The sequence below is a fragment of the Arvicola amphibius genome, chromosome 12 (assembly GCF_903992535.2).
Source record: "Arvicola amphibius chromosome 12, mArvAmp1.2, whole genome shotgun sequence".
Taxonomy (NCBI): domain Eukaryota; kingdom Metazoa; phylum Chordata; class Mammalia; order Rodentia; family Cricetidae; genus Arvicola; species Arvicola amphibius.
The window spans coordinates 127,595,581-127,718,844 of NC_052058.2; the positions used below are offsets into that span (position 1 = coordinate 127,595,581).

At 45.3% G+C, this 123,264-nt stretch overlaps 2 protein-coding genes and 1 long non-coding RNA gene across 4 annotated transcripts; all 3 read right to left on the reverse strand.

Moving 5' to 3' along the window:
• Window positions 1–27,408: 27,408 nt before the first annotated feature.
• Window positions 27,409–30,252, reverse strand: LOC119802459. The gene is made up of 2 exons (XR_005283446.1): window positions 30,135–30,252; window positions 27,409–27,810 (listed from the first exon to the last, which is right to left on the reverse strand). It is a non-coding gene; the product is annotated as an uncharacterized LOC119802459 (long non-coding RNA).
• Window positions 30,253–37,214: 6,962 nt separating this feature from the next.
• Prmt3 (protein arginine methyltransferase 3) lies at window positions 37,215–111,250 on the reverse strand. 2 transcript variants are annotated; one of them, XM_038314139.2, is made up of 16 exons: window positions 111,115–111,250; window positions 110,915–111,041; window positions 109,562–109,644; window positions 108,937–108,986; window positions 107,873–107,975; window positions 104,604–104,763; window positions 103,400–103,541; window positions 99,470–99,535; window positions 93,113–93,234; window positions 84,863–84,962; window positions 73,218–73,296; window positions 64,805–64,992; window positions 62,911–62,997; window positions 46,005–46,055; window positions 45,726–45,813; window positions 37,215–38,251 (listed from the first exon to the last, which is right to left on the reverse strand). In XM_038314139.2, the coding sequence occupies exons 1-16, from the start codon at window positions 111,137–111,139 to the stop codon at window positions 38,142–38,144; spliced, it is 1,581 nt and encodes a 526-aa protein (XP_038170067.1). In that variant the 5' UTR covers window positions 111,140–111,250; the 3' UTR covers window positions 37,215–38,141. The 2 variants fall into 2 exon arrangements, with proteins under 2 accessions (XP_038170067.1, XP_038170068.1); XM_038314140.2 differs by lacking the exon at window positions 111,115–111,250 and having other exon boundaries at window positions 109,610–109,644; window positions 110,915–111,001.
• Window positions 111,251–114,675: 3,425 nt separating this feature from the next.
• Htatip2 (HIV-1 Tat interactive protein 2) lies at window positions 114,676–121,252 on the reverse strand. Its single transcript, XM_042054051.1, has 4 exons — window positions 121,034–121,252; window positions 117,710–117,847; window positions 115,979–116,040; window positions 114,676–115,413 (listed from the first exon to the last, which is right to left on the reverse strand). The coding sequence occupies exons 1-4, from the start codon at window positions 121,250–121,252 to the stop codon at window positions 115,188–115,190; spliced, it is 645 nt and encodes a 214-aa protein (XP_041909985.1). The 3' UTR covers window positions 114,676–115,187.
• Window positions 121,253–123,264: the final 2,012 nt, after the last annotated feature.

A 123,264-nucleotide genomic window follows, 5' to 3' on the forward strand; every position in this document is an offset into this window, starting at 1 on the left:
CCTGGCTGCCCCGGAACACGCTCCGCAAACCAGGCTGGCCTCAAACACAAAGATCCACCTGCTTCTGCCTCCCTGCCCAAGTGTTGGGATTAAAGGCATACAGCCCCATACTTGGTACATCTGGATGCTTTACATCAATTCCGGGATCAGATTTAGGTCCTCAGGTCTGCATGGTAAGTGTCTTAATGACTGCACTGTCTCCTCAGCCCTGTTAAAAGCACATATTGCCGGGCGGTGGTGGCGCACGCCTTTAATCCCAGCACTCGGGAGGCAGAGGCAGGTGGATGTCTGTGAGTTCGAGACCAGCCTGGTCTACAAGAGCTAGTTCCAGGACAGGCTCTAAAGCTGCAGAGAAACCCTGTCTCGAAAAACCCAAAAAAAAAAAAAGCACATATTAAAGGAAAATCATTATATTAACGGAAAATCAGCCCTGTCATATCCGAGATCAAATTTCTGGAACCTTCAAATCCTGTTAAATCCAATTCTCATCCCTTAAAGCCCGCCTGAATGAGTGCTTCTCATTCTTTCTCACGTCTTTGTCTCTCCTTTCTGTGAGACACGGGGAAAAAAAACTTTAGAGAAGAAGTCACAGATTTGTAAACCAGTTTTCCAATTACTAAGCGTCTGCAGAGAGAGAGACGCCATAATTGCTCAAGGTGAAGGCAAAGGAAGAGATAAGAAAGTAAATTATCCAGAGGATCGATGGCAGAAGACTGAAAATTCAGGCGCCTTCTCCCCCATCCCACCCGTCCGACATGATGGAACGAAGCCACACAACTCACCCGCAATCATCCTTGGGCAGGCTTCACTTCCCAGCTCCACATCCACAGATGCTACCGGGATAACTATGTCATGAAGGTGCAGACAAAGGGCCAGGCGGTAGTTCTGATGGCTGAGTGGCAAGAAAAGCCTGGTGCAAAGCAAAGTAACAAGGAAGATGCTGGGGGACCCCAATCTGAGTCTGGCATGCTCTGACCCATTTTTCTCCCACTCGCCTGTCTTGGGGGACCCCGATCTGGGTCTGGCATGCTCTCACTCTTCGCTCCCACTTGCCCTGTCTCTGGCCACAGACTTCACAAGGCCAGATTTGGACAAGGCTGAGGTCTATGGACCACTGGCATTTGCTTGGCATTAAATATCTCCTGGCTGGCCTGGTGATTTTTTTTTTCTCTTAATCAAATGAAGGTTTCTATCCTTGGATTTTTATGAGCACATGAGTGCTTTGCTTTGTTCTTAGAGCCCAGTGGAGTTTCTTCCACAGTAGACTTCTAGAACTCACCAGGCTGCAAGGTTTTAACTTTTTATTGTGAATGGAATCCATTCCCATTGGAATACTGTTTGACTTTGCAAATATGCTTCACACTGTTGTTAAAGGGCTTATTTATTCAACAACCATAGACTGGGTAGTATCTGAGCCAGGTTTTCCATGGGAGCGAGCAATAAACTAGACAGATACAGGGGCTGCCTTCATTAAGTTTATGATCTATCAGGGAGAATATTAGACTACTGTGATAAGAATATAAATGAAGCTAATGTTAGCAGCAAACAGTAATTGATTGACTGTCAGGAGTCAGGTACAAAGTGCACAAATATGCATTAAGTCACTGAAGGAAGAGAAGGTTGGCAATGCTCTTATTGCAAAGAACGGTTAAAGAAAATGCATATTTACACAACGAAGTATTACCTGGCTGTTAAAAAGAATGACATCATGAAGTTTGCAGGCAAATGGATGCAGCTAGAAAAAAAATCATCCTGAGTAGGTAACCCAGACCCAGAAAGACAAACATGGTAATATACTCACTCTTAAGTGGATATTAGCAGTAAAGCAAAGGAAAACAGGCTACAATCCACAGACCCAGGGAGGCTAGGTGACAAGGAAGACCCTAAGAAATGCATGAATTTCCCTGGGAAGGGGAAATAGAAGAGATCTCTTCTGGGCTGCCATTGTAGGAGGTCAAATCTCAATGATGGATTCAGAAACAAGGGCCCAGACAACCTGAAGAAAATTATGGAAATTTAATCTGTGTTTCTACTAGTAAAAATGTCAGCATAGCTGCCGAGCCGTGAGTGGCATTGCAGACCTGTAATCCTGTGCTCACAGGCTGCATGGGAGTCTGAGCCCAATGCCAGTTCAGGCTTGTGAGGCTAAATTGGCAAATATCACCAAAGGGGGAGAGAAAAGAAAGAAAAAGGAAAGAAGGAAGGAAGAAAAAAAACAAAAAATCTGCTTTTAAAATTGAATTTTATTTATGCCTGTTATATATGTGTATGTATGCATGCACACACCTCAACCCAGAACGGACCCAATAAACCCTGTCATAACTTGAAAATACTGGAAGACAAGTACATTTAACACAGATCAGCGGTCAAATATACCAGCTTAGCAATATAGCACACTGTGGGCGGTCTGCGGTTTATCTCCCAATCATACAGCCGAGCGAGAGCTATGGCTTGAAGCTGTCTGGCACCAGGAGAGAAGTGTGCCCCTTGTTACTCACCCAGGAATAAAACAAAAATTCCAAAGCTTGTAGTGTGCTTACACTGAGTAGCATGGTACACCCCACCCACTGTACGCTGAATTTGTAAGTCAGGAACTGTTTATAATGATGTTCTGTTGACGTAAAAAGCCGCCATCTCTGTCTCAGTACCTCCACCAGTGAATGCGGCTTGGTGAGCTCTCTGCCTAACCTCTGGGTTGTCTCTTCTCATGCTCCCTTCACGGACCTGACAAATAAGATCATTCCACTATTTCTTAACCTCCAAGGAAGGTAGCACTTTGGTTTCTTCCTGTGTCGCTTCACCTTTCCCTATGAAGGAACACGAGTTCCCTCCTGTGAGCCTGTATCAGTGGACAACAAAAATGGGGCTTTTGTTTTATGATGGCCGTGAAAAATGCCATTAAATGAGAACAGGGTTACTGTTTGTTTGTTTGTTTTGTTTTTCGCATAGCAGACCCAGTGCTGTCTCAGTTAGGGAGAAACTGATTGTGTCCTTATGGGGGATCATTGGTGCAAATGAGGACGACATGGAAGGTTTGGAGATGAACCCCAGAACTGGAAGAGAACTTTCTGGTTCTCGAGGGCAGCTTTTTAACTTCCAGGGTGAGACCTAGTGTATCCACTCTTCCTGATGTCTTTATCTTCTCCCACCAATCGTGTGCCGCGAAAAGCACAGTCTCAACAGTAGGTTACTGGGTGCTGGGGACTGCAGACTCTCGGACCCTGAATTTTCTATGACCCTTTGCCTGCCGGAGTGAACAGCTTGTTTTTCTATGCTTGCAGCTGCTCTGAGCATGAGACCCTCATGAGTTCCTGATGGCGGGGGAGTGGCTTCTGGTGGGTTTGCAGCTGAAAATCCCAGGAGCTGGGGCATGGCTGTTAGTTAAGGAGAACCCTATGTAAGCTGCCCTGGAACACCAATAAAATTGGTATTCTTGTTTCAAGAGTGACCCGTGTCTCTGTGTGTTTTAATCTCCAGCCCTTTGCCCGACTCACAAACCATCCCATAGTGCGGGTACTACAGGTGGAGACCCCCACCGAGATCGGGAAGTAGAGACCCCAGAGAGATTGCCCTCAGAAATGGTGAGGGTGAATTGAAGATTGATGTCACTGTGTGTTCTTTACTCCCCAGACCCTTGTCTGACCACGGTTCCAGGTGATGCAGGTGCCACAACTGGGTATGTCCAGTCCCATTGGGGATCCCATAGGGGAGCCAGGTAAGTGTCCAAGGAGTTGTTTATTGGGGATGCAGTCCTTCCTGTACTGGAGGAGGTGCCTCTGGGCCTTGCACCGAGGCTGTGGAGATTTCTAAGGACTCTGAGAGGCCTGTGTTTTGTGACTTGGAGGAGGAGATGGAGGGGAGAGGCTGCAGTGAGCTGGACAGAGGCCACAGCATGCTGCCTTTGAGGCCCCAGATGAACCACAGAGCATATCTCTTTGTACTAGGAGGGGCAGACGGAATCCAGGGACAAGACACTTGGCCTGAAACAAGGGGTTGGACACCCCAGTGAAGGGGAGAAGGAGGCTCAGGACTGAGAGCTGGAGCATCCATCCATGGCATCATGAAGCCTTGTTGAGAGGTCTTCATGTGGACATGGTCAGAGGTATTTCCCAAGCCTTTTTTTTTTGTTTTGTTTTGTTTTTGTTTTGTTTTTCGAAGACAGGGTTTTCTTCTGAAGCTTTTTTAGAGCCTGTCCTGGAACTAGCTCATGTAGACCAGGCTGGCCTCGAACTCACAGAGATCCGCCTGCCTCTGCCTCCCGAGTGCTGGGATTAAAGGCGTGCGCCACCACCGCCCGGCTTTCCCAAGCCTTTGATGTCTGATGGAGATGCACTGGAGAGTCCCTACTGGAGGATGATGACGAGGTGATCCTGGGGCATGTCCAGGACAGCGGCTTACTGCAGGCTTGCTGGCCAGAACTCACGCTGTCCAGGCTGGGTGGAGACCTGGAGGTCTCGGGGACCAGGATGATGATGTGTCCAGAGAGTGACACTTGCATGACCGAGGTCAACACCTTCCAGGTAGAGTTTCAGGGCACAGCCAGTGGGCAAGAACACCATGGAGGTGAGCTCCTCACTGGCAGGCCTAGCAGATTGCTTCCAGTTCTGGCTGTGCCAGCAACAGCAGACAGAAGGGCTCTTGGAGGTGGCGGCACTTGGCAGGGTTGAGCCCTCTGGCTGCAGTGCCCAGCAGGGCAGCGGTAGGTGCTGGAGCTGTGGGGCCACGTTCCCAGCATGTTGGTGGCAATGTGGTCTTGGCTCTTGGGTGTGGGTGCACAAAGTCCGGTGCAGCTGATGGACTTGTATGCTATAGTTCTTTGTTCAGGGACAGATGTTGTCTGGTTTCTGCAAGAGACTCTGTGGACTCTCTCGGACAGAGCAGATGTGCGCAGGATGGCTGGCTGATCAGGAGTGTCCAGTGTTACAGCTCTAGTCTCATACAAACTTGTGTGTGTGTGTGTGTGTGTGTGTGTGTGTGTACTTAGAGATTAAAGCCATTGTCTTGTGCCCAACAAGACAACCTCTCTCCTAGTGAGCCTTATCCCCATCCCTATTCTAACTCACTGAAAGCAAACTGCTAATCTTTCCATAAACCAAAGATGTTGGGGAATGGTGTGGGACAATTCTGTATTCTGTCAATTATGTTTTAAATGAACACTGATTGGCCAGTAGCCAGGCAGTCCAACCAGACAGGAAGTAGACGCGGTTGCAATGAGAGCAGGAGTATTCTGGGAAGAAGGGAAGCTCTTTCCCCGGTCCTGTTCAGATCACAGAAGAAGCAGAATGTGATCTGTCCCGCTGAAAAAGGTACCTAGCCATGTGGCTAACATAGATAAGAATAATGGGTTAATATAAGTTACAAGAGTTAATAAGAAGCCTGAGCTAATGGGCCAATCAGTTCATAACTTATGGAGATCTCTGTGTGATTTCTTTGGGGCTTGCCTGCTGTGGGGTACTGGGCAGGACAGAAACCCCAACAGGCCGGCCTTCATGTTACACAAAGAAAAGCATTGTACAAACCTTTGCTAAATATGTAAATATTCTTTCAATATATTTAAAAATATTGTCTTGTCTTGCAGCCTTCAGCTTCTTGCTCCTCTGTGCACAGGCTGATCTCTGAACTTTTGTGTGTGTGTGTAGTTATTTCTGTAGAACAGATAACCCTAAGACTTGGGGTTAGAAATAACACTCAGCTATTTAGCTCACACTTCTTCCAGTTGACCAATGGGCTGAGCTCAGTCAGGTGGTCCTCCTGCTTTAGGCTCGATTCCTACAGCTATCGCCAATCATGAGCTTAGTTATGTGCCTCTGACTCTTGAGAGTGGAGGGGCAGACAGCTATTAGCTCTTCACCACCATTTCTCGTGTTTTTGTCCTTGCAGTGGGTCATCTCAGACCTTATGGTGGTGACAAGAAGATGAGAGGAGGAGGCAATATCCTAGGTCGAGGACTGAGACCAGAGTTGCAACCACCGTGCTTCTACCACATTTCTACTGGCCAAAGAAGACACACACCAGTCTAGAAGCAAGGGGTTTCAAAAGGAGATTGTATGCCTTTAAAATAAAACGTTATTCTTTGTCTTGTGAGTGTTGTGTGTGTGTATGTATATAGATGCTTATGGGGGGGGGGACCAAGTGCAGCCCAATGTGCTAATAAGAGGGCAACTTGGGAGAGCTGGTGTCTTCTTCCACCATGGGCTGTAGGGATCAAACTCAGGTCATCAGCCTTGGCAGTAGTACCTTTACCTGGGGAGCCACCTTGGGGACCCAGATTCTCTCTCCTGTTGAAAGAATTTTAAAAAACCACTCTGCAAAGAACACAAGTACAAGATGGTTGCCAGCTTCATGGAGTCTACCAGGTTGGTATATAATTCGTTCCTGGCGTTCCCCATCACCACGAGCCTTACAGTTTGCAACGTGTGTGTGCACACTACCACTTAGCTTGCGGGTCAGAGGATAACTCTGTGAGTTAGTTCTCTTCTTGCCACCTTTAAGTGGATTTGGGGGATCAACGAAGGTCATGGGGCTTTCAAAGCATATGCCTTTATCCACTGAGCAATCTTGCCAGCTCTGCACCAGTTTCTGTGGTGCTTTGTTTTCGTTTGTTTGTTGTTTTTAACAGATCAGAGTGTGAGAATGGATTTAATTCCCATCCTGGCCTGTCTTTCTTTCTTTTCTCTCTTTCTTCTTTCTACTTCCTTCCTTTCCCTTTCTCCTTCTTCTGCTCCTCTTCCTACTTTATTTCCTTCTTTATTTCTTATTACTTTATTTCTTTCTTTCTGGCTGGGGTCTCAAAAATTCAATAAGTAGCCAAGGATGACCTTGAACTTTTCACCCTTTCCTCCTTGAGTCCTGAATCCTGGGGTTATAGGTGTGAGCTACCCACACCCGCTGCTGTTTTAACTGGTACTGGGGGGATTGAAGCCACGGGGCAAACACTTAACCAACTGAGCTACATCCCCAGCCCTAGTTCTGGTATGTCTATTCTTTTAAAAATTTCTTTTAAATTAGGTTTATTCAATTTTTGCGTGTTTTGTCCGTATGCCAGTGTCAAGATTTGTATAAGACCTATCATGATCAGATACGGTAGCACAAGCCTAAGGCTATGAACCAGAGCTTGGGAGACCGAGGCAGAAGGATTACCAGTTCAACACCAGCCTAGTGTACATGCTAAGACCCTATCTCAAACAAAATGGGGAAAAGTCACAGAGGAGACTTGATTGAATATCGGCTGAGAAAAAGGAATGATGGTTGAGAATTCCGCCTTCATGTTAGTCTTTATTTGACCCTATGATTGTTAGTGGATAGGACACCTAGCAGAAAGACGCCAAAGGATGGACATCTTAATCGGAAAGGGAGCACGCACCTCTGGAGGGCTGTGTTGGTGTCTTTCTCCCATCAGAAGCTCCACATCAGGCTCTGCTGAGCACGGTGTTGGGGTCGACTTGCTCTAGGAAGATTGGTTGGTGCTTCTTACAGGACACTTACCAGGGTAAATGGTGGCTCTGGCTGGGTTCCTGGGTGGTGCCGGGGAGTGGAGCCCCCGAGACTCAATACGGTTAACGGCTGTGAGTGTTTATGACTGCAGGCCCTGCTGGGGAAGTATTCCCGGAAGGCTGTTTGGGCTCTGCATTAGGGAAATTAAGCACCCGAGAATGTGTTCAATTTAGATCCATCTGGCCTGTGCGTCTCCTTTTCCTTCGTTCCCTCCAGAAAAGGCTACTGTTCAGGCAAAGGCACTTGACGGTCACTTCAAATCACCAAGAAGGAAACAGGCATTTGCCAGCAGGGCACCTTGGAACGCAGAGGGCAAAGCTACCTCATTCTAGCTGGTTGGGGTCTCTACTCAGACACACCTGGGGAAGAAAGACGGAGGCTTGAGTTGAGAGCCTATGTCTGGAAGAATGGCCCTTGTTAGGACGTGAATTCTGCTGCTGTCCTCCCTAGTCCTAGGGAGCCATGCCACTGGATCACAATAAGAAAACCAAAGCACATTCTGGGTGTTCTAAGCCATCTTGACTTTAATATTCTTGGTTGGGTTGCGAATTTGTTATAGCGAGACTGTGAATCCATAAACCACCTCGTAACTAATAATATATCAAGGACCAGCCAGATGGTTCATCAGGTAAAGTTCATTTGCTACCAAGCCTGAAGACCTAAGTCAGATCCCCAAGATCCACACGGTATGAGAGAACTGACGGCTGCAAGTTGCCCCCTGACCTCTGTGTGCGCTCACACATCAATACATGTAATCAAAAGGCTTAAGAAATCCCTCCATATGGTAGAAGCCTATATGGCCAGTATTTAAACAAGGCAGACCGTTGTTATTGACTTTAATATGATATACTTATTTATATTTGGCTTTTTGAGAGAGGATCTTTTGTAGCCCAGGCTGGCTTCTAATTACTATGTAGCCAAGGATGGCTTTGAATTACTGATCCCACCTGTATCTCTTGTGGAAAGAGAGGCTGGAACTGTAGCCTGAACAGTGGGCGTTTGAGATCCCACCTTCAAAGCTGAGACTCATTGCACCAGTCACTCCCTGTGGCCTCAGTTCCCAGCAGTGACTTCCAACACGAGTTATCTCTATCCTCTCCACCAGAAGCCATTTCTAGAACTCTGGATGACACGGACTGCGCGCTTGGTATCAGAATGGCGCGAGAAGTAGAGAAGTATAGAAAAAGAAAAATCAAGGGTAGAAAGCCCCTTCTGGGTCATGATGTCTGCACTAATCTAGTGAAGCACGCGATGTGCATTGCTGGGGCAGGTCTCAGCCCCTGGGTGGCCGGGTCCCCTCAAGTGATGTTAGACTACAGGAAAGAGCTCAGGATGGAAAGGTCACTTCCTGTGGGTGATTTTGAACTCTCCAGGGTCATTTCACTTACTTCAGACTCAAGGCTGCTTTTGAGATTTAGCGGGTTAGGGCGTGGGGTGGTTGGCTGTCTTAAGGGGACAGGGTAGTCCCTAATTAAAGAAGCAGGCATGCATCCTTCTCATGGAACAACTTAAAGGGGAAAATGCTTGTTCATAATTCGCCTCTGGAAACTAGCTCTACTGTTTAAGTACTCTACCTCCTCCTCTTCTTCTCCTCCCTACTCTTCCCCTCCTCTTCCTCCTCCTCTCCTCTTCCTTTTCTACCTTTCTCTTCTCCTCCCTCCCCCCCTCCTTGTCTTTTCACTTGGCTAGGTCTCATGTAGTCTGCTCTGGCCTCACACTCACTCCGCCCCTGAAGATGGACCCTTGCACTTCAATACCTTGCCTCAGCACCCTGAGTTCCCGAGCTCCAGGCATGCGCCATTACATCTGCGCTGAGGCTCTTCGTCTCTTTTCCATTCGTGCTTCTTCACTTACCCTCTCCAGGAGGTTATCTGCCTTTGTCTGTTGAAGGCCAGCTCCTAGCTGCCCCCTTCTGGCGTCCCCTCTGACTAATCTCAAGGGGACCAGTGATGGCAATCCCATCACATCTCCTTGTCTCTTTTGGAGCCCAGGAAAGAGGATGTTAGAATTTTTGAATTGCATTCTATACCATGTGCCGGATATTCAGCCCTTAATACGTTCAATTGCATGACTCACCCTCAAGCCCAGCCTGCTTGGCCTAGCTACTCATCCCTGTCTCCTACGGGTGACACACCTGAGACTCAGTGACATTAAACTGACTGTGCAAATGTCACAGGCTTGCTCAGTCGGAAAGACCACCAAGTTAAACCTGTGTCTAATCCCCAAAACAAAGGCTTGTCAATCAACTAAGTGTTTAACCAATTCTGCAGCTTTGGTGAATGTTGTAGAGTCGGGCAATGCCACTCAGGGTGGTTCCCGCAACATTGCTGTCACTCTAGGAAGTTCCTTTGGGTTGCCATCACTGCTCCTCCCACTCCAGCCCCAGGCAATGACTAAGCTACTCCCCCACAACTGAGCCACAGTCTTGCTCCCGCTCCCTCAAGCGCTGACCTATGCCCAATGAATCTCGCCCTAGATCTGTCTTCTTAAAAAATAACCTTTGCTGTACGTGTATGAGTGTTTTGCCAGCATCTGTGTCTGTGCACTATGTGTGTGCTATGCACATGGGGGCCAGAAGAGGGCGTTGGAACTGGAGTTTCCATGTTAGGTGCCGGGAATGGAATCTAGATCCCATGCACGAGCATTCAGTATTCTTCCCTGCTGGCCCCTGGATTTGTGTGTGACACAATGACATGATCCCTTCTTTCATCTAACACCCTGATTTAAGGCCAACCCATCACACACTGCTGTCCACGTCTCACTCTCCACCTGGTCATTGTTGGAGTGGCACTTTGCTTTCCTTTTAGCAGCTGATGGTGGCAGGACAGTGTCTAGCTGGGGTTCTGGTGCTGTGGGAAGTGTTCCAATAGAGTATTGGTGTGAACTTCGTCAGTTTTATTTTTCTCTTGGGCACATTATTAGGGGTAGAATTGCCGGGATGCTTTGTCTCCTCCTCCTCTTTCTAATGAAGACTTTGTAGATTTGGAATTCATTCTTTGGGGAAGCTGCAAACTCCAGGAACCTAGAGACTAGTGTGGCATCCTTGTGCCCTAGTGCCCACAGAGCTATCAAGAGCCACAGCCGTAGCTGGAACCCTGTGTTGTGATATGAGTGTCACCCCATGTATAGGGACATCTTATATAATTCTCTGTCTAAGAAGACAGGTGATTCTGAGAACATGGGTAAGCAGTCCACAAACACTCCCCTACTGAAATGTCTTTAAAATGAATGACATTCTCTCATGTCTCTTATAACAAGGACATCGTGATGCTATTCAAAATTGTGTGCAAAGATGGCTCCCTATTTATGAATTCCCTCTCAGGATGGTGGAAAGGATATGATAACTTTCGTGATAGACAGAAGGTCTCAGAGCTGGAGAGAAATGGCTCAGCATGTGAAGAGCCTGTTGATCTTGCAAAGGTTTGGTTCACATCACCTAGCCTAGGTGACTGTGGCTCACAACTGCTTGCAGCTAGATCCAAAAGATCTAACACTCTCTTCTGACTTCCCTCGGGAACCTGCACACATGTGATGCATATACATACGTGTGCACACACATATACTGCATTATAAATCAATCTTTACAAAAGAAGGAAGGGATGTCTTGATGTACACTAGGAAGAACATCTGGATTTTTAAGGCCTGCCTGTGCTCAGAGAAGTTTACTCAAAGTACTGGGTAATCCAGATGTGGAAGTCTACAGCACACCAGAGTGATGGTCTCGTGATGACTGCTTTGGTTGTCAGATTGTGGCCAGAACTAGAGAGATGCGGGCTGGGCGGGTGAGCTAAACCACAGAGCTATCCACGAAACACACAGGAAGAGCCTCCAAGTCAATCATGCAACCTGGGTGTAGATCATGACCACTCGCAAATGGACCAGTAGGGTGGGTCTTGAGAGATTCATGGAGGCCAGCCCCACATTCTCCAAATGCAGACGATGGACGTGCCAGGGAACGAAGCAGACACATAGCCATTGGCTGGGGGAGTGGGATTCTTAGATGCCGCTTCACTTGAGACATTTGGCAAGTCTTTGGAGAGCAGGAAAGGGCAGCGGTCACTTCTCACCTGCCTCGTCCAAGCCATTAGCTGTGGCCTAGCTTTGCCTCTCTCTGATCAGTAAGAGGGCAGCACTTACCAGCCAATGAGCAGGCATGCTGGACTGGGAAGCCTCCCTACCTGACCCCACTTCCGAGGCTGTTTCCCCCCCCCCCCCACCATGGAGCCCTGGCAGGAGGAGATCTTCCCACTATGATTCATTCATGATTCATTCACATTTTTTTTTACCTTCCCTGAAGGGACTGGGGACAGCTGTTTGCCCCTTGCCCAGCTCTACACAAACGTCTTCCCATTCAGGCTACCTGGTCCACAGAGGAAGGAAGAAGCAGATTCGTCAGAGCAGCGGATGGAATTCTGGGAGGGAGGTCCAGTCACGCAGGAGGGTGGGGGGTTATAAGCCCGAGACCTTCTATCCATCACCTGTGAATTTATACATGGGGCACCCTTGTGACCCCCCACCAGGCAGGGGAGTGGGTGCTAGAAGGGCCAGAGGTCAGTGCTGAGGCAAAGGTTGTGCCCTGACAGGGGACGACTATCAGACCACTCTGCTCTCTGAACTTGCTTTCCTTCGGCTTCCGTTTTGTTTCTTTTTTTTCTCCCTCAGAACAAAATGTGCCTGGAATTCAAGCTATCTATAAAACAAGTTGTCCTTCAAAGGGTCCATTGGCACGTAGGCAAGATGATGGCCTTCTCTCCCCAGGGTTGGATACCAGGGTGAGGCAGCCAAGAGGTGCTTCAGCTGGGAGGACCAGAGGTGCAGGGTAAGGGAGAGAGACGAGGTGGAGGGGAAGGGAAGGGATGCACTGTGAGGAAAGATGGAGGAAATGAGCGGAGTACAGGGGGCGTGGCTAAGAAGCAGGAGGACTGTGACTGAGGAGGGAGAGGGGAGAGGCGAGGCCTACGTTCTTTCTGAGAAAAGTTCAGGTTTTTCTTCCCTCTGTCCTTCGTTTTTCTTATTTTCAGACAGGGTCTCGGGAGGGAGCACAGACTGACTTAGAACTGATTATAACCCTGAACTTCCAACCTTCCTGCCTTTACCCTCCCACAGGCGTTGGGGATCAAACCAAGGCCTTTGTGCTGGGCAAGTACTCTACCAATTGAGCTATAGTCCTTCCTGGAAGTGACTATGCTTGCTCAAGGCTCATCTTCCAAATGCCAGAGCTGGCTCTGGACCATGGACTGGGCTAGGAGGCCCCTCCTCCTTCTTTCCCAGAGGCCTCTGGGAGGCAAAAAGCATTCTCTGGGTCTTCTTCCTGGTTGCGATATTCCTAGGCCTCATCTGGAAAGGCCTGGAGATCCAGGCTGACTTCAGTCTTGGTGATCCTCTGAGAGGCTTTTGTACCCACGCTGGCAACTGTGTGACTGTACTAAAGCCCGATTGCCTGCATGGGGCCCAGCAGTCCAAACAGCACACAGGTTTCCTGTAGCAGGTTGCGCATTCACCCAGAGACTCAATTCCCCTGTGAAACTGGACAGCCCTTGCTCAGGGCTAGGCGCTGACCTGCCACGCCCTTGTGGTAAGTTCCAAGGCTAAACTGAGGTCCCCAAATTAAAAGCACATGTTTGGGTTCATCAGCCTCCATTAGGTTCAGGCTTGCACCTGGGCTCCCCACCCCCACCCCCGCTTAAGCGTTGCAGCAGGGCTGGGAAAGGGAGTGAGGGCAATCATTGGATAAGGGCTGCAGTTGGAAGTGTTGCAGCGTAGCCTTGACATCAGAAGCAGCCTACAATGACATTTGTCATCTCCCCCGCCTGCACATTCTCATTCTCATGCCAGTTTATGATGGAGGAATCACAGGCCGTGGAACAATTACTGCGCTGCAAACAAAGCATTATGTCCGAAGGCAAACAAAGCGAGGTGGGGGGGGGGGGGTGGGGACGGGAACAAGCGGCAGGCCGTAGGCATCTGGCTTCTTGAAGCAAATAGCTCAGGTGTAGAGACGTGCAGAGCTCCAGCAGCCCGCTGGGAGAAGGCTGAATTTCAGACAGAGAAAAAGGCCAGCCCGCCTGGCTTAGATAAGAGGACCATATCTCGCCCCAGGAAGCCTGGAACATGCGCCTGGCAAGTAAGTGCACTGTGTGCCTGAGCATCAGGGAAAGCTGAATTTGGGGCTTTGAAAAAAATGAAATGATCACATCCCTGTTCTTAAGAAGCAGACTAAGAAACAATGAGGTTATTTCTATCACTGTTACTTGCTCAGTGCTGACTAAGCATACTCCGCTTGCGTCCAGGTAGCTGTGTGGACAAGCGCCTTAGGAAAGGCTGCCAGCAATTGCACAGGTCCCCTTACGTCCTGTCTCTGTAACCCTCTGAGACTCAGTTTCTCGCTTGAAACCCCATAGGTCTGCAATGAGGATTCAATGAGATTCATGGAAAGTGCCTAAGACAGGGCCCTGCCAAATCTTCAATGTCAGGTTGTTTACCGGAAATGGCTTTCACCATAGGACTTATGAGACTTTGTTACTGTTGAAAAGGACACATTGCAACAAATTCTACTTAAAGGCCCTACCCGGCTTCCATGTGCAGTTCTAGCATAGCCACAGAAAAAGAAGCAGATGCATGCTGGCAGCTAGCTAGTGGGGAGGGGAAATGGGAGGAAGCCAGATCACACAATCTTAGGCCCCTTTATCTTCCAGATCACACCAATCTAGGCCCCCTTTATCTTTATTATTTATTGTTCTTTTTTGTTGTTCAGACTTCAAAGAAATATGTCATCCTGGCAGATTCACACATGCCCTAGGCAATGTGGGAGTCTCAAGTTTCCCCCATGGCCTCCCGACTTGGGCACTGTCATTCTGGGACAGTGACAAGCTACCTCTGTTGCCTGGCTCCTGCCTCTGTCCTGACGATGATACCTACAGTCTTTTTGGCCATTGTATTCATCTTCAGAGATGTTAATTATCAACTTTTTTGTCCATGTTTAGACTTGGGTTATCTTTTTGTTCTAAAGTGTTATTTATTCTCAATTCCAGTCCCTTAAAATCTGTCTGGATTTGTGTTTTCTACCATTCTGAATGTTGTTATTTGTTTTTTACTGAGGCAAGTTCTTATTTATCCTAGATTGGCTTGGAACTCACTGTGTAGTCGGATGACCTTGAACTCCTGACCCTTCTATCTCTATCCCCCAAGAACCAGGAATCTAGGAATACATCATCATGTCTTTTATTTATTTCACTTTGTTTTCTGACACAGGGAGCCTCACTATATGGGTCGAGTTGGACTTGAACTTGCCCAAATCCTCTGGCCTCAACCCCCTCAGTGCTGGGTTTACAGGCATGTGACTCCATGCCCAGAAGTCATTTAACTGGCTTTTAAAGCTATATTTATTAGATGTGTTTTTTATTTTATGTGTGGGTGTCTTGCCTGCATGTATGCACATGCACCGTGCAGAGGTCAGAAGAGGGCATCAGATTCCCTGAACTGGAGCTATGACAGTTGTGAACCGCCATGGAATTAAAGCAGGAATCAAGCCCAAGTCCTCCTCTCTGCACAACAATACGTTTGTACTTGCCTCCTGAGCCCATCTCTCCGGCTCCCCTTTTCCTTTCTTGATGGTGTCCTTTAGAGGAGCAAGTTTAAATTCTGGTGAAATCCAATGTGTCTGTTTTTCTTTTATTACTTGTGTATTTGTTTTTGTGTCAGAGAACACATTGCCTAATGAATGACTAGGAAAAAAAATCTATTTCCATGTTTTCCTCAGAGTGTTCTAGGGTCATATTTAGCTCGACTATCTCATAAAACTGCAAAAAAATTGGAACCCTAATGAAGAAAGGAATTGAAATAAACTTATATCACTATTATATAATACATTACTATGTAATTTATTTATATGAACTATTAAATCACTAATAAGTAGCAGATCAAGTACTTTCTTAAAACAAATGACTTTTCATCACCTAAAACCAGTATTATTTCAAGACCAAAAAAGGTCTCAAAGTAACTTTTTTAAAACAAAGCAAAACAAAAACAGAGTTCCGGGCTGAGGAGCTAGCCCAGTGGGTAAGAACTCTTCTCATACAAAAGAAGACATGAGTTGAGTTCTGACACCTAGAAGCCAGGTGGGGTACTGCATGTCTGGAACTCCAGCACTGAAGTATCAAAGATAGCTGGATCACTTGCTGGCTAACTAGCCTCGCAGAAAATTCCAGCTTCAGGTACAGTGAGAGACCCTGTAACCAAAAACAGGGGTGCTATTACTTGCTCTAGGCTCAGGGAACACTGGAAGGAGAGGGTGGGAAGTTATGTCAAAGTAGATTAGATGTAGGGGAAGACAGTTATGGAAATCATTAACTCCCAGTGTTTGGTAGTGACTGGGTCCACAGAAGGCTGGCCCAATCAACAGCCAGTTTCAAGGAAGGTGGGAGGGCTCATAGGCCCTACCTTTACTTCTGAAATACTGGCTATTGGTAGATTCTGAGGGAGGGTCTCAGTCTCCTTAGTTGTGCCTTCCTCTGCTGGACCCCGCCATCCCGACTCTGACCCTTGATCGTTGGCCTAGTTAATGTTGGTGGGTCCCAAAAGAAAAAAGAATAGACATGAGAGGGATTACTGAGGAAGTGGGAAGGTAGACAAGGGTAGAAGGGAGGTGGGATGTGAACGTGGATGGTTAGTTGTAATTGTCGAACAACAAAGTTTAATCACTAGAGAAAGAAAACAATGAGGTCCAGCTACCTGGTGCGATGCAGAGGCCTCCTGGGCACAGCACAGGTGCGCAGCATGAAGCACTAGCCTCTCTTTCCATTGGCGCTCTGATTCAAGCTCATCCCTTTAGTATAGGGCTCTTCGTGGGTGCATGTGCACGCACACACCACACACACACAACACACACACCAACCCCACACACAACACACACACCAATTGGAGTCTAGCACCCAATTAGAATCAGAACTTCTAATGTATATTTACCCTGAAATAGAATCACCTTTAATTCACCTCCAGTGATGAGCACAGCTCCCATTTCCTGAGTGGTCCGTCTGATCAGGCACCGGCTTCCTTCCTAAGGATCCCCTCCCTACTCCCACAGCTACCTTAGGAACACTGCCATCATCACCTTGATTTGAAAGATGAGGAAATTGGCACTCAGTAAGCTTTGTAAGTAACACACCTGAAAGTCCAGGTAATGGGAGGCAGTGCTAGGTTTAGGGCTCTCTCGTTCTCCTTGGAGGGTGTCCTTAGAGAAAAATTAATGTTAGTCAAAGAAATCCTGGCATGATAAGAACCTGTCCATGACATGACCTGGACCCTGGCTGTCTTATCCACTCCTTGTCTCATGGTTTGGTGACATCCCTTAGGGCGCTGTGCTGATCTGTGGTAGTTGGTACCCAGACACCACAAAGCATCTGGTTTGTGATGGAAGCCCCGTTCTCCAGATCCAGTTTTCCACTTGGTTTGGCTAGACGAGGCGGGGGTCATCATCTGTGGCAGAAGTCAGTCCTGGAAGGTGTCTGCCTCTGTTTACACGATTCATCAGAACGTCGATGAAGGACATCCATCTTCAAGGCACCAGCCTGGCAACTCGCTCGGAATGAAGCAAGTGACCCCCTTACTTGGATTCCAGTGCCCGCTGAATACTTGTCCAGGTTTTGACCAGGCCCATTCACTTCCCTGTGGGAATCCCAGTAGGAAGCTAAAGAACACAGTTAGGCATCGTTCCCAAGTGGGAAATTGACAGAAATGGAGCTCTTTTTATTCCCATTTAATTCACTGCTGCTGACATTAACATGGGTTTTGCTAATCATCTCACTAGCAATGATGTAACTGGGGACCGAGGTAATTAAAAGGCAAATGGGAAGATGCTTAGGTGCTGTGGTTAGCTAGTGATTCCATTCACCCTTCTAAAGGCATGGATGCCACTGCTCCTGGATGGCCGAGCGCAGGGCCTGCTTTGAAATGCTGAAGATATTAAGAGCTCCTGCAGCTTAATGATCCCCACACTTGACTGAAAAGGATATTTCTTCGGCTCTCTGCTGCTTGAGACCATGTCTCTGCCACAGGGGAGCACCTTCCTGAGAGTCTCAAGGACTCGGGTAGCGAGCTCCAGGCCTTTCACGGAGTAAACCATCAGGGCTTTGCGCTCAGAGGCCTGACTAGTTGGCAGCTGAGCTCTTGGAATCCGCCTCATTGTCTAGAATGTTTAATGCCCCAGAGTGTCGGACGCTGGAAGAGAAGGTGGGTATGATGGCTAACACCAGTTGCCAAGCCGACAGGCTCTAGGGTTGCGAGGACAAGGGTATGTCTGTGAGGGAATTTCTAGGCTGGGTTGAGGTGGGGGAGACCTTCCACCACTCGTTCCATGGGGTGAGGTCCTGGAATGGATTCAGGGGGAGGAAGCAAGCTGAGCAGCATCCTTCACCTCTCTCTGCTTCCTGGCTATCAACAAATGACCAGCGGCCTTGCATTCCTGCCACCATGATGGAGTCTCAAACCCTGAGCCGAACAAACCCTTCCTTAAGTTCAAGTATTTTCTTCCAGCAATAAGAACCGAAGGTTAAGGCTTGGGATGTTTCTCAGCCTGCAGTTAGGGTCCAGTGAATTGCTGTTTCCTGGGCCTCCTCGGCTTGTGGCCCTGATAGGCCCTTCCAGGTCACCCTGTTTCTCCACGGTGCACCAATTGGCTTGTAGCTATTTCAATGTCTTTATCTGTTAGGATTTTAATTGAAAATCTTTCCAGATAGCAGCAATCATCTCTCTGAAGCCTAAGCCAGAGTTCTTGCCTCAGCATGGTCTCCTTGGACGTCTTCAGAAATATTGGCTGTAGAGAGGGAGAGAGGCAGGGAAGGGATGAGGGTGCTGTGTTGCTGACCAGTGACTCCCCAGAAGATGGGAGCTGTCATAATCCTCATTGCCAAGGTCGAAGTAAACCGAGGCCCAAAGAGGTCATTCTCAGGCGCCAAAGTGGCATGGCGTAGGGTCGGGTCTAAGTGCATTGCCCCAGACGTGTGCTTTGATCTCATTCATACCTTGCATCACCTCACACTCCCTCTCTCCTGACACACTTCTCCCCTCTGATCCTCCTCCTGCCCACCTGCTTTGGACCATGAATTCAGGTGAATCGCCCCCTTCTTACAGTGACCTTCCCAGATGCCCACCCTAGACCAAGCCTTGGTCACTGTCACTCAGCATCCGGGAACTCATCACAGATACTGGCTCCTTCCTTGTCACAGGACATGGCATATTTCATTCTTTTGCATCCTCCCCTCAGCATCCAGCATAGGTCAGCCAACAGCAGTTGCTCAAAAACTGCCGGTTAAATGGAATGCTTTCCCATGGTAGAAGCTGTTTGCTCAAGTTTGGTGATGTATAATTGCACGTGAAGTTTTGTGTGAGTTTGCTGAGCACTCTCACCTCTAGGAACTGATCTACGGTGCCAAGACTGAAGTGCAAAATTATATTTTTGTCAATGGCAAACAGTGGGAACAATGTAAGATGGCGATTGATGATAGTAAAATTTGAACTCTCTCCAGCCTCACACTTAAAAGAAAAATCTACAGGTATCTACATCCTGGGTTTGGCGCACAAGCCTTGCAGGGACAAATGGACTTGTACCCTGTAAATATTTGTCCCTTGTATTGGTTTAATAAAATGCTGATTGGTCTTAGCCCAGGCAGGAAGTATAGGTGGGGCAACCAGAACAGGAGAATTCTGAGAAGAGGAAAGGCTCAGTTTGCGGTTGCGGTTGTAACCCAGATGCAGAGGAGATAACCAGATGAGAATGCCTCCTGATAAAAGTACTAAGCTGGGGGAGGGGGGCTGGAGAGATGGCTGAGAGGTTAAGAGCATTGCCCTGCCTTCTTCCAAAGGTCCTGAGTTCAATTCCTAGCAACCACATGGTGGCTCACAACCATCTGTAATGAGGTTGGTGCCCTCTTCTGGCCTGCAGTCATATACACAGAGAGAATATTGTATACATAATAATAATAATTTTTTTAAAAAAGGTACTAAGCTACGTGGCTAACACAGATAAGAATTACTGGTTAATATAAGATGTAAGAGTTAGTTATTATGAAAACCTGAGGCTACTAGGCCAACCAGTTTATAATTAATATAGACCTCTGTGTATTTCTTTGGGACTAAATTGGCTGGTGGGACCAGGCGGACCAGAAACCTCTGTCAATAGTCTAGTTTCTTCGGAGTTTGAGGCAAGAAGATAGCGTGTTGACTTGCTTGCATTATATATGAGTTCAAAGTCAGCATAATCAACTGAGTAAGGGACTATCTCAAAATGAAACATAAAGAGGACTGGGAATGGAGCTGAGGGTAGAGTACCTGCTAGATCCACAAGGCCCCATGTTGACTCTCAAGCATCACATAGGCATACACAAAAGATCTGTAGCGCTACAGATGGACTGCATGGAACCCTGAACACAACAAACTGATGAAACTTGGGGCCTCTGATATAACTCAGCAGGTCAATGGTACTGTTTGTCAAGCCGGATGACCCCAAGTTTGATCCTTGGTACCCACACAGTGAAAGACAGAACCACTTCTATAAGTTACCATATGCAAATGACCCCCCAAATAAAGAAATGTACCTTAATTTAAAAAAAATGTTTTCAAATTCTGGAATTCTGTCACCTGAATTCTTTTTAAGATTATATATTTCAAGCATAAGTACAACACCACAACACACACATACACACACACACACATAATACAAAATACGAAAAGCTACAACATTCCAGCTTCACTCTCCAAGGTCAAAATACCTGCTCTCAGGCATTATCCTGGCTCATTCATATGCCACTCACTGGATCCCTGTAGAAAGTCTATAAGACAGCTTGTTTTGTTCTGAGTCTTGGTTTACAGACAAGAGCATCAATGGACAAGTGCCAGGCACATTCCTACCATCGATGCCCCCAAAGCTGATGTCTTCATCCTTCTATCACGTGGTGTCAGTGCTCCCGTCACACAATGTTACATCAACAATGTGACAGAGGTTCTAGATCACCATAGCTAGCTATTCCTTTCTTCTTTCATGTCCAACAGGGGCTTTAACTGGGCTCATGGCTGCCAGAACAAGGACGTCTCCCAAGTCTCTTGCAGCTGGACACAGCCACAGCACCGAGTTCAGGCCAATGAAGCATCAGTGAGAATACCAAACGGACGCCTCCTTGAGAGCCATCATATCTTCCCCCTAGTTTCATTTTTGTTTTTTTCCTGTTTCCTAGAATGCAGATGTTGTCCTGAGGACGATAGGGTGGGATCACAGCTAACAGAGTGACAGAGAAGAGTGAGCATGGGTGACTGACACGGTGATCATGCCACACTTACATCCTCACCACCATCGCCTCCAGCTGAACACAACCTGACAGGCACACATTTGTGTGCGCAGACTCTCCTGCAAGCAGCGGTGGCAGCAGCTCCGGGCTGTGGTATTTGTAGTGGATTTTGCCTTTCATATCCTTCTGGGGATCATGGACTGCCTATTACTGCCTTTTACAAACACAATTGATATAAAGAAAAGCCCCTCTACATTCTGTCCGGCAACTTCCACTCAGTGGTCACATGTCACCCTGCCTGTCCACTCTGGGAGGTCACTCATCTGCCTCTGGTGTGCTACCACGGAGGGCCTCAGCTTCTGTCTGCAACAATACAGCCCCTTGTCCTGCTTTGCTGGCAGGAGGGGTGGAGATTAGCTCCATGTCTTGGGCAAAAATCAAGCCAGCTAACATCTCCAGGGAGGAGATGCGTAGAATACACGTGTGTCCCTTCCTGACATTTTTCCCTGGACATTGATGAAGAGGTACCGCCCACCTGACCGTTTCTCACCTGTGACTTTCACAGGGGGTCGCCTAAAACGATCGGAAAACACAGATGTTTAAATACAGTTCATGACAGTTGGCAAAATTAGTTATGAAGTAACAATGAAAATATTTTATGTGCCGCGGATCACCACGACATGAGGAACTCATTAGAGGGGTCACAGCATTAGGAAGATTGAGAACACCTGCTTCAGAGAGAGTCCACGCAGCAACAAAAGTTTTTCATGAAGTGTCCTGTTCAGTGACAAGGGCAACGTCCAACAGGGACTAACATTTTCATGATGACCTGGGCTTATTGTGTGTGCTGTGATGTTCTGCAACATGTAATTGGCATTCCGCTGCAACTCACCTACTTACAGACTTACAAAACTTACCATTCGTGGTAAATGCAAAATCTTACCTTCTAGCTATTTTGAGGACGGACTTCATTATTACACACTCTAACTCCTACTTCAGGCAAAACGTCCAGACTTTGTTACTGCTGTCACTTGGGGACACATACTGGGTTTTTCTCCCTGTGCGGGTTGGTTCGTTTTCCTGTTAACTAGGCACAAACTAGAGTCACACTGGAAGAGGGACCATTGGAAAAATGTCTCTAATCCAGTCTGGTCTGTAGGCAAGCAAACCTGTGAGGCATTTTCACAATAGTGGATTGAGCTGGGAGGGGTCAAGCCCATTGCGGGTGGGTGGTACTGCCCCCTGGACAGGTGGGTTTGGTTGGTACAAGAAAAGCAGACTGAGCAAGACCACAATGTAATCATTCTTCTATTGGTCTGTTTGATCTCTGCTTGAGTTCCTGTTCTGACTTCCCTCAACAAACATGCCTGTGAGCCAAATAATCCCTTTCTCCCCAATTGCTTTAGTCAAGGTTGTTTTATCGTAGCAACAGAAAAGTCGATTAGTAGAGTCCCTAGTATCCACCCCACCCCTAGTCCTCTGGAAGCCGCCTCTCTTCACTCCATGCCTGGCTCAGATCCTCCTGAGCGAGAGCAGCCTGTGTCTGAAGGTGCCATTCTCTCTCCGTCAGAGCCAGTTGGATGCGAGTCCATCCAGCAGAGATGGTTCCACTATCAGGGAAGATCTCAGTTGTCTCATTCCTTCATCTGTTCCCTCGAGAGACATCTTCTGACTGCCTAGACAAGCCAGGCAGCCTGTTCTCAACATTCAACTGGTCTCATGGGAGTGTCGGCACTGTGAACGGTTATGGCATAACAAGGGAAGGAGGAGTTAGTGTCCTAACATGGGCAACCTTTAAAGGTATCAAAAGGAAGGAGGGGCTGCCAAGCTGCGCTGGGGGTGGGGGGCTCAATGGCTGTAGGGCCAAGTTTGAAGAATGAATAAGAATTGCTGGCTCAGGACAGTGGAAATAATTCTTTCTGAAGCAGACACTGACTTCTGTAACATCCACGGGCCCTTCTATCATCCATGCATACCAGAGAGCTCAGCTAATGGAGCCTAGAATGGATCCAGAATGCACGTAGCACCTGAGATAAGTTGGTCATCGTAATAATGAAAAGTGACATTTGGTTGTCCTAAGATGTCTGCTCAACTCTTTGTCCCTAGCCTTGTTTCCACAGACTTGTGTCTGAGCTCTCAGGGTTGGTAGAGTGGTTTCATAAGGGCTTATGTGAGTCCTTGGGGGTGGGGGCGTGACCAACCGGCTTCAAAGAGATAAAAGCGGGCAGGGGTGCAGACATTTCCCTCCATGAGCTAGTATTGCTCTGTTTCTTCAAGGGTGCTCTAGGAAGACAGCATAGCCAATTCCATGAAGATGGTGCCTTGGGGAGGATGTGACCTCTTTGGCAGGATCTGGAATAGCTTTCAGACAGTGGCAACCAGGAATGCACCAGAGTATCATAAACAAAGGCTAACATGCATGGAGGCTAAATGTAGCTGGTGAGCTGGCCTGAGAGCCCAAGAAACCAGGGGAAGCAAACAGTCATGTTTCCCTGTCTGTCAGCCGTGGTCCCTAGGGTGTCAACTGCCCCATACCTCCAGCAGGTTCTTTGTGGTCAGAGATGGTCTTGGACAGGAAGAAGGTGTGAGGGTACCAGGCTGAAAAGCTAGCTGTCTGTGATGGACTGGTTCTCACTCAGTGTGTTGATTTGTGTGGCGGGCTCAGAGCACTTGAACAGGACGTGAAGACAAGAGGCACCCAAAGAAGGTAGCCTGTGTTTATCATCACTGAAAAGTAAACTGGGAAAGAGGAGAGCCTCTGCCTATAAACAAACCTTATTAGTGCATTACACAACAGTATGCGAGAGAATTAAAAGAACATGGTGGAAGCATGAAGTGACGGAAAATTTTGGAAGGGCATACCCAGGAGAGGAACACAGCAAACTGTGGGGTGAGTCTGATGCCATCCCATAGAACAGTATCAATTGTCATGGAAACCTCTCTAGAAGACAGTCTGGAACAACCAACACTGAATTAACAATGTAAGGCCAGGAACTGGCGTCGAAGAGGAACTTCGACTTACAGCTATTCATAGATTGCTTGGGTAACCTTAAAAACAATGGAAGAGGCAGAGGTAGGAGGATCATGGCAAGTTAAAGTCCACTCTGGGTTATGTAGAAAGTTCTAGACTGGCCAGAACTACATTGTGGGCATGTTTCGAAACTCTGAATAAGCAGGATCAGCAGGATTGCTGAGTGGGTAAAGGTACTTGTCATGCCAGCCTAGAGACCGGAGTTCAATCCTGAGCACCACGTATTGGTACGAGAACAGAATGGACTCCAAGAAATTGTGCTCTGACCGCCACACACATGCCACAGTATGTGTCCCTACAGTATGAGTGTATTTGTGCGTGTGCACACACACGCATACACACAACAATAATAAACTAAAATTTAAACCAAGTAAATAAAAAATAAAAATTTTAAAAAATTGATTCACTTTAACTCTCTGTGTTTCCTTCCTGTATGTGTGCGTACCTCATGCATGCTTGGGTGCCCTCAGAGGTTAGAAGAGGGCATTAAAACCCCTGAAATTGGAGTTGTGGTTAGTTGTGAACCACCATGTAGGTGCTGGGAATCAAACCAGTTCCTCTGCAAGAGCAACAAGAGCTGCTGAGCTAGCTCTCTAGCATCTAAAAGTTTTATTTTCTTCTTAACATAAAATATACTAGCAAGTGATGTCTGGCAGGTTCCACTTTGCCCAGTCCACAAGGAGCAAAACTCCTATGCCAGAAATGACAGCAGCATCCAGGTCTAGCGTCCTTGCAGGCTCTGCCCCTGCAATCTAGGATACCGAACACCGTTCACATGGCTGCCACTGCTCTGAGGCTGCTTTGCACAGAGCTAACTGCAGGGCCATGCCGAAACTACAGCAAGAGTTTCTGTGTCTCACTTTTTATTTCCTGAATGCAGATAGGAAGGTTGAACACTTGACATTAACACTGAACCTTGTGTAAAGCATTTCACACAAACCCTGGGGGTTTCTGTGAGCAGCCTAGGAAACACTTGCCAGAAGCTGCATTTTGCTCTTCCGACTTGTCAACACACTGCTGATGGATTCCTGATGAAGTGGTCTTCATCACATTCATCAGTATTTTTCCTGGTTTGAAACACTGGTGACCTTCTGAAATTGTCACATTTATATCTCTAGGCACCAGCCTGTCACTGTCCTGTAGTGTTTTCCTTGGGAGTCTCTCCTGCTGACCCCTTTACTGCTCTCAAAAAGGCTGAGTGGGGTGTGTGATTCAGGATTACAGACTCCCTTCAACGTCCCCAAAACCCAGGTGACAGCTCTTAATATCTGATTAGCATTTAATTTTCAAAGGGATCTCTGGGCTATTAAATCCCAGCAGTCACTGATGACTCCTGGTACTGAAGGGACTCTCACAACGGTGAAGCAGGTGCCTCTTGGCGTTCGTGGCACGCCAAGGCCAGGTTAGAAGTGTCCTGCAGCTGGAACACAATGACTCAGCTACCAGGGCTGATGGAGCACGTGACCTGTATCTGGCTGACTCTGCAGTTCATCCCTTGTGCTCTGATGCTCTCTGCTTGACCTTCATCCACAGTCCCTGCTGTAGGAGAGAGACTTCAGATGCTACAACCCCAAATCGGCGCTTCCTGTCACATGTCACTACCTCTGCTCAGAGCCATGCAATGGGAAGGGATGTGCACAGAAGGTGCCCTCTAAAGTCATGCCACAGCAAATTGTCTCCATGGAATCTTGGGGATGGTCTTCCCTTCAAAATGAGGCCAGTTACCATAGTAATATTGTATATTTATAGAGAGGACCTAGAGCTAGTGCAGTTTCCACAGTGCCCTAGGCAAGCGTTCATCCCTCCCCATCACTGTCTGCCTCCTTACACAGTGGACCTGCGCTCCAGCCTTCTGACTGCCTATCCTCTGGGCCTCTCTAGTTTCTAGCAGAAAGCCTCTTTACGCCAGACAGGCTACTCTGCTTTCTTGGTTCTTATGAATGAAACACACCCATGTTCTTTGAAAACTGAAACCAAACCAAAGACTACGGTTCAAGAACCCAGATTTCCTGGGTTCTCATTCTGTGTAAGGACACCAGCAATTTAGCTCTCCATGTGTCTGTGTGCCTGGGTGGTCATATGTAATTCTACCTAGAAAGCATGTGTTCTGGAGCCCTTCTGACCATTTCAACAGTGGCTTAGTATGGCACCAGATATTTTCAACTGGTGGACTGTATCATTGACTACTGCTGGATAACCAATCACCCCCACACTCAGCTACTTAACTGTACAAACATCTGAGCAAACTCAGGCTGTGCATCTACTATCCATACCGTGCCTGTAAGTTGGCTGCATTTTGGATGAGCTGGGGAAAGCCCCATCTGGACATGTGCTCAGCTCGCCAACAGTGCGGCAAGCTTGAGTCTTGCCTAGGTAGCTCACCCTTCCTGGGGCAGGAAGCACAGCGGCATTCCCTTCTTACAGGAAACAGTAGGCATGCACAGTTAATGTTTCTTACGGTCTGTGTTATGTTGGCCTAACACCATTTGTATCATGTGACATTTCCTGAGACAATGTGAATGGACGCATGTTCACCACAGGTAAGAGGGCAATGAAGACGGCAAAATAACCAAGCCCAGCTCCGGGAACCAGTGGGGTCCCCGGGCTTCCTTACAGGAGCATGGATGACTCAGGCAGCTGCACCACTGGTCCATGTCGGCACTGAAGGTAGTGCATGAAGGCTGCACCAATGGGACCCCGGTCTGCAGTGAACCTCCCACCACCTAGGCACTCTAGCACGGCCATGGGGCAGGTTTCCTGCAGCTGTGTGTGTGTGTGTGTGTGTGTGTGTGTATGTGTGTGTGTGTGTGTGTGTGTGTGTGGTGGAGGAGCCTCAGGTAAGGGTCTGACAAGTCCTGTCCACCTTTACAAAGGGATGGTACTTACCTGCTGGTAACTGTGACCTGCATTCCTTAACAACCAGGCAGGAGCGTCGCATGCCAAATCCAAGATCAGGGGCCGCAGAAGCAGACTCTGCCTATGAGGATCACGCCTGAGTAGACTGGGAAGAGGGACTGAGACCAAGGCACGAGGCGGGTCCCCCTAAGGTCCCAGCTATTTCAGAGGGAGAGCTGGAGGACACTGTAGGCAAGGAGCTTGAGGCTACTAGCCTGAACAACACAGTAAAACTCCATCTCAGATCCTGAGAGCAGCAGCTCATTCTACCACAGGGATAATGAATTGAGATTTCTGCTTTAAAAAATTTAGTACTGGAATTAGTTTTGACTCTACTACTGATTTCAATTCAATATTTCTTTATTACCAGCTATTTGAAGGTTTCTGGACACACACTTTGGATAACTTGACTGATCACCTTCTCAGAGATATTTCTCAAGTCAGCCATCCATGTCAAACAGCATATGCATTTCAAACAGTGATACATCCTGCCTAACCCTGCTCCAAAAAGATGGCAGAGCCGTAAGACCCACACAAGACCACGTTGGGTTGATTCCTTATGCTTCCACCAACATTAGGTTTTATGAGTTAAACCCATCTTTGCTCATCCTGATGGGCAAACATGCCTTGATGTTTGTTAAATGTCTTCAACATCCAATAAAATTGAAACAACTCATTTTATTATTATATTTTTGAGAGAGTCCCTTGTAGTTCAGTCCAACATCAAATCTTATTTATTTCCTTTTGTACATCTTCTTATGAATGATTCCCTTCTTCGTTTGTACCATCTAAACTTACCCTTGTTTTCCCCAATAAACTCTAACTTTCACAAAGGTAGGATGCAGCTGGATTCTTGTCTGCAGCTCCTCTGTGAGTCTACCTGCCACAGCCTCACCTCCCCTGCTAAATCGGCAAAAAGCAAAGCATCGAGGGTTTCATGCCCTTCACTGGACTGCGGAGCGCCAGGGCTACGAGGTGGCTGGAGCAGGTCGGAACGCAGGCCAGTCTTCTGTGAAGGGTGACGAATCCTGCTCCTGATGATGCTGATGCAGAGGGAAGAGGCTGGCCTCAAAAGCTCTGTCATTCCTGATGCCACAAGGAAGTCCTCTCTAGCTATGGGACAGATAAATGTGTTCTATTTAAGGAACCTTAATTTAAATGCACACACGTCAGAAACCAGTTTCCCTGCTGGCAGCTTCTGGAAAGAAAACGACAATTTCCCAGCCTTTCTAGTGTGGCTGGGAATGCGTTAGCTCAGGGAGGACGTCAGGAGCTCTTTGCATCCTGTCACCTTCCTAGTGCAGTCTGACAGGAAGCAGAGTTGGGGAGACTATTTTGGCCACACAGGAGGCTGATGATGGGGAAATAACAGTGCTCACCGTGTTCATGGCTTTCCTAGTACCCTGCACTCCGCCTCACACACACACAGGGCTCACCCTGCACGGGCAACTCCACCTATTTCTAGCTCAGAGTAAACTGAGGCAGGAAGGAGACACAAGCAGGAAACCGTGCAGTCAGGATCCAGGATGAGATTTGGCTGTTTGCGCCCTGAAGCAGGTGTTTTTAACTACTTCACTGGTCTTTCTCCAAGTGCAGTGCTTCCCTGGCTGAATCCTAGGCAATACTGAAGCTGCAAGATGCTGAACGCTATCACATGATAACGGGAACAAGGAATGAGAGGAATGGATCTCTTTACTCAGCACATCTTAGGATGGGTTGAAGTACTGGGTTTTAAAGAAACAATTTAGAAGCTGGGTGTAATGGCATAACCGTAATCCCAGAACAACAACAAAAAATCTACACAAATAAAATATTAGTTGGACATGGTGGCGTACACCAGTATGCCCAGCACTCAGGAGGATGAGGTGAGATTGCCATAAGGTCAAGGTCAGCATGGTCAATGAAATGAGTTCTAGACCAGCCACAGCTGCCGAGTGAGATCCATCTGGAAAGACAAACAGAAGTGACCTCCTAGGACACACTGTCCGGGCAGTGGCCAACCAGCGCCCAGAACACGGGGCTGCACGGAGACAGGTTCCCAGCCCAGAGCTGTTTTGTGACTATAATTCTCCATGAGTAACTCAGCCAGAACAGGACCATTTCCTAGGCCATCCAGTGGGTGAGATCTCAGCTACAAGGCCCACTTTACAATGCTCTGTCAGGAGTTCTTGTCTGGCATACAAATCTCCAAAGAAAGGTCACACACCGGAGCAGCTGGAGGCTGCATCTCCCTGCCATCATTCTTGTCTCAACAAGGCCAACAGCCTAGACTGGGTCTCTACCAGGCCAGAGTCATGTGTCACGTCCGGCTCCGCCTGTCCATCTAGCCCAGCCCACTCGTAGGAAGGTCAGGTCTAGCCAGCTATGGCTCAGTTGGAAATGCTTTGCTTTTAGGACCTATGAAGTACACAGACTGGTTCTGACCAGCAGGAGCACAAAACGAAAACTGATCATTACACAGATTACCATTCTTGGGGTGTGGGGGCTCACAACTGTAACCCTGCACTCTGGAGGCCGAGGCAGAACAGTGCCATGAGTCTGACACTAGTCTGAGCTACGCAGTGAGTTCCAGGTCAACCTGGGTTAGAGGCTGAAGCCTTTTCTCACAAAGATGTGTGTGCCTCAATCCTGTCCAACCCATTCCTCTCCAGAACCAACCTTACCTGTCAAATAACTTGTTTAGCCTTTCTGTGTTCATTTCTCACACCTCCTAAGTAGGCCTCTTTCTCTGACACACCACATTAAACAGGGGCTATGATTATTTTCTTACGACAGAAGAGCACTGGCTTCATTCTACCCTGTCCTTCCTAGGATTTATTACTATGCGTACTCCATAGTGGATTATTAGTTTATAGGGCTGGGGGTCAAGCCAGGGGCCTTGCACTTGCTAAGTGTTAACTGTTGGATAAAACACTTTATATATGAATTAAGGATAGTGACTTATAATCCTAGCATGTGGAAGGCTGAGGCAGGAGGATCATTCTAAGTCTAGTCTGGGCAACAGAGTGAGACCCTGTCTCAAAATACACAACTGAGCAGCCAAAATAAAAAGCAAAGCCAAACAAAGCAAGGCATGGTGCTGTGCACCTATAACCACGAGGCTGAATCAGGATTCATTTGAGTTGAGGCTTGGCTACATAGCAGCCTCTGCCTCAGTCAAGAAAAGGAAACGCAAAGCAAATACACACAAAATTAAATGACACATACTTAAATCTCTTAGTTCCTAAGCACTAGATTACTTTCTTCTGGAATGTTCTCACCCTTTCCACTGTACTAAGCCAAATGGACTTCCAGGTGGTGAGATCGGACCAGCCCTTCCCACATTTCCCAGGCTTGGTGGCCACTGTGACCCCCTGGCTCAGCATATTCCAGATGCCATCAAAGTCTAACACAATGGCAGGAGACACACACAGAATTTTGAATTGCCTCAGCCATACCTTGTCTCTTTAAGGATCATTAAGCCACAGCCTGTAGAACTGCAGAGGCGCCCACAAGCAAAAGTTCGTGGGAAGAATCCTATTAGGGATCCCAGCAGGGCTCCATGGAGATGCATGCTAATGAAGACCTTTGTTCTCCTGAAAACTGAACAGAGATGAATAGATAACCACTTCAAGCAATTCACCTGCTTGGAGCTGTATTAAAGCGCTTCTAATGATGGGAACTGTCTCTAGAGTGTGCTGAGATTTCGCCGAGTCATGATTTCACCCTTTTATTTACCTTCTAACTCAAAAGTGAACAAATCAGTATTATTATTTGGAGACAGGATCCTGCTACAGAGCACAGGCTGGCCTCACCTTCTCCATCTGTCCTCTCCAGCCTCCTGGGATTACAGGCACTGGCTACCACAATCAGCTTCTTAAACGTTTTAATTAGAAATCAGATCTTTTAAGGGAAGTTTTGTATCTGGTCAACTAGTTTACTATGACAGGTTCTGCTGTTGCCAGTTCTAAAATCTACATTTTGAAAGAACATACGCAGACTGCAGGACCCTCCAGCTTGATGTGCTAGCCCAGGCCCTTGTGGTGGGAGGGGTCTTTTTGTTTGTTTTTGTTTTCTGATAGAATTTTAGATTGGGACAGAAATAACAGTTATGAAAATAGCTTTATTTCTCAAACCCAACATCTAGTGGGGAGAGCAGCAGTGTGTCTTTGTTACAAATCCCACAGAACACATGTAAGGGCAAGCCGTTCTGCTTGAGTCTATGAAAAATGGCCTCATCAAAACCTGCCACACAATAGTTCCTTACAAGTCAGCTGCAGTGTGTAATCTTAAAACTGCACCAACAAACGCTTGATTTTAACATGAAACTTCAAGGGTTTACTGTGCCCTTTGAAATAGCATTTGTTACATCACCCGTGTGTGTGTGTGTGTGTGTGTCTGCGTGTGTGTAGTTCACTGAGCTATGTAGACCTTTCAGTGCTGGTATATTTTATTATCCAGTGTTAAAATCATGCCATTATTACCACTAAATCTCAAAACGCCCCCCTGCCCCGCCCATGTCTTCCCAGGGCCCGCATTCTACTGCGGAAAGGTAAAAGAGACTGAGAGAACAACATGAGACATGAGACAGGGACTACAATCGTGGGAAGAAGGAGGGCTGGGCCTGGGAGTGAGTGGCACTGTAGTCCTCCACTGGCCAAGGAGAAACCCCCGTGCCACCCGGCAGCGTCTTCTGGACACCACAGCCATTGTGCTGTGGCACTCACTACAGCTGTGGTTATCTGCACAAGACAAATACTGGGGCTCACAGGAGAGGAGCCTTATTTTCCAAAATTCTAATTTTAGCTTCTTGAGTCTTACTATTCGTTAGCAAGGAACCCCTCCTGTTTTACTTGTCATGGCGTGAGAGTTTTTCTCGCAAGTGAAAATGACGATGTCTTAAAAAGACAGATGGATTCATAATGCCACAGCACAGGTGGCTTCCCTGGAGGCGAATAATCGGAGATCTTCCTGGTTGGTTCTTGGGCCTTCACATTTCAACTGGCGGTGACTGGTGTGTATGGGTTCACTTCTACTACCAACATGATGCAACACGATTTCAGATGCTACCATTTTGCAATTTTGCCCTCACGAACTCTCTCAACTTCAGACGATCATGGAGCCTCCCCTTCCCCACGATATACAGGTAGTTATTGGTTGCTGAGGAATAGATTTCATTAGGTGTTGGAATCACTTCTAAGTTGCCCATGCTCCTGTAGGTAACTCCAATTAAACTTGGTGGACTTGCTTTCTCGTCCTGTTCTCTGCTGTTCAAGCCCGAGCTGGAGTGATTAATGTCTCTCTTTTGCCCCAGGAGAAGTGCATGTGCACACAATACAATAGCTACTCTGTTTATTTTGAAAAATTTAAAAAGTGGACCAAATTTATATCACTCCACAGACAACGAGGCTATGAAGAATCAGACATGACACAAACAGGCGAATAAGCAATTGTTGCCTTTTAAATACTGTGGCAGGACACAAACAGGCGAATAAGCAATTGTTGTCTTTTAAATACTGTGGCAGAGGGAGCCTTTATATCTGGGCTAGGGGTTGGAGAGATGGGTCAGCAGTTAAAAGCACTGACAGCTCTTCCAGGGGTCCCAGGTTCTATTCCCAGATAAACACGATGGCTCACAACCACCTATAACTCCATTTCCAGGGGATCTGATGCCCTCCTTCTGGCCCCTCAGATACCAGGTATGCATATACCCATACCTATACAATAAATAAATAAAAACCTAAAATGAATAAACAAATAAATTGGGTTCATCCCAAGTTACCTTTAAGTTTCACATTCCCATGGCAAGATTCACGCTGTCATAGAGACCTCACTTTTACTGAATACATACTCCATGCAGAGAATACACTGTAACTTCGTTGCCTTCTTCCTTCCTTTCCTGTTAACTTCCACTAATCAAAAGAATTCAGTGGCAGATCATTTTTATGTATGATTCAGCCACAATCTGGACCTAGAAGAATATGAATTACTTGCTATCAGCCGAGATGCTCAGACAATATATGAAAAATGTATTAGGACGGTCAAATGAATTGTAAAGATATTTTGAAACTGCTTATTTATCATTCTGCTTGGAAAGCTTCACTTTAAAGCAAGGAGACACTCAAAATCATGACGAGGTTAAAAACCAGACGAGCCCTTCAAGGCAACAATGCCCCGCTGTCAGGTGGGCAAGGACGCACTAAATATCCTGCTTCGGTGTCTGAGGCAACACTGCTGACACGACATAAGCTCACCGATCTGGAGGTCTGCCAGACCCCTGAAAACTCTTTCAGACCCTGAAGTCACTCATTCACTGAGTCACTTTGTAGTTTACGTAGAGCTATGACACTCCAGCTTTTAATACTTCTGTTGACACATTTCTGTTAGGGTCGTTGAGATGGTTTTGCTATGTGTAGTAACTTTCCTCACCGTTCTGATCCAAATCAGGGAGGAATGATGTTTAGCTCGTTTTTCTCTTTAGAGAGAGGGTCTCTCTCAGTAGCTCTGGCTGGCCTGGAACTCACTATGGAGACCAAGCTGATTTGGAATTCAGAGATCTGCCTGCCTCTGCCTCCCACCCGAGTGCTGCAATTAAAGGCATGTACTACACCACCAAGCTCGGCCTGGGAATTGCTTTTTGGTTCACAAAGGATCGGCATATAGTCACTTGGCCCTCTGTGCTTATAGGGAGTCTATGCAAGGCCCTGGCCCCAAGGTGGGGAGCCCTGGATAGGATCTCTGCAAGGACCTGGCCTCAGAAACCTACTTCCAGATTCTGTCCCACCTCAAGTTTCTAAAACTTTGCAAAATAGCACTATAAGATGGGATCAAAGACCAACACCAGCCTTGGGGGATATATCAAGCTGCACCAGGATGGCCTTAAATTTGCAGTTCTCCTGCCTCGGTTTCTGAGCACTAAGATAACTAGCGTGCTACTATGTTTGGCTCTTGCTTATCCAGGAGTCTGCCAATCCTCTTAGAGCTTTCTGAACTTAGGGGATAAAGAGCCACAAAGTTGCAGTTTCCTGGATTTCTTGAAACGGAGCAGTAACTGTAATCGTTTAGAAGTGCTTAAAGTAGACAAATTGAAAAATTACCTTCTAGTCAACCCTCCACCCGCACAGATGGACCTCCAATTGCTTCATTCGCTCCATGTTTTCGATCTTAAAAAGCAACGTCCTTGTAACCTCTGTCCTGCTGCGCCTGTCTTCTCTGCCGTGACCAGTCATGAGTCCTAGGAGGCAGTGTTCTCTCATGGCTGCCACTAAAAATACATTTATTCCTTTCCTAAGTAGCTTTTCTACACAGATTATAAACCTTACCTCAATTTACTTCACCCAGATTTTACCTCAGTCTCAACTGAGGAAACATGGTCCCTGAACACTATCGATGGGTTAACCTGATATTCTCACGGAGGTGGAAAGCCCACAACTAACTACGGAGCATGAGAGCAGCTGGGGAGCCCACTGCAGATGGGGGCAGGGAAGTACCGTTAGTGGTGCGAGCCACGTCTCAATTACCTAACTGACATGGGGGTGCAAGAGTAACTGCAGGAGACTCAAATAAAGAAGGTGGCGTCCCAAGGGCACTGAACCAAAACAGCTGCGCCCAGTGGGCGCTCTTCACCCTTGCCTCTCATCACAAACTGTCTCCTTATGAGAAGAGAGCAGGTACAGACGACATCTGTAGCTCTATGAGCTCATTTCAGTCTTTACAAATGACCCAGGTCTGGTCTCCATGACGGTGGTGGATGGCTGACAAGTCTGGCTATTTCTCTGGTTAAAAGCTCTTAGCAGTAGTGTAATATTCCTTCCTGCAGGAGGAGGGACTACGGAGCCCTGAGACTAATCTTATGTAACTTCACGAGACCCCGGTTCTTCCACCCTAAGGGACAGGCACAAGTGGGACACATAGGTAAATTCCAAGAAGGTGATAAAAAAAAATGCTACTCCGTAAGGAGTTTGCTTTCTTTGTGGTAAAAAATAACCATCTGAGCAATTTTCCCTTGCCTCAACTATTGACAGTAGGCTTCCCAAACTGGAAAAGCAGGGCACACAGAAAAGTGACTGCCAAGCTTTGCAAGACAGGATAAGACAGCCACAATTTTTCTGTGTCAGAGAAAGGTCTGTCAGTTATTCTTGGCCTTTAGGACAAAGTTGGATGCCCCCAAATTACAGAACTTCAGGTGACTGTCTATGAAGCCACATGTCCTTGTCAGTAGCTAATATTTACCTTTCTGAGGTCTTTGTTGAAATGAAAAGCTAAAAAATTAGATTTAAGGTTTTCTTAACTATTATAAAAGGTAAATTTAAATCATTAAGCTCACAAAGATAAGACAGATAATAGAATGTTTTCTCTAATTTTGCCAAATAAAAATTGACCGAATATTATATCTGTAATTCTTACTTGATAACTCTTTTTATTATATACAGCTTTACTATGTTAAAGTTAAAACTTCCCTTTTTAATTAAACAGAAAGGGGGAAATACTGTGGAATAATATTTTGTACACTGTAAAAAAAAAATCCTGAGGCCTCAAACACATTTTCATTCAATAATTAACCATTTTTTTGCATTACCTGGTGCTAGAGGACCTGGCAGACCTGAATGAAATAGGATGTGTGTTATGTATATGGGATTATTCCTATTCCTGATTATTTCTTATAACTCAATAAATAATAAAGCTTTGTTTGTACAAACAAGAAAAAAATAAATGCTGTGGGACAATGGTTTTGTACCCTGTAAAGATTTGTTACTTGTATTTTAATAAAACACTGATTGGCCAGTAGCCAGGCAGGAAGTATAGGTAGGGTGCGCAGAACAGGAGAATTCTGGGAAGAGGAAAGACTGTCTGCAGTTGTCACCCAGATGCAGAGGAAGCAAGATGTGACTGCCTCACTGATAAAAGGTACCAAGTCATGTGGCTGACACAGACAAGAATTATCAGTTAATATAGGATGTAAGAATTCGTTAATAAGAAGTCTGAGCTACTAGGCCAGCCAGTTTATAAATAATGTATGCCTCTGTGTGTTTCTTTGGGATTGAACAGCTGTGGGACTGGGTGGAACAGGAACCTCTGTCAACAGAAAATAAACAGACTACTTAGGAGGTGAATGTAATAGAATCAGAAGCCCAATATCACCCTTGGCTACAAAGCAAGCTGAAAGTTGGCTTGGACTACATGAGACTCAAACAAAACAAAACAAAACAAAACAAAACAAAACAAAACAAAACAAAACATCCAGACAATTTTCCCCTAAGGAACACTTCCACACACATCCCAAATGCCAAGGACCTAAACTGAGCTCAAAGCTCTCAGAAACCAGCTATTGGGAAACTGTAGAAAAGTGGCTGCCCATCCTCAGACACAGGGGTTGCAAAGAGACAACAAACCCATTTCATAACAAGCAAACTCCTCCATTCTGCCCCTAATAAAATCCCTCCTTTTCCCTATCCTTTGACACAAAAACCCCAGCTTGAAACCAGCTTCACTATGTAACCCAGGCTGGCCACAAACTCATAAAGATCAACCTGCCTCTACCTACTGAGTGCTGGAATTAAAGGTGTGCACCACCATGTCTGGCAAAAGGGGTAATTTTTGAGAAATACTTTTTTAAATAGTAGAAAATATTTATTCACTGAAAGGTGATGTGGGAGTCCCCTCTGTGTGCTGTGATTACCATTAATGAATAAAGAAACTGCTTTGGACCTGTAGCAAGGCAGAACTTAGGTAGGCAGGAAAAGCTAGGAAAAAAGCAGGGCAGACTCAGAGAGAAGCCATGGAGCTGCTGGAGACAGATGCTGGGAACTTTAGCTGGTAAGCCACTGTCATGTGGCGATACACAGATGAATAGAAATGGGTTAAATTAATATGAGTTAGCCAATAAGAAGTTAGAGCTAATGGGCCAAGCAGTGATTTAATTAAAAGCATTTCTGTGTGATTATTTCAGGTCTAAGCTAGCTGGGTGGCCAGAAACCAACAAGCAGCCTCCTCCAACAGAAAGGAAATAAGAAGAAGAAGAAGAAGGAAAAGAAGGAAGGCTGGGTCATAGCTCAGTGTTTCTCTATTATGGGTGAGCATGGGCGAGGCCCTGAGTTAAATCTCAATACTGCAAAACAATACAACACAAAATCTGATGGGTTATCTCCCTCTGCTGCTGGAGCCCTTCTGTGTTCTGTAAAGGCCAGCCTGCTGAGGCTGCTCATTCTTTCTGTGCTCCTGGGAGGAGCTCCTTCAATGAACAATGACAATACTGTCACCTCCTCTTACTGAGGCCCTGACCCCAACACCTGAACTGTACTAACATAACCGGCATCTTGTGAAGGGGAGTCGAGCTGAGGAAAGACACTAAGAGCACAGAAGCGCGGGAACCCACCCACTTCAGGACTAGTCTGAGCTCCTGCTGGTGTCTAGTGTGGACAGAGAACATGCCTGGTTCACCTGCTGGAGTTACTACTTTCTTGAAATTGACACCTTCCTTGACTTGTTAAATGTTTATGACCTCACAACCGGAATCAGTGTGAAGAGGAAGCTTTCAATTCTCCAATAGTTAGACATTTTATTGAGCATTTTCATTCTTCCAACCGAAATAACATGATTTTCTAACATTAGCAGATGCACGTGTGACCTGGTCTGAAAGGCAGCATTTGAGAGGCATCTATCCATCTCAGCCTTGAGAGGAGTCCATCACACCTAGGGTAAGCACTGAGGTCAGAATCCCCGGCAGTGCTATCTATGGCTCAAGAACGCTGAGGAGAGATAGCTGAGCTGCAGGTGGCTGGAGAGGACAGGCTCGGCCTCTGCAAACAGGACCTGCAGGAGCCACTGCTTTGTCCTGTCCACTGGTTCTCTGGTCTTAAGATACCCTGATATTACAGCAAAGAATGCAACTAAAAACTGTTCTTCCAGAAATGAAACCTGCAACAAAGCAGGGCTTTGTCCTGCTCATTATTAAAAAAAAATATATAGTAAGAAACTTACAAATATATAAAAGAAATCCAGAATTACTACTGTTTTAAAAGTAAGCCAATAATTTTTTTTTTTTTTTGGTTTTTCGAGACAGGGTTTCTCTGCAGCTTTTTTAGAGCCTGTCCTGGAACTAGCTCTTGTAGACCAGGCTGGCCTCGAACTCACAGAGATCCACCTGCCTCTGCCTCCCGAGTGCTGGGATTAAAGGCGTGCGCCACCACCGCCTGGCTAGTAAGCCAATAATTTAAATGACTCTCAGTCTGGCAGGAGAGGGCTCCCTTCAGCTAATCTGCCAAGCAGGCTTCTACGACTAGGGTCCCACAGCAGAAGCAGCAGGAGGGCACGGTCCTCTGCTGAGCTCCCTACTCTATTCTACACTTACTAGCCAGGAGCTGCAGCACTATGGAGTCCGCCCCTCCCACTGACGGCCTGATCCCATGTTAAAGACAGAGAGTCATGTGTGCTTCAGGTTTTGCAGCAGCTGGAGACCAAGATGGTCACTGGAGACTGTAAGTCTGAGTTGAGCTGTTCAAGGTCAGGGTCACAACGAGGGAGCGAGGATCCTTCTTATTCTTGTGAATTGTGATCTTTCCTTTCAAGGCTTCACCTACAAAGTAAGGCAAAGCACACAGTAAGAACAGGCTGCTGGGAACGTACCATCCAGTGGGTCTCTTGTTCTGTCGTCATAGAGGCACAAGACATGGCTGCCGGCCTTCAGTGTCCTGCCATGTAAACAGGAGGAACCACAGAGGCCCAACAGTGAGCACACACCAGTTTCCATGAAACCGCAGCTGTTACAGGCAAGCAGGCTTTCCTGAAGACTCACAGGGATGCTTGAGCCTTTCTAGTGCGAAACCTTCTCATTTCACTTCCCCCATCTCTCTGCAGTTACAGAGACAAAGCGAGGCTGACAATGGTGTCCTCACCGTTCCCTGCTTTAATAAGACCACTCCAACTCCTCCCAGATCCAGTCTCCTTCCCTCCCACCTAGCTTGGTGTTCTTTCTTTGTTGCTGTTATCTTTGTTTGTTTGTTTGTTTGTTTTTGAGATAGAGTTTCTCCGCGGAGTCAGAGCTTGTCCTGGTCTTGTAGACCAGGCTGGCCTCAAACTCAGTGATCCACCTACCTCTGCCTTCTGAGTGCTGGGATTAAAGGCGTGCACCACCACCGCCCAGCTTGTTGTTGTTATTTTTAAGACAAGCTCCTGGAACTCACTGTGTAGATCGGGCTGGCTTCAAGCTCACAGAGATCTGCCTGCCTCTGCCTCCTGATTAAAGCTGCTGTGATTAAGGCTGTGCTCCACAGCCCCCCGGTTTGTTTTGTTTAACCCCATCAAGTCCAATTTGTGCTGCTCATATCTCATACATTCTTAGATGTCGGTGTGCCTTCTATGGAACATGAGTGACTTGACCAGGGACTCCAAAGAAAACTGACTGACCTCTCCCAGAAGCTATCAGTTGCCAACAGCTCCTCAGCTGGGTTTGCTTTATTTTTTTGTTTTCTAAGACAGGGTCTTACTATGTAGCCTCGGGTGGCCTTGAAGACACAGAGATCCACCTGCTTCTGGCCCCCTTCCAAACATTGGGATTAAAAGTGTGTGCAATTACTCCTGGCCCGACTTTATTACTTCTTTGAGACAGGAGTCTCTCACTACACCTGTGCTCACAACTGGGCTAGACTAGCCAGTGACTTCAGGGATCAGCTGTCCCGGATTTTTAATCTGGGCTCACAGCACATGTGGTACTACACTTGGCTCTTTACGTGGGTGCTAGGGATCTGAACTCTGGTCCCCACACTTGGGCAGACACTTTACCAACTGAGCCATCTCCTTTTGTAGTTTTAAATTTTTATTTCACTCCAATAAACTTGGTCTGAATTTATCATTTACTGATTCAGAAACTGAGAAGATGCCATTTCATGAATCAAATAAACTTGTTTTGGTACATAACAGAGAGAAAATGGAACTTATGCCATGTATCGACATACAACCATGAAATATGGAGGATATGCATGGGGCTGGACTCAGCACCATGTGGACCACATTCTCCCCACTGATCTGTGGACTCAACGCATCCTCATCAGCACCCCAGTCGTTAAAACGTATATGTAAATGGAATCTGAAAGAGCCGAAATAGTTTGAACAAGTTAGAGGATCAACGCTTATAAAGATGGTGTCCTCCTGGCTTAAGGACAGACACATAGATCAACAGAACAAAGTGTGCACTCAGAAAGAGGCCCATATGCATATGGCCCATTAACTTCTGACAAAGGCGCCAAGGTAATTAAATGGGAAAAGGACAGTTCTGTCAAGAAATGAAGATGCAACAACTGCAAAGATGAATCACTAACTCTTAAAATGAACATGAAATAGATTACAGACCTAAATGTTGTGAGCAAGCCTGAACAGTTCAGAAGAAACACACGTCCTTGTTGGAATCAACTCAAGTTTTAGGATCAGCACAAAAGGCACATGCTATCAATCGCTGACATAGTAAAACTCATAAAACGTCTATTCTTGGCTATTCTTTGTAAAGACATGGTAGAAATTGGGATGACGACATCATCAATGCACCTACCTTATAAGGAACAATTCGTACAGCTAAATGACAACAAATAATCCACCTAAAAATCCAGCAAAAGGGCAGGATGTGGTAGCACCCGACTACTGCCCAGAACCTAGGGGCAGAGGCAGGAGCAGGAGGATAGCAAGTTCAAAGTCAGTCTGGTAAAGCCAGGCAAGGACGCAGAGAGAGACTGTCTCAAAAATCCAATTCCTCACAAGCGCCACACAAATCCCAATAGCAGATGAAAAATGCTGATGTCATCAGGAATCAGACAAATGCAAACTACATATACAAACACAAAGCTGGGCAGTGATCCAGCCATAATCCTAGCACTCAGGGGGCTGAGTCAGGAGATACTGGACCATAGAGTGAGGCTGTCTCAGGGACACAAAGACAATGAGGAAAGTACAGAAAAAATTATGCACCCAATAGAATTATTAAAATGACTGCCTTTATTTGAAACAAATGGGGTGAGAACCCACAACACTAGGAGAGACATTAAGCATGAACTGCCTTAAATATGAAGCTGACATTGCTGCTGTTCTCATGTTTGAAGATAAAACAAAAGATCTATCTCTCTTCCACAGCAGCCATTTCAAAGATTAGGGTGCAATACACACTTAGTGAAGTTAATTAAATGGTGTGAAGGGTCACAGTGGTAAACACATAATTCATACTGCTGAGCCCCCTTCAACTGTCCGTACCTAACTAAAGTGCAGTGGCTGTCACAGCGGGCTAGATAAGAGTAATTAGTCAGTGTCAGGCAGATATAAATAACTGATGCTGCTGAGAGTGTGCAGCAAGCTCTTGCTGGATATAGAGAAAAAGCTTGAGCAAGCTTGTGTAAACAGCCTGAGCAAGCTCACTGTGCGTGTAACCAGCCTAAGCAAGCTCACTGTGTGTGTAAGCATCATCTGTGTGTAAACAGCCTGTGCAAGTTCACTGTGTATAAACATCGAGCAAGTGCACTCTGTGTGTAAACAGCCTGAACAAGTTCACTGTGCGTAAATACTCTGAGCAAGCCCACTGTGAGTGTAATCACCCCGAGCAAACACACTATGTGTGTAAAGAAACAGCCTGATGACAACCATATTTTCAAATTTAACATGAAACAAATCAAGATTTGTAAAACAAATTGTTGTGTAAGCTGTGTAAAAAAAGTGTATTATTTTTGGATGCAAAGAAACACCACACATTTTAAAAGGATGTCTTCTGCAACTAAACTCCATCCTGGAGACAGCTCCTTCCCCCACCAAGCTGGAGCACCCCAATTCTGAAGTGGGCTGTTTCTTTGCAATTTTTTTTAGAACTAGCTTGTAAATAAAGCAAACAGAAACCTAGTGAGTCTTGCTCCTAGCCAAATGAATTGTCTGAATTCTTATTTCAGATACATTCTCAGTGGGAGAAATTCCTTATTCGCAGCTTATCCCCCCTTGTTTTTTTTCTTTTTTTTAAATTATTATTTCTCCATGTAGACCAGATTAGCTTTGAAATCAAGAGAGCTACCTGCCCTTTCTCCCATGTAAACCATCAGGTCGTCGTCTTCCTACTTTCAGTCTGCCCTCACAGGGGTGAGTTTAGTTTACCAAACAACACTGGCCGTTGTTGCAGACAGAAGCAGACAGACACATGCACATGTAAACAACACAGGCAGAGTAACTACACGGCTGTACTGAAACATGCTGCATCAGTGTATGGAAGCGCAACACCGATAATGTCAGCACTCAAGAGGAGGCCAAAGGATCAGAAATTCAGCTATTCTCACGTATACAGTGAATTTAAGGCCAGATTGGCCCACTTGAGACCCTGCTTCACACACAAAAAAACATCTTGCATGTTACATCATGAATACCAAAATTCATAAATTGTAAAATTTTCAAAATAGACTCAGCTTGAACTCTACCTAAAATCTCTGCTATGCATAAAACCACACATTGAAAATTCTTTTCAGCCATGCAAGATAAAACAACCTGCTTAAGTCCAGCCAAACAGTAAGGTCCCCAAGCACACTGGAGCAGCGAGTTAAGTACCTTGGCAAGGTGCCACCCTAAGTGACAGTAGAATGGGACCTAAGCAAGTAGTCTTACTGTAGTCCCTCAGCCACACACTACCAGATAAAACCGAAAGGCCAAGGAATCATGCCATTAGAAGTGAGCACAGCATATGGCGACACAAACGTGCTGTTAGAACTTGACACTCGCTAAGGGGACGCAGCAGCAGATGTGTGGACAAGCTGACCTGGAGGGGAGGGGAGGGGAAGGGAGAGAAGAAGGGAGGAGAGGAGAGAGCCACTGACTGAGGACAACCAGCAGTCTCCCGAGAGTGAACAGAGCCGAAGTAGAACTCTACACAGAGAGGCCACAGCAGCTGCAGATGGAGAAGACTACCTTGAATAAACCCAAGGAAGTTCTTGTTTTTTTTTTTTTTTTTTGGTTTTTCGAGACAGGGTTTCCCTGTAGTTTCTAGAGCCTGTCCTGGAACTAGCTCTTGTAGATCAGGCTGGCCTCGAACTCAGAGATCCGCCTGCCTCTGCCTCCCAAGTGCTGGGATTAAAGGCGTGCGCCACCACCGCCCGGCCCCAAGGAAGTTCTTAAGGAAGTAGGACAGTGAACTAAGAAATGTCTTCTCTGCAGCTCCGTGGTGGAGCACTTGGCAAGGCATCTATGACGTCCTGGGCTTGTCCCAAAGCACTGCAAAAGCCCCAACAAGAAGATGTAGCTGGGTATGAGTTAGTCTTGGGCCCTGAAAGGGTGAAGCTGGAAGACAAGAATGTTTTTTAAATAACAGCTTTGGGAAAATCTGAATTTTATCTGGATGAAACTGTCCAACGAGGGAGTTTAAAATTTTGATGGCATATACAGTTGTCTTGCCAATATTCCCTTTTATAAGCCTGCCAAAAGATGATCTATTGACCATGCATTTTACACAGTTTAAAGCCTTTAAATTTTACGTATCTAGGTCTGATGTTGGTTCAGCAGGTAAAGACATTGTCACCAAGCCTAAGTGAGAACCTGAATTCAATCCCTGGGCTCCACACTGTGGATAGCGGGAACCAAGACCCCTAAGCTATTCTCTGACTGCCACATGGGTACTGTGCCACGTGTGCACCTATATATACAAGTAAATAAAATGTAATACAAGTTTTGATAAAAAACAAATGGTATCTACAATCCACTGAGTGTGTTAGTCTCTGTGTATGGTGTAGAGAATATACCAACCAACAGCGTACCTCTCCATTCATTTAGGATTTCATTTTTCTCAATGTTCTGTAGTTCTAAATGTACAGGACTTAAAACAATTTTTTTCTGTTTTTAAAACTACATTTATTTATTTAATGCATGTACATGGACACATGCTTATCACTCTGTGTGTGTGTTTGCGTGTGTGTATGTGCACACACATGCGATCAACAAGTATGAGCTGATTCTCTCCTTCTACATGTGGGTCTCAGGGACTGAATTTAGATTGTCAAGCTTGGCAGTAAGCACCTGGACCACTGAGCCACCCTGCCAGCCCACTGATGTGAATCTGAGGCTTCTGCTTTCTTCATTTTCTCTACGTAATACTTTCTTTTGGTCTGGCTTATAAGGTGCTTTGTTAATCTGTTGATCAGCAATTTATGCCATTTGCTTTACATGTGTGTTTATCTTACTTGACTCTCAATGACTTTAATCTGCAGGTTCTAGTTATTATCAAGTGGAAAACATGTACTGAGTCCTAACTATTTTCTGCCCTAGGCCTCTTCTTTCTGCTACTACCCTGAGGACAGGCACTTAAGTCCCTACACACTGAGAAACTCCTGAGGACAGGCACTCAGATTGTCCCTATGCAGTGAGAAACTCCTGAGGACAGGCACTTAGACTGTCCCTATGCAGTGAGGGACTCAAAGCTTGTTTGTTAAATCTCCCTTATTTTGACATCTACTAACCATCTATATCTATCAGTCTATCATCTCTATCACTCAATCTATTATCTATTTACCTACTATCCATCTATTTATCCATCACTCAATCTTTTATCTGTTTACCTACTATCCACCTATTTATCTATCACTCAACTATTATCTGTTTACCTACTATCCACCTATTTATCTATCTGAGAGAGACTTTTTTCAAGGCAGCATCTCACACAGCTCAGGCTGGCTTTGAACTCACTATGAAGCAGAGGATGACACTAACCACCCCATACCTCTACTTTAGGCATGCTCATTCTTAAAGCACTTTAGACCTCTGCCGTACAACAAACTTCTCGGCTCTATTCATTCAAAGGTGTTAAATTGTTGGGCTAGAGAGCAACCTTAGCCTCACACACCGGCTTCATAACATTAGGAAAAGCCTGGAGGTGAGCATTGCAACAGTCATCTTGAGGGTTGTAAGAAGAGTAGGTAGAATTTCAAATTCTTGCCAGTTATCAAGTATTTATTTGAAATTAAGAGAGAATTCAGAGAAGCAAGCTTAAAAGCTATCTTCATCCTCGCGTCTAAAACAGATGAGGTGGCCAGGCCTGCCTTTATTAGAGTCCTAGAATTAAGATGACAAGCTGGCTACAAGAAGGACCTTCAAGTTTTCATGCAAGGCCAATGTGAGCTGCAGAGTTGCATCCAAAGCCTCGTCTGTGTTAGTCTCGGGTCAGCTGTGCTATGCTTCAGCTTTCTTAGAGACAATCGTACTACCAAGGTCTCATTCCCACAGACAGCACTGGAACCTGAAGTGAGAGGCGCCGGCAAGACGCAGCCTCCTCTAACAGCCTCCTTTGCACCTACATTCAATTTACGCACCGACAGTGAGACCAAAGCTACCTCAGAGTGTCAAAAAATAGGATGCAGAGCTTAGCATAATGGTGATATGCAGCCCCCACTCTGACACTGAACCCCTGTGTAGCCTGAGAAGTCTAACAACTTTCCAGAGCCATTCCCATCTAGCACAACAGAACTCATGCTCCTGCTGGAGGACACTTCCAAGACACGATGCCCTCCCCCCTCACCTTCCCTTGGTGTTTTCAGCAGTCTCTCAGCACATGGCCACAGAAACAATGCCCCCTCCCCACACCTTCCCTGGGTGTTTTCAGCAGTCTCTCAGCACATGGCCACAGAAATCTTTACAGTGGTTTGCAGATGTGCAAACAGTGAAAACACGCTGACATGGCAGAGAAAAGATGGTAAGTAAACATGGCAGCTACAGAGAAAAAAAGCAGTGAGCATGCAGGGAGTTGAGACAGGAGGATTGTTCTGAGCTTGAGGACAGCCTGGGCTCTAGAGTGAGACCTAGTCTCAAAAACAGTAACAAATATGTGTCGAGTAAGTAATGCTATGTGTGTAAATACCACTCAAAAACACATTGAGAGAAACTGAGACTGTAAAAGACCCTTGCAATCCCCCACTTGAATGAAGATTTCCAGCTTTTTGCATACATCTATGTAGAGCTAAAACCACTGCCTTTCCTCTACTGGAATTCTGCTATGCTCCTCTAAGGACACGTGATGACTACCATCCCCCCAGAACGAAGGCAATGCTTCTCACCTGCTTTCACCGGAAACGGCTTTTCCAGCAGAAACACTGTCTGTTTCCAGTGTGTTTTGGTGCTCTGAGGGCCCGTAGAGAACACGACCTGCATTGGTAAAGTTCAGAAGGATCTGATGAAGTACACGATTTTTAATATCATGGTACATTAATCTACTACATCAAATACAAGCTGCAACTGCTTACAACAGCAAAATGTTTCTGATCAAACACCTTAGGGCACAAATCAAACAGAGTACTCCATATAATTAATCCTTATGAATAACTCATGATACTTACTCTGTTGTGGCAATTCTTCTCAAAATATATATCAAAGTACCCAGCGACTGCCTGTGATTTAAAAAATATGACAGATTATTAAACTAATTACACGATACAATCATTAACTATTCCGTCTCTTAAGACTTGACACCTTAGAAACTATCTCAAAGCCTAGACACCCCACAACTGACTCGTCGCTATTTTTCCAGGAGAAGATGCAGTAAGGAAAATGAAGACTACAACTGGCTTTTCCCCATAGAACTGTGTGATAATAAGGGTAACGGGGCTAATCAAACAATCAATAAGTGGCTTATCAGAGAAATAGTCAAGCAAGGCTGCGCAAGGTAGGAGGCTAGGCAGAGGCCCAGCTAGACTGGCGGAACAGACTAAGCTGAAAACTGGCAGACAGCAAGGGAGTCACCCTGCGCCCTCCAGCTCTCCTCAGGCTTTAGGCATCTGTAGCTAGGCATGGCCAGGCAGGGCCGAAGTGCCAGAGCTCAGTCCAGACTGCGCTGCACAAAGACGCGATCTGTGAGATCGTGGCTATAGTTGGGGCTGGGTCACAGGAGAAGCACTCTTATGCAACTACTATTGCTTTTTAATCTAGTTTGCCCAACTTTAAAGCAAATTAAAACAATTTTGTGAGCCGGGCTGTGGTGGCTCATGTTTTTAATCCTAGCACTTGGGGGCAGAGGCAGGCAGATCTCTGTGAGTTCAAGGACAGTCTGGTCTACAAGTGCTAGTTCCAGGACAGACTCCAAAGCTACTCAGAGAAATCCTGCCTTGAAAAACCAATTAAAAAAAATTTGCAATGGATTAGCAGATGCAATTTTTAAATGTTATTTATTAAAAATGAGCATAAATCTTAGTACTCAAAACTTTATAAAAATATCATAAACACATGTTTTTGACAAAATATATGTATAAGGAAAACCAATAAAATTAACTCTAAATATTTCTGGGATAATACAAGACAGTCTCCAGAAAAAGATTTAACACATTCAGATAAATATATATTTCACATCTGAAAAAAAATTATTTTTATTTTATGTGTATGTAGGCTTGTATGTAGGTATGGGCACCACATGGTTAATGATCCACATGAGATAAACTATTGACAAATATGATGATTAATCCAAAGTTAAAAGTTTTAAGTCTTTTTCATGGATGGCCAGACCAAGGCGGGCTTGAGACTCTGAAAAGTCTCTCAGTGCCCAAGTTCAGGGATACAACATTTTAAAGGAAACCCACAAAGATACATCAAGATGCAGTGAGAGTGAGAGGAACCTTGAAACACTCATTCTAGACATAACCTTCCAATTATTTTTGGTTACTACATCTGGACCATAGTCAAGGCCATAGAAATTTCAAATGTGTAGCCAAGGCAGAAGGAACTATGGGTGGGTGGGAGGTAGAGGGTTGAGAACCATTTAAGTAAACACAAAATGGAGCCAGATCAGGATGGCCTTACTTAGTCATTTCAATGTGTGCCTAATGTCTGTGGTAACCAGAAGAGGGCGAAGATCCTCTGAACCTGAGTTGCAGGGGTTGTGGGCTGCTGAATGTAGGTGTTGGGAACTGAACCTGGGTCCTGGGCAAGACCAGCACGAACTATTAACCAGCCACCAAGGCATCTCTGCAGCCCAGTTCCACCTTGGCTTGTTTAAAACTTAAATGCTACCGTTCCCATTCTTTCCTAATGGATTAGGTGGACTAAATCTGTTTTCAAAACTGGCATTAAATTAAGCTTACGAAGTGCTAAAAACAAGGCATTGATTATTGAAAATTCACCATCAGGCCAATTTGTGTGCTCTGCCGCTTTTGCAAAGAATGGAGAATTTTATTGATCTTGAAGGGCTATTTCATATTGAATCCAAAGCAAATCCAATACTTAACCTTGAAGTTCATTACACGTTAGACACCAAGAGGGAATGGAAATGCTGTTGATACTTCTCCCAACAGAATCACAAAGCAGAGGTTCTTAGTCACCAGCTATTCCAGAGAGGCATGAGGCTTCTATAACAAATCCTGGGTCGCCTATACCTATGGCACCTTCACAGACGAAGCCAGCTGCTTTTTGTAAGTATATTTCTGGTGTCTGCCTTGTTCCCCACGGTACTCCTGGTGTGGCGCTGAGCAGACACCACTTGAGTGTACCGCTCCTCACAATGGTCACACTCTGCCTGCCCTCAGGCTGTAGTCTGTTTAAGAGCAGGGCTGGGGCATAGCTGAACTCTCTCTCAAACAGTTTTAGGTACATTTTTAGTTCCTTGTCTCTTAAATGCAGCTAGCCCTATATAGTTAGGATAGCTGACTAAATCAATTGTACATTGTACATTGATGACTTACCAAAGAAATAAATACAGATAAAGAAAACTGATAAGAATCTAATGATTTTATTACTATCTCTATTTTTGTTTTGTTGTTTGTTTTTAAGGCTGGCTTATTTAGAAGGGAAGGGAAATGACTGGGTACAATCTTCCTCCGGGAAGGGAGAGGACCAGGGACAGGTCAAGTACTAACGGCTAAAGATTAATCAACCACACTTACACAATAGAATCTTCATTAAAAACCTAAGGGTTCTTCTTAAGAGAAGGAGAGTCAGGAAGCATTCAGACTGGAGGATGCATCTGTGTGCTAGGATAGTGGCTCACACTGTCTTTGTGGCAAGGGCAACTCTGGTGCTGGGACCTTTCAGACCTTTCCACCTGCTCTTCTTTTGTCTATCATTAAGACACTGGGGAGCAGAAAGAGGCAAGAGAAAGCGTACCTGATAAGAAAGACGTTTCTCAAATCTGAGATGCATTAAAAAAAAAAAAAAACCCACAAAGAAAACTACTTCTCTAACTCTGTTTTTTTTTTTTTTTTTTTTTTTTTAAATAAAAAGCAGGCTGTCAATCAATGACCTGGCAGGACAGCTATAATGATGATAGAATGCCAGTCTCAAGAGGGATATCTTAGAACTGTCTTCTAACCCCAAACATCCATCTATGAATTTTAGCTAAAAAAAAAAAAAATCAAAGATAAAGCTAAAAAGCAAGAGAAATATTGATGAGTTTGGGGCAACAAGAAACAAACAAACAAACAAAGCAACGTTTCTTATGTTTTGGTGACCAGCACTGGAACCCTCCAGACTGACTCCACACTTGGGAACTGCTCTGCCTCTGCTTCCTCATCAGACCAATGTCCCAGTAGCATCTGGAGACCGAGGCTGCAGACACACGAGGGGGCATAGGAAAAGGTGAGTATGATCTACAGACAGCCTGCTCTACAGTGCGCTTTCCCGGGACTGTAAACACAGAACACACTGGCTCTGGAAAGCCAAAGGGGGAGTTTCTGGACTCATTTGAGACAAGGGTCTCACCATGTAGCCCAGGCTGGCTTGCCCACGTGGCTGCTGCCCTTTCGCCGCACTGTGCTTTGACGGATGGCACACTTGACTGGAGACTCCTGTGTCTGTGCTGGAGAGCACATGAGCTACATGGGTCTGGGTACTGTCCATGATTTCAGGCACTCAGGAGGACTACTAGAAGAGTGATTCTTAGGAGACAGAAGGAAGACTCGGCCTGCAGTGCAGCTGGGGAAGCCAGCTAAACTATGGCTGGAGCTAGGACTTCTGTAGAGCCATTTGGGCAAAGTGCTGTTTTTAATCAAATGTCAGCTGGTTTGAGAACAAAACTGTTTCTTCCAGAGAACATAACAAGCTTTTACAGTCCCATCATCCTGTTGGCATCACTGTGGAAGGCTGTCTTAGGTCCTCCAAGTGCTAACTTTGAACTTTTTTTCTTTTTGTTTTATGACACAGGGTTTCTCTGGGTGGCCCTGGCTGTTCTGGCATTCACTATGTAGATACGCCTGCCTCTGACTCCTAAATGCTCCAAGTGCTAATCTCAATGACCTCTATTCTCCCCTCGGAAGTCAAACAGCAGACTCGAAGACCACCACAGAGAACTGGAGATGACGACATCTAGGTAAGAGCAGTGAGCGACTGGAGCCAGGCCTAGGGAGAGCAGGGGCTCAAAAGGCAGGCACAGGGCACATTGCTGCTAGTTTCCTTGGTATCTCGGTGGCAGCAGGGATTGCTTAGGAGAAAAAGGTATGAAGCCCAAGTATCAAAAGCAACTGGCTAATCCACAAAGTCAGGGTGATATTAAACACCCCCCCCCCCAAAAAAACCCACACACTCAGCTCTATCAGTCAGAGGCCAAGAGAGGGGAATGGGCAGCCATCGCCACCACAGTAAAGAGTGAGATGACAGCGATGGCAGAGGACAGGATGGATGGGGACAGGGACCACTCCCGACACCGTTGAGAATGTTTTGATTCTGACATTTCAGACACATGGAGAAGTAGTCGGCGTGTGGCTTTATTGTGGAGAACACTGTTCCAGAGGGAATTGCTCATGTGTCTTGTGGGTGTCACAGGAAGAAAATAACACTAAGCAGGTATAAACAGAATCATTTTAAGATTTTAAGAATCGTCTTTAAGCCACATTTTTCTTGTTTACTTTGTATGCATAAAAGTAAGCAGTTCATTTTACACTCATGCATTTGAGGAATAATGAGGAAGAATTAAACAAACGACTTTTTCACATGTGTCAGTGCGGTGGGCCTTTTTACAAAGGGGACACCCATGTGGGTATGGAAGAAGATGGCAGCCAATGAAATGCAATCAGTCTAGACTCTAGACTGTATGAGGAAGAAGGAAATTAAAAATCATCACGATCACTATCACCTGCAGGGGGTAATTCATCATTTCTGTTCCTCTGTGGTATCATGTTCCACCAGCGCACGGTTACAGCAGATACAATTAGGCAGCTGGCCACAGCCGTGGAGGATAATGTGCTTTTGATGGAGTGTATTCAAGCATGGAGAAACAGAGCTTGTAATCCATGTGGCAGGATCTCTGCAGCAAAAGCGCAATTCATCTGCTGTGGAGTATTTCTTTCAAAATCTCAGCACTGAATGTAAGCGCCGACAGATGAAGAGTCTGAAGCAAGCAGCAGACAATGCGGGGGAAGGCTCAGAGCTTATATCAGAATACATATACACACAAAAATACAAACATGGCGACATGGTTGCTGAGCAGACAGCAGTGCTGCGGTGACTGGCACAGAATCAGCAAATGTGAAAGCGACAGTTTCCTCCCAAGGCTAACTATGCCTTAAATTATAGACTCTTTCTTCTTCAATTAATTTCTATTTTATCCCAAGAGTGAATTTGTGTCTCTGTTTGCTGTTGTGGTCCCTCTAGGGGACAATGCATGCTAAGTGCCATGCAACTCCCAAAGGGAAATAAATGCCAGCCCGAGTGGTGTTCAGAAAAAGGACTGAACAACATGGGAAACAACAAATCCAAACAAGATGGCTTAAAAGACCTCTTTCTGCAAAATCTCGCTACAATACTAACCTATTCCCAGATATTGGCTGGAAGGCCTTCTCAGGTTTAAATCACATCTTTATTATTTCATATTGCTTATTAACATCATTTTAGGAGTGAACTGAATCATCTCTTCAGAGTCTAGAGTTTGTTTAAAACAATCAAACAAACAAATCATGCTATGTTACCTAAAGTGGGCTCAGGTATTCCTGCTTCAGCCTCCTGAGTAGCTATGTCTAAAGGCATGTACAATTGTCCTTGCCTAATCAAGTATCTGATATTTTATACACTGTTACCTTACTACACCTAATTGTATATTTCTTCTGTCCTGTAAACATAAGCTATTGTTTTATGTATTTTGTATTTTTAACCTTCAAAAATATATCATCATCATCATCATCTGGCTCTTTGGAAACAGTATCTCATACAACCCAGGCTGGCCTCAAACTTACTAAACTCGGGATTCTCCCACCACCTCCATCTCACAAGTTCTGAGATAACAGGCTTACATCACCATGCTGTGCTTAAAAATGCAGAAAAATGCACTTGAGTGCACAATGCAGTGAGCTTTCAAACCAATTGTAGTTGAGAAATTCAAATTAAGAAACAGAAGGTAGCAGTAGTGCACACCTTTAATCCCAGCAATTAGGAGGCAGAGGCAGGTGGATCTCTGTGAGTTCGAGGAGTTCTAGGACAGCCAGGGCTACACAGAGAAACCCTATCTTGAAAAAAAAAAGAGGCCCATGACACTGAGATGGCTCTTTGTTTAATTCTTAAAGACTTCCTTGGAGTGGAGCTTAGGACTGGTTTATTCTCTTTTAGTATTATACAAAGGTAGAATATGGGTTGGAGTGCCTTTTATTTTCTTTCCCTTCCTGACTCTCTCTTTTTAAAGCTAGGCTTTGCAGCCCAGTCTGACCTGAAAGTCACAATCCTCCTGCCTCAGCTTCCTAAGTGCTTGCATAGACCCCACCAGGCCCCACTTGTTCTGTTGGAACCTCCAGTTCATGATCTAGAAAGCCCCATTACCCCCCTTCAGATCCCGTCCACTTAGAGAGTCTCCCAAACATAGAAAAGGCAAAAGCTACTGCAGCTTCCTCCCCTGAAACTGCCACCCACCAAGTTCCCACCCAAAGTGCTCAGCTTTTGAGCATACTTGGGCACAAACCCAACTTGTGGTGAACAGGTAGGTCATCATGCCTTGCCTACAACCTATAAAGTCTCCTTGCTTTTGTTTGTGGGTGTGGCTTCTTTGGCCTTTGCTTTGCTCAAATAAACCTATTGTTAATACTTTTTCATTTCGGCTTCATCTGGCTTACTGCATCAATGGAGAAACCTATTACAGACGGATGGAAAACCTATTACCACTAACTGTTTTTAAAATTTTCTCCTTGGACTATGAATTTTTTCAGAATGGGTCTAGGGTTTCTTCTTCCCTTTTAATTGAGACAGCATTCACATAGCACAAAAGCTACTCATTTAAATAAGTGTAAACTCACGTTTTTCAATGCAATCAGAGTCATGTAGCATCACAACCCTAGAGCATTCTACACCAGTCCAAGCCTACATTTTCCTGTTGTGAATATCCGCATAGGATTCATACAACACATCATGATGTACCTGGCCTCCTTCCCTAAGCACAATGTCTGCAAGTTTTATCTGCACTGTATGACTTCTTCGTGTTTCAATCATAGCAAGAGACAGAGTCCCCAGTAGCTCGGAGTAGCCTTGAACTCACTATGTAGCCAAGAACAGGCTTGATCCTCTAAGGTTACAAGTGTGCACTATCCCTGGCTTTCTCCATCACTTTCCTGGATGTGTCTCAATTTGTTACTCATTCTTCTTGCATTCAGTTACTGAAAATAACTGCTGTTAATGGTACCATGAACTGTGAGCCACAACAGACTCCTCTTTCCTTGGGTTTCGTCAGGGTTATTTCATCATAGCAATAGGAATGGTAGTGAGGCCACGTCTCGTCCTTGTCCTTGCATCTCCTGAGTTATTTTCTTTTGGTGTGAAGCCCATCTCACAGATCCTTTTAACACTATGAAGATCTGCTGCCAACTTGTACTGTATTGAGGTTCAGGATGTCTGGCTCCTTTCCACATTAGGTACCTATTTTCAGAAATGTTTTCAGTCCTTTCCTCCTGACCACACCAAGTCTAGTTGATTTAATGTATGATTTGGACGAATACCCGTGGCTTCCAGAGCTGATCTTAGTCCCCATTTCACCTGGTTCTCGGTCCATGTCGTCTTCTCTCAAAATCACTGATTACCTTTGATTATGTACCTTACAATGAACTTTTTAAAATTGCTAGTAGAAATAATTTTAGGCTTATAGCAATAATCTTCTAGAAAGATTTTTGAATTTATTTTTGAAATGCCCCAGGAAGCTAGCAACCCAACATCACTGTAAGGCTCCACTGGGACCTGGGGGTTCCCTGGGTCATGCAGCTCCATCGCTGTAAGGCTCCACTGGTCTCTGCTATGCCCTGCTCTTGATGTCAGTCTTTCAGGATTCCCACTCCAAACCCTTAGGAAGACCAGCACCCCTTTCTATTTGTTAGGGTGGAAGGCTCCCAAGGGGGCAACATGAAGCTGTCAGCTGCTTCCTAAGCAGCAGAGCAGAAACAGCCACAGGTCTGTCTAACTTCTTTGGGTCTTCCTTCTCGCCCTCTCTCCATCGCCCTTGTTTTCGTCCCTCCCTCTCTGTGACAGGTCCCACATCCCCTAGGCTGACCTCAGACTCACTGTGTAGTTGAATGACTTCTGATTCTTGTGTCTGCACCTCCCAAGTGCTGGGATCACAGCCTGTTTATGTAGTCCTAGGGATGGACTCTGTGTGTGCTTGCGTGCACACGTGTATCTTTCTCATGTGCCAAGCACAGGAGAACATGTGCACAAGCTGAAGGTCTGCAGTACCACGGTGTCACTCTTCTCTGTGAGAAGAGGAAGACGGACTGACTCACTTCTGTAAACATCATATGACTTGTCTAGTTTATGCAACAAAAATTTATTTTTCAATTCTTGACTCATCTCTCCATGAAGACGGATGGTCCTATCAATGCCTCCTCCCCCAACAATGTTTGGAAACACTGGGTATGTTATGTCAGATTTGAGGGCCAATATTCACAATGACTTCTGTAAAAAGACCTAAAAGGGCAAGATTATTTTCTCATAGGTCATCACCCCAGGGTAAGTGTCTCTATCAAAGAGTCAATTCACTTTGATCACAACAATGCCCATAGGTGATCTGTGTGACAGGGCAGGGAGAGGCCTTTTGACAGCATTAAGACAGAACCTACTACCGTTTATTTAATAAATATTCCATCCACCCTTCTACTGTGCTTGAGCCTGTGACTCCTCTGACATTGCTGAGTCCACCTAAAGGCCTCTGTCCCATCTAGTGTCAAAGCTGTCCAGTGCAGCTCATGAATCCCTGCTTCCACACAGGGTGTTTCAGAGCAATGTTACAATGCCTACAGTTTTGTATGGAGCCCCTGGAGTCAGGTGCTACAGTCCTTCAGTCTGCCAGTCTGAGGCTCCACCACGGCCTGACTTTCAGAACTACCCTGATTCCATAGACAAGTCACTCTCAGCTCCAGAGCTACCTGCCTTGTAGACGGTCACATTCTCACTGACGATGTGTGAACAGCAACTTAAGTCACTGTGGGCCACTCTTTTCAACATTCTATCAAAGAACACACATCTTAGAGTTAACACAATGTAGGGAACACACCTAAGCTTTTCAAGATTAAGATATGTTCATGATTGTGTTCCCGAGGAATGCAAAAGCAGAGATGAACTGAGTGCCTCGAACAGTGGAGCTGGGGCTTGGAAGGTTCACAGCATCGGAACTGTGCTGCTGCAATGCTGACAGGCGACTGCCACTGTCCTGCCTCCTGAAGACCATCTGCGATGCAGTTTGGAAAGATGTTCTGATAGAGAAGCACATGGGGATAAGGAATGGAAAAATGGCCACTGGCCAGGCTTGCTTAAGACAGCAGAATCATCTACACTGGGGAAGTTCCTATTCCTGGGGGCTCTGCTTACTTGAATGACCAACCTGTTGCATTATATCTGTACATGATGCTGCCTTAACAGACTTGCCAATAAGAAGTTTTCAGAATCCCCAAACCTTAGGAAGCAGCAAAGTTTAAAAAATGGTTAGCTAGGCGTGGTGGTGCACACCTTTATTCCCAGCACTCAGGAGGCAGAGGCAGGAGATCTCTGTGAGTTCAAGGCCAGCCTGGTCTACAAAGAGAGTTCCAGGACAGTCAATGCTACACAGAGAAACCCTGTCTCAAACAAAACAAAAAAACCACACTTGTTAGCCAGTGGAAGTGACCCATGACTTTAATCTCAGCACTTGGGAGGCGGCAGAGGCAGGTGGACCTCTTTTGAGTTTGAGGCTAGCCTGGTCTACACAGTGAATTCAGAACAGTCAGGGCTACACAGAGAAATCCTATCTCCAAAAACCAAACAAACAAAAACAGAATACAAGTAAACCACACCCATTAACAGCAAGTTTTATAAGCTTTGTCAAACAGTGTCAACATTATTTGAGAAACTTTTTCAAAATATCACTCCATAAAACAGTTTTAGGACCAGAAGAGTCAAGCCCTGCAGCACTGTCCTTGCACAGGTCAAAGGACACCTATCGGCCGCAGCCAAGCACTGGATCCCTGACTTTTAGTCTGTTCTCTCTTTGTTGTCTCGGCTGCGGTTCTTTAAGCTTCCCACGAGGAACCTGTCTCTGTGGCTTTGTCTTTATGCCATCCTTCTCTCATCCTCTTTACTAACTTCATTCTCTTGGTCTCATCTCCAGTTAGTTCCTGGATCACCATCTCCTTTCTAAACTGCCCATGTCAACCATGGTTATTGGCTATGCTACTGGGCTAGCCTGACCACCAGCCGCCTGCATGCACTCTAGTCCCTTTAGCTCCATATTCCAGCAAAGCTCCTTTCCAAGACCATCTTCCCCCTTTTTTGAGGGGTGGGGAGTTCACACACAGGGTTTCTCTGTGTAGTTTTGGAAAAGCCTGTCCTGGAACTTGCTCTGCAGAGGCTGGCCTTGAACTCACAGATCCACCTGCCTCTGCCTCCTGAGTGCTGGGATTAAAGGTGTACGCATTAAGTGCAAGGCAGCAGATGATAGGGAGGCTCTACACCTCTGCAAACGCTATGGTCTACATGTTCTAGCCAAGCTAGACTCCTTTCCTAAAAATTAACATGTCACCTATACATCCTGTTGAGCAGAAGCTACTTCTATACATGCATACAGCATGCACTGATCAAACACTAAAGATCATGCTAATTCAGCCCAAAACTTACATAATGAAACTTTCTCCTGGGTGGTCGCTCTATTCTGAGGTGAACTTTACACTCATAGACTCATGAATATCATGGTCACACAAACGTTTCTCATTGCTGTGTTCTCATCGCATTTACTTATTACCCTGTTAAATGTTAAATATCACATATTAAACGCCCTATTTGCTCTGTTAAGTGCTTGGATTCTCTGCAGTTTGGGGCAATAAGAAGGCTGCAATAAATATTTTTACACATGCATATGAATGCACTGCTGCTGTGACCTATACAACTCCTGTGGCTGGAGAGGCTCCCGAATTTATAGGAACAGACCACTCTGGGGTGGTGAGATAGCTCAGTGGGCAAAGGTACTTTTGGCCAAGCCTGATTACCTGAGTCCAATCCCCAGAAACCTCACGGTGGAGAGAGTCAACTTCTACAGTTGCTCTTGGAGCTCTTGTAAACTGAAGATAAATCTAATAAGAACTAATCAAAGCCTGAATAGCTTTCTCCCTACCTTTTCTTCCCAAGTCTCTCAGAACGCTGCTCAGTCAGACCCCTGAGAGCGCACTCTGCTACAACTTTCAAACACAATACTTCATACAGCCTTTCAGCACACACTGCCAGCACAACGTGACCTGGCAAGTCACCTGTGCCCACTCTTCTCTCTGTGCTGCACTGCTGTGAAGCAAGCGCCTCACTAGATGACGGAGTGCCCTAGCAAAGACTACCAAACTCTCAGTCTCTATTTGGCGCTACCTAATATCCATGGTGTAAACTGAGTATCTGACTCTTCCAGTATTGGCTGTGGACACAGAACTACCTCTTCAGCTTACTACATACTCCAAGGCCTCCAGTTCTTAACACTGGTCAGTTAGTACTTGGTGATGCTTGGGACACAGAGGAGCAGAGACAAGGATCAGCCTCAGGTCTAGATGGCATGGGCATCCCGACAAAGAGACCTAACACCAGCTGCAGAGAAGTCAGCGAGAACCACTCTCCTCTACAACATAAACCTTCCTTAAGGCAGCCTATTGCAACATCTGCCAGCTGTCTCTCTGAAATCCATGACGCAAGCTCAAGACAAATCTGACCATTTCTAAGCAGCACAGATGTGCTTTAATAATTAGTTTGTTTAGTTGATTAGCTTTGCAAGGTCAAAATTAGGTCAACCTACACCAAGGAGTTCCAAGTACTGATTTACTATGTGGAATGAGTTTGGAATTAGCTGGTTACCACCATCAAATTTGTCAAAAAGAAACCCTTTAGAAGATTTGAAGAACAGTTGCAAAGAAACCGACTCCTTCCTGAAGCCATTAGAAAAATGTAAAGCTTGATTAGAAAATAAAACAAAATAAAGAACTATGACAAGGACTCACTGAGGTTTGATTGTAAACATGGTGAAGCCTATTCTCACAGCAGTGTTATGTGCCTTAGAGACTCAGATGCCTGAAGGCCCCGCCTGCCTCTGCACAGGTCAAAACCTGAGCTTTCAAATTGCTGCACCCACTCACCAGGCACATCATGAAGAGAGGCTGAACGACACTGAGAGGCAACAGGATTTTTAGCTCCTGCTTCAATGTTCTTTCATTTACTTTAACTTTTCGAAACCCTAGTTAGGGAGGCCCCGATTTCTTAGGCAGACAGTTTCTCACCAGGCCTCAGAGACTGCCTAGACAAACAGGAGAGTCCAGGGCAGTGTTTCCTCTTGGCAGCCTCCCCAACCTGCTGGGCCCAAGCCTCTGGGGCCACAACCCTGCAAACCCTTCCCTCAGTGCTGCCATGAGGAGAAGGAAAAGAACAAGTCATTTACGGTGGGAAGCGTGGCTGATACCAGTGATGATAACCTTGATGTTCAACTCTGGATCTTGGAGCAAGACACCAACTTCATCAGAAACAAGAATGCCTTAGTTTGGCCACTTAATGAATGTAAAGCACGTTTTAAAACGGGCACCCTCTTTAGAAAATGAATCACGTGGCATATTAGATAAGTCTAAAATAAACTAATGGAAAAACTAGGAAGGAGTCTTGAATGTTAAACAATTACCAGAGAGGGGTGTTTCTATGTCACAGAATCAGACCAACAGTGGCTTCTGGAGCTGAGGACATCAGCTGAGGACAGAGTGAGACATCAGCCTGGGCCTGGGTCTCTTGGGAAATCTAGGGAACCCCAAAGGCAGAGCCTGTGCTCCGTGTAAATAAGTTCTTACTATCACTGTCGTGTGCAGTGCTCAGACCCCAGGCCTCAACCATGCGCTACCCCTGACAGGAGCCTTCCCCGTTCAGTTCTCTGCATCCCTAAGCTCTTCCAAGACAGACATTTGCTGTAGGTGCCTCAGGAGAGCCCATGTATGAGGAACAGGCTTATTAACTAACACAGTGAAAACCTCTGCAGTACAGAAGGCACAGTCACACGTTCCCGCAGTCCCCATACTGGAGAAGGTAAGCTCAAGGCCAGCTTGGGCTCCTAGTGAGACCTTGCCTCAGGAAAAAGAGACTGAGTGAGCAAGAGCGAGAGTACGAAACAGGCAAGTGGAGTAGTGTTCAGTGTTCAGGAAACAATGTCAAGTCCACTTAGCTGCCTTCCAATTTTCAACAGTCTAATACCTGATGGGGACTTTGCTCTTGATCTGACCTCACTCTAGTGGGACGCTCTGCACACCCTGACTTTGCTTCCCTATAAGGGCCGGTTGCTGGTCAGCCTGTCAGGGCAAGGTCCTCTTCCTACAGCAAAGCAAGTTATGAGCCTGGCTTTCTTTTGCTGGGCTCCCCAGGAAGCTGAACAGAGGACAGCCTGACCCCATTCTCAAGACGCCGGAGAGCAACCATGGCGGCACTCAGTCCTCTCCCCAACAACTGCCTCAGAGTGATGTTCTACAGGAATACTACCACTTTAGTCCGAATTATTCTAGTATATCATGACTATCATAATTTTTTCCACTTAGAAAACTGCTTTTATTTATGTGTATATGTCTGTGTGGGGATGTTGTACAGATGTGTGCTCAAAGAAGCCAGGAGGGTGCTGGATCTCCTGGAGCTGGAGTCACAGTAGTTGTGAGCTGCCATGTGAGTGCTGGGAAGAGAACTTGGGTCTTCTGGGAGAGCAATTAAGAGGTGATCTTAATTGCTGGGCCACTCTTCTAATCAGCTAATATTATATGCAGTATGAAAAATTGGAAAACTCATAATTAGAAGAAGATAATAAAGAGAAACATATTTTGGGTTGGCTCAGGGAGGCAGCAAATAGAGACCTTAGAAATGATTGCAAATATGGGTAAAGGGGAAAAACACTTCTAAAACCAGTACTTTACACATAAAACAATGACAAAAATAATAGCATTTTGTTTTTTGTTTTGGCCAGGTGGTAGTGGCCCATGCCTTTAATCCCAGGCAGAGGCAGGAGGATCTCTGAGTTCGAGGCCAGCTTGGTCTACAGAGTGAGTTTCAGGACAGCCAGCTGTACACAGAGAAACCCTGTCTTGAAAACCAAATAAATAAATAAATAAATAAATAAATAAATAAATAAATAAATAAATAAATGCATACATAAATAAATGCATACATAAATAAATGCATACACAAATAAATAAACAATTTGTTGTTGTTGTTGTTTACTTGTTTTTGAGACAGATCTCACACCACAGGCTAGGCTGGTCTCACTGTTGCTATAATTCTCCTGCCTCATTCTCCTCAGTGCTGGGATTAGAGGCACATGTAACCAAGCCCAGAGGAGATGGTTTCCTATACTGGTGAGAGGCTGCGTTAGCGAGGTGCTCAGCACAGCAAGCAATCCCACAGCTGCATGAACAAAATGAAAGACAAGCCAGAAACCCAGATGGGGCGGGGAGACGCTCAGAAGAGCCCTTGCTGTGCAAGCACGAGACCTGAGCGAAGCCCAAGCATGGCTGTGTGCCTGCCTTTACAGTAGCAGACCTTGGAGCAGATGCAAGCGGATCTCCTGGCTTCAACCTAGCTTAGAAATTGAGCTTCTGCTTTAGTGAGAAACTTTGCCTAAGGCAACACGGAGGCAGGTGACTGAGAAGACACCCAGTGTTCTTCTCTGGCATGCATGCACACATGCACACACGCACACACACCATACATAGAGAATAAAAACAAACAACTGTAACAAAACTAGAATTCATAAGGGGAAGCTATTTGTCAATAAACTCTAGCAAATTAAAACTGCTTTGAAATGTCCATGCTGTGTGTACATGCGTGGGCAAGCGAGGGGGTTGTGCAGTTGTGCAGGAAAGGTGTTTACTCATAGAAGGTTCTAACCACCCTGAGAGGCTCAGCCCGCAGCACACATGCTGTGAAAATTAAATCCAAAGGGTGTTCTTACTATTTTGAAAAATTCAATTTTCTCTAGTTTTTTAATTAGGCCACAAATTTGAAATCTCTCAGGAGAAAAACACTGTGCATGTATTTAAAAATGCTCAACTCCTTAGAAACTATGTATTTGTCACTAGGTATTCTAGTTTAAGAATGAGAAAGGCATTGAGTTGTTCTGAAGTTTATTCTTCCCAGTACAAATCCACAGACTTTGTTCTCTCTACTTAAAACCAGCAACAAACTCCGGCTCTCAGTCCCCACGCTGCCTCTCAGCCGTACACCCCCACCATCTAGCTCTGCCCATCAGCAGCTCTGCCCGCTGGTGGCATTGCCCTTCACTAATCAGCACCTGTCCTCTGAAATATGCCTGTGCCGGATTATTCTTCAGGAACACAGAGGCTATCTAGGAGCAGCCTCAGAGACCATGTTCAAACAACAGCTCCAGACCAAAGGGGTGAGCCAGGCTTCAGATGACGAGATGATTAGGAGCATTAAGTGCCAGTGTCCTAGCTGTGCCAAGCTCCTGGTCAAGTGAGCATGGGAGGAAGGGGTTTGCTGGAAATGCAGATGCTTATCCAAACATCTCAGTTCTCTCCAAGAGACAGGGTTTAACAACTCAAAGATCTACTTTTCTTTTTTCTTTAAAGGATTTCCTTATCATTATGTGTGTGCAGGGCAGGGGACAACTTGTGAAATCAACTCCCACCTTTCACTTTTACATAAGTCCTAAGGATTAAACCCTTTACCAACTGAGCCTTCTCTCTAGCCCAGGATTTACTTGTATTTGCTACAAAGGAGAGACACATGGCCTACTTCCTCAGCTAAATCTAGCTCTGTCTGTTTGGACTGCACATGGATTCAAAAAATTCCATTCTCCTCTCCAACAACGGCTGCTAGACTTCTGGCTCACCATGTCTAGAACAGAATACATTTCAGGCTTGTTTCAGATGCGCCTGTATCTGACTCTGGCTGACTGCACACCTGTACTGTCCTATGTGTTCTCTGGCTGACTCGTACAATCCCACTAACAAGGCTTTTAAGGAGTCAGGGGGATAAAGAATGGCAGAAGTTTCTACTCCTCATCAGTAGAATGCAGCATCCTAAAGCAAGCCAACCTGAACGACTGTGACAACAGAGTAACAAATGCTGCCCAACGCACACGTGCACTCTGCCAGCCATCACAGGAAGATGCCTTTTATTTAAAGTATGTGGAAGAAAACTCTTGGAAGTGCTAACATTCAGTACTACATAGGGATATCTGCTTCTCAGCTAAAACCTACCACAATTCCCTGACAGTTTGGGCTTCACATGCCCTGGATTCCTCCACACAAGCATGTTGTCCATGCAGATAGAATTAGGCTACACAGTGGAACTGTCTCCACAGGCAGACAGACCTACGAATGTGTATTTGGATCTGCCTACCATTTCAAAGGCCACATCTTATCTTCTGTGCCAGAGCTGAGTCCTTAAACATATCTAAATTAAGTGTGGAGACCTACAGGGAGGCACAGCATAAGAACTTTTGTTTTTGAAGACAAAGTTGAATGTTCTCCACTAAGTATGATAGATAATAACCAAAAGAGGAAAGGAAAATAAAAGCCAAGATTGCCCACTACTGTCTTCTAACTAAACTAACTGTAGGAGACAGGGTCTTTATGCTGTGGCTGTCCTTCATCTCCCGAGGGCTGAGACTACAGGCGCTCATCACCACACCCAGCTGCGGGGACTTTTCTGAAGTCTACTCATCTGTTAAGCAGATCTGTCCAGCGACAGCAAAGGCAAAGACAGACTGTCAATGGCAATAGCCGTTTTCATTTATCACAAGCCTGGTAATTAATTCATTATTCTGCCAATCAGCTGCACTGCTGGTCAGATCTGTGGAAGTAGGAAGGGGTGGCTTACCGTGCACATGGCTGTCTTTGTGGTTCTCAGAGTAAAATCTGAAGAAAACTCCAAGTCTGAGATACATGTAGTGTGGCAATCTATATGCTTCTCAGCAGAAAGAAGAAAGAAAAAGATCAGTAAACAGGAATAACAAAGTCTAGCTAATACACAGCAGCTGTAAACCAGTGTTGCCTAATTTCTAATCACAAGTCAGCCTGAGGATTCTTCCCACACTAAAGGAACTTTAACAGCTAGCTCATGTTTCTTTAAATCAAGTTGGTATCTTCTACTTTGACTTCTGGAAGCAGTATTATCCATGAAGTCACACACGGATCTGTCTGTTAGCTTTGCTGACACTCCAGACTTCAAATGTAAAACCCAGTGTTCTTCCCTCCACCGAGATCATCTTGCATACCAGCACTGCACACTGCCCTCTCTGCTAAGTTTCAGGTTATGATACTAATCTTCGAGGAAATACCGAGTTGAAAACACATGCTGCTGAAGGGAAAGACTGTCAGAAAAATTCATCTCTCAATGAGTGTTAGATAGCAGAAAAAGCCACAGTAATTCAAAAGTTAAGATTCATCTTGGAGAGAAACAGCCCATTCCTTTCTTTGTCTTCTGCCCTGACTAAAGCTCTCCAAATCACTTTGGGAAGGGCTGACAAGTGATAGAATTTAAGTCACAGCCTGGTCATCATGCTCTTTGATATAGCTGAAGAAAGATTTTAAAGAAAGTTACATAGTGTGGGGGCTTTTAAGAGTGGGAAGAATGGGGATAAACAAACGGTGCTGAACAGGCACACTTGATGTCACAGAGCATCTACTAGACACCCTGGGGTTCCAGTCCTGAACCAGCTACTTCAGCCATTCACGGGAGTTTGGGGATGAAGACAGCACCAGGAGAGAACTCAGCACCCCCTCCCACTACTCTTCTTGCTCTGCAACAGGGCCAAGGTGGCACTAACTGTTCCCCTCTGCTCTGTGCAATAGCTCCCCACACCTCTTCCTACCAGGGTACCAGGGCAGCAGCATGGAGCAGGCCCACAGTGGCCATCAGTGCAGCAGGACACTCAGCAGCCCAACAGTTAATCAAGCTCACTTGCCAAGGAGTCTCCTTTGTGCAGAGCATGGCTAGATATTACTAAAGCCATTGCCTAGAAGACTTCACACACTCCATTATCTACTTAAATAGCCAATGTGCTAAGAAACTCAATGTGCCTCTTCACTGTCGAGCTATGGTGAACCCATGTAAAACCAACAGTCACGGTAACGCTATAATTAACAGACAAAAATAAAACACAAAAGGACTTGATGAGAATTTTTCCACACAGCTGCCCTGCAGTTTCAGGTAAGCTCATGGTAATTAATCTAACGAGTCCGGAAGAAATCAAACAAGTTAAACTGTGTGATGGTAATGATGATCCAGGTGGTGGTGAGGCAGATGCCAGCACTGCAGATGTGGGCCTCTGCCTTCAGGAGGCCAAAATACTACAAGTGTGTCAAGCAGCTCCAGGACTTGGATCCGAAGGCTGATAAATGGAATAATGAGAAGTGGCTCTACGCAACCACAGCCCAGAGGCGAGCTTGACCCCGTTTTAGAGTAAATTAAAATCAGGAGGCCCACATGGAAAGCCAGTAAGCAGGCATCCTGTATTGTGGCCCCATCCCTTTAGATTCAGGCAACTGTGGACTGAATTTATCACCTTTGTGCAGACATCCACCTTCTAAAATGCCCTAAACTAAACAGCACTCACTTGGCAGTAAGGGAAGTAAGTGATGATTGAAGTGTACGGCAGTACACATGCAGGCCACGTGTATGCACGTCCTCATTTTGCACATGTATGGATTGTAGCATGTGCATCAATCCTAGCATCAAGCCCCACAGACACAGAGGGAATGCCCACACCTACCTTTATATCACAAGGGTCTGAAATAAGAGTCTTATGATCTACAACTTCCACAACAGCTTCTGGAATAACTGCCTTCTTCATGCAGGACATGTTGAAGCCATAGACGTCGTCCCAGAAGGCAATTCTATCAGCGTGCTTGCTCACATCACTCACGGCCACTAGGCTGATGGTGCAAATGTCAGGGTAGACTGGAAGAAAGAAGATACCCAAATATGTCGGTAGCATCTTCTCTTCACTTAGAGGATAGTTTTAAATGGCGAAATATAAACATCAAACCTATCTGTACAGAATACCAGCAAGGAGAGATCAATGAAGACAGAGACAGGGAGACAACCAAATTCCCAGAGTGTCTATAATCATGATGGTAAAATTAGCATCCCCCAAATGGCCTCCTAATAAAATTACTAAAACAACTTTGAAATAAACATATTCATGTTAAAACTTAATATATGACAACTTAAAAATTATTTCATATATTCCTCTAAACTACATATAAAGAGACAAATAATCTGGAAAAGTATGTAATGTCACAGGGTGGAGGGATCACAATGGAGTTTTATGGGCAGAGAGAGAACCAGCTCATACTATAGTTTTATTTAATATAAAATGATTGCTAAATGTATGCCAGTCTAAATAAAAGACTGTGGATATAAATTTTTACCTTCAAGAAACTTGTATTTATCTATTTATTTTGAAACAGGATCTCATGTAGCCCAGGCTGGCCTCAAAAGAGAAAGCACAAGACATTGTGGATCACCCAGAGAAATCAGTAGGGGAAGCAGGCTATCATGTAAGAGTGGAAACCAGCTCAAAAGTGGGGTAAGCAGAGTGCTCTAGCAGAGGAGAGAGCATCAGTCACCATTAAGTGGTGGCATTGCATTCTAACTAGCCAGGCGGAGAGACAAGGCTCAAAGGGGTCTCTACAAACCACTGCAGTGAACTGGACTTCACTTTAAGAATGATAACTCAGTGAAAATTCAGAACAACCATTTGAAGTGCTAAGTGAAGAATGACTGGGAGGAAAGTAGACAATTTCAGAAACGTTTAATGATTCAGGAGGTGAAAACCAGGCCGGTGGCTAGGGCAGGAAGAGGAAATAGATCTGAAGGACAGTTGAGAGGTGGAACTCGGCAAACACGGGCCAGGAAGAGGAGGAATCGCGAGCAATGCTTGGCTTTAGCAGCTGAGCAGACTTCCACTGTAAAGGGCACTGATCTGGGCAGATCAGGAGGAATGAGTGCTTCTGGCACCGATGAAAATGCCAATGAGCAGATGAAACATTCAGGTGTGGAATTTAAGATACAAAACTGAAGTTTCTGAGCATGCACACTGTAAAATCATGCACAGCTGAAGTGGATGAGACCCAGCAGCAGATATGTCATCAGCACCAGAATTTATGGCATAGGAGAAGCAGGAAGAGGGGCTGAGAGGGGATAGGGAAGGGCACCAGAGGGGCAGTGGGAAACAGACATGCTGGCGATGGGAAAGACTGTTGCGACACAACACACAGCTTCTTTCTGTGACTAACATGGAAATTAACTTTTCCTGTGAAGAGCTCCAGCATCAATTTTTAGGGAATTCATAAATCAAAAAAAAATTCAGTTCCATGTTCCCATATCAGATGACAGCTGTAAAATAACCACAGAAACAGTCGGGTCAGCAGTCAATCTTCAGACTTCGAGATCGCCCTCTACCTCCCCCTTAGAATCTGTATCATTCAAAGCTCTAAGTTATCTTTAGAATAATGGCCAGGATAAGATCTGCATTCCAGGGACACGGGCTCTAACGCTGCCTCACAGTTCAGCTTCTGCAGGCATCACCAAGAGCCATGCACAGGAGTATGCTGGCTAGCCAGGGCCCAGGGCTCAGGGTCATGCTTGCCTCTTCCACTAGCATGCCAAGCTCTCAGGCTGGTTCCATTCTGAGGAATGTGAGCTTGTTACCAGGACGCTGACTAACAACAGACCGCCACAGGCACTAGGGTTAGCCTCTGAGCCACATCGCAACAGGGGACACAATGACAAAGGCTGATCCAGAGGCAGGGCAGCAGCACTGGGCATCGCAGCAGCCCCGGGCATCGCAGCAGCCCCTCACACCTGTATGGAATTTGGGCCACAGCCGCAGCTTTCTGCAGTAGTGCCTGAGCAACACAGGAAGGCACAGTCAGGTTGGCAGACATCTTTTGTAAAGTCATCACTGTAGGTTTTGGGAGCCATTTGTTTTCTGTTGAAATGACCACTTTCTGTGGTTATTGTGAAAGCAGAATGGCTGTGTTCAATAAAGCCTTGTTCATAAGACAGGCGGTGGGTCAGACCCAGAGGCTCTGCCAGAGAAAAGTGGGAAGACAGTGAAGGTGAGATTTACCAGGGCGGCTGACTGCTTCTGTTAGGAGTTCCCGCAGTTCATGGGAACCAAACGTAATGCAGCATTGTACATGACATGGGCAGGCATGTGACTTACTGCAGTTCACGGGCAGTTCAGAGCATGAAAAATCCTCACTGAGTTTGGCAACCCACACATCAATCCAGTGTGCTGCATGGGTTTATACACTCTCTATAAGACCACTGCAGTAGCAAGTTTACCCATCATCCACAGCGGCACTGTGCTACGGTGCCAGAGCCAAGAGGGCAGGAACGTGGCCTGTCTCAGTGACAATACAACCTGGACTTTCACCAAAAGTCGCTAATCTGTCACCTCCTCAAGTCGTGTGCTGTGCTAGGGACACCACGGAGAACAAAGACGGCCCTTTCATGAGGAAAGCTGTAACTGACTGCAAGCCAGGCTTAGAGGAAAAATCAAGAGCAGAATGGTTCTTTTTTAAGCTCTGAGGCGCAGTTTTCAGGCTAATTATATTTCAAAGATATAAAAATCCCGGTGCTCATTTTTGAACTCAGAAATGACTTTTTCTTTTCTCAGAAACATGTGAATATTCCTAGAGTGCTAGAGGTCGGTGGGTTTGGATCCACTCTGGCACCGCTGCCTAAGTCCTGGGCCCCTGCCAGGACTCCACTACCTTTACCTTCGGTCTCACACATTTGTCACTCGGTTTGGGTGGGTTTTGTGTCATAGAATCCATAATTGAATAATTATGCCTGCTTGTAGGTGAAATCGGCCAAATGCTGATTGGACAAAAGCAGCCAGTTACCAAACCATTTATAAATCCATGGCTTTGACACCTGTGTCCTTCTCGATTCACTGCCCAGAATTCATCTGTCACTGGAATGGCTCATGAGGTGAGCAGACCAAGATGGGAACTCCTTCATCCCTAGGGAAGGCCTCACAAACTTCTGGGCCCTAAAGGCCGAGACTGAGGAACGAGAATGCAATTCCCATAAAACACTGGCACACAGGAGCCAAAGCACTGGAAACACTCGCCGATATACAGAGCAAGAGTAACTTAGAAATGAGGTATTCATTGGAAACTACACCTGTTCTTCCACATTACTACCTTATAAACAGTGACCAGCTCCATTAAAGTTTACGTAACCTAATATGAAGATAGAATATGCTCTGGAAACTCTGCTCTGAAAAAAATAAACATTATCAGCATATTTATAGATAGAAAAAAAAAACCCAAAGTAACAAATGTGGTTCAAGTAGACAGTTAAGGAAAAAATAGCAAAGGAAACTTTGAGCCCCAGCAACCAGGCTCCATGGCTTCCGTGTGATGTGAAGTCCAAGTGTGACAGTCGATGTGCTGGCCGAAGGTGTCATGTTCCAACCCATTTCACCACCGTTTAAGGAACCAGCCAATGCTGCTCTTGTTTCCAGCAAGAATGCAAGAGACTTAATATATAACAGAAAACCACTTTGAACCAGGTGCCTCATCTAAACTTTGAGATGACTGTCTATAGCTGGGTTATAATCTTCATTTTACAAAAAAGGAGATGGAGGTAGGGAGGTAATGCCAAAAAGAAGCAGTCTTCATTTGCTAAGAAGACAAACACGCCAACTGACACACAAGTCTTGAGGTCTGTCTAGAGACACCCCAGACTTCCCCCTTCATGCCAGCCCATTGCTAAGTTCTTCTAATGGGAGATTTCCACCCTTCTAAAGCAGGAGAGTATTTGTTAGACGGGAAAGGAGAAAGAGCAAGTACATTTTAACTATTAATAAAACTGGGTAAAGCAAAAAATGGATGGGCTTGCTCACTTTGTGGAGTGACTAATGACAGGACGGAAATAGAGGTGAAAAGGCAACAGCCCAGCGGCTGAGAGAACAGGAGGCATCGAGGGACAGATGCTTGTGAGGCACCTTGGTGTGCACAGGTCAGATGCAGGGCTGAGGCTGCTGCAAGTGGTGTTCCAGCTCTGCTGCTCCTCAGGAGACACGTGGCAGAAGCTGGCTTTCTTCAGTCTAAAGGAGGCCAGGCTGGTAAGGGAGGGAGGCTCTGGTAAATGGGTACAGAGACAGTGTCATCTCCAGAACACCTACAGTAATATGCCAGCCACAGGTAGGCGCCTCTGTCCTGAAACTCACGGGTCCAGCCATGCAGCAGTTTCTGGCCGCATCACTCTCAGTTGCCACGCTCTGTAGCATTCCTGCCCTTTAATACGTCCTCTTCCCACTGCCTGGAGTGAATTCTGTTTCTCCCGACAAGTCCTCTTACACGTATTATAAAAGGAAGGGGCACTGGAAGTAAACTCTTGCCTCTGGACTGCATTCAAAGGCCTCTTCCACGAAGCCCGAGCATCTGTATTTTAACCAAAGCCTCTCATGACCGTGTGGGGCCCCGGAAAGTAAATCACAGTGGTGAGCTTGGAAGTGAATAAAAGCCCGAAAGAGCCCAATGCATCTGGGCTCTTAGCATGGGGACCTGTTTCCACAGTCCAGGTCAGGGAAAGACAAGTGGCAAAAACAGTTCCTTCCTGATGGAGGAAGATCAATAGCTTCTCAACTTCCTCCTGCTAAAAGTGATTTTAGAAACTCTTGCTGATTTTGAGCAAATTACAGAAGTGAATTACTTCTCCATGCTATTAGCAGATACAATTTCAATTTCTTCCTCTCCTGAGCATGTCAGCTTTGATTTCTCAGGGTGGTGGGGCTTCCACACCGGAACTTACTCGCTTTGCCCTGCTATAATTAGCAGACATTTCACGGAGGATCTCTGAAAACAGTAAACATCTCATTCTTCAAGTTCCAGTTACTTATTTAGTCATTTGTATTTGAAAGAACAGTCTCTTGTTTTTATCAAGGGTTATAGGTAAGAAAAGAAAGCACAGGCACAGAAAGATAATATTAAAACTCTACAGACAACTGAATTGTTTACAACTAACTCAGCAAAACCATAGGACATCAGCTTAATAAAACCGAGCATTTTAAGTTCCATAGCACAGGCAGGCAAGTGAGAAACAATACCAGCATGGACAGCATTGTAAACACAGCCTGGGCTCACAGACCAGGGGGCTCAGCGGTTATTTCCTAACTGTCCTATTCACCGGTGCCACCTTAATTCCAAGTCTTTCTAAAGTAACGTGGAGGCAAAAGGAGTGAGAGAAACTGAGGAAGGCACCCTGTATAGAGATCTGGCCTTGGTGTCCCGCCCCACTGCTTTCTTTCTCGCTTCCTCTGGGTGTGTGATAAAGGTGGTGGGATCTTGAAGTGAATCATAAACTCAATAAAAACACCAAAACTTCCAAAAGGAAGTAGGACTTCAAGGAAAGTGTCCTCCACTGAAGCATGCGTACAACAGAACAGAGGCAGCACCTGTCAGCTGCCCCATCCTTGTCCGTGAGCTGTCATTCAACTCTTCCCCCAGTGTTCCTTCGGCTTTGCTGGCTGCTTGCTGGGAGGATCCACCAATATGTCAGGAATTAGGCTTATGGTAAGAAGTGGATGGATTCCCTACTTTAGCCCTTGTGACTCTGTCACATGGGGATTTACACATATAGTCAACATCACAAATCATTCTTTCAGGGCTTCCAAATCTAAGTTCCCAGAAAACTCTTCCCTCAAGTCTAATGTGTTTGCACTCTATGTGACTCACTGGTAAATTACAACGGTCAATTTAATATCTAGATTAAGCTGTTTGAGGAAGGGTTGTCTGAAGGTTTTACTATGTGGCCCAGGCTGGTCTTAAGCTTCGGGCCCTAAGCATTCTTCATGCCTCTTACGTGCTAAACTACAAGAATATACTACTAAGACCAGGCAAGCCTCTAACTCAGTGGACAGCTGAGGTTGGCCTTGAACTCCTGAACTTCCTGCTTCCACCTCCCGAAGTGCTGGGATTATAGGTGTAAGCCACCATACTTGGCTTTGCTTTATTTTTAAATAAAATTATAACTTCCTGTATTTTATGATGTGCTAGTTATATCTGTGACTATAATGAGTTTTTTGATTTTTCTTTGTCTCCCACCAGTAATGAACCAGTAATGTCTGGTTTTATTGTCCAGACTTCAGGATGCACTTTCGTATACAGCAGGACCTTCCTCCTGTCCCTGCCACTACAGGGGCTTGCTACTTTGGGGATTTTTTTGCCATTCCTGTTTACTTTTCCACATAAGTTTCATAATCAGCTTAAATTAAAGACAAACCTGTTGGTGAAGACAGCAGTAGAAACTTAGAAATTCTACTGTATAACTTTTAACATCAAAAAGGAAGAAATATACATAATTCTCACCTACAATTTTAAAAAGTGGTAGTAGTTTTAGATTTCCTCATATTTTGCAATGAGGTTGGGTGAACTGACATCTTTCAGCATTAATTCTCTGTATCAAGAACTTAGCACTTCTTTACATTGATTTAAATCTTCACCGGAGAGAGGAGACAGATGAACTTATATTCACATCATCGATGCATTATGGTCACGTGGGCCCACAATACTGACACCTCATTTCATAATGCAATCATTCTTTTAAAAATTTTGACATTACGATTGCTTGGTAAGGATTCCCACAAGAAAAACATAAAGCAAAACTTCACAAGCACACATGAGCATCTGATGGCAATATTCATTCATTTCATGTTGCTCATAGTGAGTTTAGTTTTTCTCCTAATTATATTAACAAATAGCATTCCACAGCACTGCTCAGGCAGCTAAATGCCGATTCTTCTGACTATACCCCAGATGATCCTAATGTTAATCAGTTATATAAAAATATGGACTGAGCTAGAATCATTAACCTCCCTTTTGTCCCTCCAGCTGCCATGGTCCCATGGCTGTGGGGACCTAATGAATCTCACTGAGCACTCGATTTAAATGCATTAGCTGCTGTCAGTTCTTCAGTGAGATCAATGGACACCACTGGGGAGGAATGGAGAGGGAGGAGGTGGGGGGGGGCTCCCTAGAACCCCACAGCAAGAGTCAGATGTTTTAAATGCATTTTAATAGGGAAACAAGGTTTAGTGAAAAGAACATGAATAGTGATTAGGTCAGGCACATATGAGTTTAAAAAACAAAAAAGAAAAAGAGATGCAGGCTTGGCCGCCCAATGGTGTCATCTTCCAGGACACCTTTTGATACTGTTCCCCAAATCTCAAAGGCCTGTGGTGAAGATTATGTATAACATAAGCAATAGTGGTGGTGACGACCACAGAGAATCATTAAGTGATACCATTTCCTTCAGTCACTAAAAAGACCACAAAAATCACAGATGTGCACTGTTTCAGGATAAAACATCTAAAATCACAGCAGAGACCAAGAACTACTTTAAAGTGAGTGCAGAGAATATATGACAGGTGATCTAGAAAGAGGGAACACAGATGCTACCAGAGCGCTCCGCTGTCTGGAGGACCTGTCTTAGCTCGCCTGGTTTGGCCCGAGGACTTTCAACTGTACTCTCACTGCCTAGACAGCTGCAGAATACTATGGGCAGGGGGCCTGAGCCAGAGCATAACCCTTGTTCTCAATGACACCAGGCGTCCCAGCACAAGGCTAGGACGTGTACTTCCCCGAGGATGCAACCAGAACACTACTTTCCCACAAACATGTAAAAAAAGGCTTCCAAGTTGAGAGGGATCTGCTTGGGGTAGGAGGTGTTTAAAACCTTTCTAGACGCCTGGACTAAATCAGAGTGGAGCAGCTTATAGGTTAGTGAGGCAAGGGAAATTTGTTATTAAAGCCAATAGTCTCCAACCTAGTCTGAAACATGCTACAGGCCTTCTGCTAAGATTAAGAGTGGGAAACAGGAACTAAATGACACAAGGATTAAAAAATGAAAAGACGCTTTAATTTGAATATTAAAAGCTCCCCACACCTAGCCCTTATGTTTCTATTAAACAAACAAATAAAAGAACCTTCTAGTAAAAGATACATCCTCGGAGCTCCATATCTTAAGTAAGCAAGGCTCCTTCCATGGGAACATCTTTCATCTCTACTGAAACTTTCTCAGCCATGCACAGTGTGCTTGAAGCTCAAAGGTTCACTTGGTTGCACCATGTTGAAATCAGACTAAAACTGAAATGTCGTACTTACCCGAGCCTCCTTTCGCCAAGTATTTGCTCTTTGCATACAGGACAGAATCCAACATAGACTCGAAAAGAAGAAAATAGCCCTGTGCAGAAAGGAAAGGGTGATCGTCAGGAACGGGCATTGCACAAGAGACCCTGCAGAGCAGCCGATGGCTGTCAGCTCTCTTCTGTCACGCAGCTCTGCCCGTCACTGTATGGACAGTCAGTTCTAGTCAGTGGCACTGGAAGGCCAGGCCTGGATGGGAAGTGGACCCATCGCGTTCTTACAGCAGCAAGTTCAGAACCCGCACCTGCAATTCCACATTTCAGTCTACTGTTTCTCCCCCAGGGGAAGGGGAACTTCAGGGAGAAATGTTGTCTCAGACCTACAGCTCCGGGAATGTTACAAGGCTAACTAGGAGTAGTAGTCCTAATAGATTTTGTCTCCTATCACACTGGACACTCTCAGGCTCACACTGGGGGTGAGGGTGGAAACACTATTGGTGTCCACTGGGCAGAGCTACAAGATGTTACCACACATCCTGACATGCACATGACAGCCACCACGATGTGCCACCTGACCAGTGACTGAGGCAGAGAACTCGGGCCTAAAGTGCCATCTCCCAAAGCACTGTCTAGAGATCTTTCTTTGGTGCATACAGACAGCACAAACTGGACTCAGTGGGCCATTAAAAAGGGAGGAGAGGGAGGCCAGAGACTGGAAGAGGGATGTCAGGGAGTAGATATAATCTAAATACACTGTATTTATGTATTCTCAAGAATTAGGAGCAGGAGGAACAGTCATTCATCATAGAGGTTCACAGGACACATCCGCACACCAGATATTCGACAGAATAGGGCCACTGTCCATACTCTGAGCAAGTGTCACACTTTCCCACTGGGGTTCGTCCACTACTTGCGATGCAGCATCTTTAAGAAAGTGTTGCATGAAAGCTAGCTCAAGGAACAGGACCCTAGTACAACCAGATTTCAGGGAATGGTGGTGAACCTCTCCCAGGGAAGAGGTAATAATGGTGCACACAGGGAAAGACGACACTCTTGGGGTCCTAAGCAGGCCATATTCTAACAGTACACGACACAGTATGTACTGTGCAGACAGCCACATACTTCATCTACTCCAGGGTCACATCCCTCAGCATCAGGGAGCATGTGAGCTGCACCTTCACACCAGAGCTCTAACTAAAGCTGTTGTCTCATCCATGGATAAACACCCACCAAAAAATGTTTAACCACATGAACAAATGGAACAAAAAAGACAGCAGACCCAGAATCATCCCCATAGGTGAGCGAGTCAGACTGAACTCATAGGAAACATAGGTTGGATGACTGTCTCTGCCTTGATCAACCTCCTCCCCAAAACTAACTCACTGATAAGAAAACTAACACCCATTTAATCCCAGCACTCGGGAGGCAGAGGCAGGCGGATCTCTGTGAGTTTGAGACCAGCCTGGTCTACAAGAGCTAGTTCCAGGACAGGCTCTAAAGCCACAGAGAAACCCTGTCTCGAAAAAACCAAAAAAAAAAAAAAAGAAAAGAAAACTAACACCCATGCTGAGTTGTAGATGTGTTCACACCATGAAAACTTAGGCTCAAGGGAACTTTCTGAACAAGTATGTCTGCCATATGCTAAATGCTACACACCAGCATCTGTTAGTATGCACTGTGTGTTCAAGGGACATGGGATGTGTGGATTTCGCCAATGAATACTTACCAGCTCATCTAGATCTACACACAGAAATGCTTGTAAATCGGCATCTTTGCATTAAGTAAAGAGAAACACAATTTGTGTCAAGAAATTATTAAGAGTGGGTTACCCAAGGAATAGGAAGATCACCTGAAGTCAGGCATGAGTAGCAAACGCCTTTAATCCTCAGCACTAGGAAGACAGAGGCAGGTGACTCTCAGAGTTCCAGGACAGCGACGCCTACACAGAGAAACGATGTCTTGAAAAATCAAAACCAAAATAATTTTAAAAATTAAAAGAAAAAGGGAAAAGAGAACTGAGGGCTTAGAGATTGGAGAGATGGCTCAACAGTGAGGAGCACTGGCTGCTTCTGAAGGAGTGGTCTGGGTCCCAGCACCCACAGGGTGGTTCACACCATTTCTAACTCTGGCTTCAGGGGGCTCCAGTGCCCTCTCCTGGCATGAGTCACACATGTGGAACACAGACATAGGGTTGGAAAATGGTCAAGAGAATGAGCCATGGCGAACAAGGCCTTGGGGAACTGTGAGAGAGGCTCCAGAGAGAAGGCACAGGGCTTTTTCCTCAGGCGCATGTTGTTCCTGGACGTGATTTCACGCCTTCTGTGTCAAACATTTACATTCAATTTATAAACCATGTTAATCCTTACTGGATGTCAGATCAGCTATAGACCCCCAATTTAGTCAGTGTACCCAGAGTCTCTTATGGTCTTCTGCCTAGTTTTCAGTCTTTCCCACATATAATCCATGGCATATGCCAGGCATTTTGTTAAAATTGGTCTGTCCTGAGAAAGTTCTGGGAAAGGGCTGCTCTATTAATATTGAGCATGTGCTTTTAGTTGACACTTATTTACATGCCTTTCTGAACTCACACAGCCTTCCTTGGATCACTGCTTCTTTTGTTACATCCGTGTATAAAGTACACTGGAACTGGAGTAAGGCTGGCTACAATTGCTGTAGTCAGCCCATTCTTTCAGGTCCAGATCCACACAGGTGGAGGAAAGTCAACATATACATTCAGGCAAAACACTCTTATACAAAGCCAGTTTTCTCATACAACTCTGGACCACCTACCTGCCTTTGGTTAACACTACTCACAATGGGCTAGGTCCTCCCACATCAACCATCATCAATTAAGAAAATGCCTCACAGTTTTCTCAATTTAGGTGCCTTCTTTTAAAAGGGCTCTAACCAGTGTCAAGAAGACATAAAACTAGCTAATACCCTCAATACATTTTTCTTGAATTATTCATTTAATCAAACTAGATGAGAAAATATAAAACTTCTCAAAATGTCTTTATAATTTATAACTAAAGAAATACAATTTTAACTATTTGCTCAAACTATCCAAATCAGTATCAACTCTGAGGATCTCCCACAGAGTGACCAAGGGATGTAACCACTCATGCACAGACACCCTCCATAGCTGCCGGATCTGCTCCCCAGTTTCCGCCCAGCTGTTACTGGCCAGAGAATTCCAAAAGCAAAGAATTCATTGTTCATATGCAGAGTTAGGCATAGCACCTGGTACCCGTGAAGACCAACATGTCTAACACAGACTCAGTGGTGATGAGCTTTGATCAGGGCTAAAGGGACAGAAAGTAAGAGCTACAGAAGTCGGTTCTTCCCATTTCCAACCCCTCTCCCTCTGTTCATGGCTCGCTCCAATCAAGATTTCCATTCTAAAGCAAGATTCTGCTCCCATATAAGCTTTTATTATGTCAAAGTCCTTGGTGAACCCTAAGTTAAAGAATAGAGGAGTGGCTAGATGTGGTGGAATGCACCTTAATTTCAGCACCCAGGAGGATCTCTGTAAGTCTGAGGTCATTCTGGTCTACATAGCAAACTCCAGGACAGCCAAGAATACATAAAGAGACAACACCCCCCCACAAAACCACCAACAAACAAACAACAGGAGAGGAGCAAGGAATACAAAAAGAGACAACACACACACACACAACCACCAACAAACAAACAAAAACTGGAGGAAGCAGCCAGTCAGTGGGAAAACATCCCCTCAAACAACAAATCATACAGTCACAGTGGGTACTCTGTCACACTGCTGTGGACTCAGAGCTGAAGTTCACTGGTAACTGCTTATCCTGCTATTCAGGTAATAGCTCAATTGTTAATCCATTTAAGTGGATTTTTCCAAAGTCACTATGTACGCTCTCTTCTTTGACGCTCATCCATATCTATGTCCTTGACTGTTTCGTCTCAGCCAATCATAAATGGCCCTACAACGTAGGCTTCAAGAAGTGCAAGCACATGGTCCACACTGTGTGGAGCAGCAAGCTCTGCATGAGCAACAGCATCCACTGCATGAGTGTCTACACTGCTTTGACGAAGGAGAGTTGCCTTTAAAATGGTAAAAAATAACATGGCCTATCTAAAGCGAGCTTCTGTTTTAAAACTGAAACTGCTGAGTACTAATAGCGGTGCTGGCTGAGCTTTATGGAGAACATGTCATTTAGTTATCTCAGAGTGCATTTGTCACTGCCATCACCTACTGAAAAAACTGAGGCAAAGAAAGGGTAACAGCTTCAGACCTAGAAAGGAAATCCAGTCACAAAACAGTGAGTGAACTCAGACAGAATGTGACCCTGGTCTGATGACAGAAGCCATGGTCTCAATTTCCATTAGATTTGCTTGACTGGAAGATTACATATTTGTATTAAGATGACATGGGTACTGGAGGACTCAGGTATTCTGAAACGAAAAACTGCCCATTTCAAATGGGATCACAATTTTAAACTATGTGAATTAGAATACTTCAGAGTGGCTTCTTAGTGAGCAACTGAAACACTACTGTGAAAGATTACGTGACATGTCAATTATATGTAGAATTAATGCATGACACTGAGAAAAATTAACTAATATACCTCATTAAAAGTGAGTGGATGACTAACCAGGGCTCATGGGGGCTCTCGGAGACTGAACCAACAATACAGGGAGCTTGTATGGATCTTAGCTAGGTCCTCTATTTAAATATATTATGGTTGTGTAGCTTAGTGTTCTTGGTTGATATCCTTGGGAGGCCTGTCCCTTTCTGAAGTCAATCGGAGGGGATGGGTGGGGGGTCTGGGGTGAAAGGAGGGAGGAGAAACAGAAGTCAGGATGTGATATATGAGAGAAGAGTAAGAAGTGAGGGGGTGATGATGGTGTGTGAGCTGTTAGCAGCTACTGTCCTTCCTCTTAACTTTCCAGTTTGCTTAACTTCACTCTGCTAAAGGCTGTGAATGGAACCAAACAGCTTTAACTCCTGGGAACTGTCCCCGGTGCTGAACCAAGTCATTTATTACCGATAACAGAAAGCTTTGCTCAAATGCCCCAATCATCTGTGGTGCAATTCAGAGTACAATTTCACAGGCTACTGCCTCACCTGTAGGACACCATCTGGAAGGATTATACCTGATATTGCCTCCTATGATGCTCATGGGGCATTCTTCTTTCAAGACTGACATTTACTTTATAAAATTTAACGCTGCATTTGTCCTTCAAAAGAACACATGGAACACAGAGATGCAGACTCACATTTGTGGAAACAGGAGCCTACTCCTAACATGCTCACATCTTCCTGGTACAGGCTCACTGGTGATTAAATAAAGGCAGAAACTTTCAGTACCAGACTCTTTCCTAATTTCAAATAATCAAATGACTGAAACACCCTGAGGCAAAAGCCAAGTTAAGAGGTAGTAAAAAATAAAGTTACTCTGGGAAAGACTGTTGACAAACAGTCATCTGAAATAACTTAGAGGGGATAATGTTGCTTGTACCCAATACAAAACTACAAGACCTAACCCATAACACACCTACAGGATCTAATGTGTCTACACAGAATTCAACAGTGCAATCAGCACCACCAAACTGCATGGCAGAAAGCCCAAGAGTGGATCCAAGGTCAAGTGTAAGAGGAAAAGGAATAGAGTCTATAAAAATATTTTCACCTTCTTGGGGGAAAAGACCAAGGGCTTTGACATCAAAAGCCAGACTTCATAGAAAGACACAGAAGAGACACAGGGCACATTTACTCAAAGAGTGGGAATGTGAGCTAGTGTAGTCGTTATGGAAATCAGTACAGAGGGCCTCAAAAAACTAAACCATACCCACAAGGTGATCCAGTTATGCCAGTGCTGGGCAAATACCAGGTGGATTTTAAACATAAAGCTGACAAATTGTAACCTGGGTATTTTATGTTAGGAACTATTGTGAAAAATCCACTTAAGTACAGAAACACAGGTTAAAGGGAAGGACTTGGGGGTGTGGTTCAGAGGTAAAGGACTTGCCTACTATGGACAAAAAGCCGGGTTCAATTGCCACAAGAACAAAAGCAAAATAAAATGTGAAATGGCAGAAATATAGATAATATTAATATATTAATATAAATTAATATAAATACTAAAAAAAGTTCAGTAACGTAAGTGTCCATGAACCTAAGTGTGGGACTAGAATCTGCACTTTTTATTCTGCCACAGACAGGGTGCTAAGGAGTGAGCATGCTTTGGGCTGGAGATGCACACACTTTAAAAGGGCAATCACAGAATCTGGTGGAGGAGGGAGATGGGTCCTGACTGACAGGGGAAAGGTGAAGGATACATTTTTTAGTATTTTTATATTAGTGTGTAGTCAAAAGATAGTAAATTGCATGTGTATAATAAACATTCATCAAAGGAGCTCCTGCTTCCTAGTACTTCACCTGATTACTGCGTTCTGTGTGGGGAAGAATGAACATGAGCATCACAGAGGCTGCTCCTGCTAGGCATCCAGTATGTGCTGGTCACTGTCTTGCAACACCATGGTCGGCCCACTGACTCTGACCACACAGTGCTTACTCACTAGTGCCATGGACTTGCTCCTTTCAGTCTGGAAAACGCTAAAGTTTAAAAACCTCTCTTCCACTAGATGGCACTCTGACCTGACCAGTACAAGACCCTTCCCCTTGCACTGCGGCAGTTTTAGGAAAATTGAAAAAGGAACAGCAACAGCATCTCAAGATCTCAGAACACACACACACCCTTACTCCAGGCTCAGTTAGCTCTCACGGCTGAAGGATGCAATGTATTTCTAGAGCAAGAGTCCTCACATCAAATCGGGGGAATCATTAATTATAAGAGGGTAGTCCACACTTACGAGAACAACCAAAGTATTAACTGGCACATTTAGGAAAGACAACCATATTAAAGAGACACAGCAGAGCATGCTATGCCCCAGTGTGTCTCCCTAAATTCATATATTAAAACTGAACCAACAATGTACTGGTATAAAGTAAAGTAAGAAAGGCAAACATATTTTCCTCTCATATGCAGACTTTGTATTTAAAAAATTCATACAAAGGACAAGAAAACAGATGAGGGACTATAAAGGAGCCTAAAAAAAGGAAGACTAAGAGTGTAACATGTACAAAGACAAGCAAGAATTAGGTTTTCTCTGACGTGAAGTAAACTTGATTCTCATACACATTTACATATAAGAATGACCTGAAAGCAGAAGAGGCCATGTAGGAGGCAAGAGACCAGCAGGGAAGGGGGAAGGCGAGCCAGTGGGGAATTATGAGCAATATACAGTGAGACACATATGTGAAAACATTACAATAAAGCCCTTTATTCTATATGCTAACTAAAAACTGACTACAGAACGGGAGGTGGAAGGGAAGCTGGACATGATGGAGCACGCCTCGCCTTCCAGCACTCAGGAGACTGAATCAGAAGTACAGCCAATTCAGGGCCAGCCAGAGCTGTACACTGCCATGTGAGGTCAGTCTGGAAGATCCCGTCACAAAATAATACAACGGGGGACTTTTACAAAGTAATTGAGCCATGAGGAGGAAGCTGCTCACACTTGAGGTGGTGGGCCTGCCCCCTTCTGTCCTGTCTATGGCAGGACAGTGTCCACTCCTCTAGAGTACACAGTACTATCTTGGCAGCTGACACCAGACCCTGACCAGACACAGGTTCTGACTTTGGACTTACAGCTTTGCAAACTCTTCAGTTTTTGGAAATTTCTATCATCTATATCTGTAAATTACCCAGCCTCAAGTACTTTGCTATAATACCATAAACACTAACAGTGATACATAATACACACACACTGCATGCACACACGTATGCACGCACACACAATTTCAAGGCTATAGGGCACAATAACTAGCAGTATGATTAGAGAGTTAAAAGAACAAGACATCAATCTTCCAAATACAACAAATATATAGTTAAAAAAAAAAAAAAGCCCATCCTTTGTCAGATGAACCGGTAAGTTTCTGTCCTAACAGCATTTGCTAAACTTGCAGAAGAAGCATGGGGCGCAGCTCAGGTGAGGACTACAAGGAACTGGCTCATATAACAAGGGTGGCCAAACACAGTAGCTCACCCAAACAGCTTGGTACTGGGTGGCCAAACACTTCCTCCTCACTCCACCCCACTCCAAAAGACTCTGGAGCACAAATTTGCTTCAGGGAAAAGCAAAGCCCTAATTTAATTAATGCTTGATGTGGCTCGAAGAACTGAGCCAAAGCCAGTGATCTAAAATCCTGCCAAAGTCAATAAGGTAAATTCCTAGTATACTTCCTGTGTTTCAAGTTGACAAGGGGCTTTGTTCCACTGCGTGAGTGAATGTCCCCAAGATGCTGCACCTATAGAGGCTGACTAGCTGAACTCGAGGGAGGGGGGAAGGTTGGAATGCTGCAGGGCTAGAGCAGAGCCAAATCATCTTAGGGCAGCGGTAGGCCCTGAAGGGCCATTATTACCAACTCTAAGCGACACAACGCCCTGTGAGTGCTAGTGCCAGGCAAATCTGCGCAGAGTCCATGTGTGTGCAGGAGGAAAAACAAAGCAAGGCACAGCAGCTACCCAACACTCCACGGCAGTTCCTCCCCATCATTCCACACAATAAATGCGAGAGGGTAAGGTGCAAAAAGATGTGCATTCCAGCCTGGTAACAAGCACAACTTACAGAACACGGGGGCATTACTCAGCATAAAACAGGAATGGAATTCAAAGATGAGAAAGTAAAGCAACAAGAGGAGATGCTGAAAAGCAGGGATTGCACTGAGGGAAAGACTTGCAATCATTACAAAAGAAAAAAAGCACCACAGTCAGGAAGGACTTGAAGAAAATCTAACCCAGGGCAAGGACTGCAGACTGAAAAAAAATCCTATTGGGAGAGCAGACCCTCAATCTGTGAGGTCCTGAAGCAGAGCAGACGTATCGAAGACATGTTCTAAGATGAAGACTCAGAAACCTGCAGCCCAATGAACACGGCCTCCAGGGACACCAGACACAGGCTCGCCACATTCAGACACATATCTAAGAACGTCAGCCATTCTGACATGAAAACAAAATATCTGCAGGGGAAAGAAATCAGACTGAAACCAATTCTCTCCAAGACATTGGGAAGGTTCTGTGGGAAACAGCACGGCCTAGCAACTAAGGCAAGAAGCAGACACTCACAGCCATGGAATCAGGGATACAGGACTCAAGAGCACATGAAAGAGAACTTGGAGTGCTCTCATGTTGATGAGATGGACGAAAAGTGAAGGACGGCGAGGCCACAGTCTGACGCCAACATTCTGAACACAGCTGTGCTAGAAAACAGTCAACAGTGGTTAAGAACCAAACACTAAAATCACATCGTAACATCTACAAGATCCACAGGAGCCGTGAAGATGGGAAACACTGTGTGGACTCCACTGTCCTCCTCATCCAGGAGTCACTGTGCACACACCACTGTCCTCCTCATCCAGGAGTCACTGTGCACACACCGCTGTCCTCCTCATCCAGGAGTCACTGTGCACACACCGCTGTCCTCCTCATCCAGGAGTCACTGTGCACACACCACTGTCCTCCTCATCCAGGAGTCACTGTGCACACACCGCTGTCCTCCTCATCCAGGAGTCACTGTGCACACACCGCTGTCCTCCTCATCCAGGAGTCACTGTGCACACACCGCTGTCCTCATCCAGGGAGTCACTGTGCACACACCGCTGTCCTCCTCATCCAGGGAGTCAAGGTTACAGCTGTTCTTCAGAACCATAGGGTCGGTAAGCACAGACAAACCCAGGCTGACTCTGAATGTCATGTCCGAAAGGAGGGAGCACAGGATGATCCTGGCACAGTCTCTGCTGTCCAGGGGAGCCATCTGGGCAGCTACTCAGCCAGTCTACGCTTCAGGGCCCAGTCGAGCAGCTCACTCCCCTGCTTGCGCTACTGTCCGAAACCGAGCAGCTGTTCCTGAGGGTTAGACTGCACCAGAGCCATCATCTGATCCTCACAAAAGCCATGAAGTGAGGGCTACTGTCTCTTCATTTTATGGAGCAGGAAGCCGAGGCAGAGAGGCTCCACACATGCCCAGAGGAAATGAAGCAAGGCTGAAGCTCACGCAGTCTGACTCCCAGCAACATCCTCAACCTGCCACACACCATCTGCCTTCGCACTTACACAGACACTCACACATACAGCTGTCAGGACAAGTTCCCTTGCGGAGAGAGTCCATCATCGTTTATTTACACTGAGACTTGTGATGGAATCTGCCAGTACCAAGTGAGTTGTAGCTCTCTGGAGGAAAGAGGTTTAATAATAACGGTCTATAACACATAACCTGTGACGGCTCTGACAGAAGCTTCAACTAAAGTGCAAAAGGTCACCACGTGGTCAGCCCTGAAAACATACGCACACAGACAACATTAAATGGACTGATCATACGTATATATCTAGGAACACACAACCGCAGCCATATACACCCCCCCCTCCCACACACACACATGAGGGGCTGGAGAGATAAGGAAGGGGGAAACTATAAGTATATTATAATCTCAATAAAATTTATAAAAATGGGTTACAATAAAACAGAAAGAGAGGTTGCACAGGAACAGACTGCATGCGTCTTAAGGCGCAGACGGCAGAGCAGAGGCTCTTAGCAGACAGCCCAGGTAAAGCCTTCCTTGGAAGTGAGAGTCCTCTTATCTTTCCTTATCTTGAGCCAATGGCACCAGCTAGTTAAGATTACCATAGAAAACACTGTGGCAAACAAAGGGGTATTTGCTTAACTTTCATAATTTTACATTATTTAAAAATTTCACAATAATAATACAAATCTGAGTTTCTAGCCCTTAAAGCAGAGGAGATGAGGAAAGACCATCCATTCTCATGGTGGCAGCCTCAAGGGCTTCACTGGCAGGCCAGCTGAAATGAAACACAACACCCAACAGCACAGAGAGACCAGAGGGCTGCTGGACCTGCCTCTTGGAATGATACACCAGGTCAAAATATGTCCTGCAAACCCACTTGCAATAAAGAAGAAAATAAAATAATAAAACTTAAAGCTATGCTGTCCACGCCCAGGGGACACTCACTCTGAACTAGACAGTGACGATTAAACCCTAACACTTGGAAAGCTCGCAAAAGTAACTGCCATTTTACGGATGGTAATTATGTCCATTAAAAAAAATAGAAAATTGTAGCTTAAACTGTTTTAATAAACTTACTACATGATAATATAGTTTATCTACAGAACTTTAAAAAAACCTTCAAATTTCCAAATAGGAAATCTGTGACTGAATAGGCTTCACCAAGCTATGTCAATAACTCTGACCCATTGCTAAATACCATGGTCTCATTACATACTTAAATAGTCCGCCTCGACGCAAGGTTTCAACACAATCTAGAAGACGGTGGAACCAAGTCAATGAGCCCCTCAGTGCACGAAAGGACACGGACGGCACAGCGCAGCGGGCCAGACAGCACAGAGTAGGGTGGAGACACTTGGAAGGCACAGCCCTAGCTCATCCTTCCTAGTCCTTGGAGTTGGCCCTACAAACCTAAAAAGCAGAAGAATATGTCTGCTAGTTGGCAGAAGCCACGAAACACCTGCCGCCACCGTCATTCATCAAATATAAAGAGTAAAAACTGCTCCCATGTTCATTTAAGAGAAAAAAAAATTTTAAACTTTACTTACCATCCACTCTGATATAATAACATCCACCTTTTCTACAGGGAGACTCACTTCTTCAATCTTTCCTTTAATGGGTATAATGGTATCTTCAAGTTTATTTAGTCTGAAAGTTATAATGAATTAAATCAGACTATTAAATATTTTGTTTACAAACTGTATAAAAAATCATCACATTTTACTCAAATAAGGCATGGCACAGCTAGATTACTGGAGCCACTTCAACACTTGTCCAGCCCCAAACTACGGATCTCTGTGAACTTCTGCAGTTAGCATGACCATTCTAAAGTCAGGAGCATCACTCAGGGTTTTACACATCTACTATCAATTAAATTGTTATGTACTTATACCATAGAAAGGTAGGGAAAATTATGATGGAGTTCAAACTAGAAAAAAAAAAATTAGCTTAATATACTTTTCCATGACTCATGCCCCCTTGCCTGAATTCTCTTTCCTTATCACCTAATATTAGCTTCTCTTGGTTTCCTTTGATAATGGTGTACTGTATCATACACACTTAAATCTGCCTACATATATACACTATACATTATAGGCTATGATCTGCAGATGAAAAAGAACATGAGATTTTTTTCTGAATTTGGGAAACCAAGCTTAATATTATGTTTTCTATCTATTTTCCTGTAAATTTCATGATTTAATTTTTATTTATAGCTGAATAATATTTCATTTCGTACATGTACTACATTTCATTCTCCATTCATCTAAGCTGGCTCCATTTCCTTGCAGCCAGATGACAGAGCAGCAATAAGCACGGATGTGCAAATACCTCTGTGGTAAATGCTTGGGGAAGAATGGCTGGGTCACACAGTTGTTTCTGAGGTCCCTCTAAACTGCACCAATCTGCACAGCAATGAATAAAGGATTCTTTTCCCCCACATCCTCTCCAATATTTGCTGTCAGATTTCTAGATGACAGTTAGTCTGACTAGGGTGAGGCAGTATTGAAAATAGTTTTAACTTGCATTCCTCTGATGCCTGGGGATAGGGACAGTTTTTAAAGTAATTGCTGGCCAGTTGTGCTTCTTCTTCTGAGACCTGTTTGCTTCAGCAGCCCATTTGTTGGCTGGAAGGTTTATGCTTTGGTGTTTAGTTTCTGTAAATTCTGGGCATTGGCCCTGCCTGAAGTATAGCTAGCAAGGCTTGTCTCCCAAGCTGGGGCTGTCTGTGTTCAGCTGATAGTTTCCCTTTGCTATGCAAATGCTTTTTAATTTCACGTAGTCCTGTCTGCTGACATCAGAGACTAGCTCAGGCCACTCAAATTCTATTCAGAAAGTTCTTGCCAACCCATGTCCTAGTTTGCTAAACAGACTCTAAAAGCTGGTTAACTGATTATTTTCCAGAATGTTCACACTGTTGAACAAAGTGATGCTTAAATCCCTTTGCCTGGGTAGTAGAAGAGTCAGCTGATGGGTACCCAAAACCTCTCTGATTAACAAGGCAATAACATGAACTAGCAACAATACTTCAGCCTGAAAAGAAACCTGCATTTATGAAGAATACTCTCCTCTATACAGTCACGGTATCTGTAAGAACAAAGAGCAAGTAAAGAGCAAGTGTGGAAACAGCAGCAAGGACAACAAAGGCAAGGTTTCCAGAATTAGTGAGAAACAGCAGTGAGGGGGGGGCTAGAAGCCAGGGCCTACAACACCTTCCAGCTACTGACAGCTGCCCACTCTCAGGAAACTTGCTAACCTCCCCAGCCTAGTGTAACTCAGGGTGAGAGACAAGGCTAGCACCTGGCACAGACTACACATTTGTGAACACCATAGACACACCTCAAACATGACACAGACCATTAAAGTCATTCCGGTGCAGAGGAACTGAGGACCTATCCCCGTCATAAACTATTTTTAGAACAGGCATGGTGGTACGCTTTTGTTATCACAATATTTAAGAGGCTGAGACAGGAGGATTGCCCAAGTTCAAGATTGATTTGGGCTACAAAACACCAAGCAAACAAAATTAATCAAACAGAAAACAAAGCCACCAGAGGAAAAAGAAAACTTGTAACCTTGCCTAAAAGTACTTACATTACTACATACTTGATGACAGAGATATATTTTTCAACCCCTCTTTTCTGCAATCTAAGATGACAGAATTAAAATGGCCACCTCAGGAAGCAAGCTGAAGATTAAGTTGCTACCTAATTAAATCACGTTCTCAGTTAGAGACTGTACATTTTAATTACATGGGAGGCTTTCCTGCATCAAAAAGAAACTCACCCTAACATCAGGGCATAGTTTCCTCTGTTCTGTGAACATTAAAGCATTCATTGTAAAGTACAGTTTGTTGAAGCCCTTATCATGGGTGACCATGATCAGCAATACATGAAAGGCTATGGTTGCTCAGTCTCAGAAAACTATTATCCCCCTCCCGCCACGCGCCTCCCTCTCTGAGACCATCTTGAACTTACTATATAGCTGAGCCTGGCCTTGAACTCCTGGTAATTTTGGTTTTTTCACCGCGTGTGAGATTTTTAGTCTGCAGACTGCTGCTAAGGGAATCATATGGAACACATGCTTCCTACCTGGCTTCTTTCGGTAGGTAAGTAGGCCTGTGGGTAGGTGTGGGGATAAGAGGGCTTCCCCCTTACAAGTTAGGTTCTCTGGAGGTCCCTGCTCACCTACACTTAAATTCAGACTGTAATATCAAGGCTATCTTTAAAAAAAAAATTATGGAAGAAAAGAAAGAATGGGCAATGCAATAAATAACTCACTAAGAGGGACAGTTTAGATGGTTTAAAAAACAAAAACAGGAGCAAGGGTATTGCTGGGTGGTGTGGCGCACACCTTTAATCCCAGCACTTGGGAGGCAGAGGCAGGCAGGCAGGCAGGCAGATCTCTGAGTTCATGGCCAGCCTGGTCTACAGAGCAAATTCCAGGATAGCCAAGGCTACACAGAGAAACTCTGTCTCGGAAAACAAACAAAAACGGGGGAGGGAGGGGTGTTAAGAAGAATTCCGTGGGCCTATACAACATTATTAACAAACCCTGCAGATACTTCCAATGAGACCAGTTACATATGACTGATGCCAAAACAGCCTGGCATAACCACTTTGGAAGCCCGTCAGTCGGCAGGTGCACCTATCCTGGCGACTCACTCTGTGGCTTTATATCCCAGCCACGTGTGAGGGCACATGTGTGAGAGGATGCAGCAGAGCGGTCAGGGAAGTCCGTCTGACTGGGAAGGGCAGAGGACAAGGTGGATTCGGAAGAGGAGATGATGCTTACTGTGGGTTTAGTTTCCTCTGTTCTGTGAACTTATGAATTTTCCTGCTCACTCATGCTTCTCTATGTCTATATCTATATTGCATTTCATGCAAAAACAAAAGAAAATAATTGCTTAGTTTTGAATTTTTCAAAGGAATACTTAGAAAATACTAGAGCTGCACGCTTCTCAAAGGAGCAGTATGCCATCCACCCAAGCAGACACATCTCAGGATGGCTGTGTGGAGACCAGGCCTGCTCTGTGACCAGCTGTCTCTTCAGGCCATTTACAATCTTGCAATGCTGCTAGCACCAGCAATCACTGCTCAGATACATACGTGGAGAGGAGAGAGAACATGATTCAGGCTACACAGAAGAGACAAAGATCCCCCATCCCCAGGAACATGGGTTTAGATTGTTCCACACAGTTTTCAGAACAAGCTGACGTCCCCCACTCAGGAAAGGCCTACAGACTGAACTTAGAAACCCAAGTGCAGTCATTCTAAATGAATCTCTTTAACAAAATCTGCTGTAAAACTAATAAAGCTTCAATCTGGTAATACTTCCCTGTTTTTTTTTTTTTTTTTTTTAAAGAACCCTTTAGGGGGCTGGAGAGATGGCTCTGTGGTTAAGAGCAATGTCTGCTCTTCCAAAGGTCCTGAGTTCAATTCCCAGCAACCACATGGTGGCTCACAACCATCTGTAATGAGGTCTGGTGCCCTCTTTGGGCCTGCAGGCATACACACAGACAGAATATTGTATACATAATAAATAAACATATATTTTTGTTAAAAAGAACCCTTTAAGCAGTTCTCAATTAATCCAATAAGCACTGAATTATCAATTTGTTTCAGTATGGAAACTGCACTAGAGCAGAACCCTCTCTGCTTATTTCCTGCCTTTAGAGCAGCCATCTCGCCTGCTTTGTTAAAGTATGGAGACAGTCAGCAGCATGTGTGCTGTGGATCTCCGGAGCTGGCACTAGGAGAGGCCCCGGGAGAAGAGAGCTGGCAGTGAACTATATGGAAGAGGCAGGGGTCACACCAAGAGTTGAAAGGTGAGGCTGATGGAGTCAGGTTTTCTTAAAGTCGATGAAGAACCATTCATGTATCTTTAGAGTAAGCAGTGTATGATTAAGCTTGCAATCCACTTTTGCCCAGTGATTTAGATATACAGTCACGGTTAGCATTTTAAGAAACATGAGAAAATACACAAGTAGAAAGCACAGAGCATCAAGAGAATTTAGGATCAAGTGAGTGACATTTAAAAGTGGTGACAGATGGTCCTAAAATTCAGAGAAAAGTACACAGGTGTGTCACAAGAGTTGAAAGTAAGTGACAGGAGACAAGAATACTCTAATAGGTGCAGCACTGTGAGCTTTCAATTCAGTGAGCCAAAACCACATATTCTTCATCTTTTGTTGCCCAAACATATTGAAATGACAATTAAAAATGTAATAATAAAAGCAGAGGTTTTATAAGAGGGTATCAGAAAACAAAAGATTCTGGCAATTTGGTGGGGGAGAAAAAAAAAAATCAGATCGGCAAACCCGTGCAGGACCCAGCACTCAAGTGCACAGCAAACTAAATAAAGCCATTCTTCATTCTTCACAGCACACACCCCAAAGGGGGATTAGAGGTCCACAAGGTGGGTGTGCCAGAGGGGCTGAAACATGACCATAACTATTGCCCTGACCAGGACACCTTCCCCACCCCTCACACGCCAGACCTCCCCCAGCTCCTTAAGCCACAGGTACATAATCCATTAAGAACAAATACACCAGGTTGATAAACAAAAGGGGAGGAGGATACACATCTCAGAAGTAGGCCCAGGAGAAGGCTACTGCTTGGGTTCTCCACTCCCCATGCATCCGTTGGCACACGGATGTGGAATTACACAAATCATGATACAGTAACTCAATCTCTCCCACAGTAAAAACAGCAATGAAAACAATCATCAAATTCAAGCAGGCGAGGAGGCTCCATGCCCTAGGAGGGCAACTTGACTGCTGATGTCCTAGATGTTGAAAGTTCATTCATCTACTCACTCACCAGACAGGTGCCCATCAGAGCCCCTCATGTCCCTGCTGGACTAGAGGAGCTGGCATTTCAGGAAGCCTATATCAGTTCTAGTCAAAGTGTTGCTAAATGTCCACCATGAGAAGATCAGAGATTCTAGAAAATGCTTATGTAAACAGGATAGACAGCAGGTCAAAACTGGCTTTGGTTACTCTTTTTATTCTGTTTGTGCTGTTGGGGTCAAGCCCAGGCCTCACATATGCTAGACAGATGCTCGAAGCTGAGCTATACACCTCACCAGGCTTTTCTTATCATGCTTAATATATTAGACAGCGGCAACATGAAAGACTGCGCCTTCCACTTCACACTGGGGCTGCAAGTACCGCAATGTGAACATAAGATAGATCAGCTTTCCCATGAAAACTCCCCAGCTACATCAAAGTCTGAATGATAAGTTAGCTGTCCATAGTTGAGTTGGGGAGAACCAGAGAAATGGCAAAATATATCCAGCAGAGACGAGACAGTGAACACAGCATGCGACTGTCTGCCGGTGGAATAGCTTTGCTATCCTCATGTAAGTTTATGTATCTGAAATGATTACTCTCTGCACAGTTAAAAACATAATAGCAGGAAAGCAATTCCTTTCTCTCCCATGCTCCAGTTTTATTTGTCAGCATTAACACCTCTGCAATCCTAAGTACATTTTCCCTACGGGCAACCTCAGAATAGCTGACTGAACTATTTTTAAACTTTGATACACCGATTTAAATTAAATAACTAAAATTATTTCACTAAAAGAAATGTTAGCAGTTTATTAGTAAGTGGGAGAACCTACAGTTTGAGCACTGTAATAAGTTATTAGTAATGAATTTGAACTAAGAATCAAATACACGATTGATGATCCATTTACTGATATGGTACACGAGATGATGTTAGAATTCTCCACAAAAACACATGAACGGGACAAGTAACAGGACAGGGCTGCGATACACAGAGCACACTCAGAACTCCTGCAGCGGGCACTCTGACCCATGTGTCACGTATGGCTCAAACAATGGCTTTAGTAGCTGACAGTTTCAAGAAAACTAAAATGTAAGTTTTAGCAAAACATGCCTGTTTTCCTCTCTGTGGCACGAAGGACGAGCAGAACAATGCCCACAGCGCAAGTCAAGCCAGCCCACCCAGCACAGTGAGATAAAGACTACACAAACATCGGTATCAGGATACAACTATTGCCTCTGAACATTCCCCTCTAGAAAAACACACAGAAATCCTACAGTGTGGCAAGATATTCGTTCAGCAAGCAGGCAGAGGCAGTGGCCTGCCCCAGCACTAAGAACTGAGAGGGAGTTACCTCCTCGGCCTCCGCTCCCACTACACAGATGCAAGAGAAGCATGTGCAGGGGCACCACACTCTAAAACCTACTGCCTGCTCCTTGTGACTTCGGGGTCACCAGCACCCTCCATGAGTGACAGGTCACAACAGAGTGCTGAGATGACCACAAAGCAAAGGAGACTAAAAAGAACTGCCTCCGTGCATCATCAACACCTTCCTTTCCGCCGCGGTGTCAAGGCTGTGTTGCCGGCTGCTGGGGCTTTGGGTAAGTGCTTGGGTAATGAACGCACAGCCTTCAAAAATGGCTAAGTCCACTGCATGATGTCACAGGGACACGGAACAAAGAAGCAGGGACTAGCTGGGAGAAATAGGTTACACCCTGAAGAACAGATCTTGCCCCCTGGATCTCCCCTGACCCACACCATCAAGTGAGTTTCCCTCCACACCCTTCTGCCACAGTACAAAGTACTCTACCTCAACTCCAGCATAACACAAATCCAGCTAGCCCTGAGCCATGACCTCTGAAACAGTGAGCTCATCATGGAACTGAAACCTGAACATGTACATAAAAATTAGGGCTCAGAAGGTAAGAGCACTGGTTGCTCTTCTAGAGGACATGGGTTTAGTTCTCAGCAAATAGTGGCTCACAATTGTCCGTAACTACAGTTCTAGGGCTTCAATGCCCTGTTCTGGCTTCTGCAGGCACCAGGCATGCACACAGTACACACATATATACACATACAGGCACAACACTCATATACCCAATTTAAAACAAACAAACAATCAATCAAAAAAACCTAAAAAAATGTTTTAAACATGTCTCTCAGTTTGAACACTATACCTTGAGTTCTGAAGTTCGGATATAATGAATGTGAACATGATCATGTCAAAAATGTTTCTAAAGCTCTGGGAATGGAAACAAACTGTCCTTTTCCATCATTTCAATAAAATATAAAATACAATTGAAAGCACAAGTGGTCCAGTTCTGCAAGATTAAGCTGATATTTAAAGGAGCAGGGTTTTGCATACTGGAACTCCAGGCAAAAATGCCTTCCTATAATCTTACTACCAACAATGAATTTTTGTTAGCTTTTCTAAAATAGTTTTTCGTTGGGATGGTGACTCTCATTATTCATTGGCACAAGCAATTGAGATACCTGCTACAGAACCCCTAAAAATGACAACGACATACTTAACTGTGCATCATACAAATGAGAAATAAAAACCCTTACAAAACTGCAGAATGGCATACACACAGCGACAACTTCAGCTCACTTATACTCATTTCAGAATTAGTATAAAGGAGGAATACGGTTGATGTCAGAGAATAAAAACACAAGCTCCGTCTTTAATATAACTGCTGTGTCCTAAAGAAAGTATCACTGACATATTTGTTCAGGAGAGTCTTGTGTTAATATCATCCTATGAGAGTTCCTGATTTTCTATTATAATCAGTACTCTGGGTCAAAACAGGACGAGAACAGTTCTCTAACAACTGTCAGGATGACTTGGAGCTAGCACTCCTAGCTCAAGACAACTTAAGATTTTATTGTGCTAGTGGACTTTTGCAAAAAAGACAAATATTTTGACTACCTTTTACTAGACATTTACTAAAAATTAAGCAATGTGTACATTTTCAAATTCAGAATGAATCGTAAATCAAGCATTAAATGTACCTTATGATATCCATAGCCTGATAGAGGATTTCAGACTGGTCAACTGCAATCACTTTCTTTGCCCCAGCTTTGGCAGCAAACATCGAGAGAATCCCAGTTCCACAGCCAACGTCCAGAACGACCTGGGAAATAAAGCAGCGACTAATGAAAAGGCTGATGTTTCAAACTGTACAAAATGTTTGAGTACTTTGGGATACGAATACCTTTTAATAAAAAGTGTAACTTTATTGATTAAATATGGCATTTTTGCACAGAAACAAATTATTATGAGTTATCTTAAATTAATAATGGTACAGTTGGCTATGGTCTTCTACAGTTAGGCCAACAGTGCTAAATTAAGAGATACTTTGCACAAACTGAGCAATTCCATGGCCAACATTAAGGTGCTTTACCCTGTTTATTGCCAAAGTCTAACTGAGGCACAACTGGGTAGAAACAAGCCTTTCAAGCTTGAGCAAAAGGAACTAAAGTAGATCCGATAAAATTTAAAAAGCTACAAAGGCAAAGGGGAACACAGAACACACGGGTAGGTGACCAGAGGGAAGGGGTAGGGACTTGAGTGGGGAGGGGAATCTAATAAACACATTTTGCTTGAGAATATTACAGTGGTATCTAATGCCTTCTATGCTAACCTAAGAAATATCTGGAGGTAAACTGCTGGGTTTTAAATCTTTCTTTGTGGTCTAGGGAAAATGGTTCAGAGGTTAAGAGCACTGGCTGTTCTTCCAGAGGTCCTAAGTTCAATTCCCAGCAACCACATGGCAGTTCACAACCATCTATGATGAAATCTGGTGCCCTCTTCTGGCTTGCAGGCATTCATGCAGGCAGAATACTGTATACATAATAAATAAATAAATCTTTAAAAAAATAAATAAATCTTTCATTGTATGTGACATCTCCCACAAATGCTATAAATTTATCCTGAATATGTACCATTCCAGGGCCCATCTACTTTAAGTGCCAAGTACTGATATCTATGACTTTTCTTTTAATATCATTGCAAACAAAATAATCTTGTCAAGTTCCAAATAAAATAAAGCAAAAGAGAGAAAAAGCAATAAAACACAGTACAAGTATACACTGTGACTACATATAGCATAACGCTGTGGCAAAAGCTCCCAAACAAGTTCATTTCTATGTTGGGGACAGAACCCATAGTATTGCCTTACACATTCATTAAAATACGATTGTAAAATTAGGAATAAAAGGTTGGAATGGGCCTGAGACGCTTGATCACATGCTGCGCTGGCAAAGGTGAGGCCACTGATCCTCAGTCTGTTTGATGGAAGGACAGCTGCTACCTATATCACTCTGGGGAAGACCCAGGGGGAACACAGTCAAGAATTCATCTTCTTTTTGCCAGAGTGAGGATCAAACCCAGACCGGATGAGCTGCATCCTAACCTTTGGTTTCCTGAAACTGGGTCTTGGTAGGTGGCTTAAAGGTAGCCTGGAACTTTCCCTGAAGGCCAATCTGGCACCGAACCTGAAAATTCCTACCACAAAACTGGGTGCACACACCTCTAGTCCCAGCACTTGGGAGGCAAAGGCAGGCAGATCTCGGAGTCCAAGGCCAACCTGGTCTACAGAGGGAGTTCCATAACAGCCAGGGCTATACAAAGAAACCCTCTCTTGATAAACAACGAGGGGGGGAGAGAGAGATAGAGAGAGAGAGAGAGATAGAGAGAGAGAGAGAACTGCTTTAAACCTGAGTGCTGTGCTGGAATTATAGGCACTCATGCCCCCACACTAAGCATAAATTAAAGTTAAATTCTATTCTCTTAATATACTTACTATATAAAGTAATATTTCTAGTATAAAATATTTTTAATGTATAGACATTCTTCCACTGGATTATATGAACAATTAAAATGTATCAGGGAAAGATACTCCACACTGTCAGTCATTATGGAAATGCATATCTGAACTATAAGAACATCTCAGACATGTTGGGATGGCCACAGGACAAAAAACTGGAGTTAGAAAAGACTAAGAAGGGGAGCCCTTGTGCATGGCTGGGAATCAAAGAAAGAAAATCCACTTTAGATTTATTTATTTACTTACTTATTGATTATGCATACAGTATTCTGCCTGCATGTATCCCTGCAGACCAGAAGAGGATACCAGATCTCATTACAGATGGTTGTGAGCCACCATGTGGTTGCTGGGAACTGAACTCATGACCTCTGGAAGAGCAGCCAGCACTCTTAACCTCTGAGTCATCTCTCCAGCCTGTACTTTTAAAAACCTATGCGGCATCCTTTAAGGACTAAAACAAGGAACTGCCATAGGATCTGGCAATTCTACTTCTTGGCACATCTCCAAAGAGGATAGATTCCCAAAGGGCATCTCAATATCCATGTTAACAGCAACAATGTCCACAACAGATAAAAGTGTGGAGGTAACCTGACCACCCACAGACAGATGGATGGCTTGTGGGGGAATGTGCTACAGTTGTAGAGCTGCAGAGATATCCTGACTTATTGGGAAGCCAGGCTATACTTAAAGCAGCAATAGGACAGCTCAGCCCTGGAGGACAGGTGTCCTGACTACCAGGAAGCCAGGCTACCTAGAACTGCAATAGAACAGCCTGGAGGCTAGAGCCACAATAGGACAGCTCAGTCCTAGAGAAAAGGTGTCCTGACTATAGGGAAGCCAGGCTACCTGAAGCTGGGGTGTGGTGGCGATGGTCTCCCTGAAGGATATAGCAATCCTGCTCTTCTCCTGTAGGAGAAGTTCCTCCTTAAGGGAACTTCCCAGCAGAGCTCCAGCCCAAGATGTTTCTTCTTTTGCTAACACTCTGCTAAAGGGGAAGCCCTTACAGAACATAGCAATCTCCTCCGGCTAGAACGGCTCCAACAAAAAGTTATTACTTTTTTCTGCCTGGCCTTGCTCAGCCCCCCCCTTAAAGAGCTTCCTACCAAGTTCTTCTGTTCTACTCTGCCTTGCTCAGGCCCCCTAGGGGAGCATCTCAGCAAGGTTTTTCAGCTCAGTCCCCTAAGGGACATCCCAGCCAGGTTCTTCTAGTCCACACCAGTGAATGAAGATCGTCATCCAAGGCTCTTTTGAGAAAGAGGTTTATTTGGGAAGGAGTCAGGAGAGTGGCTGCCTCTACCAGGGAGGGATAAATGGCAGAGAGGCTTAGATAGGGCTTCTTAGGGGTGGAGTTTTTCCAGGGAGAAGAGGGATTAGTTACTTTTTCCCTGCTCTGGGATTGGTCAGTTTAGTTGGTCAGGGGCATAGATGGCTCTGACTTTATGACCAAACTGTATTTCCTTCACAGGTTCTTTTTAGCCTTTTGACTCTAATCTTAGGACCAGGGCGTATTTCTTTCACTGGTTCTGATTCTAGGGACAAGGTGTATTTCTTTGACACTAGTTTCAGAGTCTGGACACGTGTCTTTAATCCTGGGTTCAGGGATAAAGATTTTCTTTCCCTGGCTCAGGTCTCACATACAGGGTGTGTTTCTTTTACTGGCTTTGGGTTCAGAGTCAGGGTGTTCAGTGGCTGGTTGGTTTCCTGCTCCAGCTGTCCCTTTTACCCTACATGGAGAGCACAGCACATATAAATGTAATCAGTTTATCCAGCCTTAAAAAGGAAGGGAGCCGGGCGGTGGTGGCACACGCCTTTAATCCCAGCACTCGGGAGGCAGAGGCAGGCGGATCTCTGTGAGTTCAAGGCCAGCCTGGTCTACAAGAGCTAGTTCCAGGACAGGCTCTAAAAAAGCTGCAGAGAAACCCTGTCTCGAAAAACCAAAATAAGAAAAAAAAGGAAAAAAAAAGGAAGGGAATTCTGTGACACGCTCCAATGTGAAGTCTTTGGAGCCACTGTACTCTGTGAGAAGAGACAGACAGCAGGCGATTCCACTTATATAAGGGACTCAGAATAGTCACAGCGATAAGGAAGAAGAGTGATGTACAGGAGCCAAAGGGAGAGAAGTGGGGAGTCACCAACAGGTTGAGTTTCAGCTTTGCAAGAGGAACACAGCTCTAGAGATAGATGGTGTGAAGGGTCATAGCTTCTTGACTGTACTGAATACCACTCAAATGTATACTTAAAATGAGTAAGACAGAAAAATTTACCAGTTATTTAATGACACTGGAAAATGGGAGAAGAAATGTTAATAAGAAATAATTTCTATAAAGAATAAATGCACAGAAAGATTTAGGATATACATAGCATAGTTCAATTAAGAACGTGTTTTCAGGCTGGAGAGAGAGTTTAGTGGTTAAGAGTGCTTGCTGGGCAACCATGAGGACTAGAGTTCAGACCCCAGCACCCATGCAACAAGCCCAGTGTTGCAGGCATGCAACATACCTCTGAATGGGGCAGAGACAAGAGGGATTCTGGGGCTTGCCAGCTTCCATCTAGTCAATTTTCCCTGAGCCCAGGTTCAGGGAAAGACTCTGACTTAGGGGAATGGAGTGGGGACACAACACAGGAAGATGCTTGATTGATGCCCTCTTCTGGCCTTGGAGCCTGTGCCAAGAGGTACATACCACACAGACACACAGATTCTCTCTCTCTCTCTCTCTCCCTCCCTCCCTCCCTCCCTCCCTCTCTCTCTCTCTCTCACACACACACACACACACACACACAATCCTTATTTATCAAATGAGCAAAGTAAATTCCAAAGAGAGGAAGAAATAAGTCCAGGACCCCACAGCTGGTGAACCATGTGACTGGCTTCTGACCCAGGTCATCTGCTTCCAGAGCCTAATTGAACTCTCCACTGAACTTCAGTAGCTAATTACATCTAGCTGATAGCTGACTGATCAGGCAGGCAAAACCTGACAAACTCTGAAAAAGTGGTGAGAATAACAAAATAATCGGTGCTGTTTTATAAAATGATAATGGAAATGGATTTCCTTTTCTCTAAAATAAGTAAATAATAAAGTGAATGAGCAGACTTTAACTGTAGATAGAAACCCACAGCATAAAGAAGGCACCTGACTGGGGATTTCCTCAACAGACTCCAAACAAATTAATTATGAGCTCGTGAGAGGATGATTAAATGTCACCCAAAGTTAAATTAATTGAGCTACCATATGGCCTCCACAGGAATTTTGAGAATTGAAACAATATTAAGGAAGGAAAGAGGACAGTGAGGGAAGAGAAAGACCATTTTTAACTACATCCCCATTGAAAAAACAGCAACAGTGCACTGTGTGTTTGTGAAGATAAATGGCACAGGTGTGGAGGGCAGAGGACAACCTCAGCTGTGATCCTTGCCTTCTGCTAGTCTGGAACAACATCTCTTTGTGATCTACTGCAATGTGCCCCAGGCAAACTGCCCAGAGCTTCTGGGAGTTTCCTGGCGCTGCCTCCCTTTTGCCTGAGGGGATCCTGGGTTATGGACCAGTGATGTGGGATATGCTTCTGTATATGTTTTGCTTTTATTGGTTGATGAATAAAGCTGTTTCAGCCAATGGCTTATCAGAATAAAGCCAGGCTGAAAGAAATAAAAGGAGAGTAGGTGGACTCAGGGAGATGCCATGTAGCTGCCGAAGGAGATAAACACAGGACAGAACCTTACCAGTAGGCCACAGCCTCGTGGCAACACCAAATAATAGAAATTGGTTAATTTAAGATGTAAGAGTTAGTTAATAAGAAGCCTGAGTTAGCAGGCCCAACAGTGTTGTAATTAATATGGTTTCTGTGTTATTATTCAGGTCTGGGCAGCCGGGATATGCATGAGCAGCCTCTGTTTACAGACCTGCTCCTGCATCTAGCTTCACGTCAGTTACAGAGATGCAAACTCACTGGTCCTCATGCTTGCATGTGTAACCACTAAGCCATCCCCATCCCATAACAATACTTTGAAAAGCAAATCTCTACTATGCACTGTACAGTATGATATAGAAGCTTGTGTTATAACATGAAGTCTACTTAATATATAAAAGTAATAAATAAAATGCAGGAAAAAATATACAATGTCATAGACTTTTAAAACAAAGACATAAATAGCTACATGACCATGCCACATACAAATGTGTGTGAATATCCACACTGTAACAAATCCCACCCTAACTATTATGAATATTATGAATTTTTAACTGTATTGCTGTGGAATAATAATTAAGAGTAAACTTTGCCATGGAGTATAACTGATATATTCCAAGCACAAATAAATCAGCATAAATCAAATATTATAGTCTAGACTAACTGGATAGGTGAAGTTTACTAGGTTCTATTTCTGTAATGAATGACGTCCAGCTTTACAAAAGAGCCCCGAATGGCAGCCCCATCAGCACCTTGGACAGCAGACTGCAGCACCACAGAGCATCAAAGGCTCCTGGGAAGCAAAGCCTGAGTCAATCATCCTAGAGGGCCAGCCAGTTCAATGACACTCACTCACCTTATCTTTGAAGATATGCGGATTTTGGTATATGAAATCTCTGTAGCTTTCTGTGCGGACTTTGTCCTAGAATAGAAAGCAAAGCACTGTGTTTACAGGGACAATCTGAGCAAATGAATTCTTCTAGCTCCCACAGTTAGGTTCTGCCTGGGAAACTGAGCTATTTAATTTTTTTTCTTTCTAAAAGAAAACAATAAAGAACAAAAATTGCAACAACACATACATTTTTTATATAAAAATAACAGTGAAAGTCAGATCTAGCCATTAGTTTGAAATGTGCATGTCTTTCTCTTTCCACACACAGTCACTGTCAGGCTCAGGAGATGATAAACACTAAGAGGGACCCTTTCAGCTGAGCCCGGCTCCCTGCACTGAAGCTAGGGACAAGGATCAGAAAAACAGAACATGAAAAGGTGAGGTGCACAGGGATCATGAATTCGCACTGCTCAAGTTCTTATAAGAAAGCCTCAACAGCATCTGATTTATAGCACTATTTTGTTTCTAGAAATGTCTGCAGTAGGAAATGATACTTCGAAGCCTGTAGGCCTAGAAAGAAATTGTGTGAGCCCTGCAGTGCACACTACCAGACTCCACCCTCAGGAGTTTCTCGTAAGCTGTGACCATGCAGGCCTGCAGCATTCTCACACTGCTGCACCCCTAAGTCAGACACACACAGCCTGCAAGTGACGGGGAAGGGCTCTGCAGCCAGGGAGGAACACTGAGTGCAGTAAAAACAGGTGCCACCAAGTGAGATTCTAGCTTTGGGTTTCACACAAAAATAAAGACAGTCTGCTGGTGGTGGCACATGCCTTTAATCCCAGCACTCAGGAGGCAGAGGTAGCAGGACCTCTGTGAGTTCAAGGCCAGCCTGGTCTACAGTGAGTTCCAGGACAGCCAGGGCTACACAGAGAAACCCTGTCTCGAATAACTCAAAAAAGTAAGTAAATTAATTAAATAAATAAAAATAGTCGACTGTTAACCTCACTTTGAAGGATTTAGTCAATGAGAACTGAGAATACTTCAAACAAATAACCGGATGTGTCCTGAGCCCACCTGACCTCGTTGTCTTTCCCATTTCTCCATAAGACAACAGGAAACTTACATCAACAAAGACAATTACTCCAAAATCCTCCAACAGGCCTCCTCCCAAATTAATTTCCTCTTTTTTGGGGTGTAGGGGCAGTCCACTAAATCTAACTAGTGTTGGGCGGGGGCATATTAGAGAGGAAGAGGGCAGGTAAGATTATGCTTCATTGTATATGTATGAGAAATTCTCGCTGGTACACACCTTTAATCCCAGCACTTGAGAGGCAAAGACAGGCGGATCTCTGTGAGTTCAAGACCAGTCTGGTCTACAGAGGGAGTTTCAGGACAGTTTCCAAAGCTACAGAGAAACCCTGTCGCAAAAAACCAAAAAGAAATTCTCAAGAATAAAAAAACCTAACAAATAAAAATCACATGCACCTTTCAAAGGACACCATTTTGTACATTTTCTGCTGAAACAACAGACTTCAGAGTGTGTATCAGTCACAGGTGCAGCAGCTCTGAAGGCTTGGGCCCATCACCCAATCTTTCCATGTTCCAACTCAATCACAGCAGCCCAACTGCAGTCTAACTGCAGGCACTGCTTCCTGGCTGAGCTCTGTACCTCCCCCCCCACCCCCGTGGCCTCAGCCATCGTCTGTGTTGTTCGTAAGCTCATCACACGGAACCTCGGCTGAATAACTGACCTTTGCTAGAAAAACCCACAATCATGGATAGGAAAGCTACTAATGAACTCGCCTTAAACACTGTTTCCAAGCCAGGATGGCGGTGAAGTCTCTGACCCTGCAGCATGTGGCAATGGGTGTTGAAAGGTCAAGTCATCCTTGGCTATACAGAGAGTCTAGGACAGTCTAGGCTATGTGAGACCCTGCCTCAAACAAACAAAACAACAACAAAGAAAATCTTCAAAACGAAAGTTCTGAAGATTACTCTAACGAAGACTAACGTGAGTACAGAGTAAGACCCGGAGTGCATCTTTCACACCAACCAGAAGAAAGGAACAAACCAGAGCTCGGATCCGCAGGAGCCCTGTGTGGAGGTGAGAGGCGCTCAGCAACATTCCTACAGACAATCCACTGCAGATGAGCCTCAAGCCTCGCACTACAATTTTATATCCACCCATAACACCTCAAGAAGCACTGGCAGAGGAAGGGGACACAAAGCGCAGGCCAGCTGCAGGTACCCACACTTCGTGCTATGAAACAGCACAGTGACCAGCATACCCACACACCCAGACAGCAACTGCCGTAACAAACGCAGGCAGACTGGGGTGCAGCTCAGATCTGTATTACAGCCAACAACCCTTCTTCAAGGGCCCAAAGTAGCAAGGGCTATCTAAAGTTCATTTAAACTACACCCTGTCTACTGTGTCTTTAAACAATTACATCCATCCAAACCCTAGAAGTGAGATTATAATTACGATAAAATCTCTGCACCAAACAAGAAAACCCACCAGTCTATAAATGCTATGCTAAGTGCTTCCCAATGTGAAATTACTTGTCAGAATTAGATAGGTTTTCTGTAGCAAGAGCCACCGAACAGTTTATTTGTGCTGAAAGCTGTTCTGGTGAAAAACAGGAAATACAGCCTGCTCCAAGGCTCCTTCTTAACTTAGCCAATATCAAACCCACCAACATCTCCAAGAGCAATCCTGTAGCACAGGAAGGGAAACTAAATCAGAGGCAGTGCCTAAGTGATCCTCTAAAGGTAAAGAACCTCTCAGCTGGAGTCTCCGTTTGCACTGCTCACATTGTCAGTCTCTGGTTGCTGGCACAGGCACAGGAGTCCCAGGCAGAGCTAGCTCTGCTGTAAGCAAAGCAGCCTTCTCTCCTCACTGCAGTGGAGAGGCTTCCATCCACGGCAACTTCAGTGACCTGTCTGCCAAGGCCGCCCAGGTTCCACAGCAGATAGAGGGCATGCAGCACTAAGTTGACAGGGATCTAAAACAACCAACCAGGCTCAGATGATACTTTATCATCTTCACAGAAACTATTATACCCCGAATATGAAGCAGCATGGTGTTGTGGGATATTTGATCACACTGTGAAACTCTGAGACTGTGTTAATAAAATTAACTTCAGATGGGGGGAGAGCCACAGACTAGGTGACAAGAACTAGCCACACAGAAGGGAATAGAGAAAGATTTAGAGATTTTGATCAGGGACGCGTGTGGAGAGAGATGCGCTTGCTGAGTCTGCGGTTAAAAAAGGCAGGTTGACTGGCCGCTCCTCCTCCACTTCTCTGATCTATCAGGTTTTACTCTTATTCCTGTAATCTGTCATAGTTGGTAAATGTGCTATAAGTAGGTAAAGTTAGAAACTACTTCTCTCTTATATGGGCATCACTACTATGACTATTAAACCTGAACAGATTCAAATATCAGGGCTGACCACACTAGGAAATAGCTCTACATTATCAGTGATTCTGTGGGTGATAAGTCAGCTATACTATTAATACCGTGAGAACTATTGAAATTAACCTTAAGATAACTGCTTGTCCAAACCATGTCAGCATTGCTATTTTAAAAACTCAAACTGTTTCTTTTCCAGGTTAAAAAACAAACATGTCATTTAATTTCTACTTAACATGGTAGATAATCCTAGAAAGACCAGACTACAAAGCAGTTGTTTTTTTTTAATTTCAAGTAAAAACGTGGCTTCACAAAGAAAAGATGAACACTGTCTTAAATACGATTCACAGGGACTTGACACCTTTGTAATCTTTTCATCTGAGGAACAGTTATCTAAGCACCAGAGGTGCACAAATACACACACATACACACACACACACACACACACACACACACACACGCTCACTCTTAAGTATTAAGACCTATCCTACAGGGTTCTCCCCTGGCGGATTTGAAGCAAATGAACTCTGTCCAACCTTTAGCATTTCTTCATGTATCCCATAATGCCCGTAGGAGCTGAAGTAGACACCATCCTCATCCTCCTGCAGGTCTGCAATGGCAGTCATGGAGGAGCCGGTTCTGACATCTACGTTCATCACAAAGTCCTGAGCAAATTGTCTGTAATCAATTTGAAATACACCCTTGAGACAGGTTTACTGGACCATGAGAAAGGAAAGGCTGGAGGGTGAGGAAGGGGTGGGGGACTGAGACAGTGTGCCCAGAATCTTAAATCCTGTTCTGGCTAAAGCCCCGACAGCGCCCCCTGCTGGATCTGAAGCAATGTCTGGGCACACTGCTTTATTCAAATGTATTTTTCCTACTGTTCTAAAAATCCTTTTTAGCATTTAAATCAATAAAGCCTGTTTCCACTTTGAACGCCCTTGAAATGGGTTAAATGAGCAGAAAGCAGACCCAAGTCAGCTGACCCTACCCACTCCAGTTCCCACACTCAGCTGGTGACACACTAGAGATCTACAAGGTAGACGAGAGGGAGGAGGATAGAAGAACAAAGTTGAGCTGGTGATGGGGGACTAAACTCCCAGCATAAAAGTCAGAAACAAGAACGAGGAACTTGATGGACTCTGCTCTTCCTGGTACCAGACATGCTGGCCAGCCGTCACATAGGAACTCGAGTACTAACCAGCTTACAGATCCAGAAGGTGGCAGCTGGGAGATGGGCATGCTATGGGTGCACATGTGAAGGCCTGTGCCACCTCTAGACTACCAAGGGCCCCCAGGAGATGCAGGACTCCTGGAGAATGAGAACTCGGTGGGGGGAAACTACCCTGTCTCTCTGGTTCTTTGGCTAAATTCTACACTACTGTCACATTTTCTTTTTAAAAACAACATTTCAACACTTTTTCCCATACCTAAAAAAATAATAATTCTTCTGTTTCTGAAAAAGTAGGATAGGACAATTAAAGAGGAGAAACCAATTAGAAATAAGAAACTTGAAAAGCAGGAAATATTAAAAACAAATATTGAAGAGGAAATTAGAAGAGCCACACAGCAAAGTAACTATGGAGTATTTACAAGTAGATAAAAATGCAGTTCTACAGTAACCTATATTCACACGCTATGAAACTCCTAAAGTATATCCACTGAGTGTCTAGCATCCCAAGTGTTCTTGCCAGGAACTACGCTATATCTAAGGCAGCGTTTGGCTGGACAGGCAGTTACTTCATCTTCTGCAGATCCTCGCGTGCTCGAGCCAGGGCAGCCTCAGCAGACAGTGCCCGCGCCTCCATGTGCTTCAACTTTTCAACAATGGATGTATTTTCACTGAGTCCATTGGGGTATGAGAAGGGAGTCGACACCGGCTCATAAAGATCTTCTACATCTAAAAGGTACAGACATCATTATCAGGTTACCTCACAACAGCACAGTGAGGACAAACAAGTTGGGGACAAATAAGCTTAAGTGCCAACCATGGGCAAGTGAGAAATACTTGACATCCAAGCTCTCTGATTTGATCGCATGGAGTATGAGAGCCTGCTTTTCATTAGCCAGCTAAACTGAGCACGTACATGCACGGACACACAGAACCAAACACAGGGAACCTTCGGAGTTTACCAGTAAGCTCTCAAGTGATGCATATTACACCACATCTCACTCTCAAAACAACCTGATATGCAAACAGTTACTCTACTTCAGACACAGGGAAAATAAATTTCAAAAAAGCTAAGTGACCAACTCAGAAGTCATACAGTTATTTATTGGAGAAGAGAAAACTCAACACCTGCCTTACCAGCCCAGGTTCTTGACCCTTACAGAGCCATATCTCAGTCTGTGTCCTTAGCCCCAGAATGGCAGATAGCATGTGCAAACATACAGGCAATCCTGCTGGGTGTAGCAAGAATGAGCCTGGAGGGTAACATGCGAAGGAAAACACACCAATACCAAAGGGCAAACACAAAATCTCACTCAGCAGTGCATTTACAGAGGCAGAGAGAGAGAGTTGTGCTGCCATAGGCCAGGGCGGTAAGCTTTCACTTCAGGTGAACACAGTCAGGACATCTCACGCATGTGACTACAGCTGATGCCCTGGTATACAGTGAAATGTGCCAACACAGCAGACCTTAAGTGTTCGCATCACACGTAAAATGGTAGGGAAAATGCTGGATGCTGATTTGCTTGACTGAAGCAATCATTTCATAATACCTATGTTCACAGGATCCCAATCCTGCACCCCAAAGGTTATGTTCAATCACACCTTCATCAAATGAGGAAGACAGGTCATTCCTTAAGGACTTACATATATCCAAAACCTTCCCATCCCGGGCAAGACACTATTTTATTACTGATATTATGATGCAGCAAAAAAAATCTTAGGTTAAAAAAAAATATCTTATTGGGAAGTCGTGGTGCTCTCTTTAATCCCAGCACTTAGGAGACAGAGACAGAGGCAGAGGCAGGTAGAATTCTATGAGTTTAAGGCCAGCCTGGTCTACAGAATGAGTTCCAGGACAGACAGGGCTACACAGAAAAACTGTCTTGAAAAACACAAACAAAACAAACAAACCAAATTTTGACTTAATCTTAATTGTGTCACTAACTTCTAGCATAGTTAGCTGTGCACTAACTTCTGTGCAAACAGAGATGGAGCCGGTGATTCTTCAGCAACCCCAGAATCAGCAGCAGATCAACTTTCAGGTCTACCTAATGCACAAACACTGCTGGCACTGTTCTCCTCCATGCAGAACTGGGGAAGAGTACTCTGCCCCCATTCAGGTTTCTGCTGTGATACTTATGCTCTGACACATCTTCAGGGTTGGGACCCAACAGCTAAGCTTACCAGGACACATTGCTTCTCCAGATGTGAGACACACACAGAGTCGCACCACTGACCTCCATTCAGAGACAGAGATCAGAGTCATCCCATGCATTTGAACACTCAGTCCCTAGCTGGTACACTGTTCAGAATGCTATAGATCCTTTAGGAGGTGGAGCCCACTACAGGAAGTGGGTCACTGGGAGTTTTATTTATTTGTACTTATGGGTATGTGTATCTGCTAGTCTGCGTGTGCATCATATACAGGCAGGTGCTAACAGAGGCCAGAAGAGGGTGGCGCATCCCTTGGAAATGGAGTTGTGACCTGTCATGTGGGTACTGGGAACCAAAGAGGCAGTGTATGTTCTTCACCTCTGTGCCATCTCTCCAACCCCATTCTAAGCCTCATCTACTCTAGACTTTCCCTGTCACTGTGGAATGAGCCTCTCAAATGGTCAACCAGAATATGCCGTTCCTCCTTCCAACTGCATCTTTTGAGTACCTAATCACATCAACTACAAAGCCAATACAAATCCTTACTTGGTATTTTGTTTCCAAATTCAAGCTGTTTGGCAAGCTTTGTTTTAATTTGGCTACAACAAAAATTAGTCATAGTTTAATATTAATATGCAGCACGGTTCAGTGATGTTAATCTTATAAACTGAAGGGAAAGAGAAGCAATAAACAATAGCAGTCCTGGAGGAGGTGGCCCTACCGCATGAAACACTGAGTACTGTGGGAAGCAGAACTCTACAGAGTTCATAGAGAACACACCTATTCTTTTTAAGAATATATTGCTCCAAGTGTGGTTGCCCACAATTTATTCAGCCACTCTCTTTTGAGGGGGCATTTACGTTCTCTCCGTATTTTGAAATAAGTTACAATGCTGTAATAAGTAATTCTGTGAGTGTCTACTTGGAATGAGAGAGCAATACAATGTTCAGGAGTAAGAACGCAGTCTTGTTGGGGCTGGGAGTGCTTTGGGGTCAAACCTAGGATATGAGAGGTGAGCACGCATTGGCTCTATTGGCTCAGCTACATCCCCAGGCCTGTGATTCATTCTTTCTGTGAACACTGACAGCCTGCAGAGGTCCTCAGAGATGAAGCCATGTCCAGAGGGTGGCTCTACAGAGGAGGCCTGAAAGTGAACCTTCTCTGAACCATGTTTTCCATATCATACTACAGATCCATCATAAAGTTTAATCGATAAGCAAGACACAGAAATAAATTAACAACAATTAATGACAAACATAACAAGATGCTATAATAAAAAGCATATGGATACAGTCTCCTGAAAGGATCACGTGACTGTGAGCATTATGGTACTGCAGTAGACAATCGCATCAGTACAACTGAAGAGTGGGGAGCACACACAGTGTGGATACACTGAACAGAACCAGGAAGCAAGGCCAGGAAGAGAGAGCGCTGCCTAGCACAATACTTCATGCCTCCCAGAACAGCAGCTCACTTAAAACTTACAAACTGGTTATTTTGGGAAATATTTACCGCTTAATCAACCAGGTAAAACAATGGAAAGCAAAAAAAAAAAAAAAAAAAAAAAATCACTTGGGGCAGAGATGGGTATGATTAACATCCGTTTTCACAAAGCACTTCGCTTTCGTTTGGTGTAACAAACGGTCTGAGGCCGGCTAAAGCAGATAAAGAAGGTTCATCTTACCAAACTGAAGCAAAAGGTCATCTTCCAGCACTGGCTTCAGGTACTCATCCTTCTCCCAAGGCACGGGGCTGTATATGGAATTCATATACTCAACCGTAGGATTCTGGATATGAAGTTAAAGCACAATGTATTCATTACATGGAACAACAAAGCTCCCTTAAAAAGAGTGGGGAACTTAAGCAAGAAAACAAAGAACTCAATTTGCACAAGACTGGTGCTTACCTGCCATTTTAAATGGCTGGAATATATTCTCTTATTGTCTGCTGCAGGCAAAGTGACCCCAGCTCAAACATTCATTTAAATAGGACAAACAACAAAATGTTTGGAAAAAAAACTGAACAATGTAGGAGAGATGGCTCAAAGGTTAAAAGCAGTGGCTGTACTTCCAGAGGAGGTGGGTTCGATTCCCAACACCCACATGATGTCTCACAGCCACCTATAACCCAAGTTCCAAAGAATCCAACATCCTTCTCTTCTGGCTTCTGCAAGCACCAGGAATGCAGGTAAAACATTCATACACAGAAAATAAAAACAGAAATTTTAAGAAAGAGAATAATCTTCAAAAAAATAAAAAAGTACATCCAAAGTACTTGGAACCAGACTAGAAATTATTGGATTTTACAGAAACGCTGTTAGTTTTTCTTTTATCTGACAATCGCTTTTTGTACAGTATTGATTCAACACTGTTAAACAGGGCAGGAGTACGCAGGTGACACCCCCACCTGGAGCTTCACTCTGCACTCTGTCCTCACACCCACAATTCCTACAATATGAAAACGCCAGATCTGAAACAACTGCTAATATTCTATTAGATAATCAGCATGGCAACCTATGTGAACTTCATAAATTCCTACATAAAATCATTACATTTCCAGGTCAGGAAGTGGTGGTACAAGCCTTTAATCCCAGCACTTGGGAGGCAGAGGTAGGCGGATCTCTGTGAGTTCAAGGCCAGTGTGGTTAAAGGAGCTAGTTCCAGGACAGTTAGGGGTGTTACACAGAGAAACCCTGTCTCAGAAAACAAACAAACAAACAAACAAATAAAAGTTAAATTTCCAACTTACCTTAAGTCTAATAAAATTTATTAGTTTAATGTATCCATAAAATTCAAGTCCTAAATGGGAGAAGAGAAGAAGTCACTGATTTTAATACACGTGTTTTAACTGATACGTAAGCATTCCTGACCTCTATAAACTATCACTTCTGTTTGGAATTTTGTGTTAAGAATTAGATACTATAACTTTCATGCTTGTAAATACTTAACTGAGAAACAGCCATATTTAACAAGTTTTAAAGTGCTTTTCTTGCATTTTTTATTATTATAATGTATGTGGGGGGTATGGTATGTGTGTAGGGGATGGGTGACAGGTATGTGTACTGGCTGTCTTTTTCCACCTTTGCGGAGCAAACTCAGGCTGTCATACTTGTGTGGCTAAGTGGATAAGTGCGCTTACATGACAAGCATGAGGACGTGAGTTCGAATCCCCAGCACCACATAAAACACCAAGCAGAGGGGTGGTCTCTTACAATGTCATTCATTGCTTGGGAGGCAGAGACCAGGGATCATTTGAGCAGGCTGACGAGCCAGACCAGCCACATCAGCAAAGAAAAGGAAGGGTCTGGAAAATTATAAAATTTGAGGCTAAACTTCACAAAAAAAAAATTGTCTTTATTCTAAGAGATACTCACCATGTTTATGGACCATACTATCAATATTAAATTGATGCTCCAACTTACAGTGTGAAAATGTTTCCTCAGCAGAAGTGAACAACCTAGAGACAAGAAAAACCTCATGGGACAGCCTGCGGGGGAAGTCAAAGTACTGATCCCCCCTCCCCGCCCCAAAATCACCCAAAGGCTTCTGGGTAACACAGCTTTCCCTGATAAATTTTGTGTCTCTCAAGTCATGAAAGTTCCCTACTTGATTCTCTATTTCCTCCCAGAAATGAACCAGCAGGGCGCATGCGTTTAGACAAAGCACACAGCTGCACAGCTGGCAAACAGGCTGTCCACAGCACCTACATTACTATTACAGAGTAACACTTCTGTTTGTCCCCCTCCAACACTGAAGGACGTGGAGGACAAGAACGCACAGCAGAGACTTTGCATCCCTCCTCTGTACGCCTAGCACACAGGTAAATGCTTGCCAGTATAGGTCATCTGGAGTACCCTCACAGCTATCACAGGGCACTGCACCAATAAATGCTCAAGAATTCCTCCTCTCCAGTGAGGTGCCACTTGGGAACTCTATGTCACCAGTCTGCAACATGCCCCAAATGCTGGGGGCTCAGCAGTACTGGTCAATGTCAAACACCTCCTTTTGAGCCCACACACCCAAAGTCACTGTCTTGAAACTAAGATGCAGGATTTGAAGCAAAAAGTAGGTGTGTTCTGGGACTGTAAACCCACAGCTTCGTGATCTTTAACAAGCTGCTGGCTCTGCAGCCTCATTTCCCCTAAGTACAAAAGGCATCATTCCTCCCTCAATCATGGAGGTGGGCTAGGGCTGTTTACATGGCTCCATGAAACATTACAGGAGAAGACTACTTGGTCATGTTACAGGATGACAGAAACAGAAACGTCCTCCAGAGTGTGCACTCCCAAAATCGTTACCCAAGTAACAGGATTAAAACTACCCACACTGTGTCTTCATGGAAACAGAGGACTCCATCCCTGATTTAAGACTAAAGTGTGGAGTTCTGCTTTTTTTTTTTTTTTTTTTTTTTTTTTTTTTTTGGTATGTTTCGGGGTCAGGCTAGGTAGTTCAGGTTAGCCTGGGATTCATGGCCATTCTCCTGCCTCAGCCTCCAGAGTGATTGTATGCCAGGCCCGGCATAAGATATGTGTGTGTGTGTGTGTGTGTGTGTGTGTGTTGGGGGGCGTTGACTGGGTTGCAAAGACAAGCCCAGAGTGGTTCCCGGCTCCGCCCCCCGACCACATGAGCGGCCCCTGTCAATCAGCAGCCAGACGTGGGCCACGGCCTCCGGCCCGCCACGTGCTTGCTCGCTAGTTCCGTGGAGCGCTTTCCACGTGGGCACGAACCTGTCACAGAACAGGCAGGGCGTGTGCTGCCGGCCGTGCGCGGGCTCAGCATCCTCGTCCTCCCAGCCGGCGTCGTCTCCGCTGTCCGACAGCTCCGGGGGCTCCGGCCCCAGCTCGGCGCCTTGGCCTGCGGGGTACACTATCAGCGCCGGGACCCGCGCCCGCCCTTCCTCGCCCCGCCGCCCGCGCGAGGGACCCACCATTCCCCGCCGCCAGCGAACACATGGCCGCCGACCAGGCGCGCGGCCGCACAGCGCGGCACCAGAACCACGAGCGAGCGCGGACGCGCGGCAGCCACCAAGCAACCCAGACGCCGGCCGTGCGCCGGCCCGAGAGCGCTTCCGGGTCACGTGGGGCTACCGGGTGGGGCGAGAGGACGGGCGCCACTCCCGTCCGCTGCAGGGTGGACGCGTGCGCAAAGGCAAGGTTGAGCGCGACCTGCCGCAGCGCCATCTGGCGGCGAAGGTGGCCAATGCAGGCTAGGCTCGGAACTCCAGAGCACCATAAAGAAGAAAGGCGCAGGGAAAAACCTTTCTGCCTGAAAGCTGGGTGTGCACTATTGGTATCAAAAGGAGCCAACTCCTCCCCGCCCCGCGCCGCCTACAAGGGGTGTTAAAGTGGGAAAGTGAGAACATGGGCTCTACACACACTCTTTGAACCCTATTTCAGTAGCTAGAATTCTAAGATCGTAAGACCCCTGCCTTCTCTGGGCCTCAGTTTCCTGTCTGGCAAAACAAACACGATCATGACTGCAGTAGCCTGAGGGTTACATGGGTTCACGTGTGTGAAAAATCTAGGCATTAACTTGATCCCACACCATGGAAACAAGTGGACTGTTTGGTATGTGCCAGCAAACGATGCTGTCTGCCTGGCAACGGTGCGATTCCCACTTGTCAGGCTGCGTCCTTTCTAATATTCCTAGTATCTAACCATGGAATTCCCTCAGACAGGTGGGCAGCAGCAATTCTGGGTAGGTCATTCCTACAAGCTGCAGTCTAAGGCTGGACTATGCACGGGGCATGTTTGAGGACGACATAGCCAGGTAGGCCTGCAGGATGCTTGCCATTAGCTCTGCTCACCCTCAAGCCTGTGTCCTGCTGATCTCTGAAGCGCTCCAGTGGGCGGTTCTACCATTTTCACTCCACCACCAGAACTTTGCTCACATGGCCACCGTTTATTTTTTTTTTTATTGCTTTTATTGAGGATTTCATACAGTGCATTTTGATCATATTCCTCCCTCCCCCCCTTAACTCCTCTCGGGTCTATCCACCCCCACCCCTCTTCCTACCCCTTACCTTTATATCATTTTAAAAAAATCATTAACATGGGTTCCTGTTTCTAGGGTCCAAATACTCTGGGCGTGGGGACATCTGCTGGAGTATGGTCAACCTACCAGAGGCCATATCCTTAAAGAAAACTCCATCTCCCTCTCCCATAGCTTCTCAGTTGGGAGTGTGTGTGTGTGTTGAGGGGGGGGGCTCATGAATCCCCGCCCCTCCACATCAGAATGCTGACTGGCTTAGTCTTGAACAGACAACCACAGCTGCTGGGTTTGGAGCAGAAGTCCTATCATGGCCAGAAGACACAGCTTCTCTGCAGTCCTCCCTGGTGCCATCTCTAAAAACACATGGTTATTCCGGGCATAGCCTGTGTCTTTCTCACTGCTACCCCCATCTATTGACTTCTCCATCACCTCTCCCTCCCCTTCTCCTCTCCTCCTTTCCCCCAGACCGTAATCCACAGTGGCTCACAGAAGAGGACGGAGCCCACCCAATGTTAACTTCTCAAATACCCTGACATTCTAAGACACTGGCAGAAATCTGCTGACCCCCTTGGCTAGTTGACTGCTCACTAATTTATCATCAACTTGATAAGCACTTGCTGAATAAATTAATGAAAGGATGCCCTTTCTTTACCTGGGCCCCTCCAACTTTCCTCGCATAAACCTCTCTCTCCAGCAAGGCCCATTTTTCTCCGTCGAAGGAACCGGCTGAACCACAGCGATGCCCAGATGTTGACAGGTGACAGTACTGCCAGTCTGGAGGTGACTGGGCCAGATTTCTGGGAAGCTGACAACTGACCATGGCGCAGGGGTTGGGCTTGGCCGAATTTCCTCTTCCAAACATGAGCGCAGGTTCTTCTAACATTACTCTACTGTTACTCATGGTAGACAGTGATTGGCCATGGAGTCTGGTTGCCTTTTGAGCCTGCAAGGCTCAGGGTATTCTTATGGGTACCCCCAAAGGCTGCTTCACTTCTCGGGGCCCAAGACTGTTATAATGGAAACACGTTCAAGCTCTTCCAAGCCTGGCCGTAGCAAACCCCAATGGCAGGAAGTAAACTTCTCATTTTGAGACAGGGTTTTACTACGCAGTCCAGGCTGACCTTGAACCGTGGTCCTCCTGCCTCAGCCTCCCTGGTGCTAGGATTACAGGCAAGCATCCAGCACTGCCTTCTTGTAGCACACATTCCAAGATCTCAGTCTTCTCTGGAAGATTTAATGTTGACAATGTCCACTGTCTTCCAAGACTGTACACCCATACTGCAGGGATGGTATTCACTGAGCAGTGTCCACCAAAACTAGAGGTATAACTGGGACATAGACTCCGTCACTGGAGTCAAGTGACTCGGTTCCCCCGCACAGAAGTTAAGTTGCACCTGCTCCATGATGGAACTGGCACTGAGTACTCCTCTAGGCACTGACCCTTCCCTCTCTGTTTTCCTTCCTTGCCTGTTTAAAGTGTATCAGCTCCAGGCTGGGGACATAGGGCAGTTGGTAAACTGTTTACCTAGCACGCATGAAGCCTTGGATTCAATCCAGCACTACAGAAGCTAGGCATGACAGGGCACACCTGTAACCCCAACACGTGGGAGGTGGAGGCTGAAGTATCAGAAGTTCAAGGTCATCCTGGACTATTCATTGACTTTGAGGCTAGCCTGGGCTACCCAAGACCCTGTTTCTCTCTCTCTCTCTCTCTCTCTCTCTCTCTCTCTCTCTCTCTCACACACACACACACACACACACACACACACACACACAAATAGAAAAGCTCACCACCCTGAGTCTTTCAGCTTAGTGCCAGATTAACCACTGTTCGCAGTTGATTGTCAGCATCCTGGATCAATGGAGAAACCCAAGGATTTAAGTTTTATGTATCCACAATGTACTAAATTACCTGGAACCCTCTAGAAATAGATGTACATGGGGTACTTTTACAGAATGGTTAAAGAAACCAGCTTCAGGGGGCAGGATAGATGGCTCAGTGGTTAAGAGCACTTGCTGCTCTTCCAGAGGCCCTGAATTCAGTTCCTAGTACCCACATAGATGGATCTGTAACTCCAGGTCCAGGGGATCTGTTGCCATCTTCTGGCCTCTGAGAAAACACACACATGTGGCAGACACACCAATAAAAAATAAATACAAGCTACGGGATCGGGCTGAGTGTAGTTATTCTCGACGCTGCCATATCCTAGCTTAGCTTTTCAGCTTTAGACCTTGAGCAAGGTGTTTGGAACCACGTGTGCCTCGATTCCCCCATTTGCAATGTGAGGGTGAGAATAGAAATTTAAATGGAAAAAAAAATAAAAGTACGGGGGCAACAGTATGACTTTATACGACTGCGGCAGACTTAGAGTGCCAAGAACATACCACCTAAGATTCTGCAGACCCTGCCACGTTAGGGGCTGGGGTGCCATCCCCGGGGGCCATCGCTGCACCTTCCCACTTAGACCTCCACAGTTCTCAGCAACTGAACCAGCACTCAGGGTTCGGCCATTTCTTTTTATTCCTCGATGAATCACAGAAGCTTGCTTTACATCTCCTGCACTGACGTGCAGTAAAGGCGCAGGGTGCACTCAGCTCCGTGTAGCCGAGCAGCACCGTGCGGCTCAAAGACTAGACAGTCAGCAAGCTTCACGGGCACTCGCCTGCCTGGAGGGCTAGGGCCCCGCTGCCCAGTGCTCAGGCTTCTCTCTCAGAGAGCTTTAAAGCCGGTCTCCCAACCAGAGGACAGGGAAGTCAAAACCACAGATCCCAGTCCCCAACCCACAAACTCCACAAGGGCTATGATACAGGCCTGTCCTTCCACAGCTCCCTGGGTGACTTACATGGACAGTCAGTACAACATCAACAGCTGGAGCAGAGCACTGGGGTTTCCTGATGGAGCTGCAGGGACACCACAAAGGACTACAGAGAGACGTTTTATAGACCCCCAACAAGACTGATTCCGGTGACAGGCACTGAGGTTTGAGAACAAGCCGTCCTCCCATACGGTCACAGCTTGGGCCCGTTACTGTCTTTCCCCAGGTGGATGATGGCCTTATTTTCCAGAAGTTCCATTTGTCCACTGCTGGGACTCACCAGGTTGTTCAACATCGCTCTAACCACGGTCACAACAGGCACAGAGTGCCCACTGGCCCAGGATTCCGGCAGAGAGCCGAAGAATTTCCTAACCAGCCATTCGCCTGGACGAGACTCTTGCCTGTCACACAGCAGGACTCTAGGAGACAGAGAAAGACAGGGGAAGAGATGGCGCATGCGCTCAGACTTTATGATAGTCCACATTGAGTTCTGTTCCCCCAAACCTGTCGGCAGAAGCCTTAACCCCAAAGGCAACTGTATGTGGAGATGGCCCTTATGGAGGTAATTAGATTTCAGAGGTGTTGAGGGTAGGACAGGCCTGCCATTCTGGCTAGAAGGACATGCACGAGAGAGGCCATGTGAGGCCACATCGAGAAGCTGGCACAGCCCATGAGGAGGAAGGGCACCTCCATGTGTCAAGAAAATCAGTTGGCTCATGTGGTGGCTGCAAAGTTTGATTTGTTAAATAAAGGGGGAGCGGGGTACAAAGGCAAAAGGGCACGAAGTGAATAAAACTTAAAATGTTAAGGAAAAAAATGCAGGCAGCAACTACTTCCAGAAAGTTCCCAGGATTCTGAGGCAGCCCCAAGCTACTCTTTCCCCTTCCATCCCCTCCCTGAGCTGAAAGTGGGTCCTTTGGAGAAGCAGCTCATCCCGAGCCAGCCTCGTTCACAGATGGCTTAGCTGTCAGCCTCTCTACTTACCCCGGCCGGAACACTGAGAAGCGATCAAACTTTAATTCTTCGACCTTGGCTTCCACTTCTCCCTGTTAACATTAAAAAAATAAATAAATAAAAAAATTTTAAAAACTCAGTGTTTGGCCAAGACCAAAACACTCAGATAAAGCCTGAGAGGGGGTTCACTCAGGCCTGAAGATAAACTGCTTCTGCAGTTCCCAAGACTCATGTTAATCCCAACGGCCAGCCTGAGTCTAGAGTCTGGACAGAAGGAAGAGGCCATTTAACCCTGGCACACTGAGAGTCATCTGCTAATGCTCAAAATGCAGCATCATCCCCAGACCCTGCGGCTCAGTGACCACGTGGCTCAGTGACCACTGCAGAGGAGGAGGAGCCAAAAGACCGTAAGAGCCAGAGGTTAGAGTGGACCTGAACAAAACTGTGTCTTCTGGACACCACAGGCCTGCTGCGTTCATGAACTCAGTAGCTGTGGCTGCCTGCATGCTATCAAGCTAGCCAGCATTCTAGCATGGAGGTGGATGGGGTTGACAAACTTCGACCCCTAACTGAGGAGCAATGGACAGCTGATGGCTTCTTAAGCAGAGGAGGTGAGTTTTCTTTAAGGGTGTAACCCTTGGTAGGTTGGCGATGCTCCAGGAACACTCGCTTCATTCATTAATGTCTAAACAGACCCCGAGAGGGTAAATAAAGCATCAATCCAAACCCCTCAGTCCCTCCTCACAGGCCCCACAGTCACCTTTTCAGTATACAAGCAGTTGTAATAGATGAGAAAAATGCGGTGATCAGGAGGCGAGCCTCCACCCAGTGGATCCTAGATGACCTTCTGCGTCAATCACTTCTAAGCGTTAGCAACCCCCACCCAGATCTCAAGGAAACAATGAAGTGACAGAGATGCTTTAATATGGAGTCATGAATATTTGCACCAGGTCAGGGAAGCTATCGTGTGACATGTTTTTCAAGGCCCACTCAGTAAAGAGACCCAGGTGATGAAGGGGGTAGGCCTAGGAACCAATTTAAAAAAGATGGAGCCAAGACGTCAGGGCGTTGTGCCGGACAAAAGGAGTTAAAGCAACGGGGATCCCTGGTGATGTCTACGACTCCAGTGAGGAACTGACTCTATAAATGGCAGGTGTTTCTCCATGTCCAGGTGACGACTACAGACAGATGGGGCCTAGCCAGACAAAAGCCCTTTCTCCTGGCGTATTACGCAAAAGGCAAGTGTGTGTCTGAAAAAGGATTTCATGCCGAGGAGAACCCGTGTCCAGGGACACAAGGCACAGCACCGGGTTCGCCCTCCTGTGGCAGCACCTCTACTTCGCTGTGAGGAAGTGGAAACTTCTGGTTAAAACCAGTGGCAACCATGCATTGTACTGGCAAGAGGCATAAAATTCTGGCATCTTGGCCAGAGAGAAATGGAGGGAGTGTCCATCTCTGAGGCTGAGAGACCATGCCACCCAAGACCAGGGCTGCCTCTACTTTCTCCACTGACTTTACTGAGTAATTCATGGGAAAGATATCTTTTGAACTATGCCTGCTTTCTAAGTACCTTTCTCCCAAAACAGTCCCTGAAGCTTTGGAAAATACACAATACAATTAGGGTTGTTTTTTTTTTTTTTTTTTTTTTTTTTTTTTTTTTTTTTTTTTTTTTTTTTGCTGTTGTTTTTGTTTTAAAGATTATACTGGTTACTTAGTATTGTCAATTACTCTATGTATATGGAAGGGAGAGCACACACAAACCTTTACTCGTAGGTATAAGAAACTGCTGGACTTATCCGCCCCCTTGGAGGACAGCAGATTGAAATGTTTGCACCCGCCTGCTCTTGCCAGCTCTGCAGACTTCAGCACATAATCCCGGTCAACACGGACGAATCCTTCCTGGAGGGGAAAGGACCTGAGTTATTTCCTACTGTCACATGCTCGTGTTAAAGATGATTCCCAGGGTCGGGTGGCAGGCTGGGAGGCCTGGGGAAAATGGGATCTAAATAGAACACATCTAAGCCATGCTTGAAAGCCAGACTCAGACCCTGGGGAAAGGCTCCAAGGGTGAGCATCCAGATGGAAACAGCACCTTCGGCAGCAGAGGCAAGAACCCCACCACACCACAGGGATGGCAATGAAGCCCAGACGGCAAACAAATCTACCAATCTTTTTGTCTTTCTCTGTGTCAGCTTTACCAGGCTGGGCTCTCTGGGTACCACATGGGAACTCCCAGGCACTGTGAGAACGGAAAGCATGACGTCCAGTTTACATGGAGCCCTTACAAAATACTTTGGATATTATATGGCAGTACATGTCTTTCAATTTTTTGAAAAACTGGTACGTGTGTAATCGAACAACGTTGGAAAGGGGCCCACCAAGATGGCTCAGTGGGTAAAGGCACTTGCCACTCTGAATATGTGTTTAATTCCCAAACCCATGTATGGTGGAAGAAAAGCACCCACTCCACAGAATTGTCCTCTGGCCTCCATAAGTATGCTTGGCTTACTTACTACCACACACACACACACACACACACACACACATACACACACATACACACAGAGACATGAACACACACACACATAGACACACAAAAACACACACGGACACACACACACAGACACACACACATAGATACACAAACACACACGGACATAAACACACATACGGACGGACACACACACACATACACAATTTCACAATTTTTATATGTTTGGAAAAGACTGCTGTGAGTCTGAAGACAGCCTAAGTCACAAAAACCAAAAGGATGGTGACTCCCTCCTCAAACCACCCAAGGTTTAGCCCAGCTAGGACAGTGCTGAATCTTATTCTTAATCTACATCACAGGGTCAGAGCTCCAAAAATATCTGAATAAATAGGTAAACTCAATTAGGATAAAACAAACAAACAGACAGAACTACATAATAAGGGGGCCTAACTGAAGGACTCATGGTTTCACTCCCAAGTGAACTGAACCCGGATCCTCTGCAAAAGCAGTAAGCCACGGAGCCATCTCACAAGCCCCGGAACGCATCTCTTTACCCAGGAATTATCACTATCTTCTCTGGTGTTTTATACTTTGACACTCAGAAAGAACAACTCACTTGCCAGCCCAACCTATATGCCGACTCAAATTCGTGTTACTGCTTCTTAACATTAGTGTGGAAACAGCCAGGGGAGGTGGTGTGTGCCTGCGGCAGTCACAGCACTTGGGAAGCAGCAGTGAGAGTCGTGGCAAGTTTGAGGCCGACTTAGTTGTTGTAACAGGTTTTACCAGCCAGGGCTACATAGCAAGACCGTGTCTCCAAAATACAATAAATAAATGGAAAAAAAATAAATGTAAAGTAAACCAAATTGTAACACTTTTGAGAGGGAAAGAGAGAGAGGGAGAAAGAAAGAGAGAGAGAGAGGGAGAGAGGGAGAGAGAGAGAGAGAGTTGATTCCTTTGATTTCTCTAAATGGAGATTTTAGATAGACTGAGAGTAGACAGGAAAAACCCAAACTCCAGGGAAAAATCCTCAGTGGACCTCACATATTTATTTCTTTCCTTTACTCTAAATAAAAGCAATTTTAATACCTGGTTTATTCTTCACAACGTATAGTTGACTAGTAACATAAATTTTGCCTTGAGTTAGCACAATGCTTAGCTTACTATAGCTGTCTGTGTTCCGATGCTTTTTTTTTCCAGCAGTTTCTTTAAAAACAAGAGAGGCTCAGCCAATCACAGGCCTCCAGACCGACGCTACCTCTCACTTAATCCAGGGCCAAGAGAGGGGTAATTTGATTAAACTGAGACCCTAATTTATTTGGCTTTAGTTCTGGATCAACCTCTCCTTAATAGAGTGCTGTCGCCCCCCATTGTGCGATGGGAATTAAAGTGGCATAAATGTCATGGGACTCTTTCAATCTGATTAGCCAGCGGAGACACATCAATACCACCCCAGCCATCGGCTCTGGCGTCCTTTCTTTCACCAGCCCGGTGAGCAATTGACAACAGCTTCTTGAAGGACCAGCACCCACGCCAACATGTGGACCCCCGTCCTTTGCCCATCATCCCCTTTCAATGGGCCCTGGTGACAAGGTGCCCACACCTTTCTCCAGGGCTGTTCTCTTAACAAAGCTAAATATTGTTTTATTAGCAATCAATGGCTGTTAATCCCAACCGACTTCACAAATCCTCTGAGCCCTCAAGCGCATTATAAATAAGCACTTTTCCAAGCACACTAAATTTTAAATCTCACCTCCTCCACTCTGATGGCGTGGCCTTTTTGCTGCTGAATTAGACTCTAAAGGAAAAGGGTCAATGGCTTCCAAGGACTCAAAAAACAAGCAGAAACAAGGTCCCTGGGACTGGCTAGAGACACTAATATGTGCTAGCTTTAGGGGGGTGGGGCAGTTGGCATAAGAACGATTCTGTTTCTCTTTAGAAGGACCTAGCTTTAATCTTACTCCTGTTCCTGCTCTCTACTGCTCAAATTAAAAACAGTAGAAAAACAAACTTTCGAAACTACTCCATATCCCAGAGACAGTTTTTTTTTGTTTTTTGTTTTTTAACAATTGTACCTCACTGTCTAACCATACAGCCAGAGAAAAGCCAGGCCTCTAAAAATACTAAGTCCTTCAAGGTAGTGAGTCTTCAAATCCCATCGCCAGTGTGCCCTATGCTAAGATGGAGAAGCTTTCTAGAATTGGGGAATAAGTAAGTTCCCATGGTAAGTTTCTTTCCCAGAGCTACTCAAAAGAACACATACACCTTAACAGAGATGCACTCAGGGCTCCGCCACAAGCTCAGATGATTCCCCTGAGTCTTCTGAGTCTTATCTCTCTTCTGTCTTTTTACCCATGTCTGAAAACTAGCTAACAACACCACAACACTATGGCTCTGGAACAACTCATCTTTGCTATCATTTTCTTGTTGCTTTGAGAAAGAGTCTCAGGCTGGCCTCAAACTCACTTATGGGGCCAACAATGATGTTGAAGCCCTGATCTTCCCCGCTCTACCTCCCAAGTGTGGGGATAACAGGCCAAGGACAACTCATGTCAGTAAGTGTGAAGGTTTGAGTGAGGAATGTCCCCGAGGACCTGATCTCCAGTTGGTGGCGCTGTTGGGGCTATTTCAGAGACATGGCCTCCTGGAGGAAGTATGGCACTGGAAAACAGGCTTTGAGGTATCAAAGCATCACACAACTCCCAGTGGGCTCTCTGCTCCTGCTTGTGGTTCAAAACCTGAGCCCTCAGCTTGCCCCTCCAGCCGCCAAGCCTGCCGCCTGCTGCTTCTGCCCTGCCATCCTGGATGCCCATCCTCCGGAACCATAAGCCCAGATAAACCCTTCTATGGTTGCCTCGGTCATGGCGCAGAAGCAGAAAGGTAACTAACATAACAGGATAGCTAGGCAGTGACAGGACCAGAGGACACTCTGGGACGACTGACCTTCCTGAGAAGGAAGGCCTGTGTCAATGGTCCCAGCTGTGACTCTGTTTAGGGTTCCTGTTCCTTCACCTCTTTTCAGTTCAACCCTAAATCAGAGCAGACAGCAGACGCTGACGGGAAGAGGATGACATCATCTGAAACCCCGTGTGTGTTCTGGATGGCAGCTCTCGACCAGCGGTACAGAAATGAGAGACAGCTCTTGCTTAGAGAATAAAAACAAAGACACTCAAGCCAAATGGCAACTGAGGATTCCTGAGTCCATACTGCGCTCACTTCAGGCGTTCCTCTGCTGTGTAGTCAAGGAATTCTGCAGGTGGGAGGGAGCTGGACAAAGGGCGCTCAACAGACATTAACTGACAGACTCAAGGCTACACACACAGGACCTGGGATCTGGGTCCTTGGACTGTTATGGACTTCACCATATCACAAGCCTCCTCCTGAACATTAAATAAAACAGTGGAGCTCAGAGCAGGGCTGGGCATCTGATGCTGTAAAGCAGCTGTGAAGGCCTGCCCACCCCTACACAGACCCACCGTTATCGGACAGAAGTGGCCATACGCGGTATGAAATGCAATGAACTTGACTGTGTTCTAACCAAAATTTACTTATGGATACTAAAATTTGAACTTACTGTGCTTTCATGTGGTATAAAATCTTCAGCCATTTAAAAATATCTGTAGGCCACAGGCAATACAAAAACTGATGCCAAGTGTCAGTCAACTCTCAGGCTGGGTTATCAGAGCGTATTACTGGAATCAACAGCCACGAGAGTCTACGGATGCTTAATAAACATCGCAACGCTTGCATTAATCACCTTAACAGCATTAAACATTCGACAGTACCCACAAATGGGCTGCTAGAAATCACTGCTAACAAGGAGATACGTAAAGGGCTGAAACCACACAAACTCACCACCCAAATCCTCCTCTTACTTCACACAGGGGGAATGCATTATGCCCAGCATTGTCTTTGACTTTTGCTCTTCAAGGTACATTTGGTTTCCAAGGGTGTCTCAGCCTTCGCTTGGCCCGGGCGGCCAGCTAAAGCAAGAGTATTAGAACTATAGTGCTTGGAAAAGCAGTAGGTGACGATGAATACAACCCCATGCCTCCCAAAAGCAAGTGCAACAGGAAAGCAGGATCAGCTATATCAGGCTCTCAAGGAACCTGCAAAACAGACTCCAAGCTTCTGACCTCAGAGATGCCCATGCAGCAGGTCTGGATTGGAGTCAAGTGTGCAGGCGATTGTACCAGCTGCACAGCTGTGGCCTGGGCACGGGAAAGAAGTTTAGCATCTAAGCAGCCACTGCTGAAAGACATTGGTTTCCAAAAAGCTGGAGAAAGCTAAGGCTAGTGTCACCTCTGACGGAAATCTGTGCAGCCTGAAATCCAAGGGTTGAACTGTAATCATTAAAGGATAGCTTAGGTGCAATAGATTAAGTAAAAATGCTGCAGATCCCCGAGTGGCTGCAGTGGCAGAAACACTGCAGGTCCCTGAGTGGCGGCAGTGGGCAAGCAGGTCCTGAGAGCAGCCAGTCCCAGGCAGGAATGGCACAGTTCCCTGAGTGGCTGCAGCGGGCCACAAGACCCAGGCAAAGAGCCTCGTGGTGAGTGAGAGACCTCGATGGGGCAGCCAGTCCCATGAAGAGAGACAGACAGATGGACACGCCACCAGACTATGCTGCAGGTCTCTGAAGGTGGCTGGTCCCGGGCAGGGAGCCATGCGTGGTGGGCGAGAGACAGATGGATAGGTACACCATGCAGAGTGAGGTTGGACATTTATTTAGTGGGTTATGAAAAGGAAGGAGAGAAGAGGTAAGGAAGAAGGGGGAAGAGCAAAAACAGAGAGAGACAGAGAGAGAGAGAGAGAGAGAGAGAGAAGA

Bases quoted from the DNA above. Each gene is read 5' to 3' on its own strand.
- Prmt3 (XM_038314139.2), bottom strand. From the start codon at position 111,139: ATGTGTTCGCTGGCGGCGGGGAATG. The intron at 111,042-111,114 runs GTGGGTCCCTCG...TGTACCCCGCAG, and splicing joins TTCGCTGGCGGCGGGGAATG to GCCAAGGCGCCGAGCTGGGG. The intron at 46,056-62,910 runs GTAAGCCACCCC...TTTAAATCACAG, and splicing joins CAAAGACAGCCATGTGCACG to GCAGTCGCTGGGTACTTTGA.
- Htatip2 (XM_042054051.1), bottom strand. From the start codon at position 121,252: ATGGGCATCCAGGATGGCAGGGCAGAAGCAGCAGGCGGCAGGCTTGGC. The intron at 116,041-117,709 runs GTTTGTGTGTGC...TAATGTTAACAG, and splicing joins TCTTATACCTACGAGTAAAG to GGAGAAGTGGAAGCCAAGGT. The intron at 115,414-115,978 runs GTAAGTAGAGAG...TCTGTCTCCTAG, and splicing joins TTCTCAGTGTTCCGGCCGGG to AGTCCTGCTGTGTGACAGGC.